This window comes from Myotis lucifugus, unplaced genomic scaffold, assembly GCF_000147115.1.
Source record: "Myotis lucifugus unplaced genomic scaffold, Myoluc2.0 scaffold_281, whole genome shotgun sequence".
Taxonomy (NCBI): Eukaryota; Metazoa; Chordata; class Mammalia; order Chiroptera; family Vespertilionidae; genus Myotis; species Myotis lucifugus.
In genome coordinates, this window is record NW_005871329.1 from 570,910 (window position 1) to 693,488 (window position 122,579).

The 122,579-nt window shown below is 41.4% G+C and overlaps 1 protein-coding gene across 2 annotated transcripts; it reads right to left on the reverse strand.

Annotated features, from left to right (window-relative positions):
* Positions 1-38,931: 38,931 nt before the first annotated feature.
* ADGRF1 (adhesion G protein-coupled receptor F1) lies at positions 38,932-82,933 on the reverse strand. Of its 2 annotated transcripts, XM_023763347.1 has the most exons (15): positions 82,826-82,933; positions 70,215-70,301; positions 68,625-68,682; positions 65,806-65,955; positions 64,967-65,140; positions 62,729-62,829; positions 61,836-61,894; positions 58,552-58,703; positions 57,268-57,431; positions 55,440-55,628; positions 50,274-51,647; positions 48,910-48,951; positions 47,845-47,904; positions 44,299-44,363; positions 38,932-39,401 (listed from the first exon to the last, which is right to left on the reverse strand). In XM_023763347.1, exons 2-15 carry the CDS (start codon positions 70,281-70,283, stop codon positions 39,398-39,400), a joined length of 2,661 nt encoding a protein of 886 aa, XP_023619115.1. In that variant the 5' UTR covers positions 70,284-70,301; positions 82,826-82,933; the 3' UTR covers positions 38,932-39,397. The 2 variants fall into 2 exon arrangements, with proteins under 2 accessions (XP_023619115.1, XP_023619114.1); XM_023763346.1 differs by lacking the exons at positions 38,932-39,401; positions 82,826-82,933 and adding an exon at positions 42,637-42,815 and having other exon boundaries at positions 70,215-70,313.
* Positions 82,934-122,579: the final 39,646 nt, after the last annotated feature.

Consider the following 122,579-nt stretch of genomic DNA (forward strand, 5'->3'; position numbering starts at 1 on the left):
AAATCTCTGAAGTCTTGGTAAATATTTATACAATAATTTCTCATAAGGAATTCAAAGCATTTTAGAACCAAAATGCAAAAATCTAGTGTGTGTCAGTTTATTGGTAATAATGTACCTTATTTATGCCCAAACTAATAGGATGTGAGGATTACTGCAGCCATTCTGTAGATGAATAAATCAAGGATCAGAAACTGGCCTAGGAAACATTAATAGCAAAGATCTGGGTGATTCATGTTTCTGGTAGCTACTCGTGTGTGTATGTGGGTGCATGTGTGGTGTGGTGTGTGTGTGGAATGTGTGCAGTGTGTGTGTGGTGTGTGGTGTGTGGTGTGTGGTGTGTGTGTGTGGTGTGTGGTGTGTGGTGTGTGTGTGTGGTGTGTGGTGTGTGTGGTATATAGTGTGGTATGTGTGGTGCATTGTGTGGTGTGTGGTGTGTGGTGTGGGGTATGGTGTGTGGTGTGTGTGGTATATGGTGTGGTATGTGTGGTGTATTGTGTGGTGTGTGGTATATGGTGTGTGGTGTGTGGTGTGTGGTATATGGTGTGTGGTGTGTGGTGTAGTGTGTGGTGTATGTGTCAGGGCTGTGTGCATGTACATGTGTGCTTTTGTTACTATAAAATGCTTAACCACGCTTTACTAATTGCAGTCTAACCCAGGATCTTCAAATTCCTGTTTCTGGGCCAGACCAGAGTCCACTTCACAGCACGGATGAGGGTTAGATTCTCAACTGTCAATAGAAAGCTGAGCCTTTACTTCTGAAATGCCATCACTGGTCTCGGGATATTTTTAGATGAAATAATCATACATGTCGACTCATTTGCATCTGCCCAGAGCTGGTGGGTGACCTCCATCGTGACCCCGGACTCGGACCCTGTAGACTGAGGCAATGACAGGTTGCAGATTTCACTCTGGGAGGGGTTACCATGAGCCTTCCACTCAGACCTCCCTCTGCCCTTTGTACTGTAACAATGCTCGGAAACACGGGCTTGTTAGAGGAAATTCCCAGGGCCAGAGTTTGGACGTGAGGCAGTTGCTTTGCTATGCTGGGTAGGCTGATGTGCGCCTAAAAATAAACATGCTGGTCTGCATGGGGTTCTATGATTTTGCCCTGCACAGTGGATTACATTTCAAAAGGGAATTTTTTTAAATGTTTTTAAGAAAGCAAGCCCAGGTAAACGGGAAGAATAAAATATATCATGGTTTCCTTTCGATTTGACAAAATGTACCATTTGCTGATACCCATTTCTTTGAAAGGTCTATTGCTTTTTTTTGCCTGAGGATTTCAAAACAAGGTTCAAGAAAGCAAAGGCATGCTGGGATGTTGTCCAAGCAACTGCAGAAAGATGGGAGCATCCCAAACCACAAGACCAGCCAGTTCTTCCCAGGGCAGGAAGGATAAAGTATTAGCAAAGAACCCTGGGCCAGCCCGGAGCAGTGGTGACCTGTGTGGGACCCCCTGTAACAAAATCCTCCCTTCCCTAAGTCTTCAGGTACTTAGCTGGCAGAGAGGCTGTTATTAATGTGGCTCATTTAGCAGAAAAAGAACGGTAAGTCAACAGTGGACAATGAACTTGACTCTGAGCAGGCAGATAGCTCCAACCAGCTCTCTTCTCTCCCCAAAAGGCAAATATCTTACTCACAGTCCCTACAATTTAGAAGATGTTAGGACCATTTATGTTGCACTCTTTAAAATTAGATTTTTGAGTGGCTAAGAATACATATCCATATAGTGGTGTTTCTATTTTATAAATAGAACAGATATCAGGGGTATAGCTTTGAGTCTTGCTGTTACTTGCCTGACCCTGGTTTGGCTGAAAATGGGCCAAATTGTGTCAGTTTTCCATCAAATCGGAATGTGTTTGCAGCACAACAAGTAACCCACAATCTAGTTAAAGAGTAACTGAAGAAGAAGAGTGGTTTTGAGTGAACTTTTGCTGCCTCATTGTTCTCATTCCTTCTTTGCTTTTTCCTGGAAGTCCAAACTAACTCTATTGTTGTTGCAAAGACCCTAGTTTTAAATGGTCAAGCAGATAGGCAGAGTTAGTTAACAAAAGGGCAGCTACCGTCGCTCTCTAGCCTGATGATTTTTTTTTCAGACCTTCCTTTGGTAGCTTTGGATCGGGGGCCTGACATCACAAGACTCTTGGTGGCTTTGAGCGGGAAGGACCTTCAGGTCATCACCCGGACCCCACCCAGTGCGGCATCCCTTTGGGAACACCCCGGCCATGAGCTTCCAGGGTGCTGGCTCACCGCCCAGAACAGGACGTTCACCAAACCACTAGGCAGTTTTAGACAATTCTGATGGTGGGCAAATCCTTCCGCGCATTGAGCTAAAACCTGTTACCCTATAATTTCCACTCATCAATCCTCTGTTGACCTCTTTCCCCACACACATCAATCTTGAAATATTTGAGGGTAGCCTTCATGTGCCACAAGACCGACTTCTTACTTCAAATGCCCCTGGTTCCTTCAACTATTCTGCAAATGACAATTTTCTCATTTTCCCCATCGTGGCCAGCCTCCTCGTTTAAGATCTGATGTGTTTCTTGAGGCAACATTTTAAGTACTTTAGCTAATTAATCTTCTCTATAACCTTGTGAGCTAAATATTAGCTGCATTTTCAGAAACAAAACTAAAACTTGGCAATATACAATTACTAACTCAAAGAAGTAGCAGATGGGGGATTCAAAACCAGGTCTGCCTCTTTCTAGCCCACCACATGTCTCTGATTAAAAAAACAATGTTAAACCAGGTATAGCCAAGGTTGATCTCAGATACATTCTGAGATCTGTGGCTGCTAGAATCCTCCTATGCACATTAATATTCCTTTTGTCGCTACAACTGTACTTACTAATAGAGATTAATGGGTGTGTGTGTGTTTTTTTTTCATTTTTATTGAGGTATAAAGGACATATAATATTATATTAGTTCCAGGGGTACAACATAATGATTTGATATTGTATACACTGAGACGTGATCATCATAATAAGCCTAGCTACCATCCATTACTATACAAAATTACAAAATTCTTTTTTTCCTTGTGTTGAGAACTTTTAGGACTTACCCTTGGCAACTTTCAACTATGCATTACAATATTATTGACTACAGACACTATGCTGTACATTACATCCCCATAATTTCTTTGTTTTATAATTGGAAGCTTCTACCTCCTGACCCCTTCACCCATTTTGCCCAGACCTCTAACTCCCTCCCCTCTAGCAACCACTGTTCTGTTCTCTGTATCTATGAGTTTAGTGAGGGTTTTTTTGTTTTTGTTTTAGATTCCACAAATAAGTGAAATCACATCTCTGATTTATTTCACTTAGCATCATTCCCTCAAGGTCCATCCACGTTGTCACAAGTGGCAAGATTTCATTCCATTTTATGGCTGAGTATATCCCGCTGTATAAATGAACCATATCTTCTTTATCCACTCATCTATTGATGGACTCGTAAGGTGCTTCCACATCTTGGCTAATACAAATAAAGCTGCAATGAACATAGGGATGCGTATATCTTTTCAAAGAAGTGTTTTCTTTTTCTTTGGATAAATACCTAGTAGTAGAATTGATGGATCATATGATAGTTTTCTTTTCAGTTGTTTGAGGAACCTCCATACTGTTTTCCAAAGTGGCTGCACCAATTTACATTTCCACCAACAGTGCACAAGGGTTCTCTTTTCTCTGCATCCTCACCAACACTTGTTATTTCTTGTCTTTTTTATAAAAGCCAAAAATTAATGTTAATTTGAACAGTTAGGAAGTGACCAGGAAAAACCCCACTTTGGCTGCTGAAGGGAGACTATAGACAAGGTGGGTGTGCAGGGGGTATAGTGGTCAAGAGATGCATGAGCAACAGGAAGCAAGAAGGAATTTAGGAGGCCCAGAAGGCACCTTGTTATGGAAACTTCAGGTGGTGGGAGAACAAGACAACAGGCTCAAAGAGGGGGGAAGTGGCTGCATGAGAGTGCCTAACCCGTTTGCTTTAGCCCGAGCCCCGTGGTTGTGTCTACAGAATAAATATAAAATATTTGTTTTTCCCCCAGCTGATCACGCACTCTACGGGAGTGCAAAGTTTGGGGACAAAGGATACTATGTCCAACATCTGATTCTAGGTGAAATCTGGTTAGGCCACACCTTTAGGTGGAAAAAGAAAAAGCCTGCGAGTAGTCAGAAAGAGCGTCCTTTGCAGCTCTGCCACAGTGAGGGTCAGGGACTGGCTCTATGTCTACAGGCTTCTACGTTTACCCCACACCACTTGGTAGGGTTACTTCCTTCCTTTCTCCTGGCTGCTCTCCAAAAGCAGGGATTGCCTGAAGATGACACTGTCTCTGCCCTCAGCTGCCCCCTTTCAAAGTAGTTCTACACCCAACAACTAATGCCCAGTGGATTCAAGTAAGCTGTAGGCCACTGCTCCCTAAGAGCCACTGCCACACTGTGCTCCATAGAAGGTACCAATGGACAACGTTAATGTCTATGGCTGAGCACATGGGCATAGTGATAAAATGACTCCCTTAAGATCTCTTTGCCAGTTCGACTCAGAAAACTACAGAGCAATACCCTTCAAATAATCAAGCTGCATGAGAGAAGGTGAGCGCAGAGGCTCCTGGGATATCGTCTTCTATGTGCACGCATGAAGGCTGAGGCTCCTCTCACTTGTCGCTCCTGTCTTGCTTACCACTTGAGAAAAATCAAAGTTCAGAGAATGGATGTGGACTCACCCACGTTCACATGGCAAGTGAGTTACAGGTGCAGGACTAAGTCAGGGCCCCACAGCTTTTTACGAAATCATACTCAAGCTCTTGATACTTGGATGTGCCAACATGTATTAGAGATAAGACTTTGAGTTTTCTTTAATGCTTTTAGGGAGAAGCAGGACAGAGGATGAGAAAATGTACATCCTCTCCAAGGAAACTTGGATGGAGGCAGGACTCACATCTGTGTCACTTGCCATTGTATCCCTAGCACAGAACCTGGTGTTTCCATGGAAGGTGCTCAGTATACGTGTATTTGCTAAACATGTGTGGGTCCACAGACAGGGACACATAAGATTCGACCAATGGATGCATAAATAAGTGGAACAACAATAAATCGGTGTTTCTCTCTCTCCCTCTCAATCAATAAATAAAAATAAAAAATAAAATAAATACACAAGTCTCTGACTTGGAGGGGTGGAGAGTGAGGGGCACTGATAGAGAAACACCTAATGGGAGAGGCTATCCACAGAGACATAAAGAAATCAATTCTAAAAAGGTATGGTACAAGGTAGGCACTCAAAATAATTGATGAAAACAATGAATATAGCAAAGTCTCATAAAGAAGAGTGTAGGAAAATGTTACAGGGATCAGCAATCTCCTTGAAAACCTTCAAACTATTGATCTGGTAATAAATTTGGGTTCTTCAGACAATGGATTCACTCATGTTTTCATTCATGCCCTCACAAATTCAATAAACACTAATTAAGCAAAAGCTGTGCACCTAGCATTGCTTCAAGTGCTATGGATTCAGAAATGAAAGACTGATAACTCCTCGAGGATGAAAATAAACATAGCAACCATCACTTAATGTGCTAGGGTTATGACAGCACATTTCACAAAGTGCCATCAAACCACAGACCCGAGGGACACTCAGCGTGAGGTGGACTGGATGGGGGGGAAGGAGGGAAAGAAGTCAGGCTGCAGTGGATAGTTGGGTGGAGAAGATGATTGGCAGTGACCTGGACAGGGAGAATAGCACCCATAGACATAGGTGGGCAGAGAGCTCTCATGTCCTGAGGAGTTGAAAGGTATTCAGTACAGCTGGAAGCCCAGGTGGGGAGAGGCGAGGCTGGGCACGATGATAAGGAGCAGACCTTGAAGGTCTTGTTTACCTTCTTTAAGTTGGGGCTTCTCAAAATTTAATGTGCAGGGACCTGGTTAAAATGCAGATTTGGGAAGTCTGAGGAGAGGATGGAGAGCCTGCCCCTCTGACAGCCCAAGTGATGTTAACGCGGCTGACTCCAGAGGGCCCTTTAGGCAGCAGGTGCATGATGGGACTAGTTCACTGTGGAGAGTGACATTGAAAGAATTGATTTTCTCAAGAACCCTGTGGTAGGACATGGAGGACAGAGAGGAGGGATGTTTTATTGAGGTTAAAAACATGAGTGGCAAGGAATTTTGAACACCTGAACTAAATAAGCTAAGGAAGAAGAGTCTATGTTCAATAATAGGTGTAAATTGGCTGATATTCTATGAAGTTGCTATAAAATACTTATCCGAGAGAAAGACTATGAGGACAAATATTAAACAAACAAACAAATAAACAAACAAAAAACCATAAGAGGCATAAAAGGAATTCCAGAGAATAGGTAATGTTATTTGAATGTCTTGACCCTGCTCCAGGTCTCAGTGGACACATTATCTTAAACCCCAAGAGCGACCTCACTGACCCCCAAAAGCAGCCAGCAATGGAGTGAGCACCATCCCTGCATAGAATGATCACAGCAGAGTAAATAAGCCATTCTTCACAGATAACCCTTGACATGTGTTGTCACTACTTGCATTCGATTTCAGGAAACTTCAAGAAGAGCAATTGTTTCACAGCAAATTCTGGAAAGTAACATGGAAGTCCACCGGATCCTGAGCAAAGTTCTTGCTCATTTATTCACAACCCATAGGTCCCTGACATTAGATACACCTGTTTCTATCCCTGTTAGAAAATCCTGTCAGCTCGAGTATACCTTTCACCCAAAGGAAAAACTCAGAAAAGAGTAAAATAAATAAATAAATGAATAAAGGGAGGGGTCTACATTGTTGAAAAAAAAAAAAAGGCAAGTGGTAAACTTTGTTCCCTTCAGCAGAAGCCAAAAAAATAAAAATAAAAAAGCAACTTCTAATGAGATTGGCCCTCCAAAAAGAATAATAATCAGCATCATGCTCTATGTACTATGCTGGTTGGCATTCTTTATCCGAAGATGTACAAATTCAAAAAACCCAAATGCCACCTCCCCTCTCACCCTTTTGCTCACAGTCCTGTAAATCAGTCCACGTCAAAAAGACCCAGGTGGAAGGTATGCAGCCCAATCAAAAAGCCAGGTGGGCAGTCACATCTACTTCAGAACAGCTCAAATCACAGGCAGCAGGACAAAGCACAATAACACAGGGACCTACCTTTCTCCTCTGTGGTGTTCAGGCTCCTGAAACTGAACCCGGTCCCAGAGTTCTTCCTAAGGCCCTCCTATGTGAGATGAAATGTAAAGGCCTCCCATTCAATCACACAGCCACACAGGGTTGGATTCCCAGAAGCAGCCTCCAGATCCTCAGGGCGCCCACAGACCCGAGGGAGCAGAGGTGTACTGTCTTCTGTTCTCTGCTGCAGGAAAGAGCTGGGAGACTCAGTGTGCCTGGGGGTGGGGGCGGAGGCTGGGGGAAGGGAAGTAATATGGGAGCCGTAATAAATAAGAGATCCTCTCCACATGACTTCCTGTATTTGGTGCCGGTTGCCTCTCTCCAGGCTCCCTAGAGGAAATAAGAAATTTAAACTTGTCCTTTGGCCACTGGAAAGAAGAGAATAAACATGCTAAGAACCATGAAAATGAGAATGAGCGGGGCAGCAGGCAGGGAGCTGACGGGCCAGCTAGCTTTACCTTTTACCAAGTGCTTGCTTCCTGAAGTTTCCCTAAGTGTTTAACTCTGCAAAAGTCAAGAACACCCTCATCTTCTTAGAACTGAAACATTGCCTGGCTGCTGTCCAGAAAACCTGCCCCAGAGGTGCTGGTGAGAGCGAGTCACAGGTCTGAGAAGAGTCTGTTTGCAGCATGGAGCTGGGTTCTGTCTTTGGACCTGCTGATGACATTCAGTCTTATCTTGGAACAGCTCCTAAAGTCCTCAGGCCATTTTGCCCTGGGGTTTAAAGAATTACTGTCAAGGCTACCATCTATCGATTGCTGGAAGCTGGACTCCCTGTGTCATCGGTGGGACTCAGGGTGAGATGAAAGATACAAGGCCATTCAAAAATTAAGGATTTCAAGATGGTGACAGCAGATCATGAAACTAATAGTGGGGGCCCTTCTGCCTTGAGTATGGGACTGTATGCAACTGTTCGATTTGTGCATCGGTGGAGCCAATCCTGGCTAGGGAAGGAGGGTAGGACTATGGGTGTGTTGGTTGTAAGCAGCTGGGTTATCAAGAGGCCTGGACTGTCGCATTGTGTTCTGCTGGGCGACAGTCAGGCCTGGGACAGCAGTGCCGCTGGAGCCGGGGCAAGAGAGGAATGCTGGCTTGGGCGTGTGAGCCAGCAAAGACCATAGCTGTATCGCTGACTTAAAGGATCAGTGGTCTCCTTGCTGATTTCCCGCTCACCTCCATGTCTTTCTCCTCTCCTCATTCAGAGCAATCGCTATCAACTGCAACCATCATGACATGATTCGCCTGATTAAAATCTCCCAGTAACATCAGCAAAAAAAGCTGAACACTTTAACGTGGCTTCCAGCCCCATCAGGACCTGGCACAGCCTTGCCTCTCCCAGGTTACTTCACAGCCCACCTCCGCCTGCTCTCTCCTCACCCCCTCCTCCTTCCTTCCTTCCCCACCTTTCTCACTCCAGGGGATCGCTCTGTGAACCATGCTCTCCCTCAACCCCAGGTCCTTCAAATCTCACATCCTCCAGAAAATAATTGTCAGGTTCCTGAGCCCCTTTGGTGTATCTCCTTAGCAAACCCTGCTTATCTCTCTCAACACTTATTAACTCAAAGCAGTGGAGACCAGTCTGCTTGCCCTTGTCGCCTGCGGGGCTATCCAGTGATGGCGAACCTTTTGAGCTCGGTGTGTCAGCATTTTGAAAAACCCTAACTTCACTCTGGTGCTGTGTCACATATAGAAATTTTTTGATATTTGCAACCATAGTAAAATAAAGATTTATATTTTTGATATTTATTTTATATATTTAAATGCCATTTAACAAAGAAAAATCAACCCAAAAAATGAGTTCGCGTGTCACCCCTGACACGCGTGTCATAGGTTCGCCATCACTGCTTAGACTCTGAGAAGGCAAAGACCATGTCTAGTTCAACAGGACATCCCTAGGTCGAGGACCAGGAGGGTGTGATGCATGTGAGGTTAGTATCAGTAGCAGAAGCATTCATTACAGTTATCCCCTTTTTGATCAATGGAAATTATATGACTCAGGAAAACAAGATTGTTGTTATGGTTTTATCACAGTTTAAATTCTGGCCGACAGAGTGAAGCAATTACACAGGCAATATTGCAAACAATTCTTATCCATAGAAATACAAATTAATTTCCCCCAGTGGGGATACATCATTGATTTCCACCCTGCAGAAATGATTATCTCAAATATTACATTCTAGTGCTCCACATGAGATTAGGCTCTCTATATAGGGTGTCCCCCCAAAAAAAATGAATATACACTTTACAGCTGATAGCTCAATTGATGTTTCTTTCTTTTCAGATTTAAACCATTGGAATTAATAATTATTCAAAGTGTGCATACATTTTTGGGACACCCCGTATTTGCATTTTAACAAATCCAATTCAAAATTCCTGATTGCTTATATAAATGTCTACTCTTGAGATTTTCCTTTGAACTTGTTTTAACATCTTACCGTCCCTTCATTAATTAATGAGTTAAAGAAAATCTCCATCTCCTGTTCATTTGATATTTATATGAGAGTGATGATTTCACCTTTTTGAAAATGATTTCTAAACAGAAGGCAGGTGAGAACACGGTGACTACAGGACATTGTAGTGGCAATTTGTAGGGGCAGAACTGTTTTCTTCACTATTTTGCTTAGTTTTCTAAATTCCCTGAGTATATAAAATAAAAACAGGAAATGAATGAAGTGTGATGATGATCAAAGCAGATGACAAAACTGCCTCTGCTGCGTAGGGTACAGGTTTTAATTAGGCAGAAGAACAGGCAAAGCCCAAAGTGTGCAAAACCGTAACTGCACACAGGGTTACCAGGTGGGCAAAAGCGCTGAGGCCCAAACTCATTGAAACTAATACCTTGGAGGGAGAAGAGCTTGATAAGCAAAAGGCACGTATTTCAGGTGTCCAATCGTTCCCTAAAACAGCATTTTCAGGGATCCTAGCTGTACAGACAGCCAACTGGAAAGACCTTACTATCAACCAGCAATAGCAAACCCTTCAACAACTGGAACAGTGGCACTTTGTCAGGAAGAACCCAGATTATATCAACATACTTGGGTGGTTTGGTTTCTCTTTAATGTCAATATTTTTCTATTGTTACCTGATGTGGCTTGCAGTATATATTTGTAATATCAAGTACATAAAATGATTTATCTTTAAGGAATGATCTGGTCAACAGTCCAATCTGTTCCCTAAAGCTCTTAGGACCAGACAAGCAGGAAAACAAAAAGTCTTTTGTTGTTGGTGTTTTTGCTTTTAAAATGAAATTTGTAACGAATTCCATTTGGAAGCAGCAAAGTAACACACCTAACAGTTCAGTGTGGGATTTGGATGTTTTCCTGAGAACGATTTCTACTTTTGGAAGAATTGTGAGACATATAAAGGATCGTGACAAGAGACAGGACAATGACCATTTAGATGCTCAGAGATCACCTCCCACACACATGCAGTCCTTACCACAAACGTGGGGACCCTCTGAGGGAGCCCAGTGCCTCGGGAGGGGAGAGTCAGTCATGCCAGCTTGGCTCCACCACATTAGAGGTGGACTTATGCTTCTCTGTCTCCCTCCCTCCCACCCTGCCTCCCTTCCTCTTCCTCCTCCTCCTCCTCCTCCTCCTAATTTTTCTAACACCTTCATTTTCCAAGAAAACACATGGTAGTGGTCTTACTTACAGTGAACATTTCTTAATGTATCCCTGTCCTTGTTACCCCTCCATTCCTCCCGTACCTGTCCATCACCCAGGTTAATTCTCTGTCAGGTTCATTTCCTTAAAGCACTGCTATGATTGTGATACTCCCTTCTCAAAAGTCTTCCCATGACACCTGCACTGCAGGCACACACTGCCTATCAGGAGGCTTTACTCTCTCTTTAGCTTGTTGCTCAAAGCCCTCCCAGGCAATACTCCATTCACCTTCCCAGTTTAACTTCTGCTTTTCTGTACTCAGCTCTGGCTCAGGATCCAAATGAGTCTCCTCTCTCCTTCCAACAAGCCTTGTCTTTTTCCCTTTTGCAAAGAGCTGGGCTTTGGGCTGGAGTCGCCCACCAGAGTCTCCAACGGGTTCCCATGCCCAGCATGGAGTCTATCTCCACCCAAACCTTTCTCTGATAAATGATGCCAGAACGAATCTCTCCGGAGTTCTAAAATCCTAGGACACATATTGTCTGTATCACTTCAGCAGCTCTTTCATGTCTTATGTGTTATCTATTTTTATAATTTCATAGCTCAGCAGACGCTAATACAAATAATACCAAAAACTCATTGAGTGTTGACTGCATGCCAAGCCCTTGACATATAAACCTGTTGCATTCTCCCAACAAACAAGCCTATGGGATGGTTTTAGCCTTTTCTATATGATAGCAAAAGGAATGGCTGGGCTTTCCACCCCATGTATTATGGGAAATTCATCAAAGCCCAGCCCTCCCATCCTTCATTCCTCTGGGATCCCAGAGGTGAGGTGGGGAAGAGTTGTCATCTTCGGAGCCATCTTCAACCGGGTGCTGCACTTGAACCAGCATCAAATGGCTCCTGCCAAGTTCTTACTCTTGGTTTCTGCCTTTGAACCTCACATCCTTCAATTTCCCAAACCCTATTAGCATCATTTTGTTGGGTGGAATAGATGTTTGTGTGAGGTCTGAGAAAAGGGAGAGGGTAATACATCAAAGCTCAAAAAACAATTTATGTTGATCCCTGAAGTCATCGCCCTAAAGTCCCTCTGCCACCATCCACAGGGACTTTTTCCAGCCAGCGTTCTCCTGAAGCCTCCGCCTACATCAGACACTTGGGCTCTGCTTCCTTCCCAGAGCCTGATGTCTCCCTCCCCCTCTCTCCTGGGTCCCACCTTCTCATTGTGGTGCAAATTCTTAATACTCACTGCATGCTGCAGAGAAATTCATCTCTCTTCTGGTTTTGTACCTGCTCATCCAAATAGCCAGGAGGTTTCAGCTTTCACACCAAAATGACCCAAGTGAGGTATCTTTGAAATAAGCATCCATCTTTATGCCACCCCCTTCGAAGGCTATGGTATTTTTGTCCGTTTAAATAGCAATATTTTCTTTTTCTTCCTCATCTGTGTATATTTTATCTTCCTGATATATGCATGTTTTATTTGTATATTATATTCTAAGCATCTTGACTGTATCTTTTATATTTCAGCTTTGTGTCTTTCTTCGTGCCGCATACTTGTTGAATAAATACATTAATAAGAAAATGATAGAAAGCATGAAGACAAGGACTTTCAGGATGGATAAAGAGAAGGGAAGACTGATTTTTATCAATGATTGGGAAAACTTAGAAGGCCTTGTTTCCAAAGTTGCCCATGACCCACAGCTGGGAGACAGAAAAGTGCACAGAAGGGAAATTCAGCAAGGTCTTGAAAGCTCTGTACTTGTATTTTCAGAGTGCACTGCCTCTTTACTTGGACCTAGATTACAAAATGTATTCTGTAAATATTGACATCTTAGGAAATGACGTGAAGCATGCTCCCCCCAACTCCTTTTTTCTACAATGAGAAATGTAGGAAAAATAAGCTGCCACGAGGTCTCCCTGGACTGAACCCTTGGGCCAGGGCGTGGGCAGTGCTCAGTTGAACCACTTCCTCTGGTTTATCATTGCTCATTCCCAAGGGATGACTACCATTCTCTCTGTCTCAATAAGCTGTCATTTCTTCTCACAGAAACAGTCATTTTCCCAGCTATTAATTCTCCAGGTCAACTGGAATTTACAAAATCATGTTTTTATTCCTCACAAAGACCCTTCATTCAAAGTGCTTTGTTCCCAATCTTCCCCAGCTACTTTAGGGAGAAAACCTGCCAACACCACCAAGGATTGAGTGTCCTGTTCCAGTCTGTGTCCCAGGCTTTGTTCCCAGCGCTAGAGACCCAAGCAGATCACAGTTCAAGCACTTCATAATTTCATAACTATTTAAATTTAGAAACACTCAGAATGTTGAGCTTCATAACTACTTAAATTTAGAAACATTCAGAATGTTGACCCATTATCTCAACTGTCTTCCCCATAACCCCATCTCTGATAGAAATAGGATAGAAATGTGGATCTGGTCATTTAGAAACCACAGAAAGGCTCTATTCCAAAACATAGCCATTTATTTGGGAATGCAGTATTTTTAAGAAAAACAAAATTTCTAAAATAATAACAATGGTTGTCATTTATTGAGCACTCATGTACAAGATACAATACAATAGGTTCAATGATATCTCATTCAATTATTTTTTGACAATTTTTATTGAACTTATTGGAGCAACATTGATTAATAAAGTTGTATAGGTTTCAGGTGTACAATTCTATAATGCATCATCTGTATATTGCATTGTGTGTTCACCACCCCTAGTCAAGTCTCCTTCTATCATTCTGATAACAACTCTGAAGGATGGGTATGAGGACTCCCATTTTTCATAGGAAATGGAAGCGTAGAGTGATTATGTACCTCTGTCATGGTCACTTAGCTGGGCTATAAAAGTATAGAGTGACTTTTTGGCTTTCATAGTAAATACTAAATAAATGAATGAGAGAAACAGTGACTAACTATATGAACCAGTCACTTCTGGAAACAATGTAATTCTCCATATGCAAAGAAAAATAAGCACACAAAAATAGTTACCTTAGTGATAATATTATGCAGAAAATCAGTAATTTTGGATAAAAAAGATTTTTTACTTTGAAGTCTGATATTTGAAGGGAACTGGTTTAAATAGAGGGAAGATATGAACATTTGGGGGAAATAATTCTAATCACTTTGGAATTTTACTCAAAAACTTTGGCTTCACTGTTCCTTGATACCAGTATTTCTCTTCATTACTTTTACTTTTACCATCATGACAAATTTCATCTGTCATATGAAACAAAATGGCTTAAAGTAATTTTTATTGCCCATTTCTGGGTGTTCTCTTGACCAGTCAGTGAAGTTGGAATGATTAAAAATAAATAAATAAATATGTAATGTGTAAATTTTATGTTTATTTCATAAAATTCCTTTTTCTTGCCTTAATTTCAACAAACTTACTAATTATGTTGTTATAATCAAGATTTATTCTGTTGATGTAATGTCAACTTAGACACTCTTTCTTGAGTCATTAGATTTTCTAGGTAGTTTTATAAAGTGATTTAAATTAGGAGACATTTTGCTCTGTAGTGGAAGTGTCCACTAGATTTATCAATAAGTGTCTTAAAGAAATATTTAGGTAAGAAATTAGCATGAATTTCACATATCTTGTTCAAACATTATAATACAATCACAATTGATAAATTAGATTTATCATAGAAAATACTATAAGATATTTAATCTTATCTATAAGTTATATTATGATTTTAACTATCACTTAAAGCAAATTTAGGTCCATATGGTATTTTTAAGATATATTTTTATTGATTTCAGAGAGGAAGTGAGAAGAAGAGAGAGATAGAAACATCAACGATGAGAGAGAATCATTGATCGGCTGCCTCCTGCATACCCCACACTAGGGATTGAGCCCACAACCTGGACATATGCCCTGACCAGGAACCCAACCGTGACCTCCTGGTCAACACTCAACTACTGAACATTCCGGTCAGGCCGTATGATATTTCTAAATCTTCTGTCATTTAAAATTTTCCAAACTAAAGATAGTATTTAAAAGAAACTGAAAATAGCACTGTGTTCCTGTATTTGTTCAAATCTCTCTTTAATAGAGAACATACAGTGACTCATAATGACCAGAAAATCATCCTTACAGAAATTTCTTTTGGAATTATTTGTATATGAATCTTCTTTATATTCATGCACACATTTTTGTGTCCTTGTTCTAATTAATTTGTACTTTATTAGAATGTAATTTTGCTGTACAGGCACATGCAGTTACTTTTGATTTATAAAAACACTTTTTCTTTAAAAATTTTAAAAACATTTGTACTCGCCCTAACCGGTTTGGCTCAGTGGGTAGAGCATTGGCCTGGGGACTGAAAGGTCCCAGGTTCGATTCTGGTCAAGGGCATGTACCTTGGTTGCGGGCACATCCCCAGTGGGAGGCGTGCAGGAGGCTGCTGATAGATGTTTCTTTCTCATCGATGTTTCTAACTCTCTATCCCTCTCCCTTCTCTCTGTAAAAAAATCAATGAAATATGTTTTTTTTAAAAAAAACACATTTGTACTCCTTTATAAGTGAAATGGTCAAACTCTGATCTTTTATTTTTATATTTTGCCTGTTTATACCAAATAAACAATGTGCATTTCAAATAAGTGGGCAGCTCATGGTCAAAATTAATTTCTCTGCTGAACATCACAATTTGCTGTTTATTTGAAGCTCTTTTTGGGTTTCACTTAACTCTCCTATACAGCTGATATCTTGCCTAAATGAAATATTATTGCTCTAAACAACATTCAATCAGCATTGCTATGACATGTCTCAGAATGGTCACATGGCCAAATTTGATATTGGTTTCTTCAATTTTATATCTTTTGATAGATACAGACAATAACATATATAATCTTTAAATTGTTCCAGAGAATGCCATTGTTATCCACAAGTTGACACCTTGTCTCCTGGGAACAAATTCAACTATCTTGACTATTTTTGTTTACTTGTTTTTCCTTTACCTGAGCACAATTCTCAACAGAATTTTAAATCAGTACCTAAAACTGAAAGTTGTTCTTCAGCTTTTCATAAATGTCAAACCTCTTACTCTTTGCAAAAGATGTCAAAAATAACAAAACACTTATACATTTTGACTTGTTTCTTCATTTAGTAGTTTTCAATAATTTGTATGATAAATGCAGGTTTATAAGACTTTTGTCACTAGTATAATCCAGTTGACCTGAGATATGCATACTTAAAATGTTTATGTATTAAATATTCTTATTTCGTTACTCATGATTAAAAATCCCCTTTAAATTTTTCCAGTCTAGATAGCAAGCAATTATTTGTTTCATTATTTTTTATCTGTGTTTTTTATCTGTGTTTGGCCATTTTAGCATCCAATTTCAAAATCCTTTCTTATTAACCTAGAAATTTTCCATTGTTTTCTGTAAATATTGTTCTGTTATTGCCACTAACAACATCATTATGCTCAGATAACTATTGGACATAATATTATTCTTTTAATAATATCACCCAATGCCCAGTGTTCTATTTCAGTAAATACTATCAATTGTTTTCTGTTTACTCAGTCTTTTTTTTTCAGTTCTAATAACTGCTTTTATGATTTACTTTTTTTGGTGCATCATTTATGACCTTTTTATTGAAAGCCTAAGCGTTTCCAGTCACAAATATCTTCATTGACCAAAACTGATCTTGAAAATAGATTGTAAAACATGTACCACCAGTTTTAAAACACTTGGTCTTTTAACTTATGATATAAAAACCAATTGGATGGTTAGAAGGCAAAGGTTTTGTTTGTTTTTTAAATATTCAGAAACTGTCCTGCAAAGTTTGCTATAAATAAAAGTTTAAAGGACATTTCTAATTGGACACATTAAAATCCAGCCCATGATTTAGATATGCAAATAAGTATATTTGGAAGACAAAAGCCATTTTATTATACCATTCAAATTATCAAGGACTATGGTAAAAGTTATGTTTTTGCAGTGGTAGTTTTGTTTATTTACAAAGAGGAGCAGCCCTATTTAGAAATTATTTTGCCTGCGATGCTGGAATTCCAGCCTATTTCAAATGTGATCATGAAGCCACCTTCTTGGGGTTTAGCCCTTTTACTAATAACATGGGCCATTCCTCCAGTTCTTGGGCTGCATACTTAGGTCTTTGACTCACTCTCCTTCACTTCAAGATGGGTGTCAGCTGCCGGAAGTCCTGGTAGTCTTAGCTCATCAATGTCTATCATGTTTGTCCTCTGCTTTTTAGTCTCTATTAACCAATGCCTAGATGTTTAAATAGGCTTCCAAAGTAAGCACCATCTTCTTAGACTCTCTTCTGCTCTAGTCAACCCACCCACTGGTACCACATTCATTCTCCAAAGTCTCAGTCTGATCTTCATTGTGAGTATCCTACACATTCTTTAAAGTCAAACATGCTTCCTCTTCCATGGTGCTTCACCCAACCCTCCCAATCAGAAGATACCTTCCTTTTTGGATTTCCTAATCCTCTCTGGGAAGAATATTCTTCTCACTTTGTTCTTGTCGGATTACTTCTCTTATTCTCCTTACTAAATGGTGTGCTTTTTGTAGGCCAAGTTTTGGTCTCACTATTCTTTATCTCCTCTGTATCCCTAACATAATACCAACATTTTGCTGAACTATGCTAACAAGGATATATGGACACCTCCTCTCTAAATGAGCCAACTTTAATATCTAATCAGATTGAATTTTTCATTAAAAGTATTTCTTTGTCTTAAATACCCAGAAATGTATAACTCTAATAGAACTTCCTCTGTGGAATTAAAGGTACTCTTTCTTTACAGCTCCCCATTGTATGCAATGATTCAAATTCTACATCTGTTGACAAACTCTTTTTAGCCTAATATAATAAAGTAGTTGTAAGGGTTTTACTTGCCTCCCCGTTGTGTACAATTCCTTAAATTTAAGGAATACACTAAAAACTCCATAGAATACACTAAACTTTTTCCAAAGATTAATTCTATTAACAACAACAATGATGAAAAAAAGAATCCTGGACAGAGTCCCTGATGGGAGTTCAGATGGTTAAAGTATTGTCCCAATACACCAAGGCTGTAGGTTCAATCTCCAGTCAGGGCACATACAATAATCAACCACTGAATGCATAAATAAGTAAAACAACAAATGTCTCACTCTTTCAAAAAAATATAAAAATCAACAATTAAAAAAAAAGAATCTCAGACTGATAAGTCCCTTTGATAATTAATATCTAGCCTTGAAGTGATAAATGGGTTACATCTTAAGCATGCCAACACTACTCAATTACTCAGTTGGTAAAAGCTGCCTAAACCATTTAATAAAGAAATATTGAGGTAAAATTTTAATAATAAGAGAGAGTGAGATCGGTGATGGATTTAGCTGTATCTGCCAAGGACATTGAAGAAGAAGGGGCAGCATGTGCACAGTACACTTGATGAACTAAATCCAGCTCAACCCTTCTTGTCTCATAGATGAGGACAGGGGACCTCGGAAGATGGGAACGACTGTTTTTAAGACACATAGCTCGCTAAGGATGTAAACTGGACAAGAATCCAGCATTTTGGATGTACAGAGAAGTTCCATGTCTACTTCAGGGAGCTCGGATTGATATATACAGTCATGCCTGATGCCACTGACAATTAGACTGTCCAGTTTGGGGAGACAATGACTCCTAAAGAACACACACACAGGGCTAACAATCTGCTGATTCAGGAAATGATCCTTCAGTTTTCATGAGTGAAAAACACCTGTAGAAAAGGAATGGCCTTGCTTTTCAGGGGTGAGAGACTGCGAAATACATCTGTTTTCAAAACTTTTGTTTGAAAAATCTTAACAGGAACCGCAGCACCAAACAGGAGAAACTCTCTCTAAACATGTTTGTTCCTGTTTGTTTAAATGAGAATGTTCTAAGATATTTTGGCTACCTGGTCTGCTTGTTTCCATGCTGAGGGACATTCTGTCCTCTGGAAGGAGAAAGGAAAGAACAATGCTTGAGCCTGGGAAAAATGGAAGTATCCTTTTCCCTAAAGCTAATCTTCTTGTCAAGCCATAAATGTGACATGTTGTTAATGGAAGATAATTGATTCATTCCTCATAATACAATTCTTATTTCACCAATGTGGGTATTTTCTCCAATCCTCTTATTTGCCCCAAAAGTATAGACACCTGCTGATAAGGTGTGGATCACCTGACATAACTGAGAAGTCCCTGCCTCAAGAAAGCAAACATTTTGAGATTTACTAGGGCAATTCACATTGAAGGTAAATGATACATTTATTTCAACACTTTGCTCCTATCCTTCTGAAACATTAAGGCAAATATTTACCCAAGCCATCAGGAAATACAGTTGTGACCAACACAAAATTCATTTTTCAGGTGCATATCAGTCTTAGAAAGGAAAGTTATAAAAGAGCAAATTCATGGGTATGTTGGGGACTCTGTAAAAATTTGGAAAGAAAAGATATTTTTCTTACACAGCATTCTTAGTTTGAAGGAAGGGGGTTTTCAAACAGCATGGTATAAAATTTTAAATAAAAAGTAAAAAATTTAAATATCCACAGTCATTTATTATCTTGCATGATTTATACTTGACTCCATCATACACAGTCTGACATAATACAAAATATTTGCAGAAACAACAGTATAACACACCTGTAAAAAGCAATGGAACAAAACAAGAACAGTATAACCTTGAACTGTTGTTCAATTCTTGACCACTTTAGTAATCACTAGCCCTCAGTTAGAGAACCTTGAGCTTAAACTATGTCAGGCTTGATACCACCAATCTCCAGGGTCCTTCTCTGAACTGGGGAGGAGGGGAAAGATGTGAGAAATATTTAGGAGGTAAAGAGGATTTGCTGGTAGACTGATTGGGAGAAAGTATAATGTAGGAGAGGAAGGAGTTAAACACTGTGATTTAGTTGTTTAGAGGGGCTGAGGAGATCAATGATGGGGACATTTCCTGACACAGGAAAAATAAAAGGAGGATCCTGTTTGGTGTTTAAGATCAGAAAAGAATCACAGATGCTTCCACTCACTACCAAAGGCTTCCTCCATAGGGGGTGAGGGTGAAAGACATTAGCACAGAATCTGAAAATAAGGTGAGCTCTCCACCCCTCCCAATACCTCTTATTCCACCTGCATCACTTCCTGTGCCCTCAGCCTGCCCTAGCCAGATGGGTCTTTTAACTGCTGAAGTTAAACTGATTCAGTTCTACACCATCCATCAAAAGAATAAAGAGGGAGAAATAATTTAAACAGTTGAGGGGATTCTGCTTGCCATCTTAATCAACATAGGCCTCCTACTAAGCCAGAGATGACCATATCTAGATATGAGCAGGAAGAGACTTGCCCAACCTCACACATGAGATGTATCCACTCCTGGCCCCTCCTGTACCACAAGGGGTCTCATGCATAGGGGTATGGACATCCCTCTGGGTAGGGTCAGCACATCTAAACTCTACCCATAAGGCTTACAAATAACCATCCTTTGGGGTTAGAGGTGTGCACACCAATGGTACAGTCCATTCCAAGGAAGAAGTCTACACAGTCTCAGAAAACTAGATTGGGATCTTCAGCAAGGAGTTAGTTGCTAAGTAAAGACTAGAGGGTAGGGAGCATGGGCTCTGAATGGGCTGGTCCCTTTGGCCCTGGGAGAAGTATAGCTGGAGGGTGAACTCTCTAAGCACTGCCATAATCTGGTACAAAATTACAGGAGTCTGACAAATTCATAATTTGAAACTGCCCTTCCAGGCCACTATGAAATTCTATTGGTCAAGGAGAAAAAGATGAAATACATTTTACTTAACAGTTTGTTTTCTTGGTTTATAACTTCAAAATATGTAGACTGTATGAGCCTTTATTCGTGGTTTTGTTCCAAGTTCCACAAATACTCAGGGTAGAGTCTGGAGAAGGGAGATTTGAGTCAGTTATTTCCTCATTGGGTTTAGTGCCCATGTTGCACTCACACTGAGAGTGACTCCTGCCACATTGGGTATGTTTCTAGGATTGGGATGCCCATTACTCGTATTGCATTGTCCCTAAATGCAAGTCAGCTTCGTCATCTGATACCAAGTAGGTCACTTCCAACCCTGAGAAATCACTGGACTTATTAAGTGACATATGTCATGTCTGTCTCCAGTCTGACCTGTCAGTATGGGCATTTACATAGCTATCTATACCTTATGAAGGGATTTTTCAAGGTTAATTTTGTCTATATCTTATTTTCACTCTATTCACATGTACATGCTGATAAAAAAGACTGCCAGGCCTTCTGGTGACTGTAGCCCTTACGCTACAGACCCAAATAATCTCACTTACACTTTTACAGAGTGTAAAAACAAAAACACAAATAAAGGCTCATATAGTCTACATATTTGGGAAAAGTGTAAGTGAGATTATTTGGGTCTGATCTCAAATTTGTCTGAAGACAAATCAGAGGCATGGGATAAAGTAGACATTTTATTTATTTGCCAGGTATTTGAGAATGACAAGGGCATCCATTACCAACCCTCTTATTTGCCTAATTTCAAATTGATTGATTAGAGCAGACAAGCAAGTGCTTTGAGCATAAGATAAATAATTATATTTATAGAGAAGAGGAAGAATATACAACAAAAAGTCAAGTCTTAAAATTCCATTATAAAAACTGGGTCTTCTGCTGTTTGGTTAAAAAGTCACAAAGGAACCTTCATACTCAGCCTCAATCCCGCAATATAGCCCCTGTGCCCTGAATCAAAGCTTCAATAGAAGGCCATGCCACTTCCAATGAAACTGAATTATTCTGATGCTCCATAGCCAGTCTCCTGGCACCTAACTGTTAGGGAGGAAGATAGTGTTGCAGGATCTACAAGAACTAATTTTCAAGGACTAGGAAAAACAAAGTTGCTTTAAGAATGAGGACACTGCCAGTAATTGAGATTTTCTGGGGGAGATTTGAAAAATAGGGCAGCAAACACTCAAAGAGAACTAGGTCTTCATTCTAAGACTAGTCCCATCCAATTGAAAACATACGGGCTGTCTTTTCTGTCGGAAGGATGCATTCAGATGCTTTTATTTCAGAAGAAACGTCAGCTGTTGTTTGGGTGCTGCTGAGGATCTGGCTCAACTGGCGTAGAAAAGCCAAAGTTAACCATGAAAAAAAAAATCAATAAAAAAGAAAGGAATGCATATCAGAATGGTGAGCAACATTCAAAGAAGGTGGAATGAACTAGAATTATGATAGAGTGAGGTCATGGGAAATACATGGACAAAGTATGAGGGGGAGGACTTAAAGATTTTCAAACTTAGGCTAGGTAATCATTTATTTGGAATACTACTATATTTCTTTAAATATCAAAACTTTCTCCTAAACTAAAATGTAAACAGCATCAAGATAAGGTTAATTATTCAAGAACCCTCCCCTGCACCTGGGACTGTGTAAGAGGTAAGATATATGTAAGGCACAGGCCTTGACTTCAGAAAGATTTTCCACCTGGAAAGAATGTCAACCCAGACTGTGGACTGAGTTGTGTAGACAGAAATAAAGAAGGAGCCTATCAGGGGAACCCCATCTCTGCATGTGATATATTGGGCAAGTTTCTCAACCTCTCTGTGCCTCAGTTTCCTCACCTATAAAATGGGAATAGACATTGTATACCTCTCTATGGAGCTACTGTGAGGGTTAAATGAGTTACTATATGTAAAGTACTTAAATCAGTTTTTAGCACATAGTAAGTGCTCTATATATTTTTGATGTCATTATTATACTTATTATTTACTTTTTAAATAGACTTAGAGACATAATACTTAGTTTTTGTGAAACATACTAAGAATAGGTTTCCTGCATGGTTAAAAGTCACAAAAGAACCTTCATACCCAGTCTTAATCCCAGCAATATAGCCCCTGTGCCCTGAATCGAAGCTTCAATAGCATATTTTTGAACAAAAATTGAAAAATCATGCTCCATGTTTTCTTTTAATATTATTACAATTATAATGGTTATAATATACGGTGTACCAAGCACTCTGATAAGTACATGTTCTTATTTCAAGTTGATAATGACTTTTCAAGATGGAAGTGAATATGTGCATTTTTAGTTGAGACTTAGAGAAATTAAATACTTGCCCAAAGTCAGTCACATGGTTAGTGATGGAACTGGTATTTGAACCACGCTGTTGCTCTTATAGAAACTGGGAACCACGAGGTTATGTCACCTTCCTATACAAGCAGTTGTGTTCCGCACACAGCCTTCATGTAGCTCTCACTTCTCAAATCCTTTAAATACATTCAAGTGACAGAGAGATGATCATGAAAACGGAGAGGAGACACGGTCTTCCTTTGAGACTGAGATCTTGGTTAAGGGACACACATGCTTGAGAAGATGATGTGTTTCTCCCTGGCTACGTAGGAGCAGAGTAGAAGCACTTTAAACTTGACCAAGGTTCCAAATGTGCTTCCTGGTTCTCAAGGTTGCAATGTCCAGGAAGAGTACAGGCTGCTAATGACATTTTTATTCTCTGTCTCATCAGGTGGGGAAGTATTTACTAAGTCACTATTCTGGAAAACTCAGTTGAATGAGCTTTTTTCCCATAATGCTAACAGTGGGGGAAAAAAGTCTATCTAAATAATCCAATGGGATAAAATACATTTTCTCCTAGTAAGTTTTGCTCAAAACATTTCTCTTATTGAAACTAGTGTTTCTCACACTTGTCAGCCTCAGGATCTCTTTACTCTTTGTGTTTATGTTATGTTAATATACTGTGAACATTATAAATATTAGCCATATTGGGAATTAAGTTAGAAAATTTAAAAACTACATTTAGTAATTTATTTTAAATGGCAACAATAAACCTATTATGTGTTAATAAAAATAACATTTTTGTAAAAAAATAAGCATGCTTTCCAAAACAAAAATAAATTGAGTTACAAGGGTGGCATTGTTTTATATTTTTGCAATATAACCTGTTTTATTTTTTTAATCCTCACCAGAGGTTATGTTTCTGTTGATTTTAAAGAGAGGAAGGGGGAGAGAGAGAGAGAGAGAGAGAGAGAGAGAGAGAGAGAGAGAGAGAGAAAGAGAGAAAGTGAATGACCAATTGCCTCCCACACTCACCCCAATTGGGGATCCAACCCACAACCTGGACACGTGCCCTGACCCGGGACCAAACCCCGAACCTTTCCGTGTACAGGATGACTTCCAATACCTCTTTATCATCTACAATAGAGACAGCAGCATCCTCATAGTTGCTTCTGTATCCATCTGTGCTTCTGTATCCATCTGTGCTTCTATCACACGCCATGCATCCTTTGGAACGTCTCCTTGCACACAAGAGTAAAAAGGGCAAATTATATTTTAATATTGTTTTGAAAATGGTTTTGCCCTCCTGGGCTTCTCTGGGACTCTGATAGCTGGACCATGCTTTGAGGATCTCTGGCTCACTGCGGGTCTTTATATGCTCCTTTCTGGGGTCCTTCTCTGAACCAGTTCTAGTCTCTCCTGCCCTAGACTGAATTCCAAGACAGCCGCCATGAGTGCCAGTTCGTGCTCTAACTCAGGGATCGGGTTATTGTACATGGAAAAACTTTAAGAAAGAAAGATTTTCTAGTGCACCTAACCTAATGACATGAGTCCCTTAAAAACAGGGAGTTTTCTTTAGCTGGGAACAGAGGAGAAAGTCAGAGAGATTTGAAAGTCGAGATGGAGGGAGCCCTCCTGCACGGAACTGAAATAGCTTTGAGTTACTACGAGTAGACCCCAGACAACAGCCAGCAAAAAAAGAGCAGATTTTCCTTAGAAGAACATGAGACTGCATCTAGCTGACACCTTGATCTTTTTTTAAATTAATTTATTAAATTTATTGGGGAGACATTGGTCAACATGAATTATATAAGTTTCAGGGATGGGTTTCTATGTTACAAGATCTATATGTCGCACTGTGTGCCCACCATCCAAAGTCAAATCCACCACACTGCTGTTTGTATTCACGAGTTTCAGTTTTATATCCCACCTGAGTGAAATCATATGCTTCTTAGCTTTTTCTGATTGACTTATTTCAGTTAGCATAATATTCTCAAGGTCCATCCATGTCGTTGCAAATGGTGTATTTTATCCTTTCTTATGGCTAATATTCCATTGAGTATATGTACCACATCTTCTTTATCCAGTCCTCTATCGCAGGACACTTTGGTTGTTTCCATGTTTTGGCCACTATGAATAATGCTGCAATGAACATAAGGGTGAATTTATCTTTGCAAATACACAATTTTGAGTTTTTCAGGTATATACCCAGGAGAGGGGCTGCTGGGTTGTATGGTCGCTCTATTCTTAATTTTTTGAGGAATTGCCAGACTGCTTTCCATAGTGGTTGTGCCAGTCTACATTCCCACCAGCAGTGAATGAGGGCCCCCTTTTTTCCACAACCTCTCCAACACTTGTTTTATTGATAATGGCCACCCTAACAGGTGTAAGGTGGTATCTCATTGTAGTTTTGATTTGCATTTCCCTAATTGCCAGTGAGGTTGAACATCTTTTCATATATCTATTGGCTGTTTGTATGTCTTCTTGGGAGAGGTATATTTTCAGGTCCTCTGCCCACTTTTTGATTGGGTTGTTTGGTGTTGAGTTTTATAAGTTCTTTATATGTTTTGGAAATCAAACTTTTGTCGGAACTGCTGTTTGCAAATATCGTCTCCCATCTGGTTGGCTGCCTCTTTGTTTTGTTGTCAGTTTCTTTTGTGGTGCAGATGTTTTTCAGTTTGATATAGTCCCATTCCTTTATTTTTGCCTTTATTCCCCTTGCCTTTGGGGTCAAGTTCATAAAATGTTCTCTATGACCAAAGCCATAAGTTTGGTACCTGTATTTTCTACTATGTAACTTATTGTTTCAGGTCTTATATTTAGATCTTTGATCTATTTTGAAATAATTTTTGTACATGGGGACAAACTGTAACCCAGTGTCTTTTGTTTGCATGTGACTTTCCAGTTTTCCAGCACCATTTATTAAAGAGTCTATCTTTACTCCATTATGTGTTTCTGGCTCCTTTGTAAAAATATTATTTGTTTATATACATGTGGTTTTATAGCTGGCTGTCTATTCTGTTTCACTGATTTTTGTGTCCATTTCTCTGCCAATACCATGCTGTTTTGATTATCGTAGCTCTGTAGTATAGTATGAAGTCAGGTGATACCTCCAGCTTCGTTCTATTTTCTCAGATTGCTTTGGCTATTCTGGGTCTTTTGTGGTTTCATACAAACCTGATGATTTCTCATTCTATTTCTTTAAAAAATGACATTGGGATTTTGATGGAAATTGTGTTAAATCTGTATATTGCTTTGAGTAACATGACCATTTTAACTATGTTGATTCTTCCTATTCATGAGCACAGGGTATTTTTCCATTTTGTTGCTGACACCTTGATCTTGACATCAGCCTGAGCAGAGAACCCTGCCTTGCAAAGCCAGACTTCTGACATTGAGAACTATGAGTTAATAAATGGGTATTGATTTAAGCTGCTAAATTTGTGGTAATGTGTTATGAAGTGATAGAACACTGATATGTATCTCTAGTAATGTATTCTTTATGTGTTTTCCAGAAAGAGGTACGATATGAACCAATGTACAAAGAGACAATATGTATGTATTTCCCCTAACTAATATACTCCCCTAGAAAAGTCTATATTTGGGCTTTTAAAATGAACCATCTTTTTTTAAGAATTATGAAATCATTTAGCTTTGTTTAGAATGTTTATTGTTGTTTCTGTTTGCTTTTTTGTTGTTGTTGTTTTTTGTTTTAGTTTTGCTTTAGTTCAAATCCCAAATTTACCGGTAAAGGGTAAAAAATATAGCTGAGTGCCATACAATAAAATATTATAATTAAAGTTTTTGTGGAATTGTAAAAATACAGAATACTAACTTATTTAAAAAATAAAATGAGAAATGTTAATACTTTCTTTAAATAAATTCAAATTTGGTTTTAAATATAGCTGGGTTGTTTGTTTGTTTTTTCACTATACTAAAGGCAAGAATGAATCCTGAAAGCAGAAATATAGAGAAAAGGAAAAGAAAACTAAAAAATCTAAGAATAAAGAAAGGGAAGGCAGACCTAGATAAGAACAGAGTGAAAATCATTCAGATATTAAGACATGGCAGGAAGGAGGCTGGAAAAACAACAACAACACTAAAAACAAACAATCAAACACACAAACAAAAACCTTTAGTAGGTTTCCAAGTGTTAATCTAAGTAAAGAAAACTTCTTTGGTAAGATCCTATTTCTTTATGTGATTATAGCAACTTTGAAATGCTTATTAACAACTTAGCACTGTTGACAGCTTTCAGCGGCTCTAATCAGTAAAACCTTTGGAGGATCACCTCTCAGTAGGGGCCAGGACCTGGTGCATAGCTTCTGAGCCCAGTGCAAAAGGAAAAGGTCGGCTCCTTGTTCAAAGAACTTCAAGATGGTGTCAGCAGAGCATTACACTGAGCATGCGTTCTTCTGAATGCAGGACCCTGTGCACCTCACAGTGCCCACACCTGTGAAGCTGGCCCAGGTAGGAGCACCCAGAGAGCAGAATTGTCTCCTGGGCTACCCTGGCAGTGAGTAGGGCTAGATTCACCTTGAGGATGAACCAAATTGTTGGAAAGACACACATCTTTTTCCCGTCCCACACTATGCTTTTGGAAGGTCATACTAGGTCTATAATTTGGGTACTAGCTTCCATCCAGCCATCAATTTGTTATTTAATATAGCATTTTATCAAGTATTCACTATGCTCAAGAGTCTATCCTGGGAGCTGGGGAGCTAGCTGGAAGCTTCCATTCAAAGTGTTAATACTCCTCATAGCAAAGTTTTAGAACCAATTTCTTACTATTATTTTTCAGAAGAGAACCTGTCATTGTTTCAGATTGTGTGTAAAAACAATAAAATCTTCGAATTCTTAGGAATTACCCGTATATTAAGAAGCCTCTGAGCCTACCCTGTGCCCATATGACGTATGATCAGCTTGCTACCTATTTCCTCTGGACATTCTGAAATGACCAACTTTAAAATTCAGCCTTTTATGGGAGTATCAGCTCCTTCGTATCCTTTGTGGATTGAGGTTCGATGACATCTAGCTGTAGAGAAGGCCCAAGAGTCTCAATATCCCCTGCCTTGCAGGCCTCTAAGTATCTTGGATTATTTCACTTTTGGTAATGAAATGTACCTGCATGATCTGTTTACTCAAATACTCACCTGCCCAAGATCTCACTTTGTTTAGCACAGATCATTCTCACTGACCTCCGGAAAAATGTACGCCTCCCTGCCTCCATGCCTTTGCCTCTTCTCTGTGGCCCCCCAGTAAGGCTCTTCCCTCCCTTCCTTATCTTATTCAATACACACAAAGGCTGTACATCCTTCAAGCCTGATGTCCAGGCCTTTTAACCCATTAACCCTACTTTTATTAATTTAATAAAAGGAAATGATCAACGTTACATGTACATGTGTATACTACAAATTACTATATGATTTATATTGTAAAAATTGAAATACTTTGCCTTATTTAATACTAAGAGCCATGCTTTAGCACATTTCATCTTTCTAATGCATATTACAAATAATGAACACTGAATGTAATATTTTCTTTATTTTAGAAAATGCTATTTTTATCTTTATTGTTTTGTTTTTTAATTGACCTTTATTGTTAGTATCACAGATGTCCCCCTTTTTCCCCATTGACTCTCTCCATCCTGCACCTGCCTCCACACCCACCCCTCGGGCCTTTACCACACTATTGTCTGTGACTATGGGTTATAGATATATGCATATAAATTCTTTGGATAATCTTTCCCTACCCACCCACCCACCCACCCCGTCTTCCTTCTGAGATTCCACAGTCTGTTCCATGCTTCTATGTCTCTAGATCTATTTTGTTCATCACTTTATTTTGTTCATTAGGTTCCATATATGAGTGAGATTATGTGATACTTGTCTTTCTCTGACTGGCTTATTTTACTTAGCATAATACTGTCCAGGTCCCTCCATGCTGTATTTTTATTATAGGTATTCCCATTTCTCCCCTTTGGTCCCCTCCACCCAGCCCCTGCCCCGCTTGCCTCTGGCCATCACCACACTGTTGTCTGTGTCTATGGGTTATGCATATATGTTCTTTGGCTAATCCCTTCCCCTTCTTTTTAAAAAGTCATTTACAACTCAGAATAAAGGGAACTTAATTAACGCTCCTGTGAAGTTAAGGAGCACAGTTCACGAAACCAACCTGACTAAACCACCAGCTGCAGAGTTTGGGGATTCTCAAGGTCACCCTTGGTTTGATAATTCACTAGAAAGATTTGCAGAACTCACTGAAAACTATCATATTTTCAGTTATAGTTTACTAAGTGAAAGAACACAGGTAAAATCAGCCAAGGGAAGATGTGCATAGGGCAGAGCCCCAGAAAATTTCCAATGTGGAGCTTCCATTTGTCCTCGCCCAATAGAATCATGGATAGCATGAGGCCCTCTGGCAATGGTATGTGACAATACACACAGAGTACTGTCAACCTGAGAAGGCCCCCTGGTTCTTGGGTGTTCAGAGTGTTATTGGAGTTCAATCACATAGACACAGTTGACTCCTGTGTGACTGTCATATCCTACCTCATTAACACCCCTCTGGAAGTAGAGTAGATGCTGCATGGCCCAACCCCTATCATAAATCTCATTGTTCAATTGTTCAGTGTGGCATGAGATCCTAAAGTAAATGAAGACACTCGTATCGGGCAGGACATCCCAAAAGCCAAGAGAAAAAATTCCCAGGAGCCAAAGTCAAAAGCCAAACCTTTCTTTGAGTAAGATGAATGTTTTACTACAGAGCTCCCCAATTGAAACTACAACAGCATGATGGAAGAGAATGCAGCTCGTTACAATTGTTTTGAAATTACTTATGCCCTGGGGAATTTTGCAGAGCGTAGTCTTATGCGTATCTTTTACATTGTGTGTGTATACCTGTGTGTGAGAGACGTCTTTTAGCTAACCAATAATACAATTGCATTATTCTGCTTTAATGATTTTTTTCAGTTGTCCACATGTAGTTTCCATGAAATGCATTATTATTCCCCATTCAGGTTCTGCATTTTCTTACAGAATAACAGAGGCTCCTCCTACCCTCCTATTACCTTTATTCCCAAGCAGGCCTGTGGTAATAATGTTTAACATCGAAGAAGGAAAATTCACCTTGGAAAGTCAGTTGTAGAGAGAATAGAGTTTCTCCCTAAGAATTCTCTCATTTCTCTGCCTATTAAATTTATTATTTCATTCATTGAACAAACCTGATAGATTTGTGCTAGAAATGCTAGAAATGGGGCCATATAGATGAATAAGCCATGTGGTCTTATACTCAAAGTTCTGGGAATCTGGTGACAGAAAGAAACATATAAAAGGTAAGCTACCATATATGATAAAGGTGTCCTCTAACCCTATGAAAACCCAAAGTGCTTCAGCATGTTGCGATCTAGAAACTTGGACAATCAATGGAGAGTTCTATTCTAGCTGGAGCCATAGAGGTGGGGCACTTACCACAGAACTCTCCTTCCAGATCACAGACAGATCCTAGGGCATGGTATTAAGTCGGGGACTCAGGCATCTGCCACCTCATGGACTCAGAATCCAATTATCTTTTTTTCTTCTATTTACTTTGGAATTTGACCTCTTGCTCCCCTTTCAACTTTCCTACTCAAAAGGCACATTACATTGCTATTCAAGACATTAGAATAGCAGGACAGACACCCACGGGAAACACCTCAAATGATTCCAAGGTTTCCATACTTAATCTTTAGTTATTTCACCGTAATTTACCTGGAACCATTTCTGGCTTTGTCATTTATTGTAGAGCAAAATAAACAAAATGAATAAGTATGAAATAAAACATGAGTTATTTTCCATCAAAATAAAAGATTGCGTGAAAGAATAAATTATAAATATATTTAAATACAAGGTGCCCCCCCAAAATGTATACACACTTTAACAGCTGATAACTCAATTTTGAAAATGAAACGTATTTTAATAAATACTGTCTTTATAATTATTCAAAGTCTGTGCATACATTTTTTGGGACACCCTCTATATACAGGCGTACACACATACACACAAAGTAGAAAAGACTGTACATCAGAAAAAAAGACTATAGAAATACCTGAACAAAATCAGCACATCTCGCTTAGGGAAAAAATGTCACTTCCCATCCCCTCGTACACTGCATCTGCCTCTACCCCCCAATGTTATTTGGTCCCAGGACCCATAAAAATTGACTTTGGCCCCATTTTTTTTATTTTTATTTTTTAATATATTTTATTGATTCTTTACAGAGAGGAAAGGAGAGAGATAGAGAGAGTTAGAAACATCGATGAGAGAGAAATATCAATCCGCCGCCTCCTGCACATCTCCTATGGGGATGTGCCCGCAGCCCAGGTACATGCCCTTGACCGGAATCGAACCTGGGACCTTTCAGTCCGCAGGCTGACGCTCCATCCACTGAGCAAAACCGGTTTCGGCAACTTTGGCCCCATTTTAATGACACTCACAGCCGCTATGTATAACATCTACGTCAACTGGTTTCGATGCAGCTTTTAGTATTTTCTCAAAGCACTCCATTAGTCAGCATTGTTATTACCAAGTCAAAAAACATGTTCACTTTCTGCTCCTTTCAAAGCCAGGGCGTGGGGAAATCCGTCCACCTGCCAGCCAGGCAGTGCACACGCAAGCACACGCACGCACACAGGTCCACAGACCAAACAACCACCAAGAAGGAAATGCATGTCTTTTTGGCTTGTCCTGAAGGGCTTGGCAAACAAGGGAAGAACTGAGATGGGGAAATACCGAAAAGCTAATTGATGTGCTTATTCGTCTGCTTAAAAGAAAAACAGGGAGATGTGAGTGGCTCTGGATCATGGTGTGCTGAGGTCGATACACAGTCATATTAAGTGAATGGGCCTTCCGTCCTCATCTCCTCCAACCACATTTTCTCGATCACATCCACAGCTACTTTTTTCTTACACCAGATTTACAAATGACTAATAGAGAAGGCAAAATCGTTTGGAGCAGAGCCATGCCCATGTTTCAAATTGCGCGAAGAGGAAATGTCTGTTAACAACTGATGAATTAGAACTAGTTCACAAATTAATTGGTAATTGTTGAGAAAAGGCAGGTTAATCTTCTGGTGGTTTCTCCTCTGCATTTCAACATCTGGATGGCCAACTGAATCTTTTCTAGCTTTTACTCAATCATCTAGCTCCCCTGTGGACAATTTCAGCATAATATAAAAGTTCTCTGAAATATTGCAAAGCCGACCTTTCCTCTTACAAACCAAATGTGATAGACACCACACACACTCCTGGATGCACTGACACACATACATACACTCAAGCAATTTATAGTTACTGAAGCCAAGAGTTACAGCATGGTGTTATTTTTAATTTCAAAATTGTTGAATTGTTTCTTGGCCTTTCTGGGTTCATTTAGGAGAACATGCACACCTCAAGGGCATATATTGTGTTTTCAACTTCCTTCCTATCCACCACAGCACCACATTGTTTTGAACATAATAGGAACTCAGAATGTGTTGAATGAATATATATATATATATATATATATATATATATATATATATATATATATTCATATATATATTCTAAATACAATGTATTTAAAATAAATATATGACTCAGAACATCTCAATGATTAAAAGCATTTAAAGTAATATATGAAAAGGTGTATTTCAAATGTACACAATTCATATTCAAATTGAATGCCAATAAGCTCTACCATCCAAGATTAAAGTACAGTCCTCACTAGCAAGAAATACATAATCTAGCAGGTGAAACAAGATTGATGGAGATGAAAAACAGCAAATGTTGGAAAAAGTAGGCAGTAAATATCCTCCTGTAACATCTTGGCGGCTACTTAAGCACCACAAGGTTCAGAGGAGAGGGGAGTTGATGAAGGAAGGAGCACACAAGAATGTCTTCAATGCAGGACATAAGATGCCCATGGAAGCTTGAATAACCAGGGAGATTTGCAAAGGTGGAAAAGGGTGTGGTGGGCTTTCAAGGTGAGTGAAACAACATGGCGAGTGGTTTCTTTCCTTTTTTGGAACTTGAGCATACAAGTTGATGAACCAAGTTATTTATTGACAGGACCTAAGTCCTCCAAAGAAATAAAAATTCCACCTTGCAAGACAGCAGAGGGTAGGAGAGAGGAAGAAGAAACCGACCAGGCAAGCTGAAAAGCTGTAGACTTGTGACGGGTTTGTAACCACACGCATGCTGGGTGAGAGACACATAGGTTCCACATGGGCAGGAACCTCCTCTGGCTTGTTCCTCTTGTTCACCACGGTGTCCCCAATACCTAGAATGTGCCTGGACTTCTGTTGAGTGGACGAATGAATCTTGGAAAGACTCCGAGTGAGACCCAGGCTCACACACTTCCCAGCAGAACCATTTCAGAGACGTGCAGGGCTAATGCTCTGTTTGTTTTCCTGAATGAGTTTAATGGTGTTTGCTAAAAATACAAGCCCGTTTCCCCATTCGAGTAAAGGTGAAAGAACTCCAGGAATGCTCTCTTCCCCTCAGAAGTGTGTGAGGGTCAGGTTCTTTGCTAAGCCCAGCTGTTCCCTGCCTAGAAGCCTGAAGTGTGCTTGCTCATTCCAAAGTTTGCCTGACTACCAATGTTAAAGGTCACCGTGTTCAGCCCTTTACAAACAAGCCAGATATTTATTTTGCTTGTCTCATCTGTGCAGGCTGAAGAGTGACTAGGTGTGGTAGAGTTTCTTGTGCGTAATGGCTTCAAATCTCGTCAAATCCCTTGATTAGTTTCAACTATATACAAAGAAAGAACATGTTCCAACTAAGAAAAGTGGAATGAGTTGAGATGTCTTTTCATCTGATGAAAATAGAAAGCAGAATACGTTTTATTCTTTATCCTATAAATTGGGGGTAACTGTGATATGTCACTTTTGTCTGAAAATGGCCCTTTTCCTCTTATGCTTTCCACCTCTTCCACCCTGACCTTTACTTCAGACAAATAGAGTAAATTAGAGATCCAACTCAGTAGGCATCTCTTTTTTCCTTGCGTGGTCTCATAAGCCCTTCAGGAAAATAGGAAGGTCAGTGGCCCTCAGACAGTAACCTTTACCGTCTGCACTTTGTTTGCCTTCTAGGAATATAAAACCCTTTGTAATTTCTCCACAACATGCTTTCAGTAGCAGTAGAAATATAACATATTTCTTTTTCTCCTCCTTTTTACTTTTTTTTTCTGGCCCTCATGCCTTCATGTTTTTTAACATCCAATAAAGTCGTTTGTTTTTTGTTTTGTTTTTTTTACTTGTTTGTTCTCTTGCTTGTTTATTGGACAGGCCTTCCCTGCCCGCTGTTCCCCTGAAGATGGGCTGAGAATGAACATGGAGGATTTCTGAGGGGCTTCTCATGTGACGTGACTTTTGACTTCTCCACTGTGGGAGAAAGAACAGTTATCTCCCCATTCAAGAAATTCAGCCTGGAAGCTGGGCTTCCTGAGAGTGTTCTCACTGACACTCCTAGGAAGTCTCCTGGGAGGCCGTTTGACATTCCTGACTTTCTCATTGTCCATAGATTGTGGAAGTTATGGCTAGGGAAGCAAAGATTACAGCCTCTGACTCCTGAAATAGCTACACCACCTGCAAAGGACATAGGTAGACCCAGCAGTAGACCTCTTCCCAGAAACCGAGAGGTCACCAGTTCGATTCCTGGTCAGGGCACATGCCTGGGTTGTGGGCATGATCCCCAGTGGGGGACGTACAGGAGGTAGCCAATCGATGAATTATATCGATGTTTCTATCTCTCCCTCTTTCTATAAAAGTCAATAAAACATATTAAAATTTTTTTTAAAAAAAGACCTGTCAACCATAAACTCCATGTATTTTAGATGCTAAGAGATGACATTTCCTGGTAGGACTAAATTAACAGGGGGATAGGAAGAAATTAAAGTAAAATAATGTGATAGATACCAAGGGGCATCTTGGTAACCTCCACCCCCTCACCATCACTTCAGTCATTCTGGGGTCTTGAGTAGTTTTTGGAGCAGAAATACTATGTGCTTTGGAGTAAGAGATCCCTGGGTTTACTCACTTTTTGTCACTTTCTAGATGAACTTGGCCTCTGTTTCTATCTCAGTAGAGCTGAGAGGGGAATGATAAAGAAGATTGAGTGACATTCTCTGTGTAAAGAATCTAGTGTTGGGACAGTAGGTGGGACACAGACATCTGTAACAGGCTTGTTCAGCCTAAAAGGCACTGATCTTCAGTAAGATGTGCTGTGAGTGGACTCTGAACAAGATGGAGATGATCTGCATGAGCGTTTAGTCAGTGTGGCACAAGGAAAAGGTACCTGTACCTATGCCAACGTTCAACCAGGAGCCAAGGCTGTGTCTTAAACTGATATATGTGGACGGACGCTAACTCCCGGACTCCTCGCTACCATTCCTCCTCCTGGGAAAGTTTTAAGATAACAGCCTGTGTAGGAACCATGTGTTATAATATACTCTTGTTTAGCAGGAAGAGGCATTTGCAAAGGCAAAGCTGGAATTCAATGGTGAAGTTTCACCTCTTGGCAGTAGAAGTTGCTGGTCCCTACCAAGGGGCAGATAATGCCTGATTCTGAACAGAGTTGCTCACTGCCCATTTTGTGTCTGCTGTGTATCTTTGCACATGAGGGTGGGTGATCGGATGTACTGTGGGGAGAACCCCAGAGTTAACACTGACATATGGGGCATTATAGCACCTCCGAGCTGGCAGAGACATGGGGAGGAGGGTGGTGTGTGCAGACTTAACACTTCCCTTCCCATTACCTTCAGGGCCAGCATCACAGTCTTCTGCATATCGGCTATGATCACACACTCAGCAGCTTTGGGAGGGTTGTGAATTTTTTGACAAAATAAAATTCATCCAGACCCACTTTTTGTGTGTGTATAAATAGAAGTAACCATGTGGAATAAGGCAGTTTTTATTTTGAAAATTAGGTATAAATGCTCTAAAGTTCTGAGATCTGTTCCCTTTGTATTTCATATACAGTTCAGGCTCAGAGAAAATTTCCAAATTTCTTTTGTGAATTTTTGAAATAAACAGCAAATATAAGTTTACAAGGCAGAATACGTACTTGTATAAAGTGGGTCCCATTTATGTGGCAGGATAAACTCTTGAAAGATACATTTCTAATGTTTAATGATGGTTATTTGATGGTGTGGGGAAACTAGGGAAGCAAAAGTATAATAAGAAAAGAATTTTTATTTTTGTTAATATTTTTTATTGATTTCAGAGAGGAAGAGAGAGGGAGATAGAAACATCAATCATGAGAGAGAATCAGTGACCAGCTGTGTCCTGCACACCCCCTACTGGGATCGAACCCACAACCCAGGCATGTGCCCTTGACCAGAATCAAACCCAGGACCCTTCCGTCCAAAGTCTGGCTGAGCCAAACCAGCTAGGACAGGAAAAGAATTTTTATTTTCTTTCTTAAATACTTCTATAATAAAATAAATGTGAAAAGTAATAATAGCTAATATTTATTGAGCACACACTATGTTTTAGGAATTTTGCTCCATGCACTATTGCATTTAATTTTCATAACAACCCCAAGGGTAGGTTCCACCACTGTCTCAATTTCACCATTGAGGAAATCGAGGCGTTGGAGGGCCTCTATCACCTGCCAGGGAACGTTAGGCTAAGTGTAAGGGCTATAACACAAATGTGGAGTCCAGTTCCTATACTCCTGGCCACTGTACCACACTTCCTCAATGAATAAAAAAATACAACTTAAGATTCCTTTTGCGGAAACAAAGAGTCAGTCTCACACCTCATAGTCACACCTCCTATACATCTTGTGCTTATGCTTGCATATAAACTTTGGTTCATTTAAACGCTCAGTCAAACGAATATTTCTGTACTACACAGCCCCTCCCCACAGCTGCAGGGTCCGGATGAGGCAACGTGCATACACTGGTGGTGGGCGGGGCGGAAGGAAGAGAGGCCGGAAAAGGACATCTCAGGCTGGTGGCTGGTCTTCCTTAAAGTAAAAAACAAAGGGCAGAGGAAGAGAGGGGCCAGAAGGGGTTGGTGTTCAGGAACCTGGGAGCACTGCACAGTTGGAAATGCCCTCTTTCGAAGCTACAGCAATGCTCTTGGATATACTTTAAGTTCTATTGTATGCTAATAAGGAAAAAATAATTAGAAATGTCTTTTGGTTAGTCGGGCTTCAGTGTTCTTTCTCGTACTTTTTCGTACAAACTTCTTTGCCTGGGCTAATTTTCTTTCTACTTGTCAAGGGTCATTACATTTTCTATAGGATAATGAGCAAGAAGGAGAAATATACAAAGGGGTTCCTGCCTCTTTCCCCTCACCTTGTAACGGGTATTTTCTAAGCCATCTGGACAGAAAGCCCCAATGTGTTTTGCTTGAGGACATCCTGGCACGCTGACCTTCATACTCCTAAACATTTGGGTGTATTTTCCCACAGAAAAAGAGGAAGAGAAAAGAAAAAGTATTGAATGCCTCTAGTATTCAGGCTGCTTTACTTCCTTCTCCACCCAAGCCTCCCAGGGAAACCTGGAAGGTGACTGTCAACTGTCCCATTTCACCACGTGATGGAGATCAGGTAGCCCGTCGAAGTGTCAGTAGCAGAACTGAGATCTGAACCTTTGTCGATGGCCCCCGAAGACTGGACCTTTCCTCTAAGCTCACTGCTTTGAAACAGTAACAGTGTCCTACCTGGAGACTTCGTGCTTTGTTACTGACCTTCTGAATATTATTATTGGCCACCACTTGTTAGATGCTTACCAAATACCAGGCAGTATGCTGGGAATGTTCAGGCTTCTCTCATGTTCTCCCAACAATGACTTCGCTGACAGATGGAGTGACTGAAGGTTTGGTCATGTAACCGAGTTAATGCACTTAGTAAGTGTGGGAGCCAGGCCTCCAGCCCTTTCCTTCCTAACAGTGATAGTACAGCGCCCAGAGTGCTGCCATCCAGCTCCAAACACACCTCTGCTCCCACCATTCCACAGAGGAGCTTCATTCCTGAGGCTCTCAGAAGTGTTGGCAACAGGAAATGAAACTGCAGGAGGTCCTCTCTCCCACCCCTCCCCACCCTCCTGCATCAGGGGAGGCTAGGAGCCTGTCTCAAAGTTCCCTTTCTGGGTTCCCTAAGTCAGGGGTTTCCAAATTTGAGCAGCCATTAGAGCAGCGATTTTCAAACTTTTTTATCTCGTGGTACACATAACCTACTTACTAAAATTCTGCTGGACACCAAAAAATATATTATGGGCCCAGTTGGCGTGGCTCAGTGGTTGAGCATTGACCTATGAACCAGGAGGTCCCGGTTCGATTCCCGGTCAGGGCATAGGCCCGGGTTTCGGGCTCGATCCCTAGTGGGGGGCATGCAGGAGGCAGCCAATCGATGATTCTCTCTCATTATTGATGTTTCTCTCTCCCTCTCTCTCCCTCTCCCTCTCCCTTCCTCTCCAAAATCAATAAAAATATATTTAAATATCAATATATAATGATTTTTGCCAATATCACCAAAAAAAAGATAATTTTGATTCATTCACATCAGATGGCTATTGTGTTGGCTGTTGTCATTTTTTAAATTTGACAATCTAAGGAAAAAGAGGTCCATGCCCTAGACTAAAAAGTCAGGTATCGCATATTTCAAAAATTCTTGTGGCACACCAGTTGAAAATTGCTGCATTAGAGTCATCTGGAGGGTTTGTTCGATTCCCGGTCAGGGCACACACCTCAGTTGAGGGTTCCATCCCCAGTCATAGCATATGGGTTTGTTTCTTTCTCACATCGATGTTTCTCTCTCTCAATCCTGTCCTCTATCTAAAATCAATAAAAACATATCCTCAGGTGAGGAATAAAAAAACAAACAAACAAACAAAAAAAGAAACAGGTGACCCTGAACCTCATTCCTGCGTTTCTGATTTAGGAGGTCTGGGGTAGGCCCAAGAATTGGCATTTCTAACAAGTTCCAGGTCAGGCTGATACTGCTGAGGGGGGTACATTAGAGAGTCATTACTTTAATTTCAGAGAAAACAGACATGAGCACTTTGTGTGATGCAAACTTTACTGTATAAAAAATTGTCAACGTCAATTCTAGGAGTGATTCCATAAATGCAACTTATTTATTTATTGCTTAATTCACAGAAAGGAGGGGGCTGTGTGATATTCTCCACGATCAGGTGAAATAGAGGACAGGTGGGGCTGGCTTCCCCGCCCAGCTGACTTCAGGGAAACAAAACCACATTATCGCCAGCGCCAGGCGAAGCTCGCAGGCCACAGAGCGTTGTCCTTGGCAGTGCCCGGCTCGTGTTGTCATGGAATCCACAGCTGCCTTGCCCGTGCCCTGTTGGGGGACACGGCTGAGATCTAACAACCAGGAAATCTTATCCACAAAAGCAGTGTGTCCCTTGGCAACACATCACACTGGGGCGCTCCTTGGCTCTGGTTTCAAGCATCAGGTCAGAATTCCAAAGGGGTGTTGCCTCCCATCTGGTTGGCATAAATGTCGCTGTTGGCAATGCTTTATCTGTGATTCCTACCCAGCAAGATAAGGTCTTGCCAAACCTACTTGGGCTGGTACTCTTTGGTGATAAATTTCTCTTCTCCCAGGGTGTTACCTATGAAGAGACACAGAATCGGAGAAAGTCAGGACTGGAAGGATCTCAGAGTTTATCTAACAAATACAGGTTTTACTGATGGGAAACGGGAAAGCATCTGAGGAATGACGGAGGCAAGGTGGAGGCCGGGCCTCCCAAGGACTCCACCCTGGAGAGAACCCTCCACACTAGCCCCACAGGAAGCCATTCGGACACACTGGGTTAGGATCAAGCCAGGTGAAATGCAGACCAGTTCCCGGAGAATTCGTGGTAGCAGGGACCTAAGGGACTCTTCATAGGAAGATGAGGGCTGAGTAGCAAATTGCCATCAGCTCTGGTCCTTCCTGACCGCCTTGGAGGACCTACTGAATCCCTGCTCTAAATGCAGTCACTGGTCTATGTTGGTTGGTTGTTTTGCTCTCTCCAGCCTAGAGACCCTGGGTACAAAATGGACTTTCTAGAGTTTGGGTAACTCAGTCATTGAAGTGTGGCTCGTGTTTGACAAAACTATACAATTTACCAAACTATTTTCTCCCAAAGGAAGAGATGAATAAAAATAAAAAATAAAAAATCCCCAGAGTGCTCCCAATCTGTTTTGCACCACGTAGTTGAATTAACTGGTTTCCTAGCAGGTGAAAATTCCACACCAGCCATGGCTAATTCCTGCTTTGCTTAGAAACAGCCTTCACTGTTTACCAGTATCCTTGGGCATAAGCCCAGGAAACAGAGGTATTGTTTGCTGTTCTGAAACAGAGCTATTATGCTCTAACTCCCTAATTTATTTTACTAGACAAATCACAGCAAGAACACTGTAAATTGTTCCTAATTAGAGAAGTTGGATTAAAATGTGTTTCAAACCCCCAAATTCCAGAGTGGACCGCAGGTGTGTCTACTCTCCCAGCAATTTGTCTAGGATTTATTTCTCGGTCCGAGTTCGCCCCCTGAAGTTTGATAAAGGTAAGTACAGCACAGCCCTTCTGCCATCTTAACAAAAGGCAGTCTTTCTCATTAAGAATCGTTCAGAAGGCAATAGGTTTGGGGCTTTTAGAGAAATCTGCATCAGTCTGAAAAACTTTCTAAGTGCCATCGAATGACTAGTTGTTGGCCCCTTTATTTGTTCTGGAAGCATGAGAAAAACTTGAAATTAATCTTTCTAAAATAGCGAGTTACAGATCTGGAAGAGCTTATTTGATAAAAGGCCAGGCAAGGTGAAAACATGATTCCATTCTTTTGTGAAACATCCAACAGTGGGATTTCTTCCTCTAAGTGCCTATTATACTCAGATATCAGAGATCTTCATGTTTCAAATTGAGATAAGCAAGTCAGGTGCTTTATCTTCCCTGACTCGGCAGTACAGTAAGGCCTTGACTTCTGAGTGTCCCGACTAATGAGTTTTTCGAGATACGAGCCATCTCTAGGCCAATTTTTTGCTTTGAGTTGCGAGCTAAAATTCGGGTTATGAGCCAGCTTCAGAAATCCCACCGCTAGTTGGTGCAGTGAACGTCACAGTGAACGCCAGTGATTTGGCATACGAGTAATTTGAGTTACGAGCTCCGTCACAGAACAAATTAAACTCATAAGTCAAGGCCCCACTGTATTTAACCCAATTGAAATCCTTCTCAAAATGCTCTTCTTAGCTTCTGGGACGGCAGGTTCCCCTGGCTTCCTACCTACTTCACAGGCTGCTCCTTCTCATTCCCCTGTACTGGGTCCTCCTCCTCTCCCTCCCTCATGATGATGGGGTGCCTGGCTCAGTGCTTGGACCCTCTTACTTCTCTCCCTGTATCCGCTGTGTGAGATCTAGTCCCATGGCTTTAAGCACCATCTCTTTTTTGGAAGCTCAACTGGGGAAGAACTCACTTACAGCTTATTCGGGTTATTGATAGAATTCATTTCATTGCAATTGTGAGATTAAGAGCCTTGGATTTTTGCTGACCTTTGGTTAGAGGCTACCTGAGACCCTCATGGTCACCTTCACTTCCCTGTCACATGGGATTCTCCAACATGGCCACTTACGTCCTTACGCCTGCAAGGAGAGTCTCTTACTCCAGCCTGCTTTTAACACAGTGAGTTAATCTATGCAAAGCATTGCCTGGCACATGGTGAGTACTCTATAAATGTTGGTTCTTCTTCTTTGACTTCTTACCATCATTGTCATCACCATCACACCACCACACCACCACCACCACCACCACCACCATCATCACAATTATTGTTAAAAGAAATCAACTCTTGCCTTAAAAACTACAGTGTAAATCTCTAGAAACAGGGAGGAATCAAAGGTTCTTGGTTCTTCTGGGGCTGGGACTCAGGTGAGCCAATGGGGATGGAAATATGGAAGAAAATGTCACTTCACACAGTGTCTATTCGCCTGCTGTTCTGTATTTCACATACAAGTGGCACTGGCTATATGTGTAAATAAGTTTCAGAAAGTACCTCCAATGTATTATGAAAGAAATCCAGGATGTTTTAAGGTATCTCCCTGAAGCTAACAACCAAACTCTCCCACATTTTGCTGCTTACATAGAGAAAATTCTGGAAGTAATGAACCACATGTATAACCTCATAAAGCTTTCGTAGGATTGCAGGTAATTTTCAAAGCTCTCATGGGACTGTAGAAAAGGACTAGGAAGCAAATGTCCTAAAAGTCCCCAATGACCTGTCATTGTCTTTATAGTCATTGGCCAGTCATGTCACCTGGCCAAGCTTCCATGCCCTCACCTCTGTACTAGGTCTGCCTGCACACCTCACATCACTGGATTGGGGACCAGATGAAAGTGCCTTGCAAACTGAAAAATACTGCATTAAGTATGAAATGGAAGTTCTCATTTTATTTCTGATTAACTTTCAAAGTTGAATAACTGAACCTAAAAAGCAAAAAAGTAAGCATAAGATCCAACTGGAAAATGTGGGAGGGAAATGACTATTTTCTAAAGAAATTTATACCAATGACTTTTTGATAAGAATGTGAACATGGCCCATCAATGTATCTAAGGCAATTTCATGACATTTTCTTACTCTGATTCAGAGGATTGGAAGTGCCATATGAAAAGTGCTATTTTATGAAAAAGGACAGGCAGCTTGTGGCAGTGAGGGACTGGTACAACTGACATAATTTCCGACAAAACCTACTCTTCTACATTTATGTAGCAATCCCTTTGACTCAAACCACATGAAAATCAATCTTTCCATTTCATTGAAGATAAAGAGGGCAGTGACAAAGCTAAAACCTCCTACTTTTAGTCCCAGACTTTTCAATCAGAAAATTCCATCTACTATTGAGCTAATTTCTTCCCTGACATTTAGCTAGAAATGTCAAGTTGCTCCAAAACTTTTTTTCTTGATTTTATGGTTTCCAGCCTTATTCAGTTGATAAAAACTGAGTTAGCATGATGTCATTTGAGGACTCTCCAGTCTGAGAAAATGCATAAGTGCCTAAGAGAGGAAAAAGATGGTTAGAACTCTGGCTACTAAGTTGGAACGAAGCATGAGACCAAAATGAAAAGAAGCCGATGCAATTCCTTACAACTCTGGACAGTTTTAGGAAGATAGTAGGGAAAGTTCTAGAATATAGCTGGCCAACACGAACAGCATTTCATTAATGCCACAGAAACTGGGGTTTGTCAGACATCTCTCGTTTGACAAGAGAAGCACCATGCTTTTCAGATATTGCTGGGAAATGAGAAAAGGCAGATTTGAGATCACAGAATGTCATTGCTGGGAGGAGCCTTAGCGATCTCTTCATTTTTTTGGTTTTGTTTTGTTTTTCATTTACTGATGAGGAACAAAATCCAAAAAGTAAAGAAGTTTGTCAGAAGCCCTCAGGCTGGTTGGTGGCAGTAATATTGGGACCCAAGGCTCCTGAATGAGCACGTTAAGCATTTTGGGAGAGAAGTATCTTCTCAAATTCAGACACTTGAACTTCATCTGGTGACTGAATTCAAATAATTTTGATTGGAATCTCACTGAGTTGCCTGTTTCCCTACCTTAATAAGGTACCAATGTAATTTTAACATGAAATGGGACTCTTAAGTGTGACTTCAGCTTAACTTGTAACGTGGTGTCTCTCCCTCAGCCTCGATGCTACATGCTCCCTTCTCCTCCAGCAATACTGCAACTATCTGCAATGCTTAAATACCAGTCTTCTGGGAGCTCAATGTCATTCACAACAGCCAATATCTGAGCATAGAAACAAGGCATGTCATAGGCAGAGGGGACAGTGCTGTCTTCCCCAAAGCAGATAGTGGTTCCTCCCTTTCCAGGAGCACTCTAGGGAGGAGGATATGTCCAACACTAGGGCATAAGCACCTGGCCCATGCCCACTGCTCAGCAGCTGGCACAGAAGGAGAGACTCTGGTAAGGACACAATTGATGTTAGTTTAACCACACTTCTTCACCCCATGGCCTCAGTGATCAATGTCACAGATTTATACACTGTCTAATCGAGAAGATACTAGTATTTTGTGATGAAATGAAACATGATAGTCGCTGATCTCCAGGAGTGTCAAATCCCCAATACTGTATTATTGTGTCAACCCTGAGCACCATTCAGACAAACTCTGGACACACAGCTGGCTGATACTCTCACACTTCTCAAGTGAATTTTTAAGAAGTTGCCATTGAGCCCAGTTAGCGTGGCTCAGTAGGTGAGCATCAACCCATGAACCAGAGGGTCACGGTTCAATTCTTGATCAGAGCGCATGCCTGGGTTGTGGGCTGGATCCCCAGTGCGGGGTGTGGAGGAGGCAGCCAATCAATGATTCTTTCTCATTGTTGATGTTTCTATCTCTTTCTTCCTTCCTTTCTGAAATCAATAAAAAATATATATATATTCTAAAAGTTGCCATTGAGTTTTCCTTATTTGATGTATTCAGAGTCTCTTCCTACCTTTTATATCCTTTGGTTTATTGTGACTCACCTTTGTGTTGCACTGGGTTGAAAGACTGCAAATTTGGGTTTGGCAGATAATTCTGATGAGTTTTGCTGCACAAAAGAAAAATGAGTCATTTGGGCATAGTATCCTTTCAGTGACAGTGAACATTTCCTAACTTCTTGATGTCATTAACAATCCTTTATTCTATTACATAGCACATTATTATCCTTTTAAGAAATTTGAATACTCACTTCTTTATTCTTTATTCTGCTTTAATCAATTTGAAATGCTTAAAACTTATTTCTAAGCGAATTTTTGTTCCTGTATATTCTTGGAACTTCTAACAACAAACTACAAAAACAGCTCTAAAGGATGTATTATCGTTTTTTATGCCCAGGCTTACATTTCTTGGTTCACATATTTATCACTAGAAAAACCTATCATGGGAAAACAATACTTCTAGTAAAAAATGGTCTCCAGTAAAGCTTTGTTTTATTCTGCCTCCTCTTAGTATTCAAATCTCTTTGTGAATAATGCCTTTGTCATTGATGCAGAGGCTAAAACAGAATTAAAATTTTTTAAACTAAATTATCAAACTGAAATAAAATATTTAAAAGAAACAGCGTGCACTTACTGGGAAAGGTAAAAGTGTTAAGACACATTATCTCCTTTACCCACTCAATAATTAATTTATTCATTAATTTAACATCTCATATTGAGTGCTGTTGTGTGCCACATACTATTTTAGACACCATGGATATCAAAAGGAGTAAGCTCAATTTCTTGCCACAGTTCATGTCATGAGGAAGCTAAATCAAGATAGGAGAAATAGGTTCTTATAGGTAGTAGATAGCCCAGTGATAGCCTCCTGATTTTCATTGAGTCTAACCCACATCAAGCTCTGAAAAATATATATATATATATATATATATTATAGAGACAAGAATGAGAAATGTCTGAAAGTTCCAAAGCAAATTTTCTAGAATTCAGTGTTCATAAACATACACTACTATAACCCTAAAGAAAAATTTTAAGGTTGTGATCATTGCCATTTAAACTACATCTTGCCCCATTTGGAGAGAAGAGTCTTAGGTTGCAACAAACTCAAGGACTCTTCAGAGTCTGGGGAAAAGCAGCCTCTTATGCATTTACAGTTACATAGGTTTCAGCTGTTGCATGAAAGCAGGAACTGAGTCATGGGAAACAGGAATAAATAAACCCCTTCTTTGTGGAGAGGATACCTGTAGAGGTCACTAGAGTCTGACTCTTGGTTCAGAGTTGTAGACTGTGGCTAGGGACAATGGAAGGTCCAAGAAGAGACCCCGAGCCCTCAGCAGGGGGAGGATTTTGAGAGAAACATCATTGTGGGTCCCCACAGAGTTCTGGTGGCTTGAGGGCTAGTATTTGCTGAGAACATCATTGGTTTCTGCTTCTATTCCCTTCAGCCAACTATTCAAATGTTCACTGCTGTTTTCAGGATTCTCTACTCACCAACCCTTTGCCCATTGCTCAATGGATGACCTTGTCTCCTACTTAAAACAAAACAAAACAAAACAAAAAAACCCAGGTCTGAATTGTCCCACATCATGTCCCCAATTTGTACATGTTGCCCTGTCTGCACCAGCCTGAAACTTCCTGTGTCCAGGGAAGAGCTTGATCCCTCCATCTGCTGTCCAACTGCTCAACCTGACTTCCCAGGAATCTTCTTCTGTCAATTATCCTTCCTCTCTCATTGTTTTCTCTTTGCTGGCTCCTCCTGACAAATGGACTTGTTCACATCCTGGCAACTCAGGTCGCCCTGCTCCTCATGGTTCTGTGTCTTTCATCCTCACTCTCTTTCCTCTCCCACGAGAGAATCGTGACAGGAGAATTCATCCCCAGTGTAATCTCTTCTACTTCTCATCATTCCTCAACCAGTGTAATCAGGGTTGCTGCGGGTTCATTCCAACTCCCTCTTGAAATTACAAATACTCATCTCTTCTGCTCAATGTACTTTTGTTTTAAAGCGAATAAGTGACCTAACCAAAAAACAAAATCCCATTTTTATCACTTGGTTTGAAAACACACTTGGAGATAGGGTGCAATCCAGGAGACAAAGACCCCTCACTGACCACCGGGGCCTTCTGACAAGTGTCAACACTATGTTAGAAACAGGCAGAAAAGACACTGTCAGGCATCTCTGCTTTTGCTTTTGTTTTTGTTTTGTTTTGTTTTGCTTATTTTAGGGTGTTTTTCTCTCTCTGCTTGCAGGGTGAAGAAGGTAAGGTTTTCCTTCAATGCAGTTGCATATGCAGTAGCTTCCTCCTTTTCGTAAGAGCAGTGACTTATTTATTAATTTCACATGTGTGGCTCAAGGGATTTCAGTTCTTAAGACATAAACTCAAAGTCACAAAACGTTAGCCCTTCTGCTCTGAGGAACTAGTCAAACACTTAGTTTTAACAGTTGAGAAAGTAGAAACCAAAAGGTACTAAGTGACTTTCCTAAGATTGTACCACCAGTTACAGAAATACAGGGCACACCACCCCAAGTCTAGTCTTCCTCTATCACCATGTATTTGATCTCCGTGGGTGGTGAACACACAATGCAATACAAAGATGATGTATTATAGAATTGTACACTTGAAACCTATATAATGTTAGCAACCAGTTATTTTAAATTTAAAAATAATAATAAAAGGAAATAAAAGTGGGGGGGGGAACACAGGGAAGGTCTGCTGGCCCGTGGGCCCCTGATCCCTAATTTATAGCAATGCTCTCCATCTACTATGAAATGCACACTTAGGAAAAATGTTTAGTGTCAGAAGCTAATTCACTGTTATTTCAAAGGTTATTTTGTCCCTTGTAAAAATCTCTAAACATCCACATAGGTTTTCATGTACTTAAGTCAGTAGACTTTTGTCAAACACAGAAATCTCTTTAGAAACTTTTCTGAAAGCCCTCAGTATTTTGCTGAAAGATAAACGTCAAAATTAACTTCAAAAATACAAAACATGCGTGCAAGTACTTTTGTTTCTAAGTGTACTCTCCTTATGTAAATGACACCTTTGTGGTGAAGCATGAAACAGGAGTCCTCTGTTTCTATACAAATGTCAGCTTGTAGACGTAAAAGCCAGAACTGCATGGGACCAAGTCAGTTATACCAGCTTAAGAGAGAAAATTCAGAGACTGCATTTTATATATTAGAAGTTAGTCAAGACTTCACCCTTTAGTTTCCTAGAGAGGGAAAAATGGTTTATAGGAAAACCAAACAGGCAGAGAAAAGGGCCTTACTGACTCTCGCAGTTGGGAGACAAGTCAGACTAAAGCAAATGACATTGTCAAAGGTATTTGTTCACAATAGCAGACCTGGATCCTTGAATGTCCTGAAGCTTTCCATGTCTTCTCATTCATTCATTCATTCATTTCCTCTCTCACTCAACTCTATAATGAGTATTGACCATCTGCTGGGCACTGTGACATATAACCAGAATATAATGGTGACAGAAACTCAAGGGGTTTACACAAAAGTGGTCTTTCTGTGAGGCTGTAGAAAAAGGAAAATGGAAAAGTGGACCTTCGTGCCTTGAATGCATGGCAGTGTGAGATAATTACCTTTGATGGTTGCTTCAAAGAGCTTAAAGGAGACAACGTGTTGAACAGCAGTTGTCGCAGCTGTAAGGGCAACAGAGAAGTACTAAGATGCACATATACAAACATACATAGGCAAAGCAAGAACAAAACTGCAGATTGAAACTGTAGTTTAGAGTAGTATTTCCTGGAAGCTAACAGACTATAAGCATGGGTATCTGATGAAATGATTTATCTTCTTTTACTTCCTTTATTTATTTTATTTATCTGTAAACAAATCTAGAGTTAAACAAAGAACAACAGAAGCAAAAGCCATAATAATTCAAATTCTAGACATTCGTAATTGAAAATAATTGCTAAACTGAAGTTTACCTTTGAAGTTGAAGAGTTTGCTAACCATGTGCTTTGTACAAATGAGAGAATTATTTAGGCCAATCAAGAACAGCAAACTGCTTTTCTGTAATTAGCAGTTTTGTGCATGTGTTAATTATAAAATATTCTTTAGTTCTTATTTTTTTAAAAAAGCCTACATCTATTAGCTTATTACCTTTACCGCTCTCAAAAGAATTGCTCAATGCTTGGGAAAAATAATAAAATGAGATTATTAAGTTTTTTTCTATTATCTTTTACTTACATTGGTCATCCTTTTTAGGTTATTTAATTTTAGAAGCTATTTACTATTTAAAACTCTGGATATATAGAAGTAGATATGTCTTTCAGTATATTCTAAGTAAATGGATAAATTAAAGGAACAAAATGGAATTTCCCCATAAGGAAAGTACTTTTGTTCTTTAATGATTGCCAAACCATAATGTACTAGTAATTTAAAAAAATTTAAAGTAAAAACACTTTTCTGCTTCTTTCTATAATGTCACATTACAGATTGTGATTAGTTCTATATAGCTTGTAATCAACAGTGAGTGTTTAGATCCTTTGTCGCCTGTCTGAGCCTGCCTTTTGTAAAATTACAGAATTTTATTACAAAAGTACCCATAATCTGGCTCTGTTATATGAGTAAGGGCCTCAGAACTGAAGAGGAAAGGTTAGCTGCCTCAGTTAGGGAATAAAGAGAGAAATGAATACACATACCTTACTATCCAAGAGCATTCCAAAGCATAAGATGAAAAAACCCTAAAAAAAATAATAAATCACATTTTATTTTTTCCAGAAAAGAAAGCATATGTAATACTATCTTCTATTCTATCACCCAACATTGGAGTTGTCTGCCCACTAGACTGAGGGCTCCTTGAAGGCAAGGATACCCTGGGACCTCCACAATGCCTAGCATGCCACAAAGTACTCAAAAATTTTTAGTCAAATGTATAAATAAATAAATTGAGGGAATAATGTTTTAAATGCATGCAGAGCGTCATTTTCCCTTTGTGTCATCCTAAACCCAAAACAAATAAGCTCCGTTTGCTTCTATATCTTAGCCTTTAATACTAGCTTCATTTTCCCCCTCAACCCAAAACAAATAAATTCCGTTTGCTTCTATATCTTAGCCTTTCTTTAGGACAGGCATTAAGTGAACATTTGCTTAGCCTCTCTGATAGCAGAGGCACTGTGGTCCAACTCTAAGGCCATGTGTAGGGAGTTGACCTCTATCAGCACCCTTTCCATCAAGTCCTTGGGGTGGGGTACCCTTGGCAGAGGCTTTCTTGGGCCTTGAGATCCTCCTCCCGGTCAGAGCACCCTCAGTGCAGACAGTGCATCACTAAGGTGCTGAGTCATTGTGCAGAGGTGACCCAGCAAACCGTCATTGAACCAGATTGAAGGCTCTCTTCCAGATTCATCCAAACCTAGGAATTACTCTGTCCACCTACTCCCCAAACACTCTCTGACTGGGGCATGGAAAACCCATTCTTTGCAGCAGGGGTGGGCAAACTTTTTCTGTAAAGAGCCAGATAGTAAATATTTAGGTTTTAAAGGTCACACAGTCTCTGTTACAACTGCTGAACCCTGCTGGCATAAGGAAAGCAGCCACAGATCATATGTAAACGAAGAGGTGTGGCTCTGTTCCAATAAAACTTTATTTACAAAAACAGCACTAGCTGCAGTTTGCCAGCTTCTGCTCTGTCTCACTCGGGGGGCTACCTTTGCACCGTTCAGAGTCAAGAGGTCTCTTGATTTATTTCCCTCTCCCTATGTGCTTTCACACAGGTCGCCCGGGGGAAAGAGGACTGAGTCAGCAGCAAGAGAGATTAACATTAGCTCGTGAAGCCTAGCAGATTTAGAGCGCTGGAATGGGTTGCTGAAGAAGTTTAATATGCTGCTTCAGTATAAGAGTAACTGTTGGGGAAATGGAACTTTTTTTTTTAATTCACTCTTGCCAGGAAGTATTGGTTACAGTTCTGCTGGAGGCAGGGAGATAAGATAGCTTCAAGAGGTGTCTTGCCAACTTCAGTTCTCTACAACTATTCCAGTTACCTGATGGCATGATAGGTTATTCTCACCTGGAATGCATTGAGCAATGCAAAAATAACGTGCCACGCCAGATTCTGGCTGTCCACCATTACTCCTATGCCAAAGCCCCAGGTGAGCCCCAGCAGAGGGGTCAGAATGAGGATGCTCTTCCCCATGCGGACGATAGTGGCCTTGTTGTCCTGACTCAGCCTCTCTCCAACTGCGGGCCTCCAGAGCTTCGTGAGAACTAAGAGCACCACCACCAGGTTCACGACCACAATGGTCAGCACGGGAACAGCGAGGGCCAACAGGGGTTTGCTTCCACCGGACCAGTTCAGCCAACACACGTCTTTCCTTTCGTAGCCATTGCTAGGTTGTGTGACCGCAATGGTGATGACAGATATAATGAGAGGACACCCATAGCCCAGGCAGAACCCGACAGCCATCATCAAAGGCATGGCCAGGTGATGGAACACGAGGACGATCCGATAAGCCAGCAGGAGGCCGAGCAGGAGCATCCAAAAGAACAAGGAGAGGTAGAAAAAGTGTGTAAAGAACACGGCAGCTACGCAGACCCCAGAAGGGTTGACCGTGGCGTCCACCGTGGCAGCAACAATAAACCAAACATCAGCAATCAGGAGGCAGAGGGATATGTTGACCATGCAAATATGACGTGTGTGCGAGGTTTGGTTTTTCTTGACCTGCTTCCAATACAGAGCCTCGATGATCAGACATAAGATGAGACTTCCAATGGAGATGCCCAGCCCCACAAAGGTGATCCATTTCACAACCGGAATGATGGCAGGGGGGACAAAGGGTGACATCAGCATGGAGAATGAGGTCAGGTGAGTACACCGGCACGTCACTGTGTCTGGAGTTTCATTCACTAGGTGGCAGCCTGCCTCATTCCATTGCAAATGACTAAAATCCCAGAACACACAATGAGGCTGACTCAGGTTTGATTCTATCTTGGAGAAAACCAGGAAGACTTCATTTATGGAATAGTTTTGGATAACCATGGATATCACAGGCCCATTGACCTGAGCATTTCCAATTTGGGTAATGGGTAGAATGTCCCCCAAGGTCAATGAGGCCATGCTGACAATAGTTCCTGGAAGGGTCCCCTGGAATTGGTCTGACCCAATTAACACATGGCCTCTGATGGGAATGGAGGTGTTTGGGGGGAACATTTCGGTCTGATAGTTGTAACCTGTCTTATGTTGGCTTTCGGACACTGGAATCCCTTTCCAGTTAATGAATTCCCGAGAAAAATTCAGAGGCAGAGCTGTTGGAGGTACCAGAACGCTGATGTTTTCCAGTGTCTCTAGTAACTGGGAGCTGGCATGCTTTTCTTCCTGCAGTAATACTGTCCAGTTGGTTACTGATGTTGAATTAAGGATGTGGTCAGCTATACTGATGACATCCTGAAATTCAAGGAAGCGAGTCAGTTTGTATTTTGAATAAACGGGCAAGGGGACTAACAGTGGATAGTCATTAGTACTAAAGGTAGGAAAATGGCCCTGAGAATTGGCTCAGTTGATGATCACATTAAAACTCATCAGTGAAATTCTGCTCATTTGTTCTGCAAGTGGAAGGTTTGGGTTAAAAAACTTGGGTCAACAGGATCATGTCAGCTGCAGGGTGATTGCCCCAGGGCATTCGTGGGCATGCCAAGGTTTCGGCATGGATGAGAACGAACCCTGCAATCGGGCCGCAGTGGTGTGCACTTCCTTCTCCGGAGGCGGCAAACGTGACTGCATTACTCCTCAACTCAGAGTGTGACATGACTGTTAACTGCTTTCCCACGCTATGCTTGTTTTGCTAAGATCAGAAGTTCTAAATCCATGTCACAGATGTTCAAGTTTTAATTCATGTGTATTTATCATTTTTGTTTAATAGAAGAGAGAAATATAAAGTAAAAATCCTTAGAAACTGGAGGCAAGCACAACGAAGTATTGAATTGCTGTTGATTTGAATGGTCAGCCTTAGTTTGAGAGCTACCTTTTCCAAACCAGTGCTTAAAAATGGCCACTTTGTCCCTCGTTATCCTGTCTTTCTTAAAACTCTAGTTCCCAGTGTCTATCACTCTGGGCCACTATTTACCCTAACCGAGCCCTCTGTGGCTTCTGGCTCAGGATCCCATAACTCGTTTCTTCTGCTGCCTCCAGGATCCTCTGCCTTTGTTTGCCTGCTCTATTTTTCTCTTTAATTAATTTTTATCCTTTTTATGTCATTTGGTTTTAGTTGGTTTCTTGCAAACAACATGGGGTCAAACTTAAAAAAATCTTTTAAGTGTCTTTTCTTTGATTCAGGGGGTTTAATTTATTCATATTTAGTGTCATTTTGACACAATGGTCACCTTATATGAGGTTAAGTATAATTGTGTGATTATGTAACATTATACATTATATAATCCAATTCTGAAAAATACTACATACTCTAACATAAAATGCATACATCCAAGGATATTTATTTAATAAATATTTATTGAGTACCTGCTACATGTCACTTGCCATTCCTCTAGGGGCCCCAGTGGTCTGCAAACTTCAGCTCAGCAAACCGCGGCTCGCGAGCCACATACGGCTCTTTGGCCCCTTGAATGTGGCTCTTCCACAAAATACCGGCTCTTCCACAAAATACCGACTTCTGCGCATGGGCCACGAAGTTTCAATCGCACTGTAAGTGCACGCCCGCACGTGGTATTTTGTGGAAGAGCCACACTGAAGAGGCCAAAGAGCCGCATGTGGCTCGCAAGCCGCTGTTTGCCGACCACGGTCTAGGCACTGACAGGATACCTAAAATGTAAGCTGTGTCTATTCCACTGTGACCGGATTACAGATCTTTTTTTTTTTTTCCTTTTGCTTATTTGAATTTTTTTTTTTTAGTGACCAAGTCTTATTTCTGTAATTTTAAGTTAATTTTTTTATTTTTTATATATTTTTATTGATTGCAGAGAGGAAGGGAGAGGGAGAGAGAGATAGAAACATCAATGATGAAAGAGAATCATTGATCAGCCGCCTCCTGCATGCCCCACACTGGGGATCGAGTCCACAACCCAGGCATGTGCCCTTGACCAGAATTGAATCTGGGACTCTTCAGTCCGCAGGCCGACGCTCTGTCCGCTGAGCCAAACCGGCTAGGGCTTAAGTTAATTTTTAAAAATCCAAATCAAAGCATGGATTTCCGAGTCAAAAAAGGAGGAAGTTCTTAAAGTAGAAATGACTAAAGTCAGAGTTCCTGCCCACAGGAAAGAACAACTGCAGACTGCACGCAGGTATTGAGAGTTGGCACCTGTGTCAACACAAGGACATCGGGTGTAGAGGCTCTTCCCTTCCTCTAAGCCACGTGCTGCCCAGACAACCTTCCTGGATGATGCTCCCTGCTACTTTGAACTCACACGGTTAATCCCATGAGTTCCTTGCATATGGCGGAGGAAGCAGTAAAAATCACACAAAGACTGTTACGTGCCTCTTCAGTCTTTTCAACAGCACCCCTCCAACTCAGGCTTTTGTCATTCCTCCTTATGAAGTAGTTTTAAAGTGGGCCCTTCAAAACCCTCATGCATTGCTTGTGGGGTTGCAAATGGGTGCAACCATTATGGAAAACAGTATGGAGTTTCCTCAAAAAGTTAACAATGGAACTACCATTTGACCCAGCAACCCCACTTATGGATATATATCTGAAAAAATCCAAAACATTCATTTAAAAGATATATGCATCCCTATGATCACTGCAGCATTATTTACAATAGTCAAGATATGGAAGCAGCCTGTCCAGTGTTGTTTAGTGGTTCGAGTATTGGCACATGGACTGAAGGGTCACAGGTTCTATCCCTGGCCTGGGTCTAGGCACCTGCAGGAGGCAACCAATCAATGTATCTCTCTCACACTGATGTTTCTCTCTCCCTCTCTCTCTCCCCCTCCTCCTTCCTCTCTATTCTCTCTAAAACTCAATGGAAAAATATACTTGAGTGAGGATTTTTAAAAATAATTAATAAATAAAAAGATATGGGAGCAACCTAAGTGTTCATTGATAGATGGTTGGACACAGAAGATGTGGTACATATATAAAATTGAATATTAATTGACCATAAAAAGAATGAAATCTGCCAAAACCGGTTTGGCTCAGTGGATAGAGCATCAGCCTGCGGACTGAAAGGTCCCAGGTTCGATTCCGGTCAAGGGCATGTACCTGGGTTGCGGGCACATCCCCAGTGGGAGATGTGCAGGAGGCAGCTGATCAATGTTTCTCTCTCATCGATGTTTCTAACTCTCTATCTCTCTCCCTTCCTCTCTGTAAAAAATCAATAAAATATATTTTTTAAAAAAAGAATGAAATCTTACCATTTGCAATAACATGGAAGGGCCTAGAGCAGTGATGGCGAACCTTTTGAGCTCGGCGTGTCAGCATTTTGAAAAACCCTAACTTAACTCTGGTGCCGTGTCACATATAGAAATTTTTTGATATTTGCAACCATAGTAAAACAAAGACTTATATTTTTGATATTTATTTTATATATTTAAATGCCATTTAACAAAGAAAAATCAACCAAAAAAATGAGTTCGTGAGTCACCTCTGACACGCGTGTCATAGGTTCACCATCACTGACCTAGAGGGTACTATGCTAAGTGAAATAAGTCAGACAGAGAAAGACAAATACCATATGATTTCACTTATATGTGGAATCTAAAAAACAAAACAAATGAACAAACAAAATAGAAACAAACTCATAGATACAGAGAAGAAACTGATGACTGCCAGATGGGTGGGGGATAGGGGCTAGGTGAAAAAGGTGAAAGGATTAAAAAGTGCAGTTGGCAGTTACAAAATAGTCACAGGAATGTAAAGTACATTATAGGGAATATAGTTAGTAATCTATAATAATAAAAGGGTAATATGCTAATTAGACCAGACGTCTTCCAGATGTCATTCCAGACATCCTTCCTAATGAAGCCAGGGCTGGAGGGAAGCTGGTGTCAGCAGCCAGGGGAAGGAAGGCCTACTCTTGCACAAATTTTCATGCATTGGGCCTCTAGTATTATAATAACTATGTATGGTGTTGGGGGTTACTTTGTAAGTTATATAAATGTCAAACCACTATGCTGTACACCTGAGAATAATATAACATTGAATATCAACTGTAATTGAATAATTAAAACAAAATTTTAAATAATAATAATAAATAAATTGGCCCTTCAGGCACAGGCAGAACATACCTCCATTGTTGAATTGGACACCCTGAAATGGCTCGCCAGTGACAGAGATGAGATGTTGCCCAGAATTGACACCACTGAAGCCAGATTCCCAGCTGTGGTTGATGGGTTTTGCTGAATGAGGACTGAAAGATTTCGCACCAAGGATGACATGGCTGCCTCAGTGGCATTGCTTGCAATCACACTGAAATTCTAGAAATAAAAATGGTTAAGTTCTAGAAAAAACAAAACACATATGCTTGTGTTTCTTCAAATTTAAATCAGAATTCTGGGCTACATCACTAATGTGTATGGTGCATTATAATGTAGGATATTATATAACAATGATAACACGATGGCTTTCACTCAGTGCTTTCTGTATTTCAGAGTTGTTACTCTGTGCTAAATGCTTTACCAGGGATTCACTGATTTAATTCTTATACCACCCTTTGAGCTAGGTACCATTAAGAACATAGAAATTTGAAGAGATTTATTAAAACATATTTTCAGATGAATTATTATCCTAATTATACAGACACTGATGTTCAGTGAGATTCAGTGACTTTCCTAACTGTACCCAGCTAGGAAGCAGCACTAAATTCTATTAGAATCACTGTACTATACTGAGACATCCTTGTCGGATGGGAAGACAGAGGGACATACAGGGAGATTTGACCACACTTTGCCACTGCATTCGGAATTTTCCTTCTTCCTTAAAACTTACAGATGCTTCCACTACTCTGGGCTAGCCTGGAAGGCAGCCAAAAAGGGATATTCCCTTCAGTCAAAACAAGTCAATCAAGGAATTCAGATCCTATATGGTTTCCTTTTCGCTCTTTTTGGCTGACAGTGCTGTTCTCTGCCTAAAGTACCTGGGATCTGCCTGCCCTCACCCTCACCATGGCCCATTTCCATATCTGGGCAAAGAAGGCAAGAGCAAGGATAGACCCCAGAGGCCATCTGGTCCAATCTCCCTCCCAGTTTACAGATGAGGAAACTGAGGTCCAAGGAGGGAGAAGTGAACATTCCACAGTCCTTTAAGATATACCTTTCTGAGTTTCCCTACTGCAGTAGCAGAATCTCAGGCCAGGACAGAAGTTCTGCTCAATATGGAGATCTATCTGCAGAACAGTGTCTGTGAACTAGTCTTGGAGTCCCTCTTTCCTGTGACTTGACTTCTAATTCCTTACCATTTGCTTCTATATATCTGCCTTGTCTTAAGTACTTGTACTTTCCAAAGACAGCATCATGTGAAGGTCACAGTCCTGGACTGGGAGTCAAAGGACCATGTTTCTAATTCAACACTATTGCTACCAGAGGGACCAACTGCTAGTCCCTTAGTCTTTCATTTCCTAATCTATAAAAGGAGTGTGATAACCCAGATGACCCTTAGAATCTATTGTAGTTCTATTGCTCTATATGGTTCACCTTTGGCTGATCCCAACCCCTGCCCTGGTTTCTGACATTCTCACTTGTACTAAGTCTATAACTTTGGACTCACACCTTCACTTGGGTCTTTGATTCCAAGGCTTTCTGGATTTCTGAGTCCAGCTTAGTTGCTGTTCTGCCATCTATTGCAGACTCCTTCAGCATTTATTCACTCTATTGCAGCACCCCTCCACATGAAAACCATCAATTCTGACACTTTCTGACTTTCTCAGCTGCCACCTAGACTCTGCTACTCATGCCCAAACACCGTGGGTTTACCAGGGTCTGATGTCACCCTCACGTTCTGCATATTGACAAATGCGACAATTTGATATATTTTACCCTCCACCCGGCCATGCTCAGTGGTAGGTGCCCACTGTGAAACTCAAAACCAGGGCAAGTCTGCAAGGTGGACATGTTTTACCTTCTTCAGTTCTTCCAACTGAGAAAGCACACATGTCTCCCTGATGACCTGCCACCCAGAGGGCTGGCACTTGGCTGTGATGTTCCCGGTGTAGCCACTGCTACAAGGAAGAGTATACTCATCGTTCTCAAACCCAAATCCAAAGGCAATGCTATTACACGGAACTGGAAGAGAATGGAAACAGAGAGGGAAAATGACTCTCAATATCCTGGCACTCTCTATGCAACATAGAGCTGTGCATTAGAAACCATATTCTTAGAGACAATACCCACAAATATTCAGGAGAAGCTTGTCTTTGGTGCCCAGTTTCAGCCCTATCAGCACCTTTTTCTCCTTCTCCATGCCCTCCCCTCCCTGACTCTGGCCTTTCTCCCTCCAGGTGTCTGATCTTTGCCAACGATCTTACTTTTAGTGGGCTATCAACTAATACGTGTTAGGTGAAAATAAGACAGGGTATGACCACTCCCAGGAAATATTTTTACTCTTTAAGGGAGTGCTAGAAAACCAGAAAAGTCTTCAAAATGCTATGGAACAAAGCAGGGCATTTGCCATTTTGGGGTGACATATCCTACTTTGAATCCTGCAAAAGCTTCTCACATTGTGACCAGACACTAGTTACTCTTGCAGCTGACCCTTAATAATACAGTCTTCCCACGATTGGGACTAGGAAAAGGAGACCTTGAATGGACGACCAACAAGAGCTGTGTTTTTGGTTTGTTTTCCCCATTGCTGTGTCCTAAGTGCCTAGACACTTTAAACACTTAGTAGATATTTATTGAAAGAGTGTTGTTGAAAGTGGCATACATTTTTATAACAGAGGTTTAAGATTGGGTGTAAAGAAGTAAGTGGGGAAAAAATACCTGAAGGAAAGTAGTGTGTGTGTGTCTCTGTTTGTTTGTGTGTGTGTATGTCTGTGTGAGTGTTAAAGACCTAGATATATGTATTCTTTCCTTGGCTCCTTGAATTATTATTCAGGAATATTGCCAACCCCAGAGATATTTCAACATGACTACCAGTAAACTATTGCTGAATCATTCCATCAGAGCCTGCGGTGAAATCAGTCTTCCACAACATTTACTACAGTGGAGATCAGATCGCCGATTAGCAAGGATCTGAACTAGTCAGGCTGAAGTTGAGTTTCATCATAAACAGTTGCCTGTTTCTACTGAAAGTCAGTCTTAGAATAATTCTGTTTCAGAAACCTCTCCAATCTGCCTCCTAAAGACACGAATGAGCAACTAATTAAAGGACTCACCTAGGCAGAGGGTGGGAATTTAGTGTTACCTTTTCCAAATACTCTGAAGGAGTCATCTTCCAGTGGAAACAGCTTCTGAAGGCCTTCCTCGGCCTCCTCCGCCACCTGTTCCATGGCTGACAGCAGCTCAGATGGACTGCTGGAGCCAACAACTTCATACCCAGCAATGATGCTGCCACCTCTTTAATGATTATGTGGAAAGAAAAGTGAGGTTAATTTATTCAGTCATTCAGGGCATAGCATTGGGTCCATGGGGATAAATCAAACAGATTTGGTCCCTGTTTTTATGGAGCTCACATTCTGGCAAAGAAGGCAAGACAAATAACCTCTCTATATAAGCATTTATTTAATTTATGTAATATATGTTGTTTTTTGTTAAGTGTTATGTGAGATAGGTTCAGTGATAAGAATAGCAAGTAGATATGGGCCCACTTCAATAAGACTGGTCAGGAAAGCTTTCTCTGTGTGGAGGGTCTTTGCAGCTAAGGCCTGAATAATGAGAAGACCACTGGTGTGGCATGCCAGCACATTCAAAGGGCCTGAGGCAGGAACCTGTCTATGAGTGTGACAAATTTAAAGACTAGGTTTCAATTCAACAATTGGGAGTGCTTCTCAATGCCTAAAACGTTTCAATATGGGTTTTAAGAACCCCAGATGAGAGTAAGTTAAGAGCTGAATAAAATCAATTTAAGTTAGAAGACAAAATAAAATAAAAAAGGAAGGAAGAAACACTAGCGTAGCTAATATTCAATGTGTGATAGAGAGATGAGTAGGAGATGATGTTGGAGAAGTAGCCAGGAACCAGATCGCCGAGGTCCTTCGAGTTTGAATGTTATTTTTTATTAGAAGGTTTTATTCTTTATTAAAAGTCAGTGATATGATCAGATATGTTGTTTGAGATAATCACTCTGGCTGCTGTAGAAAATAGACAGAAGGGAGGGAAGCAGAAAGGCTGATTAGGAAAGAGGAGATAATAGCAATAACTAGTTGAGTAACAGCATGTGGGAGAAGTGGTCAGATTCATGTTGTATTTGAAGACTGAGCCACAGGAATTGCTAATGGAGCAGATTTCAAGTATGGGAGAAAGAAACCAGTCAAGCACGATTTGCAAGGAATGGACCAATTATAGTATATTCATACAATGGAGGATTATTGGGCAATAAAAAGAAAGGAAGCACTGATACTCAAAAAAAAAAAACAAGGATGAATCTCAAAGACATTATGCTGAGCAAAAGAAGCCAGACACACAAATATTACACACTGAGTGATTCTATTTATGTGTAGTTCTAGAATAGGCAAAACTAGCCTATGCTGAAATAAGATCAGTGGTTATTTCTGGTGGGGGGTGAGGTGGGCATGGAGATTAGCTGGAAGGAGGCACAAGGGAACTTTGAGGGTGATGGAAATGTTTTGTGTTGATAGGTGGTAGCTTGTACAAGCATTTGTCAGTTTCTTTTCTTTTCTTTTTTACAGTGACAAATCATTTTATTTTATTCTATTACCATTTATCGCCCCCCCCCATACCCTCCTCCACACCACCATTTGTCAGAGTTTATTAAGCTGTATATTTAAGGTCAGAGCATATTACTGAATGTAAGTTATACCTCAATAAAAAATTAAAGGATGACTCCAGGGGTTGGGTCTGTCCAACTGGGAAAATGGCATCGCTGTAATTGAGATGGGAGAAGTAGGTTTAAGGTTATGAGGAGCAGAGTGGGAGAACCCCTGTTTTCAACATACTCCATTTGACATGCCTCCTAGAAAATCAAGTGGAGATGTAATAGGCAATTGGATATTTAGGTCTGACGTTTAGGAGAGAGGCCAAAGCTCAAGTAAGACCTTTAGAAACCATCAGCTTACAGATTGTGTTTAAGATTATAAAGACAAGTGAAAGTACATGTACTAATTAAGTTAATTCTGCAATAATTTCATGAGGTAAACATTATATTATTCTCATTTTGTAAATAAGGAAGCTGAGTCCCAAGGAGAATTTGAGTCAGGTAATGATTAATTTATTAATTGATGTATTAAAATCTCTGACATGCCAAAGCTCAAATACATTGAATTACCACTCACAATGTATAAATAAATCCAAATACCCTTTTATGTAGTGATGGGTATAATATCCTTGCATTGGTATGGCCCTTTTAATTCTTTACAAAGTATTTTTTTGCCTAGTATTTCATTTGATTTAATTAGGTTAAATCAGTTTACACAAATATTAACAATCCTGTTCAGCAAATAATTAAATGGAGACAGTGAGAAACTAACTCATACAGTAAAGAGAATAACATACATCATTGTATTTTATAGACTTATGCCTACCTAAACTGTGATTTTGTCTACAAATTATTGGAGACAGCTTATAAGATATATATGATGGAATATGTGTTAGAAATATAAATGGAAAACCAGGACAACAGAAAAGAAAAATATGAATATTGAATATAAAAATTGTTATGATCATGTTTCAGTTTTGTTTAATGAGTTTAATGACAGAAAAGTCCAACAGGGAAATGATTAATTATATAAACATAGATTTAAGAAAAGAAGTAGTGTTTTTTCCTAGCATTGGATTATAAAGACATTATAAAGTCATGAGTAACTAAAGAATAGTGCCCAGGGCAATATATTTATAGCAAATGAAAATTTCCTCTAGCTGTTGTTCAAGTTAACTGTGAAAAAGTCTTATAAGAAGTCAAGTTTTCTGACCTCTAAGCCACTTTCTCTAGTAAGTAGACTACAAATGCTGGTAATCAATGCACACATGGTTAACTAACCAAATAACTTTGGAATTAAAATATAAACAAAAGAATGATTTACTAAATATCTCTTTATTTGCTGTAGACAATGACTATGGGGTTTTGAGCTATGGCGAATACATGGTATCTACACAAAAACATACGATTTTACCCAAGGCCTCCCTTCTGGCTTCCAATGATACACCATACCTCGCTGTGGTTATAAAAGAAAATCCATCCCTCTACAACCCTCAGCCCTACCCATTTTTCTTCCCATACACACACACAACAAGATCTCCTGCTTCCTTCTAAATTCTAAATTGGGGTTTCCAATTCTATTCTCTGCTCCATAGCTTTGAAAATGCCATTTAATATTTACGTTCCTAAGCTCACTTACATAAGAATATAGACTTTTCCCTTCAGACTTTTATCCAGTTTGGGTAAGAATCAGACTATAAAGAGCAGGTCTGACCTATATCCTGTCAAAGACAGTTGGCAAACAGCACTAGGCATTCTTCGGGACTGATGCACAAATCTAGGGATGGCCTTGATTTGGGCGTTGTGGTACTTACCGAAATTGAGTGACACGAACTGACTCAAAACCTTGAATTCTTTTGTATGCTTCTTTAAGCTTATAAAAAAACACACAAACAAAGGTAGATATGTTGATTTTTGTCCTCACACAAGGAAAACATTTGAGAAAAATTTGGATGCAGACATTAAATAAACTAACAAACACTGAGCAAAGGAAAAAGATACAGCAGGAGGTAATTGCATGTTACAAAAATACGGTTAAAATGACAATTGAGAATGTACATTCATGCACATAATTTATTTTTGAGATTGCTAATAAATAATGAAGAATCAACTGCTTAGACTCAAGGATGAATTGGATGCCAGATAATATTATAAATTCAACCAAAATTTATTTTACCCTTCCCCCAAATGAGCCATTTTTATAGATGCTTAAACTGAACCAAGGATTTGTGCATGTCTTCAGTGAAACCCACACCGTACCTCATCCTAGCAGAGGCACACTGATCTAGTTTTATGCTACTTCATTATAAAGTCCAGAATTTTTGCTCAGTAACTCTGTCTAGCTTCTAACAAGAAAGGCTTCTTTATGGAATAAATCCCAGATGCTGACAATTGAGCTTAGATCATGAAAAATTTCTTTTGACAGATAAAAAAAAAACAGAAAATAACCAAGAAGATTTGGCATAATATTACCCAAGTAAAAGAACAAAACTGAACACAAAAGACATGAAAAGTATTCAATTGCTAAACTCTACTAGAAAGAAAATGTTCAAAGTATGTCAGCTGTGGGCAGAGTGATTAACTACTATGTAATAATTTATTGAAAATGAATGATTAAGAATAGGTATTAAATAAACATGTTGAATTGAAAACATCTGAACTTATGTTTAGCCAACAATTTCTTACACCGTAAGTAGAAGGTACTTACTTGAATTTCGATTCCAGTGGTATATTTGGAGTAGATAGCAGAAGATGAATTCAGAAGGTCTTTTGTAAATCTTTCATTAATTTTGAAAGTTCCCCAAACTTCTATGAGAAACAGAAAAATATATAGATATAAGAATTATTCACTTGATTTTATTATAGCATAGAATTACAGAAGTACAACTTGGAGCCCATTTTTTCAACATTAATCTTTCAATGTATTTTTATAATGAATGTTCACCTAAAGTGATATAGGAAGCATACAACCAGAATTTTCAGTCGTGGATTTGGAACATTATGGGGAAAGTACTGATAATCCAGGCAACCTTATAAGTAAGAAAACATGTGACCACTCATATGTGATTTAAAAAGGCAGTCAGCCCAGCCGGAGTAGGTCAGTTGGTTGAATGTTCTCCCGTGCACCGAAAGGTTGCCGGTTCAATTCTTGGTGAGGGCACATATCTGGGTTGTGGGTTTGATCTCCAGTCAGAGAGCGCACGGGAGACAACTAACCAATGTTTCCCTCTCACATTCTCTCTCTCTCTCTCTCTCTCTCTCTCTCTCTCTCTCTCTCTCTCTCTCTCCTTCCCTTCCCCCCCCCTCCCATGTCCTTGGGTGATGATTAAAATAATAATAATAGCCCGGCTGGCGTGGCTCAGTGGTTGAGTGTCAAACTATGAACCAGGAAATCATGGTTTGATTCCCAGTCAGGGCACATTCCTGGGTTGTGGGTTCTATCCCCATGGGGGGCGGGGGGGTAGGTATACAGGAGGCAGCTGATCAATGATTCTCTCTCATCATTGATGTTTCTATCTCTCTCTCTCCCTCTCCCTTCCTCTCTGAAATCAATAAAAATATATTTTAAGAAAATAATAATGATAAATAAATAGGCAGTCACTTCACACTGAAATATATCCCCATCTAACTTAAAAATTATCCTATTAAAAAAATTTTTTTTAAAAAATCACTACTTGCTAACTCCAACACACCCCTTGCTTACCTATCTTTTTCTTACCTTGCTTTTCTGCCCTGGGACAGCTTGTTTCCCATCTCCGTCTGGACATACCTTGTTTATCCTTCATTCAGGGCCTAGTCAAAGCATCTCCTCTCCAAGGCCTTCCCTGCTCCCCAGATACAGACTCTTTCCCTCCTACAGGACTCTATCCATAGCTCCCTACACCTCTTGTACCTGCACATACATTTGTGAACATGTCTCATGTATGTGTGCCCTTGCTCTACTCTGGGAAGCTCTTTATGAATGTGATTCCTGTCTGATGATGGATCAGATATGGACCAAAACGTAGGCTTTCCTCAACATTGCTGAAGAAATGACATTGTCTTTCTTGCATCGACATCCTGACCTCCCCATGTAGCCTGCGAGTTCATCAATCGCAAGATACATGCTTCAGTGACCTGCCAGAATTTGACCCCAATCTGGGCATAAAGATGGTGCTTAATAAATGCATGTCGCCTTAACCTGAATTGCTGCAGTCCTGGGAAAGCAAGCAGGGATACCCAGGAAACTGGGCTATTTCATGTCCTCTCTCACTCTTTGCTCAGCTCTACCAAAAGCCAGAGCTTCGGGAGAACTGAACTAGACTTTGGGAAAACTCATGAAAGTCTTTCAAGCCCCGGAGCCCACATCATTTAGCTCACCTCGTCATCCACTGAACATACACCTAAGCCAACAGGAGCTCCCTCAGCTTCCCATGGTTTCCAAAGCTAGACTTTTAAATTTTGTTTTGTTTGGGCATTGCATTCAGTACACATATTCACTGGCAATTTCGAGCATTACTTTCAGGATAATCACTATGCATTCCTCCTTGCTCTCATACCTCTAGACTTCTCTGTTCTGAAAATTGATGTTGGCAAAAGAGCTGAAAAGAAGGCAGGGAGAAAAATTGTATTTACTCAAGCAGTTCCCCGACTTGGGATTTAAGTGAATCTTGTTAAATCTCCAAAGAAGCATATATTTGCTGAGCTGAGCTGGAGCAAGGTTGAAGCGGTGCCCAAACATCAACTTGCATTCCTGAATTTTCTGCACCAATGCAGCTCTCCCTGTGTCCAGCCAAACCTAGCGGGGATGTCATCCGTGTCCTTCAATCTCCCTGCAAACACTAGCTCTGCTCGGGGAGACAGAGAAACACATGGGCAAAGAGCTAGATAGAGTTCCCTCCCTGTCATTGCTGGGGTGGGAGAGACCCCGGCCCAGAGTTTCCTCCTGGTATCCTTACGTGCTTACTTGTTCTCTCACAGAAATTGACACTCCTGGTGAGGTTCTTGAGATGACAGTCACAAGTCTGGAGTGGTCCAGCCGTGTGAAGGTAGCATTTCTGGGGATCAAGGCATGCAGGAGGAAACCAGGTATAGCCATCTTCACAGGCACAGCGGAGGACCCCATTCTGGTGGCCACAGTCTGCACACACAAAAACAGAGCGTGGTTTCACAGGGCCTGGTTAATGAATCGACTACTGACTCCTGAATTCTGATGCTCAGCTCTGACTTAGAATCTGAAGCAAGTATTTCTCATCAAAGGGCAGAAAGATGGAGCCCTGGTGCTGCTGCTACTGCTGGACGGGGCAGCCCACGTTGAGAACTCTTGCTTTCGACAAAGCATTTAACTTCTCTGAGACCCACCATTGGGGTCATTAGTGCTTTTTGCCAGATATTGCTTGCTGTCTTCCATGATTGCATAACCTGGCCCCTGAGGTTGGGTGGAGGCATGGCACCAGCTTTGACCAATAAGTCGTGAACAGAATTAATGCGTGTCATTCCTGAGTTAGAAAATTCAATGGCCAATGTTAAACCCTCTAATGCTCCTTTTTTCTTTTTCTTTTTCTTTTTCTCAGAATGGGTGTATTTGAGATAGTGTCTGATTCATCAGAGGTCCCCAAGTGACCATCGCAGTCTCAGCCCCTTTGCAACCTGCAATGGACACGTAGTATGGAGAAGCAATGGCACTTATTCTTGTAAACCACAGATGCTGCTGGGATGATCATTTCCATAGCATGACCTAACCTATCCCCACTGATACGCCCACCTTCCCCACTTCCAATCTCTGTCCCCAGAGAGCTGGCTTACATGTGGTCGCCTTCGCCCTGATGATCTTCATTGGCCCATAGAACCATAATGATGGATGCTTCAAAAGCTTCAGCAATTTCTTCAAGTCTCTTTTCTCCTTGGAATCTCTATAGGGCACCTGAAGCAACAGCTCATATTCCTGTACTGGGTCTAAAGACAGGAAGACCGTCAGACGCCTCCTTGCTCAGTCTGGGAGGGAAATACTGCAGAAGCAGTGACCAAAGGACTATCAGCAGATTCAGCCTGCAGGTCCTGGATGATGCCACACTGCTTGCCATTGACTTCTGCCCACCCAGACACTGACTAAAAATGAGCATCCAGAACAAGCACACAGGTGCCTGACAATGTCCACCCTCTCACTTCTGCCAAGCCAGCTGCTCCCGCGCTCTCTGACCCGCACCTGCACTGCCCTCCTGACTTGATGCACTTCCTCAGGACACATCCAGGGTCAAGGCATCAAGACTGAAGGGAGAAGAGGTGAAGAGGTGAGAAAATCCTAGCCACTCTTCTCTTCACCTCCCCCAGCTCTGGGCTCCTTGAAGTATCTTCTGTATAAAACATCAGTCACACCCTTTCCCCTCCAAAGAACCCTTCCTTCTGTAAAAATGTATTTATAGCAAATTCAAAAACAAACCAAACCCTACATATCCTCATCTGTACCTTATCATTTCTTAGATTTTTTTTTAATTTAAAAAAAGTTTTCAATTACAGTTGGCATTTAATATTATATTAGTTGCAGTTGTGCAGCATAGTAATTAGATTTTTGTATGACTTACATAATGGTCCCCCCAGTAAGTCTTACACTCAGGTGACACCATATGTAGTTATTACATTGACTATATTTTCTGTTCTGTACTTTACATCCCCAGACTATTTTGTAACTACCAATTTGTACTTCTGAATCCCTCCACCTTTTTCACCCAGCCATTCAACCCCCTTCCCATCAGGCATCCGTCAGTTTGTTCTCTGTATCTTTGAGTCTGTTTCTAGTTTGTTTGTTCGTTCATTTTGTTTTTCAGGTTCTACAAAAAAGTGAAATCACATGGTATTTGTCTTTCTCTGTCTGACTTATTTCACTCATTATAATACCCTCTAGGTCAGCAGTTCTCAACCTGTGGGTCGTGACCCCTTTGGGGGCCGAACGACCCTTTCACAGGGGTCGCCTAAATACATCCTGCATATCAGATATTTACATTACGATTCATAACAGTAGCAACATTACAGTTATGAAGTAGCAACTAAAATAATTTTATAGTTGGGTCACAACATGAGGAACTGTACTTAAAGGGCCAGAAGGTTGAGAACCACTGCTCTAGGTCCACCTTATCATTTCTGAGCAGCACTTTTTGTTTCCATAGGGAGAGGCTGTTAAGTGTTTTTGGCTGGGAGAAGAGTCCTATGAGTCTTCTCCCACCAGGACTGATTTAGGTACAGTCACATGAAATTAGCATGAGGTACCATGGGATTTCAAGGTCCTCTATGGACCCAGGATTAAGTATGTGAAGGACCTTAGAGAAAAAGAGGCAAAAGGTGAACATCCTCTTATCCTGGTCTCATTTTATTGCCATTGGCAGTAAAATTTCTTAGAATGCTAATAGATTTCTCAGGACACCGCTGTGCTTTTGCAGGGACAGATGACATGAGGAGCTTTTATGAGACTGCCCCGTTTCTTAGGGGGTAGGCACAAAGGAGATTTATAGTGAAGAAAAGCAGCTGACTCAATTCAAGCTTCTCATAAGGCAATCAAAGGGTAGCAGGAAGCTAGCTGAGGCTGAGGCATGTCCCAGGACATTTATAAAAGACCCTTGTCTGCTGTAACTCTCACATCTCACACCATAGAGCCTCAGCTCCATCACTTACTTCCCCCTTCTCCTTGCAGACTGGAACCTCAGCCCAGGCCTTGGGAGTCACCCCACATAGGGGGAGCTAATAGGATTCCATTCCCACAGCCCAAGCAGGTAAGAAGTATGGAATGAGAGAGCGGTTGACCTTGGTCACATGGTCAGAGGCTCATTGCAGTGGTTCTGGAGCCAAATTGACTGACATAGGGGATCACTATGTAAGTCATACAACTACTGTGCTGTACACCTGAAAGTAAGGGAATGTTAAATGTCAATCTGGAGCTGATTGATTGGGCCTGAATCATGCCCCCTGTTCCTTAACACTATACCTTAATTTCACCAAATAAAGATGACCATTACACCGAACTCAGAAGGTCAGTGTGAGGATTGACTTTATCTAATGCATTTAAAATGATGCCTGGCACATAGTAATAGGTCAATAAGTACTAGCTGCATTATTACTGTCAGGGAAAATGTATCCATAGCAGTCCAACTTAAATTTCTATTTCATTTTTCTGAAGAATCTCAGCTTCACATGGTGGTAAGTTCTATGGCACTGTAGCATGTCATTGTTTGGCAAATTTACCAAAGAAAGGCTTGTGAACTGACCCAGGAACTTAACAACCATCTGCGTGCATCTCTGTTTCCATGAAGAAACACATTTAGTGCTTAAAACATCAGACTCACAAGTTAAATTTCAGACCACAGACCGAAGGCTGTGCCCATTAATTGCATTGTTGGGATCAAGACAAGGAAGGAAAGGAAGAATATGGAGCAGCAACTTGCCAGGTGCAGGATATGGTGCAGGATACTTTGTTTCTGTTACATTGTTTAATCCTCACAAATGCTTTGCTAGAAAGGATTACTGTTATTTTCACTTTATAGATTTGGGGTGTTTAATAATGTGCCAATGATCATACAACCAGTCAGAAACACTATTGGGGTTGGAACCCCATTCTCTTGGCAGCAGTGTCTCACCTGGGTGCTTTTTCTTATTCACTATGACTTCTCTTTTTGTTTTGATGCCATCGTTTCTCTGTTAAAAAGAAAACAAGAAGAATTATGGAAAGGCTTTGTAACATTGTACTTCATAAGGCCTTGTTGGACTTCCCCAATAAACTGAAATCCTACACCTAAAATCCAAGTCAGGGACAGTGGGGATATGGCAAGAAAAGATTTCACTGAGGCAAGTTTTTAGCACAAACCTGAAGGGGGTAGGGAAGTGAGGATCCCTGGAGAAAGAATTTTCCAGGCAGAGGGAACAGCACATGCAAAGGCTGAGATAAGACCATGCCCAGCATGTGAAGACGGAGCTAGGAGGCCAGAGTAGCTAAAGGGAGTGGGTGAGGGGAAGAGGGCAGAAAGTGGGGTCAGAGAGCATCTCTGGGGAGACAGGTTGTGTAGATCTTTATAGGCGATGGCAAGGGCTAAGCTTTTACTTCAGTGAGATCGGAACCCACTGGGGAGTTCTGAACAGAGGAAAGACATGCTCTACTTTATTTTCCAGAAGGCTCAGTCCTGCAGCCATATTGGGAATAGTTAAGCACAGAAGCAGTGAGAGCATTCCAGGAGTTACTGAAATAATACCAGTGAGAGAGAGAGAAGTGTGGATTAACATAGTAGCCAGGGAGGTGGTGAGAAGTGTTTAAATTCTGGATATATTTTAAGGACAGAACCAAAACAAACAAAAAAGAGCCAATGGTTTAGATATGGATTATGAGAAAAATCAAGCATAAAAATACATTTTGTGCCTAAGCAGCTGGAGAGATGGTGATACCACTTGCTGAGATAGAAAATGAGGAGTAAGTTTGATGAGAAAAAAAGTCAAGAATTTAATATGAGCAGATTAAGTTGAGGGGCCTATTGGGCACCCAACTGGAGATATCAAGTAGGTAGTATGCATATGAATGTGGAGTTCAAGGGAGAGGCCTGAGATGGAAATATAAATTTGGGAGTCATCAGAGTATAGAGAATATTAAAACTGTGACCCTAGATCAGTGGTTCTCAACCTTGGCTGCACATTAGAATCACCTGGGAATCTTTTTAAAATCCTGATTTCTGGGCCTCATCCTCCCGAAATTCTGTTTCTTTGTTACTAACGTTGTGGCCCCACCCCATAATAAAGAAACAGAATTTCCGGAGGATGAGGCCCAGAAATCAGGATTTTAAAAAGATTCCCAGGTGATTCTAATGTGCAGCCAAGGTTGAGAACCACTGCCCTAGATAAAAGCATCAAGAAAGTATGTATAGACAGGAATGAGATAGTCCAAGGATTGCTAATGCCAATCTCTATGCTTGTTCTCTATCAAAGAGGCCGTAGGAGTGGATGAATTGAGCTGGAACAGAGTTCCAGTGGTTTAGTCCAAGATCCTCATTTTGCAGTTAAGTCATCTAAGCTCCAAGGCCACCCAGCTAATGTTGCTAATGTTGAGACAAGAACCCAGAACTTCTGATTCCAAGTCTATTTCATTACGTGGGTTCAGTTACCTAGAGGGGGATGGATTCTAGAAGTGCCAGAGGAAAGAGGGGAGGTAGGAGGGAGGAAAAACAGGACATAAGCCAACTCACCCCAAAGAAGCCATCACTGCCCTCAGTGATCGTGAAGAGGGAGATGAGCCACAAGACCAGGACTCTCATCTTCAGCGGGTCCCTGGTCTGGACATAAACAGCTGGGTCACAGTCTGTGACTAGACAAGGTGTACCAGGCAAGGCTGAGGCACAAAAACAAGTAATTCTAGCTAAAAAATTGAATGCACACAATAGTAGGGCCTAACTGATCAAAAGCCCTAAGTGTTTAATAATTTTTCCACTTCATGGACCCAACCTGAGATACTGTGATTTCCATTGAAAAGTAGCAAATTTCTGTCTTTACAAACTTACTAGACAATTCCTCGAGAGCTTTCCTCTAGGTGATCAAATTTGACTAAACACGGTTTTGTTTTGTTTTTCTGGGTCAACTTGTATTTTTTCCCTTACATCAAAAAAATAATTTTGTTGTTTATTGCAAAGTAATACTCAGCATAAAAAAAGAAAAATAGAAAATGGGGATAAACAAAAATAAGAATAAAACTCAATTCATAATTCTAAAACCCATAAAAATTCAATTTATATGTGCTACATCTTTACAAATCTGAGATTTCTATAAATATTATTTATAATAATTTTCATTTTTTTATTATAGTTTGTATTCAACACTTTTCTATATTAGCTTTAGGGATACAGCACAGCAGGTAGACATTCATATAGGTTACACTATTTTAAAATCATAACTTGCTTAACTTTACAATTAGGTGTATTTAACATCCAGACTTTTATATTTCCCTGAAGTTTCCTTTTCATCTCAGTAAAAAAATATAAATAAATAAATAAATAAATAAATAAATAAAATCATTAAAATATCCATTAATATAAGGATAGAATGTAAGTGTTTAAGCATAAAAAATAATCATGAACCAATCCAGCCAATTTCCTTCTTTATAATTAATGTAATGTGCAACAAATTGTCCTCAAGTTATGGTTATCACACAATAATTTAGACAGAACTTGGCATATAGTCATGGTCAAAAAATTAATCACTTATACCCAACTTATTTCATGTGAATGAAAAAAGTCACAGTAAGTTGGAACTGTTGTGTCCAGTATGCTAACCACTAGGCATGCATGGCAATCTAAATTTTAATTATAATAAAGTGAAATTAAAAATTCAATTTCTTAGTCACACTAGCCACATTTCAAGTGTTCAGTAGCCACATGTGACTAGTGGCTTCCATGTCAGGTAGCATAGACCCAAAACTCTTCCATCATTGCCAAATGTTTTATTAGGCATGAATTATTGTTCAGTTTTTAAAAATAGGAAGTGCTATTACATGCTGCAACATGGATAAATGTTGAGGACATTCTGTTAAGTAAAACAATCCAGCCACACAAAAGACAAATACTGTTATAATTCCACTCGTACAAAGTGTCTAAAAGAAGTCAAACTCATAGAAACAAAAAGTAGAATGTTGGTAGCCAGGGCCTTGGAGAAGGGGTAACAGGGAGTTGTGATTCAATGGGTATGAGTTTCAGTTTTGACAGATGAAACAGTTCTAGAAATCTGTTGCACAAAATGTGAATGTACTTCATGCCACTGAACTTATACACTTAAAAATGGTTAAGTTAGTATATTTTACGTTATGTGAGTTTTTTAGCATGATTTTTTTAAGTTTTACTGGACATGAGGAATCACTTCCTTGTGGCCTCTCAGTGTTTCTTTCACATCTCCACAGGAAAAGACAAAAAACTGTGATTGCCAAACTCAATAACCCATCCTTAGAATAAGTGCCTTTTTTTGGCAGCACTAAACACAGAGTTGGACCCTCCCTTCCAGTCCTCATCTTGCTTCCTGGATGCACTTTATTTTTTTAAATATATTTTTATTAATCTCAAAGAGAAAGGGAGAAGGAAAGAGAGGTAGAAACATCAATGATGAGAGAGAATCATTGATCAGCTGCCTCCCGCAGGCCCCACACTAGGGATCGGGCCCACAACCCAGGCATGTGCCCTGACCGGTAATCAAGCCGTGACCTCCTGGTTCATAGGTCAACACTCAACCACTGACCCATGCCGGCCAGGCCCTTGGTGCACTTTAAACATCATACAAACCCTGCCATCCCTGACAGCGCTGCCCCACACCTAGCTCTCTGACCTACAAGACAAGAGAAAAACATGAGGGGCAAGGTACTGACTTCCAGAGACATGGCCCCATGTCAGCACAGATCTTTTCTGGGGCTTTCGAAGGAAGCAGGAAAAGAAGCGGTGGAGCACATACCACTTTCGTATTTGCCTCCCTCCTAAGGTGAGCAGTCCTCTCATGCCCCCATCCCTCCTTGCCAAGACTCCTCCTAGATCTATTGCTTTAACTTCCTTTGGGCAGCAGCCTGTGCTCCAGACCTCATTCTTCCAGATCTGCATCCCAAAACCTACCTGCTCTGTGCCCTATGGCCTCTGGTTGTGCTCTCTGCTCTCCAAAAGTGGTGGCTATTGGTCTCTAGAGCAGTGTTTTTCCAATATTTTTTACCAGGCCCCATAGAAAGAAATATATATCTATACACACTCATAATAAAACGTGTGAGTATATATACATATATTAAAATGTGTGTATATCTATAATAAACTATAATAATAAAAGCATAATATGCTAATTAGACCAGACATCCTTCTGGATGTCCTTCCGGAGACCTTCTGGACGAAGCAGGGGCTGCGAGGGAAGTCCGGGTCCTAGGTGCCTGCTGGCAGCTTGAGCGAAGCCCGGGTCCCGGGTGCCAGAGGGAAGCTGGTGCCGGCAGCTGGGAGAAGGAAGGCCTACTCTTGCAAGAATTTCATGCATTTACATAAAATAACTGAACAGTTTTATGAAATAGAACTTAATTCTTCCTCTGAAACATGCCCTTGTATATTTTCTATTTTTTTAATTCATTTTTTTCTTTTTCCTTTTTTTTACTAAATTGATTTCCAAATACCTTTTTGGAGTGCAGCCACATTGGAGAGGGAGCGGTGCTCTTTCCAGCCCCTTTCCCGGGTTTCCTCCTCTCCCAGGGAAAATGTTCACTGTGAATTCCTGGGGACTGTTGGGGCCATGGTCTTAGTACTGGAGTTTTCAAAGAAGGCAACTGTCTTGGTGTGTGTAGGTGTGATCTGTCCCCTTTCTGTGCCAGGGCTTGCTTCCAAATGGGAGGCCTGGCCCTCTGCTGACTCTTTCTCTCCGTCTCTTACTCTCTGAACCATCTTCTTTCTCCCACATGCAGTCCAGGCCTGAGGCTGCAAACCCAACTCCAGAAGGCCTGGTGACAGTGCTGGGCACTGTGAGGAAACTCTCATACTCTCCGCCCTTGTCCTCCCACAGTGGAGGGTGTATTCTGGGCTGTCTCTTCAGCCTGGGTAGAAATGGTAAACTTAAATTTACAATCAGCGTTTCAGACCAGCGACTCCCAGGCACTGCTCTGTAGGCCTACCATGAAGAACTAAGCTATTTATTGACATGCACATGTTTTATTATGTGTGTGCATGTAAATATATATTTATTTCTATGGAGCCTGGTCAAAACTATTTTTAAAGTGCTGCTCTAGAGACAAATATCCATCATTTTTGGAAAGCAGAAAGCATAGGCCATGAGGAGGAGTGGGAGGGGGAGGTAGAGGATGGGGAGGAAGAGGAGGGAGGGAAGGAACAGGAAGAGAAGAAAAGAAGGCATTTAGGAGCCGATTAGAAAATACAGGTGCCCCCATCCCACCCTAAACATACTAAATCCTAGACAGCCCAGTCCCAGCCCTATGCATTATTAAAGCTACCCAAGTGGTGCTGACCTCCGGTAGCTTTGAGAGTTGATTCTAGACTGGTTCTTAGATAGGAAAAAAAGGGTTCTACACCTAAGTTAACCCTGTGATTTGAATTCTCTTTGGGGGGTTGGGACCCAAGCTTAAACTAATCAAAACTTTTTCTTCACTTCCTTGGTGCATACAACTCCCTCTGGGATAGGGTTGGAAGACTGATTTTCACATAAATAACAAGTAAGTTTTTAGTGTTACACTATTTATGGTCCAGAATTATTTGTTGTTTTTTCTGAAATTCATATAAAGTATTCAGAACAACATCTAACAGGTGATAAGCCCCAACTATTAGCTATTAATATTAGCATTACTAGCATTTCAGTCTTACCACTAGTATTTTTATAGTTTCTTGTTGGATTGGGTCAGAATTTGGCTTCAATTCAGAGTCAAGTGAACTTATCAAATAAAAGCTGCTTCTAGGTCTAGGATGATGCGAACCCCATGGCACTTTCAGCACTTCCCTTTCAAGCTGGCAGAGTCTTAATTATTAAAAACTAGAGGCCTGGTGCACGAATTCATGCATGGGTGGGGTCCCTTAGCCTGACCAGTGATCGGGACCAATCGGGCTGATTGTGGCCCACCGGCCGGGGGGGAGGGACCACGGGAGGTTGTCTGTGGGAGCACACTGATCACCAGTGAGCAGCTCCTGCTTTGAGCATCTGCCCTCTGGTGGTCAGTGCATCGTCATAGCGACCAGTCATTCAGTTGACCGGTCGTAATGGTCACTTAGGCTTATATATATAGAGATAACTCTCAGAATCTGTGTGTCCTTGACACAGGTGAGGAGCTGTTGTCATCAGAGTAAGCATGTTTATGTCACACCTCGCTCTGAGGCAGCTCCTCCCTCAGGGCCAGTGGAACCTGTGTTGACACTGGCTTCCTGGGAAGGCTTGGTCATGGTAGGACCCCCCACCACACACACACACCACCCACTTCCTTGAATTCATTCAAGTAAATTCACTGCTGATAATCCCTGTCCTTCAATTTACAGAAAACAATCAGAATTCGCTATTAAGCCCCTGGAGACGGCTGACCATTGTCTCCCCATTCTTCCAGTTATATATTTATGGTCCCCAAACATCACTTATTTTCGTCAACAGCGGTCTCCTTATCAACAGTGGTGCTTGGTTGGAACTGCCCACACCTACACTTTCCAGCACTTTTAGCAACAATCTAATCTTAGGCCCAGTTCAACTCTTGGGTTGCTTTCCTGGCATCAATATTGATGGGATTATGTTTCTTTTCCTATAAATAGAATTTCCAGTAGAGTTGTCTCTCTCCTCTCAGTCACAGGCTAATGGAAAGAGCAGGTCTCCTGCTGGGATCTGAATGAAATCATGACTCAAATAGAGCTGATTGTTTTCGAGGCAAAGGACCTGTAAAACCTTGGTTTTATTTTACCTCTTATTTTATGTGTTTGGTAACCTTTGCATTGACATCTGTCTTTGCATAGAAATCCTTGGGCCATTTGCCTTTAAGAGTGACTTTATGTCTTCTTAAGTAGGCAGATACAGTAGAGAAGACAGGTGGAAATATAGATGGGGAACAGAAAAGATAACCAATTTTATATCTGAAAAAATAAATTTGGAAGTTTGGTCAATTTTATGAGCTAGACAAACTTCTTCTGGAAGGACTATAATGGAAAGCTATTTACAACCTTATTGAGTGTCTGCATAAACATTTGTGCACAGTAAATTTTAAATACATATTTTATATTTTAGCATGTGTTAGTATGTTTATATAGCATAAACAGTAGAAAGAGACCAAAATGAATTCAACCCTAACCCCAAGTCTGTCCCTCATCTGTTAGAACTTGTGAAAGTCAGTCTCCTCCTCTATAAAATAAGGGGAGATCAGATCCATTCACATTCAGATTCTACTATTACCTGCCCATTTCTCAGTTTCTCTTTACACATTATTTATTTCATTGTTTTTTTAATTAGTGTCCATCAGTCATCGAATTTAAGCCTGGAAAGATTAAAAAATTTTACTGGGCTTTACTCCTGTTTTCTTCTCAAACTGGTTATTATAATTCTTTTTTTTTCTGGGGTATTTTTTTAAATTTTTTATTGAATACATTGGGGTAACATCTACACTAATAAAAGAGAAACATGGTAATTAGCGTACGACCGCTACCCTTCCCATTGGCTAATCAGCATAGCCTTATGCAAATTAACTTTCAGCCAAGATGGCGGCCGGCTGTCTATAAGTTGTTTAGTTAATGCCTTCACCTTTTTCACCCAGCCTCGGACAACTGTCAGTTCATTCTCTGTATCTATGAGTCTGTGGTTATATAATTCTTGAACCTCTTTTGAGATAGGCTGAGAATCTACCAAGAATTAAGTCGTTGGGTTGAGAATAGAGGTATAATTTTTAAGAATTCTAGATTTATAAGGCTGGAAGAGACCAAAGGAATTACTTTGTTCAGTCCCTTCCCTGTGACACTTGACTCAACTTTAATTTGATCAGCCACTATACAGTGAGAGCTTCCAATGTCCCAGGCGCCGTGCCAGGCACATCCTCCTGCAGATGTTCCTTCATTGTAGCTCCTCCCACTAAGAGAAACCCCAAAGCAGCCATCCAGACCCACTTTTGAAAACAAGCGCTGGTTGCTGGAGTCCTTTTTGTTCCAGGGTCCCTATTTAACTCTGATGTTTCATTGAATGGCTCTCCCTCAGAGTGCAGTTTGTGACACTACCCCACCCCCCTCAACTGACCTCTTTTGATCCAAAAATTGAGGTACATATTTTAGAAGTCTGTGTGTCCTTTGCCACTTATTGGAACTTCAGCTGGAGAGCATTTCTGGGTTAGCCGGCAGCCTAAGTCAGCTGTCTGTCCCCTCCTAACAAGGATTTGGGTGGTGTGTTTTTTAAAATCTATTTAGTCTGTGCTTTGTAGCTTAGAAGAGACCTAGGATGCTACTTTGTTCTTAGCTTATTACCTCGTACTTCTTCTGGTGTCCTAGTAGCTAGTCCATGTCTCACAGACGACAAGTCATGACGAGTCCAGCTCAATCCCTTCCTAAACAGCCTGCCAGCTTCAAGGCTGGCTCTGTTCCAACCCCTTGTAACTGAAGACTTTCTCCTGTCACTCACAGTTCAGTTGAGCACAAGTTACCACCAAGCCCTAAAAGATAATAAATGGCCTCTAGAGAAGGTGCCAAGCGCTTTCTTCCAGCTAAGCCTCCAGCTCAGCACTGGGGCCCTAGCCTCCCGGGAACTCCCAGGTGAGGCTCATTTCTCACCCTCCCCACTCCACTTGGCTTACACAGGATGGGTGAAGCCCAGAGAATGTGGGCTTCCTTTTGGATTGTTCACTTGAAAAAGTATCTGAACAGCAACTCAAGGGTGGTGATAGTTTTATAATAAGAACAAATAAGAATAATTCTTTCTAATTTATAAAATGCTTTCATATGCCTTGGTTCTGTTGTTTGGCAATCTTGCCAATTACATGGGAGTTATTTTCTTTTCACACTTGCAGAAAATGAGAAGGATCAACTTAAATTCTATTTCCCTAAATTTCTTTCTCTAAAAAATCTAATATTTCTCTTGGACTAAGGGTCTCAGGGAATGATTTTAATAAAGTCATAATTGTTAATGGAATTTTCATTAAGTTCTTCAAAAATAAGCTCTCTGCTAAAAGGAGGAGGAGGAGAAGGAGGAGGAGGAGTAGGAGGAGGAGGACGAGGAGGAGGAGGAGGAGGAGGAGGAGGAGGAGGAAGAGAAATGTTTCAAAGCTGATCTCCTAATAAATTTGAGTGCTATTGTGTGTTTAAGGATACTCAGCTCTTTTAAGATAAAAACACAATTCATCAGGCCTACTGGAAAGAACCAACAGAACGGGCTTTGTGAGGTCTTCATATGTGAGCACTCAGGTAAATATGTTACAAACTCTTCTTGGGTGGTCTGTTTTAAATAAGAATAAACCAAATATCTGACTTTTTTTAACCCGCACCCGAGGATATGTTTATTCATTTTAGAGAGAGAGGAAGGGAGTGAGAGGAACGTGGATGTGAGAGAGAAACATCAATTGGTTGCCTCTGGTATGCATCCCAACCAGGGATCAAACCCAAAACCTAGATATGTAAACTGACCGGGAATCAAACCCATGACTTTTCGGTGTATGAGATGATGCTCCAACCAACTGAGCAAATACCTGACTTTTCATGCAGTGCTTATACTGATTAAACTTTAATTATTTGAAGCCTACAAAAAAAAAAACACCAAAAAACATTCTTTAAGTTTTTCTATGCATATTAACAGTATTTTCATCATACTTTCCTACTGTGTAGAGCCAGTTTTTCATTCCTGAATGATTCTATAAGTAGAATGAGTTGTCCGGCACTCTCGCCTATCCTTTAAACATCATGTCAATCTATACACAAAAACCTTCCAGGCTTGCCCTGACCGGTTTGGCTCAGTGGCTAGAGCGTCGGCCTGTGGACTGAAGAATCCCAGGTTTGATTCCGGTCAAGGGCATGTACCTTGGTTGTGGGCACATCCCCAGTGGGGGGTGTGCAGGAGGTGGCTGATCAATGTTTCTCTCTCATGGATGTTTCTGACTCTCTATCCCTCTCCCTTTCTCTCTGTTAAAAAAATCAATAAAATATATTTTAAAAAAAACAAAACCTTCCAGACTCATACTATGTACAGATGAAGAGCAAACATGCTATCAAGGCAAATTCATCTTTTGGACTCCTTGAATCTGCCCTCAAACGTTCCTTCTATGCAGTTTCTTCTTGTACATCCTTAATTCCAGGCAAACTGGTATCTTTCTAGGTTAGAATGAAAGTGCAGCTTCAAAAGGTTTATACATTTTGAGTTGTTTTTTAAAAATATTTTTTTGGTAATCCCCACCTGGAGATTTTTCCCCCCATTAATTTTTAGAGAGAGTGGAAGGAAGGGGGGAGGGGAAAAAGAGAAAGAGAGAGAGAGGATCGAACTCTCAAACTCTCGGTGCTCAGAGTCGATGGTCTAACCACTGAGCATACCAGCAGGGCTACATTTTGGATTTTTATAGACCTGTCCAAATTGCCCACCTAATTTGTACCTGTATATGCTCCCAGGTAAGGTATAGAAATGCCTATTTCATCACACTGTCCCCAACATTTTTTTAATATTTGCCAAACTGGTAAGCAAAATTTTTTCTAATTGTTTTAAATTTCATGTCTTTGCTTATTAGTAAGATAATTTTTCAAATGTTTACTGGCCATTTGTCTATTTAAGTCATTCTAAGTTTTTCTATTAGAATGTTCATTTTTTCTTAAGAACTGCTTCTTAGGAGCTTTTTATATAGCGTGAATATTAACTCTCTGTCACGGGTTATAAATACTTATTCATCATTGGTCTTTGGTTTTTTTAAGTTTTTATGTTTGTTCTGCACAAAAGTTTAAAATATTTATGAAATCAAATCTGTCTATGTGGATTTAAATTTTTTCTATAAAAAGGTTGTAAAAATATCATCCTATATTTTCTTCTTTAAATTTTTAATGCATTTAAATTTTCATTCCTTCTAAAGTTATTTCAGGTTTTAGTATGAACTAAGGGTTTACTTTCATTTTCCTCCAAATGAATAACCAGTTTTTCCAATTATGTTTCTTGAATAAATAATCTTTATCAAGATCATCTTGATAATTTTTATCAATTTTAAAGGCCACTTTGTCATATAATAAAATTATGACAAATAATTTTTTTAAATTCTATTGCTTTCTGTACCATTTCTCTTGCCAGTTACTAGCTTAATTGGTATCTTGGTCAAAAACATGTCTAAAAGGTTTATCACTAAGTTTCTTATTAGGAAGTAATAGGGGGGGGAAGGGAGAGAATGAGGGATATCTGTAATACTGTCAACTATAAAAAATAAAAATAAAGAAAATTTAACATTAAAAAAGAGAAAGAATTAGTCTGATTCTCTAAGAGATTGAGCATAGGGAAGTCTTCAAGCAAAATTTGGCTAAAGTATAAACACTAGTGCAAAAGGTTTTCATAGAAAATAAAATCTGCTTAATACAAAGTCTCTTTATCCAAAATTTTGAAGGAGTAAGTCTGTTCCATTGTGACAAGCTATCCTAACACCACAAATTTATAGTTAATGCCTACCTATTCTTAAACGATAAGGGAACTCAGATTTTTTTAATTTTATAAGAAAAATGAACTATCTTAAAGATTTCATTTAAAGTGTTTATTTTAAAAGGCTTTATTTAAACCAAAACCAAAAATCTAAGTCATGTGGGCCTTTGGAGATTAAACACTGACATTTGCACTGAGGACCCAGAGGCCCACAGGGACCTAATAACCCTCATCAGCAAGATTAACTCAATTTTGCACAGTTTGAGGGCTACGTATCTCATTGCCACTGCTCACCTCTTTGTACTTTATTTATTCAACTGACTATGCACAGGCAAGTTACTCTAACTTTATGAAATGCCAGGGCACTTTCACACATATTAATTCTTAAGAATTTTCCCTCTTAGCATGTCAGCGCCCAGCTTTCCATCTACCACTGGATAGGAGACTTTATGAGATTACCTGTGGCTTGCTGGGAGCCGGTGTGGTAAGAGGGCCTCAGCTCCGCACTGGTTTTGTGCTCTACAGCGGTGGAACTCAGCAAGGTTAGAACCAGCTGTGCATGTTCTACGTTATAGAGTCCAAGCATGTCAAACTCGTGGCCCTCGGGTCGCGGGCCTCATTTATTTGGCCCATGTTAGCCTTTGAGTTTGACATGCTTGCTACAGACCTTTTGCACTATCCCTCCAGTTCTCTCGATTATTTTCACAGCTATTACAACTATGTAGCTATCCAGTCCAGAACTGTGAAGACGTTGACATCCCATGAGCACATTGCTACTCAAGCTCAATTTAGGACAGTGGTTCCCAAACTTATTTGGCCTACCGCCCCCTTTCCAGAAAAAATATTACTCAGCCCCTGGAAATTAATTTTTTTAAATTTTAATAGCAGTTACTCATCGCCCCCAAATGCACCTGTGGCCATCACTGCCCCCCCTGGATCGCTGCAGCGCCCACCGGGGGGCGGTAGCGCCCACTTTGGGAATCACTGATCTAAGAGAACACCATGATATGTTTGGGAATAGGGTTTCCCCTTCTCGGTAGCTATGGGTATTTCCTGCCAAAGAACTAAAAGGAAACAAGGCAAGATGTGTTGAAAGTTGCAAACACATGTGTTTAGATTGGGTGGAACATGGTTTTACAAGAAGTGGCATTTGGCAAACCTGGGAACGCAGTGACAGTTTTCCAGGGGAGGCCACCCTCCACTTCCGGGGCCATGTACCCCCGTGACACGCACCCACCCACTGCTAATGGCCTTGGATACCCAGCACCCTCTCACTTCTTCCCATTTACACTGAAAGGCTCACACCAAAGTGCCAAAATCAGTCACTGATACACGAGTTTTCATGAATGTGTCCACTTATTTTTTCCAGGAGGATATTTGCATTTATTTAATTGTGAAATGAATTACATCAGAGGGTATATGGATGCGAAAGCATGGTGTTTCCCTTACCCTCACTCAGCAGCACAGCAAGATACACCCTGTAATGTAGACCCTGCCCCTGATTTTTTTTTAAATTGCCATTTTTTTTAAAGAAGCAAGACATACATAACCTAGGAAGCATGTCAGTAACAGTTTATATCAACTTGTGGTTGTACACAAAATGGGAGTGTTTGCAAGTCAAGCTTCCAAGACTCAACATGAATACACGCCCATTTTAAATCTCCATGCTTGTCGCAAATTAATCGACTAAAGCAAGAAAAGTGAAATAATTTGCCCAAAGTTATATTATTTGTTAATAGTTGAATAAAGTATTCTGAGGCTATTATTGTGAAGCTGTTTTTAATTTTAGTTATGTTTATAAATAATTAGTAGCGGTTTTATTATAGCAAAAAGGAGCATAACAAAAGGCTGTGCTAATATTCTGACAAATCATCGGATATATTTTTATCTATTTTTTTGTTCTCTGATGTCTGTGATCTCCAGCCTATGTGTGTTGTTATTAGGTTTAGTTTAATGGATATCACGATGAAAAAGCCAAAGTCATCATTCTCCATACCTCTTCCACCTTGACCTTCTTTCTATACCTCCTTAAGTAACTTCCCATCATTTAGTTTCTGGCACAGGTAGATTACATAGGACATAAATAGATTTTTCATGGAAAAAAGAAAGAAAATTTATGAATTTTCAAGGCCTGTCAGTTAAAAAATACAGTGTGCTGCTTCGTATTTATTTGGGGGTAATAGCAGGGTAAGTGGTTATAAGGATCAATTTTGGGATTTTTCAGAGTCCAGGAAGGGAGTTAAATTGAAAAATACTTCCCAGATGTATACTGATTCAGTCAAAGTTTAAATAAATCCATCCTAAACTGAAAATAAACTTAAATCTCTCAAGTGTATTTTTAAAGAGATTGCTAAGATTAATATATTTCTCACTAGTGAAATCCTTACGATTAATATTTTTAACAATTATCTTTAGTGGAACTTTCTTTATTCCAGTTGCTCTACCTCCCAGCACATCCAAGAATAGGGGTGCTGTGTTATAATTGAGAAGGCTGTGCCTTGAGCCTGAAAACCTGGAGTTTGAGTCTCAAGCCAATACCTCAATTTATGTAGTCACCAAGACACGGAACTCTTTTATCGCTGCTCATTGCTCTTTCCACTCTCTGTTCCTTTATTTCACCTCCCTTCAGGAAATGAGATATTGAGAGTCTTCCCCAGAAGAAAAAAATAATCTCAAACTAACAGGTAGTACCTGTGATAGTAATACTCATTCTAAGGAATCAAATCACCGCTATTGGGCTTACCTGGTGATTCTCCCCTCACATCACAGCCCGAGGGAGCCCTTCCTCCAGCGTACTGGTGGCTCAATCACTTCTTACGCTGGTTGGAAAGAGGATCTTAACATCTGAATCACAGCAGCCCTCTGGCATGCGTACAGGTCACTGATTCATGAACAACTCCTAGTGCACCAAGGAGCCCAGGACACACCCCCTTCAAGAAGGAACAGAGAAATACTTTTCTGCTGACTCTCCCTCCCGCTTTGAGTCCATATCAGCCAGGTAAGAGGAAGCAGCTCAGAGCCCAAGATTTGATGATTCCCCCCGCAAGTACGGATGGATTTCTGAAACCACAGAAGGAACATGCTCTAAGGCAGCGGCTCTCAACCTGTGGGTAGCGACCCCTTTGGGGGTCAAAAGACCCTTTCACAGGGGTCGCCTAAGACCATCGGGAAACACATATATAATTACATATTGTTTTTGTGATTAATCACTATGCATTAATTATGTTCAATTTGTAACAATGAAATTGGGGGTCACCACAACATGAGGAACTGTATTAAAGGGTCGCGGCATTAGGAAGGTTGAGAACCACTGCTCTAGGGGAATGAGGAACACTTCTGTCCTCAATCAGTTTTCTACAAAATGCCACTCTGTTGAACTTTCATGTCCATCCTCTGGATACCAGGGTCATACCCCATAAAGCAAAAGGAATGCAGCCCTTAGTCCATGATTCCAAAGAGGAGAGGTGGGTAATTCCAATGGGGTGAGGGTAGGGGCAGACATTTTTTTTTCCAACTTTCTCATTCAAGGCTGAAGAATGAACTTGCTACTTTCCCAGACAAAGGAACCCCGGACTTCCTGGTGGGCTAATATGGGGTGGAGGCTGGCAAAAGAGAAGAGCAGTGTGCACGTCTGCCCCCGGGTGAATGTTCTCAGTATGTTCTTTATCCTTAGAAAACCTTGAGCTAAACCTTATTAACTTCTTTAACAAAGGTTTCTTCCTTTCTAAGGAGTCATCAACTTTGAAAATAAACACTCCATGTGTGCAAATGATTGAGGTGGCTTACACTTGAAGCCATTCCATATTTTACAAGTTACTTGAGGTGTCTTACATGCTAACGCATAAAATAAAATTATATTAGAATAGAAATAAAGGAACACAAACCATAAAAGTTCTATATAAAATAAGTAAATAATAAAAAGGGAAAAACTATAAAAGTAGCGAGTCAATTAAGAAAAAGAATGCAAATAAAAACCTATGAGTTATCTGTAGTGTTGTGTAAGTTTGACACTCAACTCTAGGGATGGAGCTTCCTAGCCGTCAAAGAAAAGGGAAAGCTGATTGGGTACATTGTTCTTATCAGAACAGAGGAAGCATCCATCTTCTCAGGAAGGAGAAAATGGTCCTTGGAGCACAAAATTCTAATAGAAACACCTTTTTTTCATGTGAACTGCTAATAAGATAGGAGCCCATAATTTCAGGTTGAAGACCTTTAGTGCCAAGCAGCCTTAAACACAATGTTATCCTCTTGTGCCCAACACCAGCTGAGCCCCTTGGTCTATATCATAACCCTTCACAATCAGGTTTGCGTCTGGTCCAGTGGAAAGTTCTAAAGAGAACACAGCCTTCTTGACAACCCCTTGTTGTTTAAGGGCATCGACCATTGCTCCTTTGTCCATCAACCAGCCTGGGCAGAATAGAGTTGATCTCACAATTTAATCAAGTGAACTCCATTCTCCTCATGTGCCTTTTCCACTGGGTTTTGCCTGTTTCCAGGATCCACCAATTGTAAGTGGATATACAAAATATATCCTTTCAATACAAAAGGTCAGTCAAGGGCTTCTTTTCAGCCTAGTAGTGCCCTTTTCCTATTGTCTCTATTAGAATGCAAGTTCATGTAGGAGCACAGACATCACTGACACCTTAGTGGGAATGTGTTTATAAATGTGACTAAATAATTTACTACTTACTTAGGGAGAAAAGTGGCTGTGGAACTGGATTATGCCAGGAAGGAGGAATAAGCCAGTAGTGGGGCAGACAAAATGGCTAATCAGCATGGAGCTTAAGGTGATAAGGGCTTGAAATCAGATGGAAGCTCTGGTTCTCACCTTCAGCTCACTGTGTTGTGAAGCCCAGCAATGTCCTAAGGACTGGCCCTCAGAACCAAAGGGATCCCTACAGTTTCTTATTAGCCCAAAAACATTTTAGCAGATTCTAGAAAATAAGGCAACCAGTAAACATCAATGTTTCCATGAGTACACTGGCTGGGGGTGACAATTTAAATCCAAACAAACGAATGCATTTACTAGTTTGTGAATTCCATATTTAATAGAAGATCACAGTGTTAGGTCGGAGAGAGCCCAGGATCGGATACATGCAGACATGTGATGAGATAATGGACTCCCCCTGGCATTTCTAACAGATCAGCGTGCCAGACACAGATACTGGCTTCTCCCTGAATCAACACGACCCCCACACAGATACTGACTCTTTCCTAAATATCCCTGCTGACCCCCAGCAGCGGAAACTTCCTCAGCTGAATACCTCAGCTCATGTCCCCGCCCCTCACCCAACCGCAGTATAAAAAAAGCGCCCCCCTCCCTGTTGGCGCGGATCCACGTGCCCTGTCTTTGGGGTTCGTGGGTCACCCGGGGATGCAGAATAAAGCCTTTCCTTTCTTCCTTTTCTTATTAACTCAGCTCTCTTTATTTCCTATGCCATCTCCTGAGCCACCTAACCTAACACATAGTATGCCCAATATTTAGGTTGTTTCACAAATAGGGTATGCTTTTCAATTACTGGTGACTCACCAATAAACTGCTTACTCACCCCTTCTAGTTTCCTCCTAATCTCTTAAAGCATGTGATGCTGAATTTCTTAGTACTTCCTGGTTAGGTTTTGGGGCTCCTCAGTCCCTGCCAAGGTGGCTTACATGCTAAAGTTCCTTTGGGGCCTCAGGTTTGTTCTGTTTACTCCAGTGACTCTGCTCATTTGCCAGGAAATCAAACGACCTTAAAATAAAGCAAGGGAAGCAGCATGAGTTTGATCACCAATGGAAGCATTGCTCCTCTAGCGATTATAAAGCTCCTTCTGCCACAAAATCTCACACACACTCACCTATGAAGCAGGAGCACAGTACTCACCTGAGTGCACAATGACAGCTAACCCAATGTGTTCTGGTCCATCTGGTCTACTTCACATCTCTTTCTCTGGTGATCTTGACATCAGAGCTTCCTTGGCAAGGCAAGGCCCAGCATCCAACAGATGCTACAGAAGAATAAGAAGGAAGACCTGGGGCTGAAGAAGAGCTTCAAGCCTTCCAGCTTCACCTGTTTGTGTTGGATTCCTGAATGGTCTGGTCGTTTGATTTCCCGGCAAATGAGCAGAGTCACTGGAGTAAACAGAACAAACCTGAGGCCCCGAAGGAACTAGTCCTCTGATTCTTCTCATGTCAATCAAGATTCCCTGAGAGACTACTGGGTGTGAAGCAATATCTGGATTAGACAGATCAGCAGGTGCACCTGGAAGGGGGGAGGCATGAACCCTTCCTGAGCAGTTGGAACCTGGATGTCAGTGTCTATACTCAGAAGAGCTTGGTCTTATAGAAGTTCTGTTCCAGGGGCTGCAAAAAAAAAAAGGACGCTTTGAATGATGTGGTGATTCAAGGGTGTGATAGACCCTAAACTGTTTCAAATGGCTTTATTCCATAATTGTGAAATGGTTAAACCCAATAAAAATGTTTCAAGTAAAATTATTAAGAAACTCGCTGAAACCGGTTTGGCTCAGTGGATAGAGCGTCGGCCTGCGGACTGAAAGGTCCCGGGTTCGATTCCGGTCAAGGGCATGTACGTTGGTTGCGGGCACATCCCCAGTAGGAGATGTGCAGGAGGCAGCTGGTCGATGTTTCTCTCTCATCGATGTTTCTGGCTCTCTATCCCTCTCCCTTTCTCTCTATAAAAAATCAATAAAATATATTTAAAAAAAATTATTAAGAAACTTGAGAGGAGGAGCAAAAAGGGGAAGAATTGAGTATAAAACATAAATTAGAGTGAATTTTTCCTAATATAATAAGACAATCAAAACTGATGTAGTCTCTTAACACTCAGAACTAGGACTTAAAGAGGTGGATGGGGAATTATTAGACTATTTGGGGGCAAAGCTTGGTCAATGTAACATAGAAACTTTTTGGGGGAGGGATGGCATTGCATAATAATTGTCTTGCTATTTACCATTAAATAAAGGGCATCCAAATGAACACAGGGAAAGGTCACAAAACTGTAGGAAATCTTATCCATATCAGAGACAAGGGTAACAATGTATAGACATGAGAAGTGGCCTGGAAATCAATTAGAAAAAGAGATGAACTACCAAGCACTTGGTATTAGCTCACATTTACTGAACATTTACTATGTTCCAAGTACTGTCTGAGCAGTTTCCATCTGCTTTTATACTCCTAGCAACCTGGGAGGCAGTCACCATTATCATCCCCACTTTATAGATGAGGAAATCGAGGAACAGGGCGGTGAAGTAAATGATGGGCCAGGGCCCCAACACAGCCTGACTTCAGAGTCTGTGTTCCTAACCTATACTCTGCTGCTTCTCAAAGACCGATGGGCAATACAAGTAGAAATATCCAACCCTTGCAAAATAACCAAAGAAAAGGCAAAGGCAAGGCTATGTCTCAAGTACTAACGAGTCAGCATTCTTATCATCTAAGCCTTCCATAACAATTTGGAGAACCACCGGAACCCTTCAGAATCCACATTTCCGTTTCATTCAACAAGTAAAGCTTCAAAAGTCACTAAATTCAAGGCCCTGGCTCGATTTAACAGCCTGGCAGGATTCAATCCATTGCCTTGAATCATTTCAGAACATACAGTATTTAAACATCAGAGATAATGCAGAGAAGAGAAAGCTATGGACTACGAAAGTAATGAGGTTTTTTTTTTTTCATTCCACCTGTCTTTAAAATAAGAATTATACAGCACCACATAGCCCACCTCTCCAAGCTCAGCAAACCGTCCTGCGGTGACACAAAAGTCACAACTACAGGCAACTGAACACATACCCCATGTTCATATGATGCACAGAATTCACATGGGGGTAAGACACCCTCAGCGGAGAAGTTGTCTGATAGACCTCACAAGAATCCTGCTTTTAATAGACAGGTCTAGAGTGCCAGGCCCTTAACAGCGACATGCAGTTCTGCACAGCTGGCCTAAAGCAGCAGAGAAAATAACCCGGAACAGGCTTCAGAACAGTCCTGGGTCTGCTGGATTAGAGGATAAAATCCAACAGACTAGGCCACTCAGTGCCCCACAGTGCATTCTGGTGGATGAAAAGCTCTCCCAGAACAAAATAATTCTCATGCTGTCCCGGCACTTTTTCTTTGACATTGTGCTGTACTGAACTTCCTCATGGGGACAAACATCTGAAGAGGATGTGGCCTGAGATTAAGACATTCTTCTTAAGTATTGTTTCTTTTTAGCAAACTGCAAATGAACCCCAGGGATTCGGAATGTCCTTTAAGCAAAGGGAGACATCTAGTGGCCAAGATTCACAACTGTTTACTAAATTGCTGTGGGGTAGAATGGTTTAGTTGCATGGTGTACTGGGGACTTGGCAGGGAGGGGGCGTGCTCTCAACCAGGTAACCTCTGAGACCCTGAGCTACTCTGCCCCTATGTTTGGCAGGGATTCAACTTTCAATGGAATTCATTTATCCATTTATTTATTCATTCAACAAACATTCATATTAATTGTCTACTAGTTGCAAGACACTACTAGGCCCTGGGGACCCCAAAAATGTATAAATACTGCCTTCTAGGATCTTATACTTCAATAGAAAGACTGGCCCACCAACAATCAGTTCAAATGCATTGTGATAAGAGCTGACCACATTATGGTAGAGCAGCCCACTATATACCATAGAAAAGGCACGTAGACGAATCTTTGAGGATGAGAGGAAGAAATGTCTAAACCACAGGTCTCAAACTGGCACCCTGTGCACCCCATCTGGCATGCAGATGTGTTTTTCTTGGCCCATGCAATGTTTTTAAAACTCTGAATTAGTTGCTGACATTTAAACATCAGGGGATTTCATATGAGAATCCAGATTTCAGCTTCTTTTAAAAAAAAATAGGACGATCTGACAACAGTTTCCATATTCTTGCCGGGTGATATTTAACTGGAGCTGAGTCTTTGAGTAGAGCCTGCCTACCTTCTGTAACTTTTTTTCATAACAGCCCAAAGGTTACTTCTTTCAATGAGTTTGGGGTATATTTCACATGAACAGGGTACAAAACTCAAAATTACAAAAATATATTTATTGAAAAACCAGTCTCCCACTACTCTTGTTCCACAGCCAATAGATCATTGTCTACAAAGCCACCCACTGTTACCAGTTAGAAACTGCATCACTACGTACACCACACCATATACCAATATTCATTTCATCTGGATTAAAATGTTTTAAATCCTATATAATAAAAGGCTAATATGCAAATTGTCCCCTTGACCAGTTCAACTGGGAGTTCAACAGGGAGTTCGACCTGCCAACTGCCCACAGTCCCTCCACCAAGTTGGTGCAGCCGCTTGGCCCAATCAGGGAGGGCTGGCAGGACCCCACCCATTCATGAATTCATGCACCGGGCCTCTAGTAAAATATAAAACTATAAAGATACAAGAAATCAAGGGAATTGTTGCTGTTGCATTCCTTAAATAATTTGTTGATTTAATAACAAAGCCTTTCTAAAGTAAGACCATAATCCAGACATCACAAAAAGAAAAAACTTGGCCAAAATATCAAGAGAAATTAAAAGTGGGAAAAGATTCTTCTTGGTAAAAAATACAATGAATGGCATCCAAATATAAATAATTACCTGGAAAAATATTTTCAATTCATATCCTTAATGATTTTTTCCTTAAATATGTAATTCTTATAAATCAGTAAGAAAAAGACAATTGTTGAAATCACTTTCTAGGCTTAAGATGGAGCTACTCTGTGTTGGGTGCCATGTCAGCAAACCAAAATTTTTTAAATAATTTTTATGTCCCGTAAATACTCCACTTGAGCAGAAATGCAGTATATTCAGTCAGCCAATTCCCAAACACAAGCCAACTCTGGCTCTAAACTTATTTCCTTGTTCCTTCTCACCTCAAACCAGGTAGACTATGTGGCCCCAGCCATATCAGATATCTTGTATTTTTCTCTTCCTTGTTCTTTATTTTTGATTTTATGAAAGCTTCTTGACTTCCCACCCCATTTTGTGACTCTGAATAGAGACTGTCTGCATCATGAAGTATTAAATAAACTTTGTCTTTCATTTTTAACACAACCAAAAAGACACATGGACAAAGCAATCTGAATAAACAAAATAAGGATAAAAATTGTTCTGAAAGCTACACAAAGCAAAGAAACATCTAGCATAACTTGAAAAATGAAGAATAAAGAATTGACAAAATATTAGCTTTCACCTCTCAGGTGAGCAAGGATCAAAGGGGTTGATGATACTGTTACAGGTGGAAGGAAACAGTCTCATATATACTAGTCAGTAGTCTCTATCAAATTTTAAAACCTACATAGACTTTGACCCAGCAATTCTACTTTCAAGAAATATCACCTACAGATATACTTGTTCATGTACAAAATGACATCTATACAAATATATCCAATACAGAATTATTTGTAGTATGTGGATATGGGAGCCAGGTAAAAGTCCACCAATAGGTGTGGTGGATGTGTCTGTTTAAAATCGTGCATTGGTTATATGTGCAAAACATAAATCTTTTTGTTTTAAGCCATTGAAATTCTGAAATTGTTACTACCATGTAACTTCGCTTAAATTGACTAATACAGAAATTGGTAACAAGAGCAAAATCTTCCATAAGAGAAATATGAAAATATATGGCATTTGCTTCTGCTCATCAACTCCACAAGGAGGCGTGGCTGCACCAATGGCAAGAAGCTCCTGACCATGCACATTGCCAAGCATGCCTTCGAGATATCTCATATCTCGAGAACCCACTGCAGGTCCTGGTGACTGCCATCAGCAGCAGTGGCCCTGGGAGGACTCCACCCGCGTTGGGCAAACTGGAACAGTGAGGAAACCAGCTGTAGAGGTGTCTCCTCTGTGCTGTGCGAATCAGGCAACCTGACTGCGCCAGAGCGAACACTCAGGAATGGGGAATGAATGCATTGAGAGTTGGTCATGTGAGTTCTTCTGGTCATTACGACACTTAACGGTGTTGGCTTGCATGTTAGATACAAAAACAAAAGCCAAAGTAAAGAAAGGAAGATTTTGCTAGTGGTAGATCCTCTCGGGTGGTCTTTGGAAAGAGGTGTCATGATTCACAGGACAAGTTTTTATACAAAGAAACAAGGAGAACTGCCCTTCAGAGAAACGTAGAGATCCACATTTACCTCTGGGAAAAGGGGGGCAGTGGATTTTCTTCGGGTGTAACACTACCTGTGCAATCCCACCACTGACTCATTGAACCTGTTGACACAGCTTTCCCATGCCATTGTCCCACAACAAACACACCACAAGACTTCCTCCACCCACTCGTCCCCTTGCTACCTACTCCTTCCTAGGAGACACAAATAGCCTTGAATGAAAATAACCAAAGCCGTTCCGATCATTTATTTCACCTCCTGACTTTGCATTTAGGGAACACATCGTGGTGCCAGGAATTTTGCATGTATTTTCTCGATTAAATTTCACAACCACCACCTCTGATGGGTTCTATTTTTTCTTCCATGTTGCAGATGATAAAACCAGGGCTTTGAAAGTTAACTAGCTCCCCCAAGGTCACACAATCACTGGAAAAGCTGACTCTGGAAATCAGGTCTGCTCACCTTGGGTTCCTGAGACTTTCATCATTTATCTTTAAACCATGCCTCGGTGCCTCTCTGTCCACATTCAGAAATCACAAGACCTTAAGTATATGGTTTAGAGCAAACTTTACAAGAAGTCTTGGGGCTTTTCAAAGAGTGAAGCCTGCCCCACCACCACCATATGCCCAGTGTGTAAAAGTTTCTGGAGCTGTGGGTTTAAAGAAATGTCACCTCAGAGGTTTTATTTGGATCTCAGAATATAAATAATTTCTTTAGAATCTTAAAAGGAGTTCAACCATTTGAGAAGGAGGCAATGGAGGCCTTGAGTCTAGGTTCTTTGTAACTCTGTTCAAAATCATAAGGCTGAAAAATTTTTTTCATTTTGTCCAGCTTTATTAAGATATAATGGACATATAACATTGTGCAAGTTTAAGGTCTACTGTGTGATGATTTGCTATACATGTATGTATACTGAAATGATTACCACAAAATAATTTGATTTAATTAACTGAACCTGAGAGCCACTGGAGAGGACTAGGGAATTGGAGAGAATTTCTTCAATTACCGATGGACTAAAGCAGTGGTCAGCAAACTGCGGCTCGCGAGCCACATGCGGCTCTTTGGCCCTTGAGTGTGGCTCTTTCACAAAATACCACGTGCGGGCGCGCATGTACAGTGCGATTGAAACTTCGTGGCCCATGCACAGAAGTCAGTATTTTGTGGAAGAGCCACACTCAAGGGGCCAAAGAGCCGCGTGTGGCTCGCGAGCCGCAGTTTGCCGACCACTGGACTAAACAAAGTTAAATACTAGCGATTCCCACCTTCAAGGAACATACAGATTAATAAAGGAGATGACAAACAAATAATAGTGAACCCACCTCAACTAGAATAATAGTAATTTGGGTCTAATAGCACTAGTGATAAGTAGACTCAGCCCAGGTCATTCATCAGCCTCCCAGTGACCTGACCCTGCATCGGATGAAACTGAATTTGGGGGAATCCCATTTATAATATTATAGCAAATTTTTGTCCAACATTAATATAATGGCTAACATTAATATAATGATTAGATCAACAGATGCACAAGCACTGAGCACCTAACCTGTATCTGACCACAGGAAATGTATATTAATTGCACCCACTCTGCCAATCAAACCCCACTTGCCATTTCTTCTCAGAACACCCTTTTGGCTCTCCCATTCCACCATGAGAAGCCCTATAGTATATGGGGTTAAAAATGAGGGCTGAAGAAACTAGTTAGGTTTGAATCCAATTCCGCTAAATCAGCTGATTATATGGAACAAGGTATTTCACCTCTCAAGCCTCATCCATAAACCTAGACCACGTCATGCCTCCCTCATAGGTTTGCTGTGAAGATTAAATGGGATACTATATGTAGAGTGTTTTGCTAATGACCAGTATATACTAAATGCTTTCCTAAAATAAAATAAAAAGTAGCTTCCTGGAATGTCCATTCTCCATCTCATCAAATCTTAGGGAGACTTTAAAGCCTGAATCAAGTTAACTGGCCCATGGCTACTTTCTCCCTGACTATTTCTTATGAGAATGACTTCCTATAAAGAACACCATATACTTAAGTGTTGTATATTAGACTTATTTGACTCTGGCAACTCCTGAAGTGGAGGTGGTGGCCTATGGGTGGGTTGAGGCAGATAGGCAAGCACTATGCTCCCAAAAAGGGGGCCAGAGAGGACCAGAGACAGCATTTCTATCCTACCCTCCTACCCCTCAATCTACTTTCTAACTGTATAACGTAAGGTAAGGCCAGGCCTTAGTTGCTTTATCTGTAAAATGGGCTGGATCCCATTTTCCCTAGTTGAAGTCAGGGAGCTGAACCCTATGACCTAATATAAGACCTCTTCCAGCTCTAGCTCTGAGGTCTCCTGGCACACGTGGCCCTGGAAGTGGGAGGGTCTGTCAGGTCTATCACCCTAAGGCCAGGTGACCTGTATATCTGGCCATTCTAGAGGCCTCCATACCCTCTGAGTGAACGGGACATATTGTTCTCATTTCCCTCCACGCCCTCCAAAATCTGGAATTTCTCTGCAATCAGGCCATGAGCCAGCAGCTACTAGCACCCAGGCTGCCAGCAGGGCAGTGCCCAGGGCTCGTTGATGTCAACACTGATGAGGAATGATTGAAGTTTGGCTCTGCCTGTCCCTTTCTGTGCTATCTTCAGCCAACGGCCCACAGGCTTTCATCTGCTGAGCCGGCAGTGTTAAACAACAACAGTATTCTTCCTTCCTTCCTGGACTCCCACCCCTCCCTCTGGCCACTGTCTCAAAGAAACTAACCAGCAATGACCGGATAGACCCTGCCATTTAGACTTCTTGTAAATGGTGAGGGTTCTGGGCGCGACAGCCAGATTCTCTGCTTCGTTTAATACTGGCCTGGTGACTAATCTCAAGGAGAAATGAGAAACAGACAGAAGAGGGGACTGCAGACACTTTTTGGCTAGAGATGAGGTGGGGATTTTTGATCAAAGTGTCCTGACCCTACCCGTAACCAGGCAAGGACTGTCTGCCTCCAGGTCTCCCCTAGACATTGCAGGAGAAGATCTTTGGTGAGAGAGACCAGTAGCCCAAGGCTAACACACAGTGGAAAGGTAGCTGTCCATGGAGGCCATCATCAGGTTGTGTTTTCCCAAGAGCAACTGGCCAGTAAGGGCTGATACCCAACCCGGTCTCCACTTGCCAAACCATGTGCCACATCTGCCTAGAGGGACTGCCTTTTCTGATGCTCACAAAGGCTCATAAGGCGTAGTGTGGGCCCAGTGAGCACTCATGTGTCTGTGCCTCCTGATGGCCATGCTGGGTAGTTTTGCAAATAGAAGGTCAATAGCATCCTTACAGCTAGCTGCTCTACCGCACCCTTACCCCCCAGTGCCATGATTTATCTTTCCTTCTTCCTTTATTCTTTCTTTCCCACTCCCTTCCCCAGTCATTCTCCATTTCTTTCTCCCCTTTCCCTTCCCTTTTTTTTTTTTAGCCTCTCCCTTTCTCTTCTTCCTCACTCCCAATCTATGGTCATATGCTGGATGGCCAGATTTTTCCTAAATCTTCAATAATACTAGCACTCTGTCAGCCACAGAGAAGAAAGTCTTTGTATTCGGAATAGTCTTTTTTTTTTTCTTTAACTTGTGGCCTTGGGGTTAATGACCTGCCATTCTGAGAGATGGCAGAAAACATCAGAAGGGTGGATTAAAGAAACCTTGAGCATAAAGAACTTGAAGAGGTTATTTAGCTCTGCCCGCAGAAATCAGCGGACACAAATGCTGAGAGCTAGCCTGTACCTGACTTCTACTTTCCTTTCTAGTTGACTGCTATGATAAGCAGAATTACATCCCATCCCACCCCGGAGATGTCCATGTCCTAATTCCCAGAACCTGTGAATACATTACTTTTTACATGACCAAAGAAACTTTGCAGATGCAATTAGACTTAAGGTCTGCTTTATAATTGACCTTAGAATGGGGAGATTACCATGAATTATCTGGGTGGCTCAATCTAGTCACACAAACCCTTAAAATCAGAGAACATTCTCCAGAAGAGGGAGTGAGAAGAGGACAGGAAGTGAGAAAGATGTGAGGTGTGAGAGGGACAGACACACCGGCCCCCGCGAATAGCCAAGTCCTACAACTACAAGGAAAGAAGTCTGCCAACAACCTAAATAAGTTGGAAGTGGATTCTTCCCCAGAGACTCCATTAAGGATCACAGTTCTGTCAACACCTTGAGTTTAACCAAACACGACCTATATCAGACTTCTAACCTACAGAATGTTAAGATAATACATGGGTGGTATTGAAAGTCAATAAACTTGTAGTAATTTGTTTTAGCAGCCATGAAAAACAAGTGCCAAAGACCGCCGAGAAAGCCAAATAATGACGATCTGTCTTAGATCTCTGCCCCTTTAGGCAAATATTCTACGTACGTGGCCCTGAGAATGTGCTCCTCACAGCGCCCAAGGGGTGAGCTGTGCTTGCAAAGGTAAACTAGCAGACCACACTTTCCAAGTAGTTGTGCTGCTAGTACATGAAAGTCAAATACAAATCCGTTTGCAAAACTTATAAACTCAAATTGCTAAAGTGTTCTCTAACCAAAAACTGTAACTTTATCTTCAAAAATATTAAAGAGCACTTGGTAGAGGGATGAAAGAGAAAGTCACAGTCATGAAAAGTGTAGCATGCAGAGTAGAGATGTCAAATATGAAGCATCCTTTGAAGAATCTCATCTGGGAAGAGAAAGGAAGTACTGGGGAAGAAGGGAGAAAGACACAGTTAAGGGAGAGTGTTTATACAAGATTAGAGAGACCTGCCCATTTTTATTGGGCATGGCAATTAAGCCAGTTGATAAAGAAAAGGACAATACTATGCCTAATCCATAGACACAGACAATAGGGTGGTGAAGGCCTGGGGCAGGGGGTGGGGGCGGGCTGGAGAGGGTCAATGAGGGAAAAAGAGGACATATGTAATACTTTCAGTGATAAAGATTTTTAAAAAGAAAAGAAAAGGACAATACAACACAAAACAGAAATTACATGGAATAAGCTCCCGGAGTAGACCTGTGGATGAAGAACACAAAAGAGGGGACCAGCAGTCAACTAGAGAAAGGCTGCGTTTGAAACTGGGGACAAAGGGGGAAGTGTGGGGTGGGGCACAGCCTCAACCTCCTCTCCCGGGTTGGAGGCCAGTAGTCCTGTGTGCAGAGGAAGGCTTTCGGGGAGCGAGGAAGGTCTAGGAGGTCAGATGTGGCAGAGACAGCATGAGCTGACCGTTGTCGTGATGATTGGAATGAGTGAGAACATTCTGTTAGAAATGGAAAAGGAATTGGTTTAGGCTGCAGCCCCTGGCGGTGATTTTCCTCTGCAGAGATAACCAACTCACTTGGAACTTCTTTTGCCCTTTATTTCTTCAACTTCTCTGTTCATTTTAATTAGATTGGCCTTTATTCTTGTAAATAATCAAGGAATATTCTGGGAGGAGGCATGTCACAGCATGCTAAACAGCTATGCTCATCTCTCCCTGCGGATCGAGTTCGCAGCCACCGAGGTCACGTCATCACTCCGCCTATGCAAGCGACACAGCTGTCCTTGGGCTGGAGAACTGCAGGAGTCCGGGGTGGCAATCCGCAGAGGTTGTTAAGGGTCCCTGTGAATCGGGCAAGGTTCCTGGTGCCCAGGCGACCGTTCTGCTCTGTGTAACGGTATTGTAGTAGGAAAGCTCTCACAAAAAAAAGGCACCAGATCCTGGGGCTGAGCAAGACACTATCTGCGCTGGTCAGCCTCCGATGCAAAGGGGGTCCTGGAACAATTTGGGCCAGAAGACAATAGGATTCTTTATTTCTTGGCACAGGAATGAATGCATCTTTATCCCAAATGCAAAGCAGGCATTAAATCCAAGGACAATAAATGGTGAGACCAGCATTCCAGGAACAATCACAGGCTTTCTCTGTGTGCTCAAGTGAAAACAGTCCCACAGGGCTTCAAAGAGACATGTGGGCCTCCTCTTCTCTTCTTAAGTAAACAAAATTAAGAAAGAGCAAGTACTTCCTACAGCTGTGGATGCCCAGAATTTCTCCCTACCCTAGCCCAACCCTGACCCCAACCCAGGGTCCCTCATCCTTTCTGGCTTAAAGCAGCGCGTACACAATGACCTTGAGGTTGAACTTGAAGTTATTTGGGTGCCCCCTTTGAGAGCAACTACCAAAATAAATATTAAAATAGTCTTCAAAGCATAGTAAACTTTCCTAATCCCCTTGCACGTCGCTGCATTTTTCCTATACTTTGAAGATAAATATGTATTTCTTTGCAACAAACCCTGATATTGATCGTGTATGTTTACAAAATAGGTAAACTTGGGGGAGGGGAAGTCAGTTCATATTGAAAAAGTGTACATTGGGATGCTTTGAATTGCTAGCACTTTAATACATTTTAAAAATTAGTTTTCCGTTCTAGATATAAGTGAATTTGTTCTTTCAGTACAAAGGGGCATACTAGTGAGTATCCCTTTCAGTTCAGCTTTATGCTAAAAACTAGCCTGAAAAAAGTTGGTGCTGGTCAGGATGGGCCCTGGAGTCAGCCGTCCCTTTGTTTCCACTTCTTGTCAGGCTGGCAGAGTGCCATCCCATAAAAAGTCTTGTCTCTGCAGAGACCAACCAGGCTCTTTGTGGAGTCACCTCTTGCCACTTCCCAGAAATCCCTCCTGAGTCAGGGAATTGCAAATAAAGTTTGCTCCACAACACATGATCCCCTCCTCCCACACATCCCTCCTTGAGTCTTGTGGTTTACATATTCCCACAAGGTCAAGCCAAGGACATTCGGTCACATGCAGAGTTATGGAAACAGCACATGTAGGAACAACCATGCAACAAACTTGGAGACTTAAAATTCCTCTAATTCCATGTAGGATTTCACATGGGACTGCTTCCCTTTGACAGAGAGCTGTTCTTTTCCCAGAGCAAGACATTGTGTGACCAGTGCTTTAGGGCAGACAATTCCAGTTCCGTTCCATGAATATTTTTGCCTTGGACCTACCATTTTCTAAACACGCGGGTCACGAAAGAAATTAAAAACCAGATATTGGCCTCAAGGACTCCACAATCCAGACAAAAAGCAGAAAATACACGCAGCCATGACATAGTTCGCTGATTGATTCATTCAATCAACACTTTTCTTTAAAGTATCTACTTTGTGCCAGGTACTATACAACACACAGGGAAAATAACAAATAAATAATGCTTGGATCTGTCCTTAAAAAGCTTGCAGCCTGGCAGATGGAAACAGAGCCATTAGTAAACATAAGCTCTGTAGATAGGGAATATGTCGGGGCTGGTGGTGGTAGGACATTGTTAGGGGCAGAAATAGCTTGAACATCCAATAAATGTTTAGGAGTTTATTGCAGAAGAGATGAGCAAATGCAGCCAAGACCAGGGAAAACTACATGGAGAGATAAGATTTGATGTGACTCTTCAACAGTGGTTAGAAATATGGATAATTATAGGACAGAAGTGAGGCCTTTCTGGGAAGAAAGACCCATTTAAGAGTATGAGCTGGGTACTTCCCCAAACAGGGAGAGACAGTCACAACTGCAGTGGATCACTGTGTCTGCTTACAGTTCTTTAAAATGCAGCAAAGACTTAAAAATATTTAATTGTACTATATGTTTGATGTCAATGTCAGCGGAAAGAAAGAAATTGAGTTCGAGTAAACTTCTACTGTTGCTCAGTGGTTGAGCATTGTCAGTTATTTAACCAGGAAGCCACAGTTTGATTCCTGGTCGAGGCACATGCCTGGGTTGCAGGCTCAATCCCCAGGGCGGGGCGTGCAGGAGGCAGCTGATCAATGATTCTCTCTCACATTGATGTTTCTCTCTCTCTCTCTTCCTTCATCTCTGAAATCAATAAAAATATTTTTTAAATAACATCGAAATTAAATGCAGCAAAGTATCCAGCCCCACACCAAAGCAATTGGCCACAAAGAAGTAATCATTAAATGATGATAAAAACATAATGCAGATGTATATATAATTCTTCCAGTTCTGTTACTTATTTTCTCTAAAAGGAAAGGGGAAAATATCCTCTGGTTCTTTTTTTAAAAAAAAATATTTTTTTATTGATTTCAAAAAGGAAGGAAGAGGGAGGGAGAGATAGAAACATCAATGATAAGAAGGAATCAATGAACGGCTGCCTCCTGCATGCCTCCCATTGGGGATCGAGCCTGCAAGCCGGGCATGTTCCCTGACCAGACTGTGACCTCATGGTTCATAGGTTGAGGCTCAACCACTGAGCCACACCAGCTGGGACCGCCTCTGGTTCTTTTTGGTTGGTTGAATAATCAAATCTACATGTGACAGGTTGACAAGAGAAAATCAAAATGAGTTTCATGCACACAGAAAGCCCACATACATGAGCAAGTCAGGGCATTCTGAGCTAAGGATGCAGCAAGGCACCTTGGGGCTTTCGAGGGTCATGGCAGGATGTAAGATGAGCCTACGTCCAGTAATTAGGAGTTTGCCCTGCCAATGTAGATAGGTCAACAAAGATTATCTCTGACAACCTAACTCACATTCTTCTAGGTAGTTAAGGGAGTAGGTGAGAAGTTTCACCTGTGCCTCCAAAGTCTTGGTTGCCTTTAGCGCAAAATAATCTGCATGCCACAGAGGCACATCTTGGGGAGACTTGTTCTGAACCTCTACAGCTCTATATCCTTGGGTCAGTTATTTAACCTCTCTGAGCCTCAGTTGCCTCATTTGCAATGATAGTGCCCACTAGATAAGACTATTTGAGGAGTGAGTTCTACATGAGATATGTTAGCATAGAACCTGATACATAATATGTGCTCAATAAATAGAAATGATTATTAAATATAGAAAAATTACTAGGGAATATGATAATAATGGTTAACACTTATGGAGTGCTTACTATTTTCCAGTGGATCACTGTGTCTGCTTCAAGTTCTTTAAAATGCAGCAAAGACTTAAAAATATTTAATTGTACTATAGGTTTGATGTCAATGTCAGTGGAAAGAAGGTGCTAAATGCTCTACAAGCATTAGATACTTTCATGTACACTAACAAATATATCTCTGGGCAGTGGAAGTGTCAAGAGATGATGAAAAAATGTATCCCCCACACTGCCCAAAACTTTCATTAGTGTTTGTTCCAGGTCAGCTACTTAGATGCAGAGTTTGAGACAGAGATTCCAGCATAGGGAACTCTCAGGAGAAAGGTAGAAGGAGAAGAGGATGGGGGAGGAAAAGAGCTAGATAAGGATGTGGTCTCACTGGGGATATAGCTTTAGCCCAAGCCCATGGAAACATGGGAGTGTGAATTGTACCACAGAGTTAATGCTGCCTTGAGGCAAGGGACCCATTTTTGTACCAATCAGTCATTGGCTGCAGGCTGCCCCTGGGTTGAGGGTGGTGGACATAACCATCCTTGTGACTCCAGCCAGCCCAGGGCAGAGAGCAGCTATAAGCTGTTAGCAGCCTGCACTCAGAGCAGGTGCAGGATGGAGGCATTGGCTCAGTAAAAGGAATCCAGCTCTGCCTAACAAGCCACACCAAACTTAGTAGCTTAAAACAGCAAGTCATTTATTTTCCTTTGAAATGTACAATTTGAGCTGGGTTTATCTGGACAGTCTGTCTCTGTGTTACATGGTAGGAGCTGGGGTAGCTTAAGAACTGGGGGTGCCTTAACCGGGTTCTGGAATCATCTGAAGACTCACAGCTGCAATTGGGGCTGGCTACCTACTGAAACACCTACACCTGGCTTCTCCATGGGGCTACTGAGCTTCCCCATGGCTCTGGATTCCAAGAGTGAGCATTTCAGGAGAAGAAGAAAGGCTTGGCATTTTTATGACCTGGCTGGGAAGTCACATAGTATCAGTTCTGCCATACTCTACTCATCGAGGTGCTCATAAAGGTCACTCTAGTTCAAAGGGTGGTGCTATGGACCGAGTGTTGAAGCCCTAACCCCCAACAGGATGGTGTTTGGAGGTAGGGGCTTTGGGAGGTAATTAGGTTTAGATAAGGTCAAGAGGATAGAGCCCTATGATGGGATTAGTACCTTATATAAAGAGTATCTTGGAGATCCTCCCATATCAGTTCATAGATATGAATGTATCTGCAATACATTTAAACAGATTGCTCTCCATAGAGCCTTGCCAACTAAACATGTTTCAAACTTTTGTATTTTTGCAGATCTGGTTGGTAAAAAGAATTGTATCTTTGTGTAATTTGAATTTCTATTTATCTTACTTGGAATGATGATGAGCCTTATTTTACATGTTTAAGAGTTCTTTGCATTTCTTATTTTCTAATTGCCTATTCTTTTCCTTTACTCGTAATTCTGTTGGTCCTTTTATTACTTTCTAGATGCCCTGCACATGTTAAGGAAGTTAGCCCTTTGTTGAGGATATGAGTCCCATTCTGCTTCTAAACCCTAATTTTGTTCAGCTATTGAACTACTTCAAACATCCTAGTACAGGTTTACTATAGAAAACTAGAAAACAGAAGACAAAAAAATAATCAATGTAATCCCACAAAGGAGATCTTGATGTTGATTCAAGAAGAAAATTTAACTTAAGCTATTTCTCTAAGCATGTGAGAATTCCAGAAAAAGTACAAAAGAGAACATTTACTGAGTATCTACTATATGTATTGCATTCACATAATTGCATTTATAGTCCTCACAACAACTCTATCAAGCAATTTCCATTGTATAGCTAAGAGACTTGAAGCTCAGACAAGTTCAAAACCCAGACCAGCGTCACAGGACTAGTAAGAGGTAGACAGGGGTTCCAACTTGGATCTGTCAGACCTTGGAGTCCCTTCCCTCCTTCCCTCCTCCTTGGAGTCCCTTCCCTTGGAGTCCTTCCCATTGCTTTGCTGCCACCTGTAGGCTGTTACATCCTGGGAGAGCTATAACAACTGAATAACAGCCATCATATTGAGAGGTTAACAGCCATAATAAAGGTGACAAAGACCTCCTTGTTGTTTTGAACACCACTAGATTCATTCACTCCCAGTCCCGGAATATTCACAGGTCTGGAACGGGCACATTCATCAGGAAGCAAGGCTCAGCTGGCTGCCGCTGGCTCCTGGCCATGTGTAGACAACCCCTGGTCATTTGTCAATGTTCCCCAGAGGTGCCTGCTTCATGTTAAAATCCTGGCGGTGTGCCTCATTCCACTGTATAATTGCCCGGGTCATGGCAAGGCTGACTACATCCTCTTGATGCTCCTGCTAATTCCATGGGCCCTGCAGGCTAGAAGGGCCCAGAAACAGAGCGGGACACACCCAAAAATGCCATCCAAAGGCTGGAGGCTCCTCCGGTTTTTGGACACGAGTAAACACTTCATTGTCAAATTGTCAACATGCAAATACAGGCAGGGCTTTCTTCAGGCTAGAACGGAATGCCGGAACTAAAATGGACATGGGAGCTTCCCTAATACCATTTTCCAGTTGTGCTCTGAGGAGCCTGTGATGGTGGAGGAGGTTCCCATAAGGGCACTTGGGGGGATAAGGTAAAGGTGAACAGGTGAGGGTCTTGGTTTCACATCCCAAGTTCAACCACATCAGCCATACTTGTGTTACAAGTTGTATTGTACTCCCAATGCAACTGCATTAGATGTACTGGGGAAAGGGCTGCCAGCTAAAACAAGTCTGAGAACCACTTCATTTTACTGGTGTGGAAACAGAGGCTCAGAAAGGGTTGGATGTAGCCGGATCATATGGGAAGTTAGTGGCAGGACTCGGGTTAGTTGTAGACTCCTTGACCAAAGTTCTCACCACTATTTGGGCTCCATCACCACACCCAGTTCTCCTGTTTCCTTTGTTCCAGACACTTATTCTTATATCAATTTGCAGCCAACTCTTCCTCAGACCTATGAATCAACTCATACCCAATTCTCAAAAGCAACCTCTGTGCAACCAGCTCTCAGCGAGTGTTCTGGGCTTTTCCCTCCTCTGTCCCACTCACAGCACAGCCTACTCAGTGCAGTGCTGGGCTGAGCCTCGCTGGAGCCCGAGGCAGAGGATAAATGTGTGCACCTTTGTATGCTTATCAAAATATCCTCCCAGATTTTGACCCAAGTGGAAACATTAGTGAAAGCTCTAATTAAATAAAAAAAAGTATCTATATATAATCTATGTCCAACTTGTTTGCTCACCATTATGACCCCTCATACACTGACCCAGGGGCTACAATAGCACTGCAGTCCCAAGAACCAAGGGCTGATTGGAAAGCAGCTGTCCCTCCGCACAACAACGCAGGGTCAGAAGCCAACAGCCACAGCTTGTTTTCATGTAAAATTTTTATATTCTACTAGTCATGGATTTTTGCATACATTTTAATTACTTTTTTATTTTTTAAAAAACCTTCTTGATTACTGGGTTTTCCTGGCACTCCTTAAATTTTGTGCCTCACTCACCTGACCCCCCTCCCAGCGCTACTGCTCATTGTCGTCTGACAGCTCCTCTCATCCCAGGGCTTTACAGACCCCTGTCTACTCATTTATAGAACCCAAAGATTCAATAGCCCATATGGCCAGCCAGTATTTTGCCTCTTATGCCACTTTTTTAAAAAATATGTTTTTATTTATTTCAGAGAGAGAAAGGGAGAGGGAGAGAGATAGAAACATCAATGATGAAAGAGAATCATTGATCAGCTGCCTCCTGCATGCCCCCTACTGGGGACTGAGCCCATAACCTGGGCATGTGCCCCTGACAGGGAATCAAACCATGTTGTCCAAGTTCATGGGTTGATGCTCAACCACTGAGTCACACTGACCGGGCTCTTGTATCGTTCGTTCTTTAAAATCCTGAAGGCCCTTATTGTTATTTTATTATTTTTCTCAGCCCCTTTTCTACACCCAGCTCCAAATGAGGAGTTTTCCCTCAAATCATAATTCCTCTTGGAAAGTGATATGTTCTTACTCCTTCTAGCAATTTCTCCTCCTGTGGGTGCTGAATCGGAGCCTTTACCTTTAAGGCTGGGTCAGACATGCAGACTCCAGAAAACTGCATGGAGAGCGTTCCATGGTGGGCAGAGAGGATTTGGAGCTCCCACTTTAATTTGTATCCCTAAGATTTCTTCAGTCTTTGCAAGTCTTTGTTTAGACAAAAACAATGTGGATTTGGGACTGCCTTATTATGGACTTCTCAGGCATCTTCACGCCGTCACAGCTCTTGATTTTGACTAGGTCAACACTGACTCCCTAAGGGAGTAGGTGGTATGTGAACAAATGTGGATTAATGGCAACTAGTTATACAACTTCCCCGGCTTTGTGACGCACAACACAGGTGCAAAAACAGCCAGTTGAAGAGGGACAAGAGTGTTGTTTTGTTCTGTTCCTTCCTTCTGTAATATCTCAGGAGTGTAGTTAGCAACTTGCTTAGCCACTTGTTTACCCAAATCAGTCCAAAGAGTTGGATGTGGTTGGTTGTGGCTGGTTCTCTCACCCCACAGCCTTACCAGCCTCCTCTCGGTCCTGCAGGAAGCAGGCTTAACACACGAGCACACTCCCCTCCCCCCCACCAAACTGAGCTTCCCACTCATTAATCATCCTCCCACTGCAGTGACTCTGCCTTTTTCTGTTTATGTGCCCCTCATCTTGCTCCCATTCCTAAATTGAGGAAGTCCCTTCTGAATTCTATTTCTCTCTCTCTCTCTCTCTCTCTCTCTCTCTCTCTCTCTCTCTCTCTCCCTCCCTTTCTGTTGTCATTAAGGAAGCTAGAGGGGTCAGGTCACTGGGGAGCCCTTTTGGATGCTCAAATCTGGATTTGCTACCCTTTTGTTCTGTGGTTATAATATGAGACTGCTGTGTAAATCCCACTGAAAACCTGCAGTGGGATTTACATCTGAATCAAATGAAGATAACTGGGAATTCCATTTTCATGTATTTATTACCTTTTTATCCATACCTACTGCATTATGTTTTTAGTGTTTGCTCTAGAAATTGCAATAGACAGTCTTAATATTGCACAGGTAATTTAGAGTTCATATTGTACTTCTTCATGTAAAATATAGACACCCACATCCTTTATGATATAGTTCTAATGTGTATCACTTGTACATACATTAGAAGTCCATATTATGATATTATAAATTGTGTTTTTTCTTACGTCTGCTTCTTTACACATCAATTCATTTTGAATTATATCCCAGACATTATGAAAAATTTGTTATAGAAATTTTGGATTCTGTTATGTTCCTCTGAAAAGTATTGATGTTTTTAACTATATTTCTTGTCCATGCATGATTGAGAAATCAGAGATTTAGCCAGAGTTTAGAAAGAATTTGGGGCTTTCCCTCCCTAATACTTTCCTTTTTAGGATTTTTATTTCACTTTCCAGCAGTTTGGATTGCCCTGAATTCTGACTTTTGGTTCTTCAAGCCAGTAAGATACTGTTTTCTACTGGCTTTATTCACCCCCACAAGCCACAGATGGGAGCCCACCATTAGGCTGAAAACTATAAAAAAAAAAAGGGGGGGCGGGGATTAGGTGAAATTTTTCAGTGTCTATGATCCATGGATCAATTCTGTTCCAGCATTTTCAAGCTTTTGTTCACTCTCTAGTCCCTTCATGTAATTGTTGGGTTTTTTTTAAATAATTTTTGTCCTAAGTTCATAGTTTATATATTTATAAAGATAGATTCAATAGATGCTACTTGACCAAACTTGAACTCTCTCAACTCTATTGGTTTGATATTTCTTCTAATGTCAAGATGGCCAGGGTAGGTGGGAATGGGGGACAATTTGTAGTTTTATTAACAACCTGGTGATATTTTCAGCTTCGCAAGTATTATTGGAGTGCCTTCTCAGCTCTAGGCACTGTCACAGATACTGAGAATACAACGATAAATAAAGTCCACCAGCCCTGCCTTTGAAACAGTTTACACTTTCATTTAGTTAAGAGAGAAAGAAAACCTTCCTTCTGGCCTGCAAAATGTGGCCATTTAATGGCTTCAGCTAGGAAAAGAAAGGGTTAAATCCATTGCCACATCTGACAGGGATGGGTGCAAAGAAACACAGTTCTCTGCCAGATATACCCTTGCTTGTGCTATTTCACTTTCCCTCCATACCAACCCAATACTCTCACTGATGTTCTGTTCTTCACCCTCTTACAGATGAGAGAAATGAGGCTCTCAACAGTTCAGTGCAACTTGTCCGAAGTCACATTGCCAGTCAAAGAGAGGAATTGGCTCTAAACTCTGGTTTCTTTTCATTTCCATTAACCGAACTTGGAAATATCTGGTCTCCACCTCACCCTTCCTATCTGGCTCTGAACACGTCAGGAAACTTAAATTTCTTTGTCTGTAAAGATAAGAACCCAACCCCACCCTTCCATGGTAGACCAGATGACCTAAGGACCCTTGCAACACTTCAGGTCCAGACTGCAAATACTGAGGATGAGTCATCTGCAGGCTCTTCAGTTTTCATTTAGGAATCTCTGAGTTTCAGGCAACCTGCACACATAACCCTGGGTACGTTCTTCTCTGAACTTGTGTTGTTCTAACCCTTACTCAGCATGTATTACAGACTCCCTTCTAGTGTGTGTGTGACTTTTCAGTCTCTCTGCAACGATCGCAGCACCTTAGATGCAGCAGTGGTGACTAATAATAATAAATTTAATAATAATAAACAATAACAATGCCTCCACCTAAAGCGTGTCTTTTATTTTTCAAGCTCATTTTTTCAGTTATTATTTCATGTGATCTTCACAACACTTTGGAGTCATCCATCATTTTCCTCCTCCTCCGAATGAAATACTAATTACATTTTTTAAATATCTTTTTTTTTTAACCAGAACATTTTTCTATTTTAGGAATGCAATTTTTATATGCCAAGGGACACAAGATCCCTAAGAGATTCTCAGTCCTTCAATGTCAGGATTGTTTCTTATTTTCTATGATCCCAATCATCTAGCCCTGTATTTATAACATAGTCAGCACTTGACAGAAATAGTAGTAAACCCACTACTTCTTAAGTTTTAATACAATATCTTGGAAAATTTTAGAAATAAACAATTCATAAGTTTTAAACTGCATCAAAGTAGCGTGATGAAATTTGGAGTTGTCCTGCTCCATCCCACGCAGGACATGAATCATCTCTTTGTCCACCATATCTACGATGTAGGTATCCTATGTAATAAAAGCCTAATATGCAAATTGTCCCCTTGACCAGGAGTGCAACTGCTCACTATGACATGCGCTGACCACCAGGGGGCGGTGCAGAACATGGTGGGTGTTGGTGACACAGTGCTGGCAGTGAGCAGCAGTGGAGGAGCTGCCAGCAGCAATGGGCCCCGATAGGCCCTGATGAGAGTGGGACTGTGGTGGGATGGTGAACAGGTGAGTGGGCAGTGCCAGGCTAAGGCGGGTACGAGCAGGGCTCCCAGGCACTGAGGGAGCCGGGTGAAGCTCAATCACCCTCCAGACGGTGACCAGTGGTGGTGGCAGGGGGTGGGGCTGCTGCCTGGCTCCCAGGTACTGAGGGAATCAGGCAGAGGCCAGATGATTCAGGCGGAGAGGGGCACATGGGGGCCCAGGAGCCCAGGTGCTGCCCAGGCCTCAGAGGTCAGCTGGGACCTGCCCTTCCACACCAGATGCTGTGCTTCTATCACTGGCCAGGCCTAGGGACTGCACTCGTGCATGAATTTCGTGCACCAGGCCTCTAGTAGTACAATAAAACATTTTGAGAGAGAACAGGGGAGAGAGACCATAACTTGTATTACAGTATATTGTTATTTTTTCATTATTTTCAATAATTTCATTATTTTCAATAATTTTTTTCATTATTGTTATTAAATCTCTTAAGGTGCCTAATTTATAAATTATACTTTCTCATAGTTGTATATGTATAGGAAAAAACATAATATATACAAGGTTCAGTACTATCTGCGGTTTCAGGCATCCACTGGGGGTATTGGAACGTGTCCTCTGCAGATAAGGGAGACTGCTCTACAGTGTCTGGTCCAGTGTGCTCTCCAAAATACTAATTGGTTGGTGTTTAAGTGAGGAGAATGGCATTTTTACCTATTTTTTAAGATGTAAGAACTAAAGCCCCATCTGGTACTCTTGTTCAAGAAACATAAAAATTGGCAGTGACAAAGATTTCCCCCAGCTTCCTCTTCAATGCCTTTCAATTAGACTGGCTGCCCGAATCCTAAACCACACAAGAGATACTTAACAAACAATAATATTAATAGTCACTGCCATGCATGAAGATGTCAGTTCCTATATTCACATTATTTAAACATTAACAACAACTCTGTTAGATAATTATTATACCTAATTTACAGATGAAAACCAAATATAAAGCTATTTTGAAAAGTTAACCAGCTCACTCAAGGGTTCACAGTCAGTAAATGGCAGGTCTAGGATTTGAACCCACATTCCACCACTCATGCTCTTTTCATTGATTCTTTGTCTTTATGCTATCTTTCCAAAAGGGGAAAAATGGCATAAAAATATGGTAAATTATTGAAAAAAATTTGCACTGTACAATCACTTGATGCAATGTATTTCAGGGCACAAAAATCCCCTCATTTATTTTCTGCCTAATTGCTATAGTTCTCAAGTAGTTTATCAGACAGGGCTGGTTTTGTCTACCCCTAAGGCACAGAGCAGAGGGAGGACTTGGAAAGACAGTTCACCCCAGCAGGGATGGATGAGGTGGGTCTTGGGTAACAAATCCACCAAGAATACCATAGACCTCATGGACTCCAATGCTGTTTTCAGGAGGAACACGGTGAACTGAGTTGTTTGGATGTAAACATGTGTTTCTTCTCAGTAGAACCAGACTCCTCTAACAAGCTGTTTCAGAGATATAAGCTGGACCAGTCTGCCTGTGAGACTCAACTCCACGCTGATGTATTTTGGTTGTTCTTGGCTCTACAAGCGAATGGCCATAAGGGAGTGATTGCTGTGGCTTCCTCAACTTGGCAACCAAAGCTCCTGGGTGTTTACTGGGCATGTTCAATCCTGACAGCTACTCTCAGCTCTCGGGAGAGACAAAGGCAAAGAGGCCAGGAAGGGGGCCGGGTGGTGGGCAAAGAAGAACACCTGGGTCAAGCCAAAGGTGGATAAGGTATTGTCAAATGACCCTGAAAATACATAAATAAGACAAATGAGATCTATTCTGAACTTTCATGGGACTTAACCCCTTTACTGATTCAGGTGTTTTGCTAGAGCTTTAGTTGTAAGCTCTTCCCATGTAGCAACTTCGATAGGTACATGTGAGCAGCCACGTGTAAATGCTTTCTGGCTGTTTCCTTATAGGCCTTGTTGACCATGGAGATGCAATGGGCATAAGGGTGGAAAGTAGCAATGCATTTACAGACCCATGAACCAAGAGACCAATCGCCACGGTGAAAAAAGCCAGAGGACAGTGCCTCACCTAAGCATTAACTTCATAACTGGGGTAAAGTCCTCAGGTTGTCCGTGGCAGCAAAACCTGGCTGAGTAACTAAATTCCAGAAGAGCCGGGTTCTAGTGAGCTCTTCCATGATCCAGCTTTGCAACTTTGTGGCTTCAGTTTCCAAAAGTCTGGGTTTGGGGCCCCTGATACAGAAAACAGGGAGGCAGCACACCATGATGAAAAGTACATGAAATTTGGACTCAAAAGGCCTGCGGGACGCTAGTTAACCTCTCAGAGCTGACTCAATGCAAAAGTTATTTTTCGGCTATTATTTAAGGAGCGTGTCTAGGCCTTGGGAATGTGGCAAAGAGCAAAACACATCAAATCCCTGCTCTTACCTTTTAGGAGGGGAACTAGATGATAACAAGCTAAACAAATATGTAGACAAGGAATATAATGCCAGCTAGTAGCAAGCTCTGTGAAGAAAGAAAGAAATAAAGCAGGATAGCAAAAGAGAGGGCATTTGCCATTTTAGTTGGAGGTGTGGGGGGAGGGATTGAGCAAAAAACGAAAAAAAAAGAGAGAGAACTCATGGACATGGACAACAGAGTGGTAATATCAGGGCAGGAGGAGAGGGGAGGTGGAAGAGGGCATAGAGAGGATAGATGGTGACGGGAAAAATAAAGTAAAATAATAAAAATTAAAGAAAGTTATTGTGAGAAAGCTGAAAGAGAATGTATTTTAACATAGGACATCAGGAGGCAAACTACCACAGCCCTGTTGGGTTTTTTATTGTTGTTGTTGTTGCTTGAATTGCTAAAAGGGCTACTTCCCATAAGATAAGAGAGTTTTCAGGCTATTCCACGACTGGGAAATACAGCTCAGGGTGCCAACTCTGCCATTTCATATTCCCTAGTTTCTTTCAGTGCTGCCTTCTCAGGTTATTTATTTATTTATTTACTTACTTACTTACTTACTTTCCATCCTGCAGTATGAGCTTGACTTCTGGGAGCAAGAACTTATTGAATACAAACACTTCTAAGAAGCACTGGTATGTGATGCCACCGATCATGAGTTCGTGGTCATCTCTGCTCCCCAGTGTTCCGGCTCAGCACTGGGCTCAAGGCTTGGGGGCCCGAGGCCTGTTTGTTTTGGAGAGATGCATCCGCATCCGCCAGGTGGTAGAACCTTCCCGGTCAGGAAATGAGCCCTGAAGCCATCAGGCCAGTGGACTCCCTCCGCCCTGAGCACAACAAAGGGCTCCTCTGTGCAGCCACATCCTAGCCCAGAAAAACACCCGCAGGTAGTAACACCCAGCCCCGTGCCCCAGCCTGACTCTTGGGCTCAAGATCCTGACTTGAGTCTCTGTGAATTCATGAATTTTAGGTTTTAGAAGAAAGCCAGTCATCGGAGAGCTGACCTTCCCCATCACAAGCAAAACTCTCTGTTGTGCTGTGTGATTCCATCTATATTTTCTAAGAAGTCTCCTCCTTGATAGCAGCGCAAAGATACTACCGAGGATTGCAGAATCTTTGACCAAAATGTGATAAATAGCATTATGGGAAATTACAGAATAAGAAAAACATTTTAAATGTTTCTGGTTGTCCAGCCAACAGGCACTTTCCAATGTAATTCGAATCTGTTGTTGTTCTTCTCACCTAAAACCTTATATGGAATGAACTTTTCCTTAGAAACTCATGGCAACAGGCCTCCGAGCTGGCCTCGGGTGATGCTCACCCCATGCTATTCATGCCCTTATGTAGTCCCGCTTCACACTGAACCAGGACTCATATATGTGAGCAATAGAATAGAGCAGAAATGTGATTTCGGAGGCTAAGTCAGAAAAGGGATTGCAGCTTCCACCTTGGCCTCTTGGATTGATATGGGGGGGGGTGGGCAGGAGTAACCCACCACGCCATAAGGACACTTGAGCAGCTCTTCTGAGAGATTCACGTGACAAGCAGTTGGGCATCTCATCCATAGCCAGCCATGTAAGTAAGCAACTTGGAAGTGGATCCTCGGCCCCAATCAAGCCTTCCAGTGAGTGCAGAACCAGCCGACATCTGATTACAAACTAATGAGAGGGACTGAGCCAGCACCCAGAGAAGCCACCCCTGAATTCCTGCCCCACACTTGCTGTGAGAGATAATAAATGGTTATTGCTTTAAGCCACCGAGTTTGGGCAGTTTGTTGCACAGCAAGAGATAACTAATACAAAACCTATTCTCAGGTCCCAGGATTGAATGGAAGAGACTATGGTCTCCTAAGCCCACCAGGCTTGAATCCCTTTAGAATGAGCCCTAGGTTTATATGAATGCTATATATACCATCTTGCCCAACACCACACCAATGATTTTTAGAGAATTATTGCCTGAAATTGGCATTGCATTTTGGAGTACTTTTAAAAACCATGAGCATTCTAAACAAACGAGCCTCTAAGCATTGCTTCTGAGCATGATCTTACAAACGTACTGTCCTTTCTTCTGTTGATGATATGCTGAATTTCCTACCGGTAGTTGGCTAAAGGCTGCTGTAGAGGTGAACATCAACTCCCTGGCAATTCATGACCAGAGTGGGCTCCTGCCTCAGAGAAAGCCAGCAGGCCAGTGGCCTCAGGTGCCGGTGGTTGCAAGGTGAACCAGAGAGCTCTGAAACGGTATTGGCTGAGAGGGTATGGATGGGGACACCAACTGCTGGCTTCAGTTACCAAGCCAAGGCCTCAGACACAGGAGGGAGGCACCGACCTCCCAGCAGAACTGTGGCTACAAGATGGTGATTGAGACTTAGGAACAAAGTCCAAGGGCAATCCAAACGGGCATGAAAGTCAGGGCCAGACTAGTAACAAAGCCTTCCTAGAGCTGAGGTAAGTCTGAGCTTCCTAAATCCCTCTTGCTGGGAAGGAAAAGGAGGAGGCTTGGAGACTGGGGTTCCCTCTCCTGCCTTCCAGCCCTAACCATAGGCACAGGATTCACCAGGCTCCCCTGTTGGAACTGGGCTACCACTTCATTTCCTTGCTGCTGGCTCTCACCTGAAGCAGCTCTGCCTACTATGGGCCACCCTAGGTGGGGGACAGGTCAGTCATTTAGAAATAAACTCTGCCAAGGACTTAAAGAGATAGCACTCCTCTTCTTAAGGAAATCAGTGAGTTGAAGTAGCGCCCGGCACTCAGTAGGTGCTGCACAAGTATTAGGCCTGCTTCTCTCCAGCCACTGACTTATGGCTTCTGGCTGGAGCAGATCCATAGATCTAATCCAGACCCGCTCTCTCGGCCTTCTTGTCTCTTAACAAAGACAGCGCAGATGGTGGCACTGAGTCCTCCATGAGTGGTGATGCTGCCTTTTCACCAGGAATCCCTCCCCCTGGGTGAAGGGTTGTTCCTGAGCCCCATTAGCTTGGAACAGGCAAACAGGATAGAATGCACAGGAAGATCCACCATGGGGCACAAGCCAGCCCCTTTGGCATAGATTTGAGGAACCACATGAGTTTGTTATCACTAGCCCAGTGGTTGAACCACATGAGTTTGTTATCACTAGCCCAGTAGTTCCACGCTATTTCATGCTCAGGGTCCCCTGTCCTTAGTTCTAATGTGCCTTGAGGCAGGGACTTAGATAAGGAGCAGGGGCAGAAAATTGTGTCCTTTTTTTCCTCCTGCATTTGCTTCTCTGACTTCAACCTGCAGAGGGCACTGATCTTCAAAAGACCGAACCCAAACCCCAAGGCCCGTCCTGCACTTCTCCCGCTGTTTACCCTGCAGGCAGGAGCGAGCCTCGGCAGCTGTTCACTGTCTGTGAATAATGGAGACGGTGAAATTGAACCCTAGAGTCTAGGGCCTAGACTTTATTAACACTTATACATGGGGTATCTTCTCCGGTAACATAAGGAAGTCCCAAAGCCACGGCCGCTGCTGCTCTGCATGTCTTCCTGTTAGTGAGGTTGCCTCACCTCCCCAGTCTCAGCTCCCTGTGTCTAGTAGACTTTCTCTGGAAATAACCCAACATTTCCCGGTCAAGTTTAGTAACTGGGTAACATCAGAAACTGGAAGAAACCTGGCGGCCCAGGAGCCAGTCCAGAGATTTTCAGGGGCCACGGGAGGCAGCTGTGATGCTGCAGGACTACCTGTTAGCAAACAAGGACAGGTGTTTTAGAGCGCAGTATACCTGGTTCCAGACCCCACCTCTGCCTCTTACTAGCTATATGACTTTAGGTCACACAACCACATCCCAGCCTCACCTGCAAATGGAAATGGTAATTAATTTCATAATTTTTTGGCATGGAATAAATTCTTTGGGGCATATAAAAAGCTAGCACTTTGCCTGGCACGAAATAAGTGCTTTGTAAATATTAATTTCTTCTTCACCATCCTTCTTTCTACCTTTAATAATACCATGCAGGATGAATAGATTTCTGCAAGCTTTCCTGGGAAAGCCTCAGCCACGTAAATGAACCCAATTCTTGCTGCCTTAAAAATAAATAAATAAACGTTTCTCATTGTCTGCTAACCTGGAGGCCGTGGGGCTGCCTCTGTGTTTGTACTCTGACTCCTATAGCGTTGGTGAAAGTTGGCAGAGACCCCAGGACAGATGGATCTTTGGGGAATGAGATTGGAAATGTACAATCAGGGGAGGCACCTTGTTCTCCCTTCCCCACCTCAAGTCCCTTGTATGTTTCAAGGATGATATTAAAGCTAAGTTTCATGATGAGTAGAGGACGTTCACAAACAAATCTTGAATCCATGTACCACCTCTTGTATCCCAGATGTTCCCCAGCAAGTCACTGAGTCACCGCCATGGAGCAGGCCCAGTCCTAACCCCTGAGACTGCCAGGCCCTTGTCCTCAAGGATCTTTCCTTCTACCAGGGAGATGAGCCATGAACAGCGATGACAGCATCGTGCAATAAACATAGGCATTTGTAGCCAAGTACCACCTGTCCAGGACTGAAATTGTAAGAGACGGGGATCTGGGCTCTATTGAGGATGACCCACATCCTCATCACTTGCCGTCTTTGGCCACCAGGATGACTTGTCTGGATGACTGGGCTGGACCTTCTTTGAATTCCCTGTCCCTGTCCTATCATGTAACTTCTATGCCTCAGCTTATTTGTCTTAAGGAAGGGCCAGAAACTAGACTTGGGAAACTGCAGGGATAGATCGAACCAGGGCCTAAACAGAGTGAAAATGTGGAGAGGAAAAAGTAGACCTTTAATTATTTTTAAATGAGGGCTTTTAGATTTTTATGATTTTTAAAAATTCTTTTCTAATTTTATTTTTCAATTGCAGTGGGCATTTAATATTATATTGTCTTAGTTTCAGGTGTATATTATAGTGGTTAGACAATTATATAATTTATAAAGCAATCCCCCCAATAATTCCAGTACCTACCCAGCACCATACATAGTTATTATACAATGTTATTGACCATATACCCTATGTTGTATTGACATCCCTGTGACTATTTTGTAACAACAACAACAATAAATAAATAAAAATATGTTTTCAAAATTTATTTTGAGCCTAGATGGTGTGACTCAATGGTTGAGTGTCTATCTATAAACCAGGAGGTCACAGTTCGATTCCTGGTCAGGGCACATGCCCAGGTTGCAGGCTCAATCCAGTGTGGGGCATGCAGGAGGCAGCCAATCAATGATTCTCTCCTATCATTGATGTTTCTATCTCTCTCTCCCTCTCCCTTCCTCTCTCTGAAATTAATAAAAATATATATTTTTTAAAAATCATTTTGAAGCTCATTACAAAACTGAAGCTATCAACAAAACAAAAACCTGGCATTCACCAGCCATCCTGGCTTGTCTGGGTTGGTCCAGTTGTAGCACTGGGAGTTCCACATCCTGGAAGACCCCTCAGTCCGGGACACATTGGAGCAGATGGTCATCCTAGCTTTGTTCTGGTCACAGACGTAGCAGCAGAACTCAGAGAAGTGTGCCAACCTGGTGCTTCAGCCCTGAACCATGAATGCAGAAACCATAAATGGTCAATCCATTAGGCCCAAGTTGCTTCCTGAGTATAAATGGGAAGATAGATAATATTTAACCAACACAAATATCGATAAGTAATGAATGAATATGAGACCATCTCTGAGAACATTCAAGAAGACACAAAATTGTGGTTTCTTGTTCTTGACAAAATTGCCTGGAGCATAGCCTTGCATGTTACTGAGAATGGCTGGGATCTACATTTGCCTGGAGAGAGAGCATAAAGGTTAATAGCCAGGGCATTGATACAAGACAGATCTGACCTCAACTCGTGGCTTTACGCTTACACACTGTGTGACCCAAGGTCAATTCCTTAACCTTTTGTGCATTGATTTTCTTTTCTGTAAAATAATTTCTACTTCAAAGAGCTGCTCTATAAATTAAAGTTAAATTATTACAGTACATGAAATATGATTATTTAATAAATATTAACTGCTATCCAAAAAAAAGCAAGAACAAACACCTAGCATTTTATTGTCTTGGGGGTACCAAGTAGAGTTAATAAGGGTCTAAGAGTCAGTCAGCTCATGAAAACAATTTTGCCATGAAATACTAGGACTATAGTTTCAGATCGAATTTGGACACCATTATATTTTCACATGTCCCCACAGCTGAAAAAGGCCTGGGGCTGAATATCTCCATTTGCTGTCTCAGTTTCTTTCTCCATATTTTTCTTCATCCTTCTTTGTGCCCTTGGAGGCTGGCCTACGTGGTCTGTATCAGTGCACTTCCTGGCCCTCTGGATTTCTACTGGATTTGGTACAAACCAGCTGGCTGCTTCTCTCAAATGAAGGTTACACTCCTGTTAAGAGGTCTCTCCACCCAGCCTCTCTGCCTCCAGGTTACAGATGTCAACAGTTGACCCCTGCAACCAGCCTCAGGGATCTGCACCATCCTTTAGGGATTCCCAACAGCCTGACCACACATTGTCAATCATCCTTTAGTAAACTTCTCAATTTATCTAAGTGAATGTTCCTTTTGTTTCCTGCTCAAATGCTGACAGATACAAACTTCAAAAGAGCCTCAAGCTCAAGATTCCCAAAAATAAATTTGGGAAGAGTTCTGGTCTGGCCACTTCAGAGTCACCTAGGGATCTTTTTTACAATACAGGCTCCTGGCCCTTGCCAGTGTGGCTCAGTTGGTTGGAGCATCGTCCTGTGCACCAAAAGATTGTGGTTTTTATTCCTGATCAGGACACATACCCAGGTTACGATTTTTATCTGAGTCAAGGTGTGTATGGGAGGCAATCGATTGATGTTTCTCTCTCTCTCCCTCTCCCTTCCTCTGTCTTTTAAAATCAATGAGAGAGAGAGAGAGAGAGAGAGAGAGAGAGAGAGAGAGAAAGGAAGAGAAAGGAAGGAAGGAAGGAAGGAAGGAAGGAAGGAAGGAAGGAAGGAAGAAAGAAAGAAAGAAAGAAAGAAAGAAAGAAAGAAAGAAGGAAAGAAAGAGGAAGAAGGAAGAGAAGGAGGGAGGGAGGAAGAGAAGGAAGGAGGGGGGATGGAAGGGAGAAGAAGGAAGAAAATATGGATTCCTGGCCCTCACACCTGGAGCGCTAATTCAGAGCAGTCATGGGTGAGGCCTGGCACTCTATATTCTGCACAACCAGACCTGGAAGAGGTGCCTGCTGGGGCCCCTGTTGCAGCTGGGCACTTCCCTCATCAGTGTTTGCTGCTCTTGCTTCACATTCCACTCTGTTCAGTTTCATTTTGGGTAGAGACAAAGAAAATACAGCACATTAAAAAACAACAACAAAAAACAGTGTATATCCTCCACAAAGGTGATTTCTATAAGGATAAGAATTTTAGTCTATTTTTTTCCAGGTCTAGAACCTTGTCTGGCGTACAGTTGGCACTCAGCAAATATCTAAGTGAATGTTGAATGAATAATTTATTAAGAGCATTTGCAGAACTGTACAGGGCTTAGAGTGGGTCAAGTCTGTGACCTCCAGGAGGGGATGACTTAAGCTTTGCATTTGGTTAAGATCCAAGCAAACAAAAAGTGATCCTGATGGAGAAAGATGAATTCTTCATCAAAGCTGGGTAAGTTGCTGAATATAGGCATAATTTCCAGCTGGTGGCTTTCCTGGAATTTCCCCCAACCTGTCCTCCAAAGCCTGATGCACACAGTTTTGGACAGAGTGGCTAGCGCTACAAGTCAGGAAGTTACTGTACACACCCATCAAGGCCCTGGGAGGTATGAAACCCCAACCTTAAGTTTCCCCACCTCCATACTATTACACACATTCCAAGCACTCACGGTGCCATTTTGAACCCAGAAGTTCTGTACATTGCAAATTGAGTGTTCAAAATAAATGTCCATGCAAAATAAAAGCCCATAGCCAGGCAGGTCCTTCTACCCCCTACCTAGTCTACCTCTGCAGCAATTCCTAATTGCCTAAAGGGACTTGTCTCTTTCCTTAGTCGTCCACCCCTGCCCGCCCGCCCCTGCTTTTTTGAGTTGCTAACAGAAAATCTCTTGGCTTACATTTTTCCGACAGTATATATGGGTAAAAATGTCTATCTGATTTACCTCTCTTTATGCCAAGAGGAAATGTACTTGAAAAATGTTGGTTGGTTGAAACACAGTCTAGGATAAGAAACACACTTCAACCTTTGAACCGCCTTGTACTGCTCATACCCTTTTTGAACAGCATGTTTTCTAAATAATTCCTGGTCATTATTACAAAAATCGTTGCTGATTTTATGGCATTTTAAACCCAGTGACTGCCTAGGAGTCAAGAAGGTGGAGAGAGTAACTTGCACCTTTTATATCTGGGCCCAGTTCTGGTGCATTGGCTGGGCCCTTTGCCTGTTCTTTATAGCCTTTCTGTCACTTCCATTGCTTTATGGCTTCCTGCTATCAGGAGGCCTGCTCCTAAGTGTGTGTGTGGGGGGGGGGGGGCGGGGGGGCCAAAAAAGACCCCCTGAGTAGGGCAGGGGTCACTCGAGGCTTTTATACAAATATATATTTATACCCTGAGTTATGCAGAAGCTGATCCAGGAAGAATCTTCACAATTTGAAGGATGTTGTGAAATGAGAAAGTTCTAGGAATTAGCAATACACTGGTGTCTAAAAATATTTGTGTAGATTTAAAGAAAAGATTATGAAATGTGTGCTATTTAACTTAGAAATAAGCCTGATGAATGATCAGATCTTGCTTTTCAAATAGTTGTTATTTTTGGAGACTAGCTCTGATGCAGGGGTGGGGAAACTTTTTTTCTGGCAAGGGCTATTTGGGTATTTGTAACATCATTCCCAGGCCATAAAAATTATCACCTTAAAAATTAGCCTGTTATATTTGGTCAAACATTTAATTAACTAACCCTAATGCCTTGGCAAGGCCAGGCCAAATGATTTCGCCAGCCCCACCGCTGGATTAGAAAAAAGGAGACTTAGAAGAGATAAAGACAAAAATGGCCATGAAGGCTACTTGCAAAGCCCTTCAGAGGGAGTTGTGGAATCACTGGTCCTTGCGATCTCTACAATTAGCACCATTTACTAAATTTACCTGCACTCCTGCCTGACAGGAATGGATGCTATGGGTTCTCAAATTTCTATCTAACCTCAGGGTTCAGAAACACTATTTCCCCATCTCCCTCCTACAGCTTTATGCATGTTGAAGGTATGCTGTCCATAGGTTCACATCAGGCCTAATCTCTTTTATGTTTTTTGTTGCAGTGTTATGGAGAAGTGAAACTATGTACTGTCTGGGAGAAATAGGAAAATGGAATTCAGAATTTAAAAATATACTATTGTTTCTGGTCTTTGGAGGTACATGTACCCTGAAACATTCTGACTCACTCCTTTACATTATACAATGAGGAAGTATGAAGTATTAGGAGGAAAACTGGGCTGTAGCTGGGTAGCCAGTATCTTCTACAAGATACCAAATGCATATATTCACAAATGAAGAAGTATGGCATTTTGAGTTAAGTTTGGGTCCCTGAAATTCTAATCTTATCTCCTTTATCATGAACTCTAAGATGTTCTTGGCACATTATTTCACCTCTCAGTGTTGTACCTCCTTGTTATCCTCTAATGTCATGTTCATATCTCAAGAACCAAAATTCAAACAAAGGAACATGGAATGGTTGTCCTTATTAGCTGCCTAGAATTTGTCAAGCAAATAGGACCTACTTGCTGTTCAAAAAATAATCCCTTCCCATATCTAGCAAGAGGCTTTGCTTGCCCTGTAAGGCCTCCCTTAACTTAGTCATCACTCCACCTAGTTCTAGAGGAGGAGTCATGGAACAAATGAGTCAGCCCTGGCTGGTGTTGCTCAGTGGTTGGAGTGAGGGCCCATGCACCGAAGGGTCACAGGTTTGTTTCCCGGTGGAGGGCACGTAATTGGGTTGCAGGTTCCATCTCTGGTCCCAGTCAGGGTACATGCGGGAGGCAATCAATCAACGTGTCTCTCTCACGTCAATGTTTCTCTCTCTCTCTCTCTCTCTCTCTCTCTCTCTCTCTCTCTCTCTCTCCTCCCCCCCTCCCTCCCTTCCACTCTTTCTAAAATCAATGGAAAAAATATCTTCCGATGGGGATTAACAACAACAGCAAAAAGATTTAAATCATTTTTATTTTTAAAAAATTTTTTAAAGAAAAAATGATAATAAACTGACAATACCTTCCTTTCATGCCCTAACAGGAAACTCTCCATCGCCAGGGGAAAGACAGCTTGTTACCTGCACAAATTGGCAAATGGGGCCCAATGCCATGGGAGAAGTTTGTCCTTGGTGCCACAGGGGCTGAGAAAGGGCAAATATATCTTTAGAGCAACTGTTTGGTTTAATTGCTGAGAAGTCAATCTGGCCCAAACTGCTTGCATTTAGCAATTTCTGTTGATTATAGTTCTCTGAGTAAACATTAGGTGACAGAAGACCTCAGGGAAGAAAACCAGCTTTAGGACCAAAAGAGGCAAAAAAGGATAAAAAAAGAACAACTCATCCCTCCATCCTCACAAATATATTGCTTTCAGACTGATCCTCCAATCCCAGGTGCAGCAAGCATTAAATATCCTTGGTCATCACTCCACCTAGGACTCCGATAAGGACCTAAAAACTATGACACTTTGGAGCTTCAAGGAGCCTTAGAGATTATATCATCCATCTCTTTCATTCTCAATGCCTGTAAAGTGACTTGCCCAATGTCTCAGGAACTGAGTCAAGATTAGAACTCAGGTCTCCTAATAGCTAACACAGTACTCTTATCACATGTCATTCAAGGGGCTTTCCTGGCCTAATGTCCCAAATTATGGAGCACAGACTTTAGGCTAAATCCACCTTGGGAAGAGGGGACGAGTGGAATAACAACTTTTATAGGAACCTCCCAAGGAAGCCTCAGAGTTATTCTGCCCCCCACCCCCCACCCCCACCCCGGGGAACCCAGCATTTCCAGAGGCCATATTTGTCTTCTCTTGGAAGCCCAACAGAATGTTGAAATATATTTTGGGGAAACTAAATGGTTATGCTTTAAAAAAAAATTTATTATTATTATTATTGACTTGAGAGAGAGAGGAAGGGAGAGGGAGAGAGATAGAAACATCAATGAGAGAGAATCATCAATTGGCTGCCTCCTGCACACCTTCTACTGGGGATTGAGCCCACAACCCAGACATGTGCCCTGACCAGGAATCCAACTAATGATCTCTTGGTTCATGGGTCGACACTCAACCACTGAACCACACCAACTGGGCTAAATGGCCATGCTTTTGATGGCAGCCCAAACCTCCTATCCTCCAACAACAACACACCTGCCAGCCCTGGTATTCTGGTTTCCAACACTTTCACAACGTCCACTGCAGCCTTTGAGAGAGCCAGTGCCTCGAGTGGTCACAGCCATTCTAGCTGGCCCAGTAGAAGCCAAGACATCATTTATCTCTGGCCTCCAGATCTGTGCACTGATGGGGCAGGAGAGGATAAATGTACAAAGAGAGCAAAATGGAGCCACGCCTTTGCCCATTTTTGTCATTGTTTCTGTTGCCTCTGGACTGTGAACCATTCTCCCTTGGTGGTTGGCTTCCTCTCTAGGTCTCATCCCTACCTCCTAGTGGTCTGCTGCTGTTTCCATTTGGATACCCTCTACCCCCATTGTTCACCAAACCTGAAATTGAACTTGTTCTTCTCCCTGAAAGATGGACTTCTCCATTTCTGTTAAAAACAAAACAAAACAAAACAAAACCAAAAAAAGCCAAACACTACTCTTCTGAGTTTGATCCAGTCCTCTTTTCCCACTCCCACCTGACATGTCAGTTGGTTCCCAAGTCTTCTAAGTCTTTCTTTGGCAAGTCTTTCTTTTATGGCCCACATCTTGGGCCTGGAGTGCTAGAAGAACAAATCACTACGCCTAGGGTCCTTCTCACCCTTCCCTCTACCTCAATCCATGGTGCTTGCTCATTGCACATGAGACAATACACTGCTGTTGTTCAAGCCACCAGTATGCTATTATGTTACTGTAGCCCTAGCAAACGAATACACAGCCTGTCCCTCCCTACATAGCTCCAGGATACACCCCACATTTCATACCCCCATGCCTTGGCACTGGCTGGTGTCTTTGCATGGAATGAACCCCACCCACCCCTTTGTCTAATTTGGTAAACTCCTATTTGACCTTTAAGATTTAGCTTGAGTGTCCCTTCTTCTGTGACTCTTTCATGGAACATCCCTTCCCCAAGGCAGTATTAGTCTCTTTCTCCTCTGCCATGACGCACTAGGACTCACACATTCCTCTCATGGCACATAGCATGCGGAGCTGCAGCTACCTGCCTGCTCTGCCTTTGCTTTTAGGCTGCCATTCTCCATCTTTGCTGCACATTAGAATCACCTGGTGTGATTTTTTAAAATACTGATGCTCAGACCCTACCCCTAAGAATCTAATCGGTGGCCTGGGGTGGGGCTCTAGCATCCGTGTTTTTCAATAGACCACCCAGGTGATTCTAACATGCTCCTAAGGATGAGAGCCACTGTATTACACGATGCTCCCAAAGGATAGGGTTTCCACCTCAGTCTTTGATCTGCCCTCACTCCTCACCCCCTAAATCAGTGGTTCTCAACCTTCCTAATGCTGCGACCCTTTAATACA

Bases quoted from the DNA above. Each gene is read 5' to 3' on its own strand.
- ADGRF1 (XM_023763346.1), bottom strand. From the start codon at position 70,283: ATGAGAGTCCTGGTCTTGTGGCTCATCTCCCTCTTCACGATCACTGAG. The intron at 62,830-64,966 runs GTAAGCACGTAA...TGTTTCTCATAG, and splicing joins CAATTTCTGTGAGAGAACAA to AAGTTTGGGGAACTTTCAAA. The intron at 55,629-57,267 runs GTAAAACATGTC...TTTTATTTCTAG, and splicing joins AGTTGGAAGAACTGAAGAAG to AATTTCAGTGTGATTGCAAG.